The sequence below is a fragment of the Mchenga conophoros genome, linkage group LG18 (genome assembly GCF_057382185.1).
Source record: "Mchenga conophoros isolate Kocher_MC1m ecotype Shallow Benthic linkage group LG18, M_conophoros_male_GT1.1, whole genome shotgun sequence".
Classification (NCBI taxonomy): domain Eukaryota; kingdom Metazoa; phylum Chordata; class Actinopteri; order Cichliformes; family Cichlidae; genus Mchenga; species Mchenga conophoros.
Window position 1 is genome coordinate 20,648,811 of NC_140543.1, and position 121,896 is coordinate 20,770,706.

The window sequence follows — 121,896 nt, forward strand, 5'->3', positions numbered from 1 at the left end:
GAAATATGCTCTCTCTTTCTTCTCCCTGTCAGTACTCTCGTGGCAGCATTTTGGATCAACTAAATGCTTTCAACAGTATTGATGAACAAGATGAAGAGAACTGTATTGGAGCAGTTACTACACATTGACCTCACAACTTTAGGTTGCCACCAATGACATGCTGAAGAGCCATTGTGCATTTCATCTTCAACAAAAGAAGCCAAGATGAAGTTGGATCAGAATTAATGGGAAGAGAAAAGTATAGCGAAGGAGAGAGACATTATTTCTCAAACGCCGTGGAGGCAATGTACGGTAATTGCTGCTGGTGTTCAGTGTTCGTGTGACTGCTGATAGAAGCAGGAGGATGAATTCTGTGGATGTGTACAGATTTCTGCTCAGATTCAGACAAATGTTGCATTGGATGATGCTTCACATTGCAAATAGATAATGACCCAAAGCATACTGCAAAAGCAACCTAAGAGTTTCTCGAGGCAAAGATATGGGATGGATATTGTTCAATGGCCAAGTTAGTGCCCAACAGAGTGTGCTTTTGAGTTACTGCAGACAAAACTAATGTTGTAAAGGCTCACCTTTCAGCACATTCACTTCACCAGATGCACCTTGTTTCTTTTCCTCACCTTTGATTGGGTGTGGTGCTTGGCCTTAATTGCACTCACCTGTCACTCGTTATATAAGGACTGCACTCACCAATCCCTCACTCTTTCTTCACTCCCACATGGGGCGGCAGCTGAGAGATAGCAGTCCATGTGTGTCTTTCTTTCCTTTACCCGTTATTCAATAAAATGACAAAACCTGCAAATGATTGATGACTGCTTATTCTCATTCTAATCGGATGAGCTCATGATGATGACTACTTAAACCCTGAACCTTCCTTCCTCCAAAACAGCTAAAGACAAAAAGACTCACAAACAAGCAGCAACTGAACATCTCGAGGGAGGAAGCAGTCTTTGCTGATGTCCATGGGTTCTAGACTTCAGGCAGTCACTGACAGCAAAGGATTTTTATCCAAGTACTAAAATGTATCCTTATATTTAAAATGACCTTACTTTATCCAGTTGCTTTTGAGCCCCTGAAAACACTGGACTGTGTATAAAAGTGGATGTATTTTCCCAATAATTAATACATTACTTCTGTTAAACCCCTTAAATTAAAGCTGAAAGTCTGCACCTTAACCACAACTTGATTGTCTGAATTAAAATGCACTGTGGTGACAGGTAAAATTAAAAAAGCTGTGTCACTGTCCAAAACATTATGGACCTAACAGTCTTTCAAAATCCTATCGTGTATTGAACTAATTAAGAGAATGGGGAACAATGACTCTATGAATTTGTCTTTTTATTTAACATTTTCAGAGCCTGCTTAAAGAATTTCCCTAATGATTGCTACAGCTATTAACATGTTAGGCTTTCACATGAGCAAAACATTGAATGAAAGACTTCCTTACCGCTTCCTTTCCAAAAAAATCCAATTTCTTCCAATTAAATTATAAATACACAAAAGTTTGCCTTCATGAAAACAAGAAACACTGTAAAACGTGGACAGTAACTGAGCAATATTGATGACATTAGGTAATGCTATTGGCATCTGGACAAGTTCCACAAACTTCTCCCAGGCCAGCCACTGACTCCAGAAATAGGTGAAGAAGGGAGAATTTTGCAGCGGGAAGGCTGCACTGCAGTGTCTGCAGAGGAGAGCTCTCCTCCGATGCAATATCTGCACTTGCTGGGCTGTTATAGCTCTACACAATACTGCACAGAGAAAGCCAGAGAAAGAGTTAAAAGGTAGGACTGATGGGGCACACAAGCGATTCATCTTAAGTGAAGCAGACAATGCATCTCCTGGGTACATTATAATACAATCTGACTTCTGCGAGAAAATTATATAGTCATACAGAGGGAACAGGGTGTGTAGGTGTTTCAGGACAAAGATATTGTGTACAAAGGCAGGGACAGCAGCATGCCTTTGCCACTGTATGGGGCAAGGACACACTGCCAAGTTAGATGATATCCTATGGGTGCAGGTCTGGGGCAGGGGAGGACACGGAGATACACAAGAGAGGAGTTAGGGGAGGAGAGATGAAGAAAGGAGAGGAAGGAAGGGATAGGAGACAGGCAGAGAGACCGGATGGGAGAGGTAAGAGAGTAGACAAAAAAGGAGGGTGAAAAGCATGAATATTTCAGGCGTCAAAGAGTAAACTTAAAGCTGTTGCTCATTTGGTTTTTCATTAAAGAGATGAACACACATACAAAGCTCTCTCTGAATCTGTAGAAGACTTTAGGTGTCTTTCTGATCAATGCAGTCCATTTCCCCCCCAGCAGAGGTGTTCTCTTTCAGGTCCTCTCATTGATTTGCTGTGAACTGACGCCCGCCAGGATTCACCTGTGTCGGCAGCAGGGCAGCCAGTCCCCGGCACATGTGACAGGAAGCATAACGTCTGAAATCAGAGCAACTTTTCATTCACGTATGACGGCCTCTCGTGCCACTGTAACTGTGACCACAAGGAGAAAATATTAAAGCCAATCTGACATTCAACCTCCCGGCTTTGCACTGTGATTTGGAGCTACAGGCGGAGGCATGACGCGGAACGTCATTTGGCCTTCAGGTTTCTATTACAGCTTAAAGGCTAGAAACATCTTATACCAGCAGCTCATTCTTTTTATACCATCATAGGAAACTCTAGCTGTTGTCATAGCGTCCCATCAGAGTGCTGACAGGGCCCTTTCCAAGACACTGATCAATGGACCAGTTAGATGATACCACACTAGTTGTTTTCTGTTTTTTTTCACTGCATACATTTTGAGACTCAGTGCAGGATTGTGGTATTCTTCTCGTTCGGTTGATAGACAGAATCATGCTGTGTGAATTGAAGACTTGGGATTTCAGTGCTAATGTTGGTTTTGCACAAAATAACAGAGGACAGCAACAAAACACAACAACATCAACCTTCCAGTACTCCTACTGATTAATAGGAATACAACAAATCTGTTTGTGTGTGTGTTTCCTTTTTATTTCACAAGGGATAGAAAAAAACACTCATCACAGAACAAGAGCGGCACTTGAATAAAGGTGAAAGCAGCGTACTCTTACTCACAGACTGTGCCTTTGTGCACATATCTGTCCTGGCAGTTCATGATGACGTGATTTCATTACACAACACTAGTTTACACTGAAACAGCTCACTCTGAATGCACAGCCTTTGTGTTCACTGTTCTGTGTATCTATCATAATTCTGCTGCAGTATAATCAAATAACAGGCACAATAAAGCGTCAAATGCTCAGGACACAGTTATTGATCTGATTCATTCATTAAATATTAATGTCTCTCAGCAAAAATATCATATACCTTTGCAACAAGTAATACAACATGTACATTACGTGGTCAGCAACTGTGGGAGGGAGGGGCTCTTAATTTTGCAGAGATCCGTTCAAAATATGAAAGAGAATTGAATTTATGGGGTACATTTGCCCTCAAATGGTCCCAATAAATAAATATATAAAAACCGAAACAAAACCCTGAAATATTCAGCTGCAGTGAAAATATTCCTGCATAATTTCCATTTTTCTTTTGCAGAAAGGTATAAAAAATTGATATGTATATAAAACAATCTCCCCAAAAACAGTAAAAAAACAGAAAGAAAAAAGGGGGGAAGCCTGGTTGCTATGTCGATTGCTTTGGAGTTGAGGACAGATGAACAGACGAGAAGGCAGAACTCATCCTCTCGCAATGAAACAGTTCATTCATTATAACCATTTCTCTGCTGCATGCCAAATCATTTCTGCATCAAGGCACAATGCACACTCTGCATCTCCTCCTGAAAAGTCCCGCCCCCTCCCTCACTCACTCTTTACCTGAGCCACCAGTCCACCTTACTCAGAAACTCTCAGAAGCACCAATGTGTGAGCTCACTCGAGAGCTCTGCACTCGGTGTGTCTCCGGCCAAGTAGGGGTCCTAGAAGGATCTCATTTGGGGGGGAAAAGAAAAAAAAATACAGTTGAAAATAATATTAGGCTTACTTGAAACAACCAACTTGCCTCCCTCTTCTCAGCTGTCCTGACGGAAGAAGAGAGCGCGCACGCGGCGAACGCATAGTCCGCATCGGCAGTATCCAACTTCGGCACCACAAGAGGACATGGGTGACAAAAACGCCGGTAAGAAACTTCCACGTGCTTCTTTATGAATAATTTACTAGCACATTTTGCTTGGGTAGTTGTTCAGACGCAGTGTTTAATGGATTTGACTATTTAAGCACGGACTGCGCAACGTCAGAAAAAGCCAAACAAAAACTCTAAAAAAAAGGAAAAAAAATACACTTTTTGAATATGGGCACGAATTTGACCCAGTGGATGCGCAAGATATCCTGCACACGCCATAACCAACCACACATCCTCACCACATGGTTCAGTGCTGCAGGGCGATGCTGCTACTGCTGCTGTATCCAGACTCTCTCGCTCAGTCTACTGCCTCTTATAGTTTTGTCACCCCAAGCATACACTCTGCAACCCCAGTGTGCACCCTAAACTCCCCAGCACTGGTCATAATTTAACATTATAAGGACTGCAAATCACATATGCAGTGCACATATACATTTATAGAACCAGTGTAAATATTACATTAGGCTTTGGTTGTTTTCAAGCAGGCTGCTGCGCATGGTAAAAGGTTTGGTCTCCCTTCTCCTATAGCGTCTTTACTCTGTCAGTGCTGTCAGCTGATTTAGACAAAAACTGCTGCCTCTCCACTTTTTTTTTGCGGTGAAACGACTGCTCTGCTGTTCTCCGTGCAGCGGCGGCAGTGTTCCCTGAACGATTAGCATGCGTGTTGTTGACAAAGCTTTTCAACTTTACCAGTAATGGGTAGAGAGGCTGCAGTTTACACCTGCTGGATGCTGAGTCTGCTCCCTGAAAAGCTAGATGTCCTTAAAGGCGTTTCACTCTAAACAGTGATGTGCTTCATTGTCTTTATGTTGTGGAGGTTTTTTTTTTTTAGTTTTTTTTAAGACACATGGGGGTTAAAGCACAAAGGGGGGTGTTCCCTGTGTAAAATATATTTGGATTAGGGACAGAGTGCCCTTGTTTAAGTAGGGTAACCTTCAGGCAGGGTCACATTGGCCTGTTTCGCTCAGAGTTGTTCCAAAGCAAAGTGTGGTAACATAGCAAAAAAGCCTATAAAAGTAGTGGGGAAAAGCAGGTTTCATGCCAAGTGCACAGTTTAGATTCCACTTACATCATTTGGAGCACGGATATTAAACTAATCTTACATCGTGGGCCACAAACAGCCTACTTTGTTTTTAAGTTGGCCAAAACGGTAAAAATCAATATAAGAAAACGAAGTGTGAGGTTCTTTTACTTGGCAAAGATATGCTGCTGTAATTATTGAAAGAAATCTGTCAGCACAAGTCTTTGGGCTTACATTTTTAAAATAAATGAAAGATAGTGAAAGTTATTTGTTAACTTGTAGAAAATGTCCTATTTTATTTCTTTATTTTACTGGTGACACACCGTAAAAAATATTTATTTTTTGTAGTAGATACAGGAAATACAGGCTTGTTTCTCTCATGTAATGGTTTATCTAGCACTTGATTACACTGGTGTATTATGAATGTCTGTAAAATCTATTATATTTAATGTTTAAAGACAAAAATTTATATTCTCCTTCATATTTTCCAAAGCTGTCCAGTGGGTCGAACTAGAGTCTTTGCTAGACCGATTCTGGTATAAACCTTTTTCAACCCACTCTGGGATCTCTAGTGTTTATCACCTAACGAAGCAGTTACAACCACCACCAACCTCTCAATTGAAGTTTTTCCTGTGCATATGTACTAAATCTGTGGAAGTGTAGTTTGAACTGTCACTGTTTTCAGATGCATCACCTCTCATCACTGGTTTATTACTAAATTAAGTGATTGCATTGTTTGGTTGTAGTTTTTTATGCTGACATGTGTTGGATGCTATTGTCGTTTCTCTCTGTGCATGGCATGGGTTGATTCCCTGAAGTGTGATCTCATATAAAGTAGAACATCAGCTCACGGTTCCTCAACTTAAGTATGGTGCTTGTATAAAAATGTTGTTTTATGCTGATGATTGCGTTTACATGGATGCTTTGGTGGGTGTTAATTTGCTGTAGATGTGACCAAAACAATCAACGCAAAGCTGAAAACAATAGGCGGCTTTGAGTGATTGCCACCCACATGCCTGTAATTAAATAAAGAAATAATAATGAATAAATACAAAAATCTCAGTTATCTCTGTGCAATCTGCCAGAAGTGTGTTGTTGTTGTCCTACGGTCAAATTGAGCCGCTAACCTCAAGTTTGCACACTTGTCATTCAGCAGAAAGGTGTTTGGCAGCATTACTTGTTGCAACCATAAACAGTTTTGAAACAGTGTTGATTTAAAAAGCACTGTTTCTTTAAGCTTTGCAGAATACTAGAATTTCAGCAAACAGTAATAACCATCAGCAGTGACTCTGGGGTTTTGTGCATTTAAATATCTTCTCAAATCTGTGACTGTTTATCTTTGTATAGGTTATTTTAACTGCCCATTAATAAATATTGTTGTAATATTTAACTATAGAGATGGCAATAGATTTCCACACAGAAATGATTTATTGGCATCTGTAGTTTATGCAAAAGTTTTGTCTGGTAGAATAAAGTTATTGTGTTGCTGTCAAAGCAGCTTACAAAAACAACATATATGCTATTATTATTTACCCTCAGCCAAAGATGTACGATATTACACTATATTATGCATCACTGCTGACTATTTATATGATATTTTAAAAGCAAGTAAAAGCCTTAATTTCTACTTCAAAATGAAAATTAAATACAGATAGACCGAGTTTGATTTGAAGCGTCCATTACATTTCCAAATAACTAAAGCACATATGATGCACTGGAAGTAAAATTTGAATTTCAGTTAATACAGAACTGGCAACATTAGCTTTATTTATGGCATATGAATTTTAAGGAAAGTCAAGAACTTCACTATTTGTGATGGAAGGTTTTTGATTGTTCTCTTCGTTTAGATGAGTGTTAGCACTGCTAATAAGGCTAGCCTTCTAGTAGTAGTACTAGTTGTAACTGTGCTTTTGTACCAAGCAGACTTGCAAACTACTTTATCAGTTTATATAGGCCTATAAAATGATACATGCAATAAGCGTTTGATGCCTTAACATGACCTTTGTGCACCAAGTATTAAATAACTAAGTGGATTTTTCATATGTTTTGAAATGTTTTTCTCATCCATCATCCATCATGCCCCGCTGTGGGCAGCTTTGCTGCAAACACTTATAAACAACTGAGTCATCCTTGCAGTAATTTTAAACACGGATTTATTTGTTGCACTAAACTCTGTACTTAAATGTAATATAGACACCTCTTGCTCATATTCAGATGTAAAGGGGTTTAAGCCTTTGGTTAATGTATTTACTAATTTATTTTTTAATGTCTTTGTTCTGTTATAATCAATGGTCATTCAATGCTAGGCCCTGTCTTTATTAAAGGATTCATATTTTTTAATAGAAATAAAGATGATCTAAAGCTGTAAAGCCCATGTGATTTGGTTATTACTAAGCTAAACCCAACTAAGATGCTAAATATCTCAAAAACTTATGAAGTAACACACACAGATGCATTCTTGTGCTCATTTTCACCACTGCAGTGATATCTGCAGAAATTTGTTAAGTGGTTCGGTGGAAGACTTCATCCAGTGGTTTCAGGGAAGGAGTGTTATGGCCACAGCTAGACATGCTGTGATGTCTGCCTCCATGGGTGTGTCCTACCACCTGTCCTGCCATAGGTACTGCCCTTCTGCACAGCTGTACTTAAGGCCAGAGTGAGGAGCGCTGCAGTGTCAGAGATCCTCTTTGGTTTGCCACGTGTGAGCTGTGTGTTCTGGATATTTACTCCTATGTTGTGGAGAGGAGCATGTTTTTGGTAGTTTACACTTTTTAACTTATGCTTTTGTTTAGTGACCAGTGTCTGTGCTGTGCTGTTTGTTTCTTTCCTTGCCATCAGCTTGCCATCTCTTTCAGTTTGATTATTTAACTTTTTTTTGCCTCCATGTCTTCTTCAACCAGGACACTTTTTTTGCACATCTCCTGGGCTTTTTAGGGGAGAAACGAGGAGAAACAAGCTCTGTTGTTTTATAAGAATCCTACTAAAGCAAACACTTCAACATGTGTTGTAGGACAATCCAGTTTATGTGGATTTTTTAAGTTTGTAAGGCTCGACTCTATCTTTGAGCTCTCCAGTCAGTGCCTGGGTTGGATTGGGAACAAGTGAAATGTAAACAATGTACACATTTTCTCTTTTTGAAGCTTTAAAATTAAACTGAAAGGTCTGTAAACAACAGGTCTTATGATAATGACAGTTTTACTGCTGTCAGATTGATGATCAGGTGATTTAAACAAGTAAAGCAAACATCAAAACTGACAGCAAATTTCAGGGTGTGAAGTATCAAAAACTTTGAACATATTTACATTAATGCCAATAAATGAATGGAATGATAACCAACTAAGCATAGCCGTAGCAGGGAACTGACTGTAAATAAACATATCAGAATTCCATAAAACCATAGCATTTATGAGATATTTATTAAGTGACTGTCATTGTGATTGTTTTGTCCATTTTTAAATAAAATTGATGCTAATAAATGAAAATGTTCCACAATTTTGTCCCTGGGACAAACACATTAAAACTAAAACTACATTTTTAATTAGCATAATTAATAATAGATTTTGTTTGGATGCTAAAGTGTTGCCTCAACTACAGTGCGTTTTTGTCACTTCACGTTCCCTCTGCGCTATAGCCCCCGTTTCATCTCTATTCCTCCCCTCATACCTTCTTTGGCTCTTTAGCAACTAGCGATTGACTCTGCAGTGGTACAGTATAGTGAAAGCTGAGTGTACAGTACAGCACCATCACCAAGTCTGTAACTCTGGGTCTGATGCCAGCTCCCTGCACCCTCTACCCATTCTCTCTTTATTCCTCTCTGACCTTTCCTTATTTGCATGTGGATGCTGTTGTTGAGGCATTTTGCTGACCTATAACGTCCTGTTATGTTCATTGTGTAGATTTTACATAGCGAGGGAATGTTCCCATGGTAGCTGTAATCATATATCTCATTGTCCTTGTGGTGCAATGTCACATGAGCACAAGAATTAGGTTTTGAAATATAGTAAAATGTTGCAGTATATACTGTAAAGTACTTTTTAGCAGTGTGCTGAATGAGACGGCAGAGATTGGCATAGTGTTTGTTTGGCTGACTGGTGACTTGGAAAAATAAAATAAAACCCAGCATCCTCTTTAATTTGTTTTGTCTTGTGCAAATCTAGTGTTAATGTTTTAGCAATTTGAGTATCTATAGGCAACTCTCTTCTACTTGGATATGCTCGCTTTAATTTTAATGGTTTATGCTATGGCACCACCTGGTGTTGAAAATGGCACATAGCGCTCTAGTCATCATGGGTCAAAATGCGTAATGAGATCGTGAACCTTCTCGTTTGGATAGTGAGTCATAACTGAAAACACATTTTAAGGTCATTAGAGCTTGAAGTGCACACGGTGAGTGTCATCTGGAGATATAGTGTGATATAAAATATATGCAAAGGCTTTTTATAGAGTCACAACTCCACTGTCCAGTATTGCAAGTACCTAATTCAGTTCGGGACCGCATTTACGCCACACTGTGATGTTCCAACAAATCCTCATCCTGGAATTGACTTTCCCTGATTTAGCAGCTGACTTTTCACTTTCACGCATTAACAAAAGACGCAGTGGGACTCCGACATCTTCCACGCAAAGTGCTGTAGCGAAACCAAACTGGTTACTTCTATTGTTCTTGCTCTCGTTGTTTCTGCACACTGTTCCTGTTGCATTCAGGAGAAAGATTTACACTTTTCACAAAGTCATGATCAGCTTAAAGCGTATATGCTGATCTATATCAAATCCATATATGGAATTTAGCGAAATAACAAACGCACTGCTGCCGCACTTGGAAGGACACTTCGGTGGCCATTGTTGGGGTGGCTGTAGCTCAGGCAGGTCATCTACTGATCGCAAGGTTGGTGGTTTGATTCCCGGCTTCCCCTAGTCCCTAGCAAGATACTAACCCCAAATTGCTCTCCGGTGTATAAATGTGTGTGAATGTTAGCTAGAAAGCACTTAGAAAAATGTGCTTGTGCTAATGGGTGTGAATGCGCTTTGAGTGCTCAGAAGAGTAGAAAGGCGCTATATACGAACCAGTCATTTACCGTTACTCACTCTTTCATAAGCAGTGACTGAGCCATAAACTTTCTGCTACTCTCACGCATCGCAAAACATCATTGACTTCAAAGCGATGGCCTGCAGCTGACGTTGTCCGCTTCTTCCCGGTGATTTGTGAAAACGTAGAAGGGGGTAAAAAAAAGAAAGAGGAAAACTACTGGCTCTCGGAGTCCAACATCTGTGCGGCCAAAGCTTCGGATCGTGCAGCCTTTGTCGCTTTTTAGCTGTCAGCTCCGCATTACCTCACTCGTGGCCTGCCACTTACCCCTGCAGTTTAACTTTGGCGTGCGCTCTCTCTCTCTTTCTCTCTTTCAATCTTCACTCTCTCTCTCCCCCTTCCCATCTCCTTTTCTGCTATTACGTCCGCTGCTGGTAAAGACGCGGAGGCAGGAGGAGGAGGGGGGTGTACAATTAAGAGCACATTGTAACGTCCTTGCGTTGCCTGCTGTGGCGGAAGAGGAGTGTGCCGTGAACGCGAATGACCGTCGGTGGACAAGAAGAGGAAAGACAGAGAGAGTTAGAGGGTTAGAGAGAGCGAGAGAGGGGGGAATCACTCAAGATGCCTCGTTTTAGCGTAATTTGTCCTGCAGACTGTGCCCTTCCGGCGTTTTGAGGGGCTGCTGTGAGAGCCAGTAGAGAAAGGCTGGCTGGCTGGCTACGCTATGCTGCCTGACCCTGCTGTGTTGTGATAGCGTTGTCCGATTGTTTGGATTGAGGAAGGCTCCCATCAACCCAAATCAATGAGGATTCTGAGGCCATTCCTTCAGAAAGGAGCGCATATGCTGCAGTGTTTCTGTGGACAACGATCGAAGTCGACCACAATCACCAACGGTGAGAGACATAGCATTATAGCTGTCTTTGCTTTGCATGCTTTCTCTCTTGAGTGATAAAAGAAAAGGGGAAAGGGAAAGGAAAGGGGGGATTTATAGAGAAGGGGAGGAGGGGAAGAGTGGTTTTATTAAACACCAGAGTGTGTGTGAGTAACATCTTCCGAGTCTGCAGTGGAGGGAGGCTCTCCTTGTGCTCCTCGCGTCTGTCCTGAGTTTTCTGTGCAGTCTTCGGCCGTCGCGGATAGCTGCTGGCAGTCAGCTGTAAGTCGCACTACTCTGGAGAGGAGAGGGGTCCTGATACTGTACAAGCCCGTGCTATATTTGTTTCTAGTGGTGCAACTGAAGCGGGCCAAAAATGGATAATGCAGGGATCAAGTCATTAAAGTTCAGGGGCCTGGAGAAGCAGCGCTCCTTCAGGGCCCCAAACGACCAGCACCACGGATAGCGCCACAACAGAAAGGCTCCTGTTCCAGTCAGAGTTTTTTTTCTTTCTTTTTTTTGTATATGCCAAGCCACATTGATTGATTGGTTGGTTGGTTGATTGCATTTTGTACAATTAGATACAGTACAAACTCAGTTTAAAACTACTCAACTCCCTCTGCGCTTCACTGGTACATGTTTTTTGGTATGAGGTTAGGCCTAATTAAATTAAATTCGAAGACCCCTCTGAAAGTCCCCAAAAGTACCACTGTAGCTTTAACTACTTTAATAGATATGTATACAGCTTTTTTTTTTTTTTTAACGAAACCTATGCAGCTTAGAATTTGTATATATAAAAAAGACCACTTGAGGATACAAAACTGCAATGACATGCATAAGCACACACACAAGCCCACACACAGCCACCACTTATCAGTCTTTGGCAACAAGCCTAAGATCCCTGCCATGTCCTCTAGTCATGTCTCAGGCAATTCACTGCAATGCTGCTGTTGTTCATTCATAACACAGATCTACTGTCTCCATAGGCGTGGAGAATTCCCCAGTATTGCCAGTGCAAACCAGAAGTTTTTTTTGTTACTGGGAAACAAATGCAACACCTCCTCTTGTCACTTGCAGTACGTAGGCTCTCAGCTGGAGCAGTTTGGAAATTCAGGGCAGACAATTAGAAACTCCATTAAGCACAGTTGATTCCTCTGAGGTAGTTGGACCAAAAGCAGCATGCACCCTGGGATCTGTAGGACTCGGATATGAAGCACTATCAGTCCTTATTCTGCATCTGTGCTCACTGTTAGATGAACCCTTTGACCTCAATCAAAACTTTATGAGTCAGCACATGGGTGTTGAAATGACACCCATGTGCTGCGAAGCATGACTGTGTGGATTGAGTTAAGGATCGTTATAAGATCAAATTGCTTCAGATAAATAGTTTGTTTAAACCTTGGACTTTTTCAATCATTTTGAAGGTTAATGTTTGATTTTCTGTATTTATATTATTATGGTGGTATGGCTCAGACAGTTTCATTTCCAATTACAGCTAAAATATAAGGGAAGTATGAGTTTTGAGTGATGCTGCCATGCTGGCAGCATTTTTTCCCCATTTTTCTCTCTGATAACTTCAGAATAACTCAAAAACATTGTCCATAGAAAGTGAAACAAAGCCATTTAATTGACTTAACTTTCTATACGAAGTTGCCAAAGTCTGCATTTTGCATGGCAATCTCATTGCATCATTCTCTCCTACAGTCTGAACAGTATAAGATCATGGAAGCAACAAGGAGCAGGAAGTGAAGTATTAAACACTTCATTTTTTAGGCGCAAAATTCACCCCGTAGGGACTTCTGGTGAACTATGTGTGTGTGAGCAGGCTTAAATGTTTGCACCTGCTTTCCTTTGTAGTATCAGATTTGCACCTGGCTTTTGTGGTGTTAAAGTTTTCCCTCTTTGTCTCCAGTCTTGGAAGTGTGCTGCTTAGGGCTATGGTGTGAACAAAACAAACACACTCGGGTGTTGTAAACTACTGCAAACTACTGCATTAAATATGAACGGTTTATAATGTCCCATAATAATGTCGCAGCAGCCGATATATTGAAATAGGAGCAGTGGGTAAAATATATCAGTAAGGGTTCCACGGCACAGTAGAAGGACGCCAGATGTCAGGAGCACCTAGAGCCCCAGTATTGTGGTTAATGTGTGGCAGGTACAGGATACTGTGTGGTGGGTGTCATACTAGCAACGCTAACAGACCCAGCAGCACTTTATATTTGCCACTTGGTCAGTTTTCAGTAACTGATGAATATAACATCAGGTTTAGGTTAAAGTTCTTTTTCTAATGTCAGTATATAATGTTTTGTAACATTAGGTTTAACACTCATAGCAAATGCCGATGTATATATATAATTTGAACTTGAACTGCTAAGGTCACAGAGGATTGTGACCTCCTGAATGCAGCAGTAATGGTAGAGGACGTACAAGAACACGATTGGCTAAAGAGCTGACACACACACACATACAGAGATTCCTTCGTGTATTAGTTTCCAAGGCAGACGTCACGGTCAGTGGAAAGTTTATTAAAAGATTCAAGATGAATTTTAATCTTCGGCACAGTGTTGCACAACAAAATTGCAAATCAATCAAAAACACTAAATAAATACAATGAAAAACATTCTAGGTTTGAATCCACTGCTTTGTTTTTTTGTGTTGACTTTGCATGGTTGCCCATGTGCCTTTATGGATTCTCTCTCGCCTCCTAAACAGTCCAAATACATGCTTGTTGATGAACTGGAGGTTCTAAATTGGACATATGCGTGAATGTGAGTGGTTGCCTGACTCTGTGTGTTAGCTTAACACCATCATCTTACTGTAATGCCTAGCTCCATGTGCAACAGGCTCTGCTGACCAACAGCTTAGAAACAGGAAACCCTCTTAAACTTAGTGCTGCATTTCCTTTCCTCCCCAGCAATATACACACCATGTTTGCAGTCAACTGGATGATGATTTGACTAGAAATGTGAACACACACACACGCGGACAAACGCACATCACACATACAGACATGACTCGATTTATCGGAGCGAGATGCAGGAATCTAGACTTTGTCTCATATTTTGCTGCACTAGATGTGATTAAAATTAGAATCTGATTGTTTTGTTCAGCCGTACGACTCGGGCTTTTATCTCCTTTTCATGTTGATTCATGTTGTTTATGTAGTAGAAGTTTTTAAGCAGCATTTTGAGTCACAGAATGTCTCATATTCTCTCACGTTTCTACTCTGCGCTTCTCGAGGAGCTGGCATGACATTACGCTATGACAACCAGTTCTAGCTATTGTGAGTCAACAGATCTGTGAGGTATCTCAAGGACACAGAGAAGTGACAAACTTCAGAGATAGGAAACAGTGAAAGTAGTTTCTCTCCAAAGTGGTTGTGGTTCATTTATTCTCCACAAGGGGGCAGCAGATATACAAAAAAATGTTTCTCTGAACAAGCTGCACCTCTGGCAAGGCCAGAGACTCTGGCTGTGGTTTATTTCTGTTCACTGAATTGATTCATCACAGTTAAATTTGTACATTTAATGAGAAAGTCTCACATAAAACATCTTTTTAAAAGATAAATGCTCCAAATGCATCCTCAGCATACTTGCTTCCATTTTTGCCCTTAATGTTCATATTATTTAACCAAGAAAAAAAAGAAGAACATTTGACAATAATAACAAACTCACACAGTCTCTGTAACCATGACAGCCAATCTTCAGAGTCAAAATCACTTGAAATGTCAATTTAAATTATTACTCTGTACTATCTGCAGTGTGTTTCATAACAGCAGTGTTTCACTGATTTTGGATGTATCGTTTCTGGAGTGAAGGGAACATTAATTGTCTCTGGTAGAAGGAGGAAGCCAAACAGATCCTCATTAGGGAATACTTTATCTTTCCCCGACAAAGACGTATGTCCATGTCTGTGGTGCGCACGAGCTCCCTCCCATTTCTGAGAAAACTCACTTTGTACTCGGAACCACAAGCTCTGTTTTTTCTTTCTTAGAAGCGCGCAGTATATCACATCCAAAGTGATGAATGTTGTATTGAGACTATTATTATTATTTTTTTATACTGCAGTGTCAAATTAATATCTATCACTCACTGGCAACTCAATAGGAATACAAAAGGTTTTTGATTTAGAATCTGATTGAATCCAAGCCTCGGTTCCTAACTTTCTTTCCTTGCCTATCTTAGTATGTAAGATTTTATCTGCCCTCCATCTCCCTTTCTCTCTCTATCAGTCTTTTCTCTCTCTCTCTCTCTCGCAGATACTTTAGAAAAATGCAAATGACTGACGCGGGTATCAGCACTTCACATTCACATTCCTTCATCCATTTTATCCAAATCTTACATAAAAGGGACAGACAATAGCCGGCAAAAGAAAATCTCTCTCCGTCTTTCGCTCGGTCTCTCCTCTTTCCTCGTCTTGCTGTCTCTACAGATTCAGTTTGGTGAGAGAATGTCAAACCAAGTCCTAGAAAAAGCCTCTAAATGTTTCATGCCCTTTCATCACGGGGATGCTGCTAAAGACACGTGTGTTTTTCCTAACACAGAATGCATCTGTGCTGTGCTGTGTTGTGTTCTCCTTAGCCATGCAACAAAAGGAATGAAACCAGAGGCACATAAACATGATGTCCATCATGCCTGCAGGTTATTCTGGCTGGTGCGTTTTACATTGATTTACCTTTACTGCTACAGTGATCCTCGTCCTCTTAATTGTGCTGAAGACAGCCGCAGAGAAGCAATCAATTGGTTTGCAATTGTTCCTAGTCAGATGGAAACACAGAATAGGCCTACAGGGTGCTCTCACGATGCTTTCACACGAACTGAGGGGCCAAGATGTGTTTGAAGGCAGTTCAAAGCTTTAGTGTCACAGTGTTATTTGTTGATTGTTGTCATTTGTGTTCATTGGGGCTGTACTTTCACTTCCATCACATGAATCCATCTGTTGTGTCACTGTGTGGATCTTGAGTTTTGCCTGAATGTGTGTGTTTCCCGCTCATACTCTGCGTGTTGGACCCTGTTGCGGTTGATCCTTTAAGCCAGACTTAACATGCTCTTTGCGTGGCCACTGTTTTCTTTACAAAATAAAATGTGTGCTCCTATCTCTTTGATAGGCCTATAAGCTGTGAGGGCAAGAATGCCGTGTAGTATAAGCCAAAGCTGATTAAGAATCAACTTTGTATGCAGTTTGCAGTTTCATGCAGCCTTCTCGCATTTTCAAACTGCTTTGCAACTTCGGATTTGAAGTGTAATTAAAAGAGACAGTTGTGAGATGAGTCGCCCCAGTTTGAACGCGCACATAATCCAAAAGGACGCACGTGCACGCGCATCCATTTCTCAAAGGGAAGAAGAAGAAAAAACACCCAGCCCCTCCCCCCTTTTAAGTTTACATTTTGCAATACAAATTCCAATATTCGCAAATTTTCGAGATTGGGATCATTCATTTGTCCCGTGCAACTCCTGGGAATTACTAATACTAACCTCAATCACGTATGATTGCGTTAAAAGAGTTGGAGAGGGAGACAAGGGGTGAGAGAGACAGAGAGGGAGATCGAGAGAGAGGGAGGGAGAGAGGGAGGGAGGCAGGGAGAGAGAGAGAGAAGCTGTGGACCGCCACCATTCACTCGCACATACACACACAGTATTCATTCGGGACTCGCTGGAAATAATGCTTAGGTCACTTTATTATTTGTGCGCTACAATGAAAAGCACTCCGGCGTGTGTTCGCCTCAACTAATTGTTGCTTTTCAGACGGGAATCACTGCCTGCAGGCTTAAATTACATCTCTGCAGCATCCTTGCAGAGTAGCCTCTGCTCGCCGATTCCATTTTTTCCCCGACTGCATTTAAGCGGTGCCATCGACGGAACCGGAGACTGGTTCACATACACGGGCTCCTACACCGCATCCTGGACCGGCAGCGGACTTCTCTTTGAGCATGGAGTAAAAAGATCATTACGGAAAGAAAAAGTTAGTAGTCTTCTCCACGCACGAGCAGTGCCCCTGGGTTTGGGTTTAATGCTTATCGAAAGGCGTCAGGAACCCAGAGGGTAGGCTGGTGTGCGGATGAGGAAAACGATGTCGTGCTCGTCAGCCGCGGCGCTGTTCACCTGGAATACCTGAAGCGCTCTCGTCTATGGCACGCAGCAGCATCAACTTAGAAACACTGTTGCATGTTTTCATGTCTGATATCTGGGTCCTTGTGGCCTAACCCTTAGATATTTTATATAAGATCGGTTGCTGTTGATTGAAAAGCCCGAGTGTCGAAGCAAAACTCGCAGCAGCTGATCATATTTATAGATATATATCTAAATATACTCTACTGTCCCCACAAGAGGATGCTGCCCGAAGCGCAATGATACCCTGGACTCGAAGGATTTTCGTGATCAGTATGACATTTAGTTAAAAAAAACAACAACTCAACAAACTCGTGGACCTAAGGACAGAATCAACGTTCTTATTTTTATTTCCGCCACACACCAATTACCTACAGTGAGATCCGACATCTGCCGAAGTAGACTTTCCGTTTTCAGACTCGGTTCGGGGAGATGGCCGCGATCGCCAGCTCCCTGATCCGGCAGAAACGCCAGGCGAGGGAATCCAACAGCGACCGGGTCTCGACTTCGAAACGTCGCCCCAGTCCCAGCAAAGACCCCCGCTCTCTCTGCGAGAGGCATTTCTTGGGGGTCTTCAGCAAAGTCCGTTTCTGCAGCGGCAAGAAAAGACCCGTTCGGCGGCGACCAGGTCAGTGCCGTAGATTTTTTTTTGTTCTTGTTGCTTTTTTCTTTAAACTGATGTGTGTTACGTCTGTGTATGGAAGCGGTTTCCCCCAACCTCCCCCCACCACCACCACCACGCGCCACCCCGCCCCTCTTTGAAGCAGCAGAGGCATTATACTGCAGTCAAGGGCTTCAATCTGAACCGGAGGAGAAGGTAGATTTTCTCCGCGGTGCGAAAAAGAAAGAAAAAAGAATCCACCTGTTCCATGAGGTCTTCTTGTTGTCTGTCTATCCCACCGCAACCCTCCCCCACATACCGAGCGGTACCGGCCAGAATGCACGGTGGATGATCTACATGCCGTGACGTTACCGGTTTATGCATCGTGATAGTGCTCTGATCAGAATAATAAATTAACCCCTGAGCAAAAAATTCTTCCCCAGCCAAAGCGGGATTTGACTCAAAAGCATTACAATAAATCTAAGCCTCTGATTTTTTTATTTCCCCCCACACATAATAATCCCCAGCCCGACCCCCCAATTACACAATTACACAATTGCAACTTGAATAGCTATATGGAAGAAAAAGAAGAAACCTGCTTTAAAATGGCCCAAATTCAATATTAATGCAGGTTGGGGGTAAGGAGCGGAGATAAGTTGCACTGCAGTGCACCAAGGCTCTTTTCAGATTAAATGTTTTAATGGTAAATGTTTATTGCTTATTGCAGAGAGGGAGCTTTACTGCAGTGAAGGGAGGTATAGCTTTAGTGATTAAGAGCTGCCCTGGCTGTATTGATATACAAAGACTCAGGTACTACTACAATTCACGTAAATTCACGTAACCTTCTCTCTATCGCTCTCTTTTTTTTAAACAATTCGAAATGTTTCTGTCCTGGTGCACAGATAACAAGCCAAGAGTGCAAGTCACCTCCCCCTCCTCACTATCCAGATAGTTCTGGTTTGTGATGAGCGACAGTAAGATCCATTCAGTGTCCCAACAGACAGATGAGGAGTGAGACAGACGGGCAGTCAGGCATCAATATTTAAGGCAGAAAGGGAGAAAAATGGAGACAGTCACCCAGCCAGCCAGACAGCCAGCTTTAAAACCCTGTAGTCTTGCAGCTTCCACAGACAATCCAACCTCAGTGTCAAAACTGCAGCAAATTACTTGATTTAAAACATAACCATTCAGCCAAAGCAGTCAGTCCTCCAAACACTAACGGGCAGGTAGGTAACTCCTTCCACATGGCCAGTCACAAAGCAGACAGACAGACAGGGAGGCAGACGGATGCTGTATGTCCTCTAATTGATTATCCATATATTTCCACTGATGTGTTGCCATATATTTGCTTATAAACAACCGATACACTGGAGAATTTATGAATTCTGCCTGTTTAAAAGCCTGTTGTTTTTCCTTCTATTCCCCCACCCCCACCCCCCCCACCTCGTAAGATGCACCCTCGAAACCTCCACAGGTGTCCCATAAGGGCTGCAGGCTAGGTCAGTAGCTCAGCCTCCATCCGTGTGTGCTGTGTTTCTTTTCGTCTCCACCCCATCTCGCGCCCATGTCGACTTCCCCCTCGGCCAGGGAGGGGTGGGGAGGGACAGAGAGGGAGGGAGGGTGGGAGGGACCTGGGGCTTCAACACCTGTCTGACAGCCGGCGACCCTCTCCCTTGCTGACTTTCTTCTTCTCCCCCCCTTCATCTCTCCTTCCTGTGTGGCTTTCTTGGACTTTTAAAGCTTCATTTCTGACCTGTTTCTAGCTAAAACTCTCCTATAGCCAGCCGTCTGTTGCTCCTCTGTCTCCTCTCCCTGCCTCTTCTCATTTCGTTTCTGCCCCATTCTCTTTGTCAGTCAGTGTCGGATCAGTCTCTATCCTCGCTCCCCGTCTTGTGTCTGTACTACTGTGTAAATGTTCTAGAGGTTTTTTTTTCTTTTAATTGTAGTGTATATTGGTGTATATGGATATGATGTGTTCCTCCCTGTGAAGCGTTATAGAGCAGGTGATCATTCACCATTTCATGGTCATGACGCCATTTGTCAACGTACCTAAATGTTTTTGTCCTTCTGTATTGGTATGAAGTAAATCTGTTGATGTTCTAGTGGCCCGTGCACTCACAGGGTGGCCTTAAGCTTGTTGCAGCTGAAAGACGCACAAACACACGTTGGAAACACTGGAGTTTATCTGGAAGTCTGTTCATGCCTACACACACACACACACACACACACACACACACACACACACACACACACACACACACACATGCTGATTCTGTAAATGATTGATGATTGAAGCGATGAGGCGTTGGCAGTTGCTCAGGCCTGTGCTGAGGCCTTAATTCATGGAAGTGTCTTTATCACATGTGATTTACTGATGTGGCCACTCCCAAGTGCTTACACACACACAAGCATATGCTACATTCTCTACATTACCCTCCCATGATGGATGATGAAGGGCCTGTCCCAGGAATTGATGCCGCTAACCCACAGGTAGGTGAGATGGGGAAGTGACAGTTAGGATGATGTACAGAGGAACTCACACTCGCTGGGGAGTCCTTCTTCGAGCCCTCTCCTCTACATTTTGTCTTCTGAAAAATAAACATAACTAGAGTTTATGCAGCAGTAATTATTGCAGTGATCAGCTTTCAAGTAAGTACCTTAACATCTGTCAGTGCTTTTTGAAGTCTGATCAAAAACCATCCTTCTGTCCTGATAGCAAGCTTGAAAAAACGTTTCTTCTGCCAATTCATTTGGGACTTTTTGGGCCTGGTTGGACTAAAATGAATTGCACGTCCTCCAAGAATTTGTATGACCTTGGTGAACAGTCAAGCTTCTTTATTCCAGTCACATACACTATTTATCAGAATGTTTGTGCCTGCAAAGCAAGGATTTCATTAAATGAATGTTTATTTAGGTGCACAAAGAGAAACTAAGTGCCAATTCAATTGTGACAAAACGCATAATTTGTTCCTTTTGTGAGACAGACTGAACTGAGGATTAGTCATCTTTAGTATCTATTTGTTTTTCCCAGACTTTACACAAAACAGCGCATTACTGTGCCGCTGTAGAGTAGTATTACTCACGATGAGCCTCAAGAAAACCATGAATGTATATATACTCATTGCATGATCATATCTTTTATTTTACCTGCTTTAAAAATAGTTTTATTTTATTCTTAATCATCAGGATATAATGATGTCATCTGACTTGGACTTCCTGCTTTTGCACAAAATCAAACAAGAGAAGCATGTTTTTTTTCTCAGATAAAAACTGCTTTCCACACATCAGCTTTTACTCAGCATTGCCTGAAGCTGAGAGGCTTTTTTTTGCCCTCAGCTAATCCTCGCTTCCACCTGCTCCACCTGAAGAGAGGAGCATTTTGAGCAGCACTTTGGCCACGCGCCAGAAGTCATACCCTCCAAAGTTGGAGGTCGAAACAGGGTTATCTTACTGGGAAACAAAAAAAATGAAATAAAATGAAACCTCCTCCAGAACTTCCTTTCTGTTTCCTTTCAGGAAATAAATAATAAGGAAATCATTTGGAGTGCAGCATAGAAACATGCCTGTTCAAAAGATTGATTTCATAAAAAATGTCAGTCATATTATTTCTAAAATGCATGGTTGCTTCATACCAAAGAAAGTACTGGCATGTCAGTGTGCATTAAATGTGATTTTAAAAGGCTGTTGAAAGGTAAACCACTGTGGTTTACTAATTATTGGTTTTCTGTTAACGTGTTGTCCTTGTAAAGGTTTTCCTGTCAAACAGCTACTTAACCTTTTATGGGCTCATGTGCTGCATCAGGTGATTCACAGCAAATTGTCCTTTATAGTGTTATTGATATTAGTGATGCAATATATATATTATTGAAATTGTTAAATGTGTAGTGCTTTTTGTGGGCAATTGTGGAAGCTGGATTGTGCCACAGGAATAATAAGAGTTCCTTTAAAATGGCTTATCACAATTGAATAGATACACAAGTCATAAAGTGAACAGTGAACCATCGTTAACCTTTTAGAGACTTTAAATACGACAAAAGAAATGAACTGTAAATGTTTTTAAGTAGAGTAAGTCTATAATTGTTCTGCTGATACGCTCCATCCTCCACAGCCAGCTTTTAATTAATCATGCACTACATTTTATGATCGTGAAACACTTCTTTTGGATGATTTTTTTTCTGAGTGTTAGCTGAAAGCGGAGGTATCAGCTAAATTGTGCTTTTTTCTCACCATTATGAGACTGTTGTTCTGACATATTCTTGGTGGGGACGGGGCTGGGGCCGACGGGTGTGTGTGTGTGTGTGTGTGTGTGTGCGTGCGTGTTACGTGTGTGTGCACGTTCCAGAGCCACAGCTGAAAGGCATCGTGACACGACTGTTCAGCCAGCAGGGCTTCTACCTGCAGATGCAGCCGGATGGAACCATCGACGGCAGCAAGGACGAGAACAGCGACAACAGTGAGTGGAGCATTTTGGAAGCCACAGCTTCCAGCGTAAAACATTTAATGGCCACGAGTCGGTTATATAATAGATTGCTGCCTTTATACGCTTTAGCATTTTTAATTCTTATATAACTCGTGCTATTTGGGTGACCTAAAGCACTCTAAAATTAATTTATGACACCCTCGCTAAATTGGATTATCTTGATTGAAAAACAGATTTTAAAGGCAAGAAATACCCCAGAGCCAAATGCTCTCTTTTCTGCATATGATTATGTAATAATATGCACATAAATGTGCCAAAATCTGCTCAAATGTTTTATGTACTCCAAGCCTGTTTTCTCAAAAATGATGTAGTCTCTAAATATCATATTTATCTGGTAACTATAATTAATTTGCTATAGTAAAAACAATTCTGGTATCCCCACCAGGTCCCTACTAGGTAAACCATTTCTACTGTGTACACTTCATGATTGAAAGTGTCACATTGTTTTGATTGATACGGCTCCAAAGCACGTGTGACCATCACATCAAAATTTCCTTCCTGGAAAAAGCCATTGCTAGAAGTGGTTGTAGGCCCATAGCTTCACTCCATGCCACAAGAACCTCCCCTGCAATATTTCACTGCAATCGACTTTCCATAGTGAACTACCAGTGAATAAATAGTCTCTGGGGTATACCCCATCCACCTCCACAAGAACAGAAAGGAGTGCAAAATCAGCCGTGTCTGTAGAGAGTCTCTTATATTAAAACTTGCAGCTTTTTGTTAAGAGTTTCCTATAAAGGATCAAGGAATAGACAGCACATATGTCAGGGGGGAACAACTGTCAAAGCTATAATGATGACACTCCCAGTCTGGAGTGAGGCCAATACAGGAAACCAACCATGACTTTTCTTCTTCTTCTCCTGCCTTACTTACAGAAAACCGCAGCCACAGCTGCTGGACCAGGGCAGTTATGTGCTGAAATGAATGCTTCACTCCTCCATTGTTGTTGCTGTATATTTTAAGAGGAGATAGATCTTTAATGAGAACCACTTAGGGCATAAAGTGAGGGTCTTCAGGACAAAACGGATTACTGCATAAGGGGGATGGGAAGGAAAGTGAGAAACATTCACATATAATGCATTTCATGTGTTTAGCTTGAGCAAACAGCTGGTTTTTTTTGTTGTTTCTTTTGAAGGTTTCCATTGTGTCTAAAGGTTTTAGCTGGTTGAGGGTTTAGCTGCATGTGAGGATTTCCCCACCTTTAGGTAATCCTCTAGTTAAGCAGTCCCCCTGGCCCAGGGATGGAAGAATGCAGTGAATAATTCAGCCACAGCAAACTAAAAATACCACCTTCTCCGTTTGTACCCAATGAATAATTCTCTATATTAGATGCCTCAAGCATACAGACTGTCTAAAGTAAGACACACAGAGGGAAGAGGCGAGCAGGAGGTGCCACTAGAGGAATTCAAAGTGTAGAATAGAGGAGAAGATGGAGACAGTAAGAGGAAGAGAAAGGGGAAGAATAATCGCTGTCAGAAAAAGAGAAAGGAGATTTTGTATTCAGGTCTTGCACTGAGCCATTGATCTCTTAGCTGGATTATTAGAATAATAGATTATCCTCCACCCTTCAACTACGACATCCTCTGACCCGCCTCATCCACAGCTTTAGCTGATAGAATACAGCAATTTATTTTCAGGGGGTGCTTCAGTGGAACCGATGGTAGTGAGGAGCATGATGGCGCCTGAATAATAGCAGTGACCTGTACCCAGAGTGCACTTGGTTTCCATTTTCATTTTTATCAATTGCTTCATTTCAGTGCGGAACGGGAAGCGGTGAAACAAGGACACCGCTGAACAGGAAACAGTTTTAGTGACAAAAAGGAGGAAAATGATGATGAAAAATGAGAAAATAATGGAATTTCTTCTTTAATCATGCCTCTCTCATTTTTAAATAGCTCGATTTTATTATGGGTTTGGCAAATTGTGCAAAGTGCTCGACTGAGTCACAAAGTTGCTGCCTTCAGGCTCAATATACAGTTACAAGTATGGAAAATTGCTTTAGTGGTAAGCATGACTGGCTGGAAGCTGTACGCTTAACTAACAGCGAGGGCTTAGGAACACCGTTCCATTAATTACCATCCATGTTCAAATTTGAACAGTTATTAATTTGATTGTCATCAATTGATCGCCTGCAGTAATTATCTGCACACTCTGAAGCCCTAGAAAGATACTGCTGGTTATGAGACACCTGCGGTTTCAGGCAGTCACGCTTCATCTATCTCTGATGCTCCGGGTTTGATGGATGGAATAAGGATAGACTTCCTTATTACCTGAAGACCCATACGCTAATTTCAAGTGCTTTCAGTTTCCAGCTGGAGTGTGGAAAAAAAAATAAGCTCTATATAATTGCAAATGTGACAGTGTATACCTGGATTTCTCTCTGGATTTGGAGATATGCCCTTGGCATTTGAAATTTGGCTAAGTTTCTTTCTGAAACTTTTCCTGCAGGGTTTATTTCCTGCTGTGCTAGTATTCCTCACATGAAATTCACTTGCCTGAGTCTAGCCGCTGCAGGATTTTTTGTAGTCGATTACTGCTCTTCTGGAAGACTTGGCATTTTGAGGATTTTCCTTTATTGAGTTGTTTGAACCTATTTTGTCTGGCCCTTTGACGATAACAGATCCCTGGAGAATCGCTTAACTCTTCCAGCGCCAGCCCGGCCTCTCTTTTTTCAGTGAGAGATAGGATTGAGGTGATTAAGGAGGAAGAATCAGTGTGAGAATAGTCATCAGGTAGTTATGGAATCAATCAAATGCTGGTGCTGGCATTTAGATGATAACTGAATGACAGCTTCTGTCAGCTCTCAAATTTTTTGGCAGGCAAATGAGAGCAGGGATTGTGGATCGTAATTATAACATAATAGTGTAGTAGTGGGCCATATTTTATGTCTCTTTTCCTCCCACTATTCAAGCAAGGCCGAACTGTTGATGGTGCCTCTGACAGACACTGCCAGACATCGACGAGACAAACGCAGCAGCGGCTAATGGAAAGAGGAGTGAGGGAGCATACAGAGGAGGTAAAGAAATGACGGAATAAGAAGCAGGGAACAGATGGAAAAATAGCTGAGAAGTCTTAGAAAATCAAACTGAAGGGGCTGAAGTACCCATTCTGTCTGGCCTCAAGGGTATATGTCCCTGCATAGCGGCCGGCAGGTATCACGCGCACCACTGGCCCCGAGGTCAGGTTTAAACCATTGGCAGCACGTCGATATTTATTGAGTGAAATAGAATCTGTTCAGAGGACAGACCTGTGTTGGCCCGATGCCTTTTTTTCCCCCTGCCAGCCTTTTCTGGTAGTCCCCATTGACACTTGCAGAACAATCACTCCAACATCACGGGGAGTTCACAGTACGCAAAGCACGCCCTCACCAAACCAACGCCCTTGATGGTTCAGTCCGCTCAGGAGATTCAGTAGCATTTGCCTGCAGCAGTTTAGTGATTGATGGGGTCTTAAATCAAAACACAATTTCGGTTGTTTGCTATCACAGATCTATGTCTACGCTGTTTTATTGACGCTCGTCTCACTGCTTTAAAGATTATGCTGCATACTTTCAGGTATGGATCAGCGTTCAGTAATCACTGAGTCAGAAGCAGGTTTTCAGATTGCAGTGGAATATGATCAAAATGAACGCTGATGACTTAAAACCTGAACATTTGTGCCTGGACATACTAGCTGCACTCATAGTAAGCCTCATTTCTACCGGTATGGCAGCTTATCAATTCCTTTCTGACTGGCAGTGCCAGTTACAATTTCTCATATTGGAGCTGCTGCAAACAGAGTCACATATGTGTGCATAAATAGTACATAGTTGCTTTCATTTTGCAAAATCTAAGCCATCCAGGAGACTTGAATTCAACAAGATGTACAAAGAATCACAGGATGCTTTGTGATTCTTTGTGCAGTTACCTCAGCTAGATGTCATTAAAAAAGTTTTGGATTCCTGCTGTTATGCGTCACTGTGCATCAGAGTTCCCTTTGTCTATGTCCTGCACTGTTCACTTTACCGCTGACAGACAGCCAAAGAACAGAGATCAGAGGGTGTTGTGTCTACAAGAGTTAAGTGAAAACTCAATTGTCCTATTCTGTCCTTTGTGTCTGATGTCTCTCTTTCGTCTCTGCCTCTTTGTAACTGTTTCTCCTCCACTCTGTCTGCTCTGCAGCCCTGTTTAATCTTATTCCCGTGGGTCTGAGAGTGGTGGCCATCCAGGGGGTGAAGAGTGGCTTTTACATTGCCATGAATGGCGAGGGCATGCTCTACAGCTCGGTAAGACGCGACTCCTCGCTCCAGTCACGCCGCCATGTCGCGCATGTTTGAGCGGTGCCAGCATGCGTATTTCTTCATTAACACGTGTTGTGTTTTGTTCTGTTTGTTGTCTGTTTTAATATCCCATTGCTGCAAAGACTCAGCCCTGCCAATCCCTTTCATCTCTGCTAAATTTAAGAGCTCTTCAGATGTGCCTTTGTGTTGCTGTGCAGCACTTATCTCTCTCAACCCCTCCCCATCCTTTGTTGCACCTCACATGCTTTGCATTTAATTTGATATTAAGTTCAGTGCTCAGTGAAGTGCTCTCAGTTTGTTTTGTATGAGAAAAAAAGTGTAGCGTAATCTTAACATATTAACAGAAAGACTCTGGGGTAAACATTACAAACGTAAATGTGTAGAATATATGCACCGGGAGTTGGGGGGTCTCCAGCCAAAAGATGTGGCTGCTGCATTGAAGATCAAGACATGCATGTCTTAGGAAAATGAGCTGCAGAGGGAGCGTGTTTGTAAGACAGCGAGAAAGAACTGCAATACATATCCCAGTTGGGATGGTTATATAACCTCTAGTCTTAGCAGAGGATAGTGCTACTGAAGAAAGAAGCTGATGGGAGGGCTGCATCACTCCCAAACTTCTGCTGAGGGACTTGGTGATTGCTGTGTGATTGCCAGACAGCCATGATAAATGACTGGCGAGAGCTGGAATTCACAGACTGCCCATCAAACTTTTTCTCTCTTAAAATACTCATAAAATACTTGAAGGACACAGTGAAGCCTGTGTCTGCTAACTTGCAGCTTACATTTATTGATAAGGGCGCCGCTTTACTGTTAGGGTGACAAGGGGAAAAGTTTGAGTTGAGAAGATGAATGGTGGACGCGATGTCTTTTTTTTGGTTGTTTGTTTTTTTTAAATGTGCTCTTGAATAACTGAAAAATTAGCTCAATTTACCATCGTTATTTCAGAATGACAAGCAGTTTTTACTCAGTACAACTTGAACACAACTCAGTGCCTAGACAGATGTATGAGGCACTCACAAGTTCAGAGAAGGACATACAGTAAATGCGCATGGTTTTATGACTCACCCAGTAGACAGATTCATTCATAACCAAAGGCTCATAAACAAGTGCACATCTCTCAGTCCTACTGTGAAGCTTATAATAATTCTCCTCCCACCTATCTATGTCTAATTAAAGTTTAATCCTGCCCAGACAGCAATCTTTTAATTTATCAAATTGACTCAAGTTGGGGATGCTGAATGACCCCCACACAAACCCGCTCTTTATAAAATCATCATTTGTGTCAGAGTACTTTATTATTATTAATTACAAACCATTTAGTACTTCAGTGTCAAGAGGCAGCTTTTGGTGTAACAAACATTTGTCTTTACTTATCATCATTTTATCCACATTTTTTCAGATGCAGAATCAACTCTTTGAGCCTTCTAAAACAGCTAGAGTAATTTTTAATTAGAGGTTAGGATGTTTCTGCTGTAGCAGTCGAAGGACCGTTTTAATCAAAGCCACAAACTAAAAGAATTTTCTAGCCATGTGGAAGGGGTCCGGTTCCTCAGATGTGAAGCATGGACGATTAGCATTGGTTATTTCCTTACCAATGCCTATAAGCCTATAAGCCTTGGAGGGGCTCATAAAAAGATTAAATTAACATGCAAACTACGTAAAAGCAAATATAGCCTCTGTTGTTTACCAGTACAGGTTATGTATGCGGATAAATAATAAAGCGTTGCAGGAATGGCATTATGGGGAGCATTTCTGTTCTTTATTCATGCATTAATGAGAGCTTTCTTGGTGCAACCACGGCCATAAAGTAAGTCCTTCATTCATTCCTCATTCTTAGTCACATTTACTTTTATTATTATTTGTCTGGGTCTTCATTGTTTTTCCGAGCCATCCTCGCTTATTCACTCTTGCTCCCGTCCTCCTGTCCTCTCTAAGATGAGCCTTCCATTTTACTATTTTGACTCCACCAACTATAAAGTTTGTCACTGCTTGTTTTGTCGTCTTGTTTTGCCTTCCTTACATCTGAGAGCAGAGATACATAGCTCTCTCCCGTGCCCCCCCCCCCCTTGGGAGATAATTACTGAGGGATATCCTCCTACTTCTCTAACACTGCCTCCCTTTTACTTTTTTCCTTCCTGCTTCTTTGCGCTGTCTTGTTAGTGAGAGAACGCGACAACCCTTTCTTCTGTTGTTGTTTGAGATGCTTCTGAGAAATTGCACTGCACCCTTGAGGACCTTTTCTGTCAGTCTTTTATCTGGGTGTCAGGTATCATTTTTTTTAGTACTATCACTGCTGATCAGTTAAGTCGTTACATATATGCTGCCTGGTTTTTCTTGCTTGCAGAGCTTGCTGATGAGGATTGGAAGCTGATGTAGCTGAGGGTGAGCTGGGTGATGGTGCTTATGTGGAGTGTTTAGTGATAAAGTGCGTGGGGGCTGAACATCTACAATGAAGAGTTCCCTTCCATTATTTATAACACTCAATATGACCTACTTTGCTGCACAACAGTAACCACTGCTACCGTCTACAGTATCTATCTATCTAAATATGTTAATTTATGTTGCAAAAAAATTGTAAATCGCACACTGTTTTGTTTTTAGATAAATGGCTCAATAGAAAATTGACGAAGGTTTGGTAGTTTGTCATTCTACTTGATTACTTTATGAGCTAAACTGGTGCTTCTGTGTGTGCAAACAATGTAGCTGCTCATGGTGTTGAATCTATGCTAATGCCATGTACAGCCACCTCCCCCCCCCCCCCCTTCCCCCCAAAGGTAAAAAAAAGTAGGTGCGATTTAATTGCAGACAATCAAACACATCATCTGTGGAGAAAATTGAGAAAAGACAAAAAATAACACCTTGCTTCAAAGTGACTGACTCCAGAGTCAGACAGAGGGAAAAAAGATAAGCATGGAGGGAGGGAAAATTAGAAAAAAGTGAGAAAGAGAGTTTTCAGTTTAAGTAACGTCTAGACGATCCCAGACCTAAATCTCTCCAAGAATAATAATAAGCTCCCCGGGAGTTCCATGGCAGCGCTGGGACTGTCACAGGGCCCAGATCTCTCAGATACACCAGTGTCTCAAGCCCATGTTTAAATTGAGGTCCTCGCCGTATCCTCCACATCTTTATCCAAATTCAAAAGATGTCTGTCGGCAGCTGCTCCTCAAAGCAGAGCCAGAGAGTTGCCTCCCTCCTGTGATGGAGCCAGCAGCTGATTTAGATTCAGGATGCATTCAGCTCAGTTCTTTTGGCAACCCAGTTTGGCAATCCATTACATCTTGTTCTCATTCTTCGAGTTTCATTTTACATTCCATACATTGGCACTCACACCTTTCATAAGCCCCAAACACACACGTTACCTCACACTTATCTGGACAGAGGTGCAGAACCACCAGAGGTGGTGATGGGTATGAGGTTGTTTTGCTGGTTTTGCAGCTGGTATTAAAGTTAAGATAACCCGAAATCTAGATAAACATGATGTGAGTAACACTATCATGTCCAAAAAATCAAGGATGATGTGAAAATAGCAGCATTGGTCTTTAAAGTTCTGTGGAGTTTTTGACTTCAGCGATAGAGGGGTTTTTATTTCTTTATTTTTCTATGATTTTCTATAAGAAGGTCACAATTTAGTTATTTTGAGGTAACACACAAGCGCACATTTAAAAACTTTTCAAAGGTTGTTGGCTGTCTTTTGCTCAATTCTCTGTCAAGGTGATCCCACATTGCTTCAGGAATGTTGAAGTCCAGCTTCCGGGCCTCCTTCTATTCATTTTTACTGTATTGGCAGTATGTTTGGAATCATTGTTTAAAACTAAAGCAGTTTCCAATCAGATTCTTTTCAGATGGTGTTGCATTGTCGGTCAAAATTTGACAGTTCTTTTCTGTGTTTATAATTCCACCAATTTTAACAAGCACCACCCAAAACCACAGATCACAGATTGGCTGTAGACAATCACTGGTGTTTTGACCTTCTCCATGCATATTGATGCCGATTTGGTATACCTTAGCCTTTTGTTACTGTTTTTTGTGAGAAGCTTCTTGACAGCCACCTTTCCATCGAGACCACCTCTGATGAGACTTTGACAAACAGTAGATGGATCAACTGACAGGCCAGATGCATCTCAATTCCTGTGTCAGGTCTTTCATGGATTTCCCCCCAATTTTTTAAGGACATGACATTCATTGTTCAAGACTGCTTTAAAAAAGTTGCTAAGAAGTCTGGCTCCTTGGAAGCAAAATATAGCGAAATGAGTGGTAATTCAATGCTGTAGTGCTACATTTATACCTTGTGCAAAGCAGGAATTGCAAACTCAAAAGGGTATTGGTGCGTTATTGTCCTTTCAAAAATCAGTTTGATGTTTGTTTCTGTCAAAACAGATGATAAGCTTTTATATTAAAAAAAGAAAAAAAATGTTGTGAAAATATGCAGAAACAGCCAAAATATTTGCATTCAGTTAGCAGTTTTGCTGTGTTTATTCACAGCGTCTCAGGTGAAGCTTTTTTTTTTTTATCAATCCGTAGGTCCAAACTGAGGTCCAACTAAAGGTGCAATGTAAGCACATGTCCAGTTTTGCTAACAAGTCTTCTGGTTTTGTCCATGAGATTGCTATGGAATATAAATAAGCATCCTTTCAATTACTTTAATATCAGCTTGCAGAGCCTGTTAGCTCTTTTTAAAAAACTTGTTTCAGTGCAGTAACAACTTCAATTAATTATGAGCTCCTGGCAGAGGAAGTGACAGGGCAAACTTGTTGTCCATATATTTGGGGCATTGAGAATGTGTGTTGATGTGTATTTTTGTGCTTTTTCTTTGTCCCTGCGGTTCTGTGGTTTATGTCCATTAATAAAATCTCATTAATCACAATAGAGTCTGACCCCATCTCTTCACCTCGCATTTCTACTCAGTCATCCGTGAACAAGGTTCTCTGTTAGAGACTTCAAAGTCACTTACATTTCACCCCAGTCATTCCCAAACTGCATCCAGGGTGCTTTCTAAACCGCTCCAGCTTTTCATGGACAGCACAGGGCATTGTTGCCGTGGAGAATGTGGAGGGAATTTTATAATGTGTCAGCAAAGCAAGTGGCTAATGGTGAATGGTAGGTTAGTACTTGGGTGCGTATGTATGTGGGTGTGTGTGTGTGCTCTTGGCCTAATTTGAGCACCAAACAGATGAAGTAGCGATGAAGCCTTCTGCTGTGTAATGTATCACTGTCTGCCCCCCACCCACTCAAACACATACATTCACACATAAACACACACAGAGCCAGACAGGCACAACGTGACCCCAGTGCCCTGACAGCGAGCCAGATCTTTGCCGTTTGACAGCGTTTCAGCAGGCATTCAGATACACTCTGCCGCCAGAGCTTGTCCTCTCTCCTGCTGACCAGTGATACGTTTCCACACTGTCGACCATGTGACCTCCACTTTCCCTCAGTCCCTTACTCAGCCTGCAATGCACTGAGGTCATACACACTGGGACTCATTACTCTCAACTGCGGCGTGCCATCCAAAAAGAGACCACACACACACACACTCTTTAAACTGTACTGAATATGACATAAACTAATTTAAAGCTACAGATTTTATTTATTTATTTATTTATTTTTTGCATGAAGAATCAGCCAAATGACTGTGTGTAATATACAGGTGCTGCTTAAAATGACTAACCAACAAAGCTCTACACAGATTTTTAGCACTCTTTAAATCCATACCACCTGCTGAAAAGATACCCAGATGACGTTAACAACTAGCTGATAAACACAGTTTGGACTGCACAGTAAAGATGCCAGATGCTTTCCTCGGGAGCTGGTAAAGCAAAACAGAACTAAAAAGTAAAGCAGCTATAAAACTTACATTAAACATGTGGTCAGAAACAGCTTTAAATGATTCCTGATTTGTATCAATTACTTCATAAAGGACATTTACACATGCATTAATCTCCCGAAGACGTAGAGTATAAGTATAACTGCTGTTTGTCAAAGCCTTACCCTTATCCTAACCTTAAAGCATGTCACTAACCATAAAATGCATTGATTTATGTTATGGGGACTTTCTTTTTGTCCCCACAAGGAAGACACGTCCCTATAACGTGATGGTATAAACAGATTTAGGTCCCCTCTACATGAGTAATACCTGGACTACACACACACTGTCACCTCCAGCAGGGAGTAGAATTGGGCTGTCACTCAAACAGACAACCTTAAAAGGGCACAGAACCTTGCAGGAGACATTAATAAATGAAATATAGCAGTGACACAAAAACACACCCATAGTACAAAGTCTGGCTTAGCTGAGATCTGAGATGGCCCAACATCTACCAAACCAGCTGTTCTGCCTGCATTTTTTTTTTTTTTTGGCACACACACGACTTCCCTGCCCTTCAAATTGACTGGCATTAGATTTTAATTTAGTCTCGAAGAGGACATTGTTGTGAACAGGGACAAGGACTGAGGGGTTGGCAGCCTCCTTGTCAGCACACATTAATCAGCACATGTGTGGTGATAAGTAAAGATTTTGTGCAGAAAAAGCAAATTTGTGCATTTTCCAGCCTTTCTAACACGATTGCCAAAGGTGACAAATGACTGTGCATCTTTACTGTACATCTGGAATGGGTTACAGAGTCAAGAGCATTGTTTCCTGTCTTGCACTGTCATGGCAATAATCTGGCATCGCACGCAGGCATGGCAGTGTATCCAGTATCTGGTTCTTTCCAGTTTTCCAGTCATTACTGTGAGTCCCCTTGCCTCTCTCCTTGACTTACTTTGATAATGAAACCAAGAGATAGAAATCTTCCATTGTCACATTATTCTAATAAGACTATCGTTCTCATTAGTCTCCTGTGTGTGTGTGTGTGTGTGTGTGTGTGTGTGTGTGTGTGTGTGTGTGTGTGTGTGTGTGTGTGTGTGTGTTACTGGATGTTTACCGACCTTGGCAACTTTCACATACTGGTCATGAGTTCTTTTTTTATTTTGCTGCTTTCAGCTTTCATGTGGGTGAAAATGTATTTTCTGTTTGCATTGACAAATATCTATAACATTTTTACCTTCCTTCACTCAATCTTTTTGCAGGAGGTGTTCACCCCAGAGTGTAAGTTCAAGGAGTCAGTTTTTGAGAACTACTATGTGATCTACTCGTCCACTGTGTACCGACAGCAGGAGTCAGGTCGGGCCTGGTTCCTTGGTCTCACCAAGGAGGGACAAGTAATGAAGGGCAACCGGGTCAAGAAGACTAAGCCCTCATCGCACTTTGTTCCCAGGCCAATTGAAGGTATCATAAAACTTGTAGAAGCACATTTTTGGTACAGCTTTAATGTTATTTCTTTTTGATTTCATTTTTTTTTGTAATGCATGCACTTCCCATCACGTACACTAGTATTATCGTGCAACACTGGTGGTTAAAGCAGCGATCCACCAGCTCTAATTAGCCTTTGAAACCAGATAATGTCTTATCTGGCTTTGGAGGACCTTCATTACCAGCTGGAACTGTTCGGTTTGTTAATACGTTGGCATTAAGGAGGAGGGAGAAACTAATGAAACATAGTATAGGTGCATCATGGGAAATGAAAAAATCAATGTTCTTTTTTTAAACTTAGCAAATCCTTTTGACACACCTAAAGGTAAAATATATTGACATCCGCTGTTTTAGCTCAAACAATCCTTGGTATTCTTCAAGCTTTATGAGGGAGCAAAATGAAATCATTTGCATTGCATTCCCATTCTCCAAACCTGGCTTCTAAAGGGATTTATCATTTTGAGCATTTATTTTGCTCTTGCTTTGTTATTTGTCAGCAAGATTAACTATCTCATTTTCGATGAAGCTTAGTAGAGCAGTGTACGGGCAAAGGGGGAATCCTTAAAATTTTGTTGCACATTCAGGCACAGTTTCTCACAAGTGTGAAGCAGGACTTTGGACTTGGCAAGTGATTCACTTTCAGTGCCGCAGTAGTTTACATATCTTTTGTGGGAGCTTTGTTAAAATATCACATAGATATTGTTGTAATAACTTGTCAAGCAATGTGATAAAAAAGTGCAGACATGGCCTAATTCCCCTGTCTTCTCCCTCTCAGCCTGGTATAATTGTCCCAGCCTCACACTTGACCTTGTCTCTGTCTGCACATCCATCTCTTCAATCTACTCTCTACTGTCCCCATTCTCCTCTCCTCTCCGCTCCTCTCCGGTCCTCTTGTTTCCATCCCTTTCCTTGGCTTTCCATCTTTTCCACAGTTTGTATGTACAGGGAGCCATCACTGCATGAGATAGAGGACAAGCACCGCTCCAGGAAGAGCTCAGGGACTCCCACCATGAATGGAGGGAAAGCTGTCAATCAGGACTCCACATAGCATCTGAGGGAGGGGCTTCCAGCAGGGGGGAGAGGCCTCATCCTGAATGAAGGGAAGGGGCCAAAGGAAACTTCACCCGTCCCTCCCAATGTATGCACCACCATGGCCCGTGACAAACAGAGGGGTTTATGATGACAATGAGGAGCTATTACTGTACACCCAAGACAACGAAAACAAAAACTGATGTCTTGCCTGTGAAAACCTTTTAGATGAATTAATATGAAAAAGACTATATATATATATATATATATATATATATATATATATATATATATATATATATATATATATATATATGGAGAAGTCATTTTCAATCAGGACTTGACCAACCATTTTATGCAAAAAAGTATAAAAACGCTGTGATAAACAAAGAAATGGTGGTCTCCCTTCACGTAAATACAAGTATCTATCATTTTCGATTTATGCTGTGAAAAACAAGCTTTAATACATGTTCACTTTTCATACATTGATTTTTTTCCTACATGCTATTGCATTCTCATATGCTTTATTGTGTTGTTGTCAATAATAACTATACCATCTTCATTATAATCGTCATTACTAATCTGTTGCTCGATCATCTTATTTACTAGCTTTTTGTTTTTGAGACAAAATACTTTTTTTTATTACCCTTATGTGTTTTTTTTCTCTCACAGTTTGATCTTGAATGCACTGTCACACCACTTGCACTGGTGTGAGGGTAAGACTAAATATATTGATAGTTCTCTTTGCTGGACTTCAATGGAAACAGAGTGCTTAGGGTGGGATGTAATTTACTCAGGTGTGTATTGTAAGTTAGACTAATGTGACTATAGGACACAAACTTCCATATGTTGCCCTGCTGTGGCAGGACGGGACCGATACAAGCAATATAACAGAGTGCAGTCTAGTATGTCTCTAAATAAAAAAACAAAAACAATAAAACACTGACAACACATCTCCACGGTTGGTGTGTTTGTCAGTAGAAAAGACAAAGAAAGTTGTATGAGGCATTAAAAGTTGGAAACGAGTGAAAACCTGTTTTGATACAGTTTCTGTATTATCTCATCACTTAAAATGAGCATTAGGTTATAAACAAAGAGATGTCCAAACTTGTCAAAAATGACAAAGAATAATATTCTCTCCAAAAGCTGAGAGGATGGCAATGACCAACATCAGCACTACGAGCCATGGCCAAAAACGGTCACTTCGCATTTGCACCTCGAGAACCACAGACCCCTTTTTCTGCTGTAAGCTATAACAACAACTCAAAATATAACTATGTAACAGTAGTCGTGCTTTTGAACTATATGGACTAAACATGAAATAACCTTTGATTAAAGACTTCTGCAGTTTTTCTACGCAGAAAGAAAAGAAGTGGCAATTTTTTTGGCAAGCCCGGCCGTGAAGGGTTGTGTTGACTAATTTCCAGAAAGTTCTACTATTTCTATTATTCTGTTGTGAAATGACCAGAGACTTTTTCAACACTGGTGGACAGGGTGCCTGACTGTTTAATAAATCACTGACCTAACATGTTGAAAATTTGTTCAAAAATTGTAAGGTCACAATCATTCAAACTTTGCCATCACAATGGAAGCTAAATGTTTCATTGAGGAACCAGTACATATGGATTTGGCCAGATTCGAGGAGGATGTCTTACCGTCTCAGTGGGATTTTCTGAAATGGTAACGCACGCCATCTCTATTCCCACTGGTTTTGTGACCAATGAAATGAGCCACTTGCTGCATTGTGGAGGAAAGTCTCTCTCTTTCATAAATCAACAGATTGACAGGGCTGTATAAACGAGTTGAGTTGACTGGGACACCACATACGCTGTGTACGCTGCTGAGCTTATTTCTAAACCCCAATTAGTTTGTCTAACTCAGGAAGTCCTACAGTTGTGCAGTGAATGGGCCAGACGTAGAGGCTGGATGTCCACTGTCCAGCACTAGTTGCACAAAGACTGGCACCAATGTGGTGTTTGGATTGGGGTTAATAGTGTTATTTCTTTTTTACTATTATTAAAGATGACGTACAGCTAAGCCTAGCCAAGTTAGGAAAGCTGAAAAGGGGAAACGGTTGAGATCAAGCATGACCATCGCATGACTGTAGAAGTTGATGTAAGTTTGGTTTAAGTTTGAGGCGGGATCCAAGAGGAATGTCTTTAGATTTTTGGGAGCATATGTCCAAAATGTTTTATGCAATAGTTTGATCAGTATTTTAGCGAGAGCTCATACATCTCTCCTACATCTGGTTAGAAACCGGTTGCTAATTTGGTGATATGTACAGTAAATAGCACACATTCAGCTGCACGCAGCAAACTACAGTGGCATAGGCATCATTATGGATCTAGGAAAGTCTTCCATCTTGGACCCGGGTCCGCAGCTGATGCAAGTTACCTGTAAGAGCTAACAGTAGATTAGTTCAACTTCCACAGTACCTACTGAATAACAGTGATACATACAGTATATTAGACATGACACTGAAAGTCAGCAGGCAAGACCAGCATACAAGTATCTTTATACAGAGGTTTATACTGGTGCATATGACACATGTATGGACTTAAAGCAATGCATGAAGTTAAGTGTACTGAAGGTCAACTCTTGACAGATGAATGAAAGGATCTGAGACAGGAATGAATACATGGAGTCAAAAAAGCTAATGTGAGAAAGCAGTAAAGCAAAGCACTTTTTTGTGGGTTTCTTGATGTGTGAAAGGGGTTAATAAAGGCTTTGATTGTATGAGATAATAACTATTATTTTAATATTTTTATGTTTGCAGATGATTCACTGCATTGGAACATGCTCATATATGCATTATGAATTCTGAGATGACAAAAAATATGCATTGATTATATAAAAAACAGAATGAAGTTAGTGATTGTTTAAGAATAAAGACTATGTTATCAAAAACTCTCAGCTATACAGTGACTGATTCATTGAATGTGTTGTTGATCATGACTGAATTATCTTTTTTTTAAACTTATGTCACTCTTTGTAACAGGAACATAATTAGGATAATAAGCAGACAAAACTGAATCGATCAATGTGTCATTTTTTATTTAATGGGATTCACATTCAATTCAAATCAGTTTCCTCTATCGTTCACAGAAGTGATTTATGCTCTACCTAGCCTCTAAATCCGATATGTCATTTTGGGATGGCGCTCTTTCGCCCTTAATTCTCACGTTGTCATGGAAACAGACCTTCCATGTCTGCAAGGAGAATGAGGAGGAGGAGGATGAAGGCTCCCCTGACTTTCAGGACGTGGCTTGTATTCTCTCCTGCATGATGGCTGCAGCACAAGACTACAGGGTATGGGGGGGTATTTTGTTCTCTTCTATTTTGGTTTTTCCTTCACTTACAGTACACAGCTGAGAAGAGTGCAGGCATGCAACCTCAGGGACAATATGTACCAAAAATGACATGGAAAAAGATGAGAAGCAACAAAAAGAGAGAAGGGAGTTGAGGGAAAGACATGCTGCATTATTCTGTTTTTTGCATTTAAGAAATCCACTTTTGCAAATATGAAATCTCATAGACTTCTAGTTGTAATTTTTTAATGCACCACTGTTGCAGCTTTACTTCAGAGTTTTCTTAATTTCAAAGAAAGCCAATGCAGTAATTTAAAAAGTCTCTGTGAGGCTGTGCTTAGGTACAGTAGTACATAAAGTTAATGCTGATGCAAATATTAGGTTCCTAATGGCAACGTACTGATGCTTAGGGCTTTTTCCTGCTATCCATCCATTTGCTTCCGCTTATCCTTTTCAGGATCGCAGCTATCCCAGCTGTCATAGGGCAAGAGGCGGGGCACACCCTGGACAGGTCACCAGTCTAACACACAGGGACAGACAACCATTCGCACTCACATTCACATATGGGCAATTTCGATTTTAAATGTTTTCAATTAACCTATCCCCACAAAGTGCATGTCTTTGGACTGTGGGAGGAAGCCGGAGTACCTGGGGAGAACCCACGCAAACACAGGGAGAACATGCAAATTCCACACAGAAAGACACTGCTGGTGGAATCAAACTCAGGTCCAGTGCTAACCACTGTGCCACCGTGCTGCCTTTTTCCTGCTAGTATGTGTTAAATAGTACCAACCAATTAATGTACCAAAAATGCAACTTTAAAGTTATAATTTTGACTAAATGGGGAGTAGATCTCTAAACAGAATTACATGTTAAGACCATACCTCATGGGGGCACTAGAGAAAAAGTCTGGGGATCTTCAAAGTTTGAAGTTTGACAACAAAAACAACAGAAAAGCCAGCTGGTGGAGGGCGTAGTCAGAATAAATGGCTGACATTCTCACAATCATATAGTGTGAGAAACAAATTTGTTGTCATAAGTGTTTTGGAACAAAATATAATTTTATTGCTAATGACCTGGCTATCCCCTCCCCCAAAAATAAGCTTTATATTGTAACGTAAAGACCCTACAATAATAGAGAGAAACGTCAATAGTCACACATTTCATGGCAAGAGATACGACATCCTCATAGCAGTACATACTGTACCTTTGTAATCAATGTTCACAAAGAGTAGAAACAAGTCAAGGTCAGCTACTTAGACATCTGTGGGTGTTAGCAGTCTAAACAGAGTCATCTGTTTGGATACACATAGGACAGCCAAGAGCTGTAAACAGCTCGAAGGCCATTCTACCCATCTCTGTTAAAACTGACCTCTGCCATGTGTTCTCCCACCCTATCTCCTTTCTTGTGTGGGCGAGGCCACCTTCACACATATCCTACAGAACAGACTAGGAACTTTGCAGCTTCAAAACAAAAATTACAAGTGACTCAGTATTGTATTAATATCAGTTTTGACCCTTTTTAAAAATAAATCTAGCGACCCCCAAATATTATTTTGGAGGTTAAGCCTCACATTGTGATTTTCTCACATGAAATATGCCTAAATCAATATAACCTTGCTTTCAAAGGCACATTACATAGCCATGGAGCATTTTAGCCACAATATTTTAGTGTCTGCCCAAAGGGGTAAAAGAAAACTGTGAGGTTAAGTTTCACTTGGGAGCTTTTCTTACTAGATTCATTGAGGTGGAAAGTTTTTTTTTTCTTTGTTTTTTTTTTTTTTGTTTGTTTGTTTGGTTTTTGCTTTGTTTTATTATTTTCTTCAAGCCCTGTGTACAGGAGCTGCATACAAAAAGATATTTTGTGAAAAGGGTTGGCGTAATAAGCAAATGCTTCAGCCAATACCTTTTGATTAGCCTTGTCTCATGCTTTCTTTCTTTATGGTAGATTTTTGTTCTGTTTTCACTGTTTTTTTTTTTGTTTTTTTTTCACTGTTTTCACTGAGATTTGAATTTGAATGCTAATCAATAAAATCAAATAAAAAAAAAAGAATGTGTTAGTAAATACTGGCATAATAGCAGGAGTAATACCTCTAAAAGTAATACCACAGCAGACAAGTGAGGAACAACAAGAAAGGAGAACCGTGGAAGAAAAGCACAGACATTACCTGCAGTGGAGAGCCAACACTCTCATTCCACAGTGAAATAAATGATATAAAAAAAAGATCATAAAATTGTCTAAAGCTCTGTGAAACACCAGTACAGGGCAATGGTGAAACTTTTATACACAGCTGTGAAAAAGCGCTTGATGTTAGCATGCTAACATTTGCGCAGTAACAATGCTAATATGCTAGTTAGCTGATATATTGTGTTTGTCAGATTAGCACGCTCATGTTTGCTAGAACTAAAGCCAAAGGACAACCAAGCAGGCTGGAGTTTTGTGAAATGGTGACAGCTGATAAGACGTTATTAGAACTGGGCTACCGATTCATGCTAAAAATCTATTTTTACTTGGGTAGCAATAAGGGATGACATTAGCAGGACTCACTCTTTCTTCTGGAAAGCATCCAAGATGGTTGCTTCGGGGCAGGATAAAACAGCACTCCGGCTTGTTTTGGCTATTTATCTAGATTGGATGGCTGCTACACACTAAAAGGATAAATGAATAACAAAAGCAAACTCAAAACAAGAAAAAAAACCCCCAAAACTAAACAAAAGCACGAACACACGATACCTGGATAATGTATGAGGACTAGGGTGTGCCTAAAGGTATCTATAGATTATGAACACATTTCAATAACAAAATAAAAACTCAAAGAAAACTAAAAAAACTCAAAGTCTTGCATATATCTGGATTTTTAAAAAAAAGGACAAATAAGATGCCTAGAATGTTTTTTAGAAAATTAACAAAGATTTGAGAATAAACAAACAAACAAAAAATCATACACATGGCGCTGTCAAGAGCTGATGACAAGAGCTGGTTCTCTAGTTTGTAAAAATATACTCTATTTGGTCAAATGCAGCAGAAGCTTGGTCATTATGTTTTTTGACATTCGTGTGGTCGTGAATCATAAATTTGTACACTATGGTCTAACTGTCAGTGCATTACAAAGTGTTACAGGCATTAAAGCCTTACAAAGTAAGGCATTACCCTGCGGAACAGTGATACTGCTTTTTTGATAAGTGGCAAACTTGACATTACTTTTATTTTTATTTCACAGAAGGACAAGAGTGAGATGATAAAGTAGAAACTGCATCCAGGACAGAAGCAACAGCTTTATACTGCTAAGATAACTAAGACTCTTTGCAAGCATCTGCACAGAGAGCATGCTAACACAAAACTAGCCAAAACCCAGAGTGAGGTTAAAGCTGAGTGCATGCTGACCCCACCCCAGCAGCCAGACTCAATAAGCAACAAAAGTATAGACATTTCAACATTATGCACTCCACACTGTATATAAATGCCACTTGTTTTGCACATATTCAACTCTGTATATTTTATATATTTTATTATTATTATTATTATTATTATTATTATTATTATTATTATTATTATTATTTATTTATTTTTTTTACTATTTAATTTGTAAAAATGTGTATACACACACACACACACACACACACACACACACACGTAGGAAAATATTTAGTATACACATCCAGAAATGCATACACTATTATATATTGTACATATATTTATTAGTTTCAGGTTGGCCATTCTTGTATTTTGCTCGTTTGTGTTGTTGTGTTTGCACATCTCTGTTGCTTGTGGGGCTCGCACACAAGAATTTCACTCGCATGTGCTGTGCCAGTGTGCCTGCACATGTGATGTGACAATAAAAGTGATTTGATTTGATTTGATTTGAAAGTGTCTTTTCTTTTTTATTTTACCTTCGCTTTTGTGTTCATAAGTAAAAAGTAAAAGAAAGATTGTATAAGTATTTCATAGAGTAAGGTGAAAATAATGTAGCAAGTAGTGTATCAAGTAGTGTAACAAATTAATTAATGCACTACTTAAAAAAAAAAAAGTAATAAGTAATGTGTAATACATACATTTTCTTGAAAAATGACCCCAACACTGGTGAGGACCTCTACTGTAATGCGATCTGAAGTAGAAGACTTACCCTCACACTTACCCTAACTCTTAACCATTTTCCACTCACTTTAAAGCCTTACTTGACAGATTTTTAACACAGGTTGCACTGTCATCATGGCGATGAGAAAACGGAGATCCACTGTGTAGACATACATGTAATGACAACCAGTTACAGCGAGATGATCTTCAGCATCATAGCAGACAAATCGTTTTATTGGTGGAGCTTCAGACGTTTTCACAACATTTCAAACTATTCAAAATTCCACAATTTACATTTGATGTGTAATTAGGTTCTGCTCACAACTGTTGTTTGGACTTTGTACATTGCCGTAAAACTAAGCATCAAATAAGGAACTCGGCTAGTTTTGTACTGTTTTTCTTTTGCAAACTGAAAGCATTGCTGTTTCATCTGTGTGTACCTGCTTTTGTCCTGTTGTTTTGATATGTGCCTATGCCTCTGGGACAGGAAACTCCTAGTCAGAAGTGGGATGTTCAGCTCTGCTCATTAAAAATAATTACTCTGTGTTCAATTAAAGCTCAGTGATGCTCCTTTGATCCAGCCAGCTCAGTATGTTTTATCCAATTGTCTGATATGAACATTTGAATGAAAGGAGCCCTGATGGTTAAAAAGACTGAATTCAACTCTTCAGGTCTCTACTTCTGCACCTTGTTAGGCAGTCCACTTTAACAAGATGATTAAAAAGAGATTTAAAGTCACTTTAACTTTACTTTTCCACGTCTCACTGTTTCTGGGATGCTCTGCTTTTGGCTTCTCAGTATGCTGGATGAAGACCAGAGGGATTACCACAGGCAGGCATGCTCATAAAAGGCAGAATACACATAAAAGTTCATGCACATTGTACACATACTCCTACACGCATTATAAATTCACTCACCCAGCTGCCCACCCACAGCTGCCCACGTATCTTTTTTTTTTTTTTGCTCTCTCGCATACTCTTACTTGACTACTTTAAAAAAAAAACTTTACTGAAGGAGCTCTGCCGCATGAGCATGTTAATGTGCTGACAGTGGATCCTGTTACAGAGGAGAGCTGTTCTGCTGAATCCCAATTGCCCGGGGACAGAAAGGATACCAAGCCAAGCTTTGACTGCAGTTATGCTTCAACGCTGTTATTTTAATAATTTTCTCTCTCATCCCTATGCTCATCCACTTTGCACTCTAGCTTCCTCTTTTCCTCTGCTTTCTCACTTTCTTAAGCTCTATTCCCTGTCTACCCCTCTATCCTGTTTGATAAGTTTCCTCAATCAGGCCTTCCTTCTCAGAACACTGCATCGATTCTCTTTATCTCTTTTCTCTTTGTGTTCCCTATGCAGTATTTACCTGTTTGTGATTTATGAGTTCAGGTAATTCTCATCAAGTAGGCTCCACTTTACAACCCTAATTCTATAAAAGCGTAAAACCGTAAATAAGAACTGAATCCCTCACTAATCTTCATTTTTATTGACAGTAGAAGATCAAAAAACATGAAAAAATGTACCATTTCATGCAAATATACTAGGTGATTTTGAATTTTGGTAAAATTTTGCTAACAAGTGGGGACATGGTCATGTTTGCCCTGCTGTATAGCTGCATAACAGTCACATACTTTGTCACACATTTCATTTCACCATGTGCCAAATGTTTTCAGTTAGTGAAATGTCTGGACTGTAGGAAGGACAATGCGCATCTCGAATCTTCTATTATGAAGCCATGCTGTTGTAATGGATGCAGTATGCGGTTTCAACTTGTCTTGGTGAAACATGCAAAGCATTCCCTAAAAAACAACCTTATCTGGGTGGGAGCATATGTTCCTATAAACCTGTATATAGCTTTCAGCACTGATGGTGCCATTCCAGATGTGCAAGCTGCCAATTTCTTAGTCACTGGTGCACCTCTGTCCCATCACAGATGCAGGCTTTTAAACTGAGAGCTGAAAACAAGCTGGATGAACCCTCTCCTCTTTAGTCAGGGGGACACGGTGTTCATATTTTCAGAAAATAATTTGAAATGTAAATTTTTTTGACCACAGAACAGTTTTTCATTGAGCCTCAGTCCATTTTAAATGAGTTTTGTTCACAGAGAGCTTTAACCAGCATTTGTGGATAACACAGTAAACTGTTTTCACTCTAGTCCCTTATGCACAGTGATTTATCCAAATTCTCTGAAGATTTTGATGGTATTATGCACTGTAAATGATGAGATATTCAAAGTCGTTGCAATTTCACATTCAAATTATGCACTACTTAAGAGAAAAGTACTGGTATACGTCAATGGTGACAATGGTGTTAAAGTGGTAGGAAATAGAAGATGAATGGGTGTCTGGTTTATTGCTTTGCTGGACTACCATGAATATCACTGGGAAACATCAAATGTGGTGCTGACCTTTATTACATTCTGAATTTTAATGACTCTAACAATGAGAAGAACAGCCTCTTCTGCTTGAGTGGAAACAATGTTGCAGAAAAGAGGACATATAGCACATGCATAATCAATCAAAACACTACAAGTCTACAGGTCGGTGGTGCAGCATCATTGAGGAAGCTTGCCCAGTTTTCCAGTTGTCTTCAGAGCTCATTTAGATGCCTCTTTCCACAGTCAGAACAAACAGGGCTTTGGAGCAGCACTCACACCTCGACTGCTCATTTACTGATCATTAAATATTCAGTGCCAGACTGTCTGTGGTACATTAAACAGTACAGGTATAAAGGATCAAGGTCAATCATTTCTAAAGCACGAATGAGAGGCTGAAGTGTCCACATCTCAAAAATAGCCGAGGCATTTACTGCATTACAGTGTGCACAGGTTACCTCGAATAATGAAATTAATTCTACCACAAGGAAGACTGTGTAACTCTCGTACACCAGCCACTGTGGCCACAGTTGAAATTTATGTGATAAGTATAACTTCAGCTTGAAGGAGAAGAGTCAAAATGTCAGCAATGTGACTCAGTAATGCTTGTCACAGCAATACCATTTCAAAGGGTTTATTTAGCTGTTTGACAGAATGACTTAAGTAAAACTGTTGCATGAAATGCCTGAAGTAATAAACGTAGCCACCCATATAGTCTCACTTAAAAGTCACTGATGTTTGCAGGGTACTAACAAGCCAGTGCTAGATTCATTCAGCTGTATATAGACTGCAAATATATAATGAAATACCACAGTAGTGTTACACAATATTACAACTGATCTTAGCCTCATTTAGCATGCCCTGATTCATCTGTTTTAATATGTCTTGCACTTGACTGAGATGGTAATTAGCAGGACACCCAGGATTTCCAGAAGAAAACTCACAAATCAAGCCTGTTATAGCCTGTTTCTTACTTGATTTCTGTGGAACGAAACATTTTGAAATGGTCCAAACTATTGTTGATCACCTAGGTTAAGGGAGAGAAAATATTAAATCTAAATTTAAACAAAAGTATGATCTTTAATCCAATCTAATTTCATGGAGGTAAAAACTAGCACTTTTAACATACCAGAAGAAAACAACTGTTGAACACTTATAAGCTCAAGCTGTCTTTAATGAGATTTCTGCTCTATTTAACTGTATTGCATCTGAAGATGTGTTTGTCATGGGTTATAATGATTTTGCACTGGCACATGATTCAAATTTACAGCTGTATTGTGTGGATAGAAAATGTAAGGATGTCTTCTAAGTAAAGTCATCACTCACAGGATTATCCCATCTATCTTCTTTGCAAGTATACAGTCCAAACTGGAATACTCTTTGCAACCTAAATCTGTTATACGTTTGCGTAACTATTCTCCCATCAAGATCTAACCTTTTAAAATATGGGCAGATGTCTTTTTAGCCTATGTGAGTTGCGCAGAGAAAAGTGCAAGGATGTGTCCTTCTAAAATGGGCGATAACCTTGAAGTGCATCAACCTTTCAACAAGTCGCAATCCTAACCCAATTATAGAGGTGTAAAAGCTTGATATAGCTGGCTAAACAATTAGAAAGTGCACTGTCAGAAGCAGAATAATCCTGTTAAGAAGGCTACAGAGCAGCACAAGCGTTTCTATCCTCACTGACAACTGTCTGTACCAGAAGATTTGTATAATTCAAGGTGGCATTCAAGGAGTTCTGCATAATATATTAGGAGTTTCAGATGTTTTGAAACCTTTAAGCTCAGATTTGGTTCCAAAATATCCACAAATATGTAACATATTTGTTTTGTTTTGTTTTAATCAAATATTTGCTTTACATAAAAGGTCACAGCTCTTCTTTGTCTCTTACTTGTGCTGGCTGGGTTTCTTATGCAACCACCATATTTATTTATGACTCTCAGCAATCAATATCTTGGAATATATGTGTGCCAGAAAAACCACAGGATTTTGAATACAGTAGCATTTAGGGGAATCGCTGATCTGTTTCGTATCCAGATTTTGGAACTTTTAATTATGGTGATAGATATGCGTGAGTGAGCTTGAATGACTGCTCCTTTGGGGACATCGCTGTAGTGATAATTTTCAGTGAATAGCTCAGAGAAGAAAGATGTTATTAACACATTTAGTACGATTTTGCACGAGGCCTCTCTTATAACTGTCAACTACTTCTTATTTCATTTGTATTTTATCCTAATATTAGCTCATTCAAGTTGCAATTTTAAATATTGAGAATAGCAAAAAATATTTGACAATACTTCGATACTTCAGTTCAAGATCTAAATGTCTGATTTCACTTATATCTTTTTCTGAAGACACCAGTTTGATTTCTCTTCTGCCTCCCAACAGTATATTTATAAATGGATGTGAGTCATAATGCTTAATCTCTCCATGCACCATTCAACGTGTTGGTATTCAAAGAATTGCTTTGAGGAGTTACTGTTCAAATAACTCCATATTTGTGTGTATGAATAAACAAATTGAAAACTCCAGATTTACAGCATACATACTACAGCTGGTTATTGTGACTTTGTTTGTTTGCAGTTATTTATTTACTGACAGGATCTTCAGAAATGATCTGAAATATTTCACACACACACACACGCACACAAGAAAGTGATATAGAGATATAACATTTGTATATCTCTATGGGAAAAAAATATCTGTTGTCATTAAAAATACTGCATATTCAAATGACTTGAGCAGGTTTTACTATGTTTTTACAACTGTAAGTAATACCACATTTTCAACAAGCCACAACATCCTGAACATATTGTTTTTTCCTTGTCCCGCCGGCTAAGTTTTGGTTTGGGCACTTTGTCACGTGCTTTTTTTAAATCAGGAGATTACAGCCAATCAGAGTCAATTTTTCAAACAGCTCAACAAATATCAGGAAAACAAACAAACCGTTTCTTTGCAGTGTAAATCTGAATCTGTTTGCTAGCTGAATGTAAAGTTGGTGTATTTTCCAGGACAAAAAAAGCCTTAACGTAATAACTTCACACAGAAATGGACGTAGCAAAAACCAATTTAATTTAAACATGTCATGTACTCTTTTACATGTGTGTGTTCTATGACAGTCCTAGGCAGTTTATTGTAGTGTACTGCAGACTAAACTGGTTAATCTGCAGTACCGTGGTACGGTTGACATTAAAGGACTATGTTAGGCTGGTGCACAGCAGGCTGTGGTGTCCAGGGTCACTTATAAGTTATATCAAGGGTATATTTAATTGAAGCTGAGGATGCTTCACCTATTATACCAGATTTATATTATCTACAGGTTGGGAAACAACAATGACAGCTCAGTAAACCTCAGATTTCAGGCTTGGGTGATCACAGACTATGAGCATTAAAAATACAAATGATTATACAACTTACTGCAAAGTAATTCTTTGACAAATCATAGGGCCCTCCACCAGACAAATCTTAGTTTAGCCTCTGCTTATAAGCCCAATATGAACATAATGAAGTGAGAAACAGACTATTTATCTCTTCACCTTGACCCTTCACCTTGATGCCCTGGTTTTCTGCAGACTCGGCAGCGGCTGATGATGCTTTCTAGGAAAGGTCCCTTCACTGTCTGAGGTATGGGTTTACTGTAGGAGAACAACATACAGAGACAATAATAATTACAGATAACTTAACAAATTAAATTTGATACAAGTTGCCAAATCACAAGACAGCACTGTTCTGAGTTGGGAAGCCTCTAAACAGCATTGGACAAAAGAGTAATGAAAGATGAACGATTCCTTGAATATTTAACTGAAAACTACAGAACTATGTCTCCTTAAACAGAGAAGTGAACAGTTCACCCGAACATGTTGTTGGGGTCGAGGGAGGCCAGCCAGTAGCTATAGGAATCAGGATAGTAGTTACACGTCCCCCTGCCGTGACACTCTATAAAGGGCACTTGGCGGAAATTTTCCAGACATGAGCCAGGAGAAATCAGGGGCTGCGAGGATCCCTCTGCTCCAGCACCTGTTTGCTGTAACAGACAGTAAGAACAGAATCACTTAGAGAAACAAGATCTCTGAATTCAAATTTTAAAAATAGTAAAAATGAACAAAACACTGATTTCTTTACCATGATGAAAGAGTACCCAGTCCACAGTGATTCCCAACCTCTAGGACATTCTGGTATGAGAGTCCTCTGACTGTGGATGGCTATGACATTGGAGGTGGTTTCACACACTGAGCACCTAAACAGGTATCCATATTATTTTATTCCACATAAGGTTAGAGGGTAGATATAGGTGGCAATTTTAGTTAATGGTAATCACACTAAATACACAATCTTATCCCACCTGCTAATGTAGGATTTCAGCATTTCTCCTGATATGGAAACCATGTTCATAGGCATGGGAGTTTCAGTGGACAACCAGTATGAATAGTCATTACGAGAAGCATAGCGGCAGGCATTTTCAGTGTCACAGAACAGAAAAGGCATTGTAGAGAAACGAGGCAGACAGCTCCCCGTGGTGCCTGAGAGACAGTTTAAAACACTGGTAAATATGCAGATTTTATTTATTTTTTAATGATGCAAAGATGCATCTTATATATGCACATACAACTTCTGGGTGTGGTGTTTTCCATGCTCTTACCAAGGTCCTGCCCATGAGCTCTTTTATATCCATTGATAAAGAGGAAAGAGTAACCACTGTAGATGAAGCTAGTGCCATGAGGACATTCAGGGGGGTGGATGCTCTGACTGTGCCTGACTATCAGGAAACTGTCAGCATAACTTGGACCGGTTCTGCCGGGCAAACCTGCAGGACCCTTATGACCTGGAGTTCCAGGTCTGCCATTGGGACCTGCAGATTGAAGAACATAATATGCAATGAAATAATATCACGTGGGCAGTTTTGTTCAAGGATATTTTTGGAATCTGTTGGGGGATGTTCTATAGTCACTACTACCTGCCACTAATGCACTGAGGACCTGTTTTAATGTGCACTGGCAGATAACTTCATTCAGAGGGCATTATTATTTTTTCCTTATTTTTTCTTTTTTCTTATTCACACAATGTAATGCACAACTGTGAAGCAGGAGCGCTGCCAATACCTGAACTTTTATTGTTTTTCAGGTGTGATGTGTCCAGCTATTTGAAAGGCAATTCCAATCATTTGAACACATTTAACACTTCACATTCTACTGAAATACTTGGAAAATGACGTTTTCAAGTGTTTTTTTATATTCTAATGTGTAATTGGAATATACACAAAAACACATTTTAACCCAAACATTTTGCCACATGTACACACGTATTTTTGTAAATGGAGATTTTCCATTTTTGTTTAAAAAAAAAATCCTATCCATATGTAAACGCAAAAAACAAAGTCAAATGCTGTCAAGCACGTGCCAGAGCAACAGGTGGCAATATAATCCTAACTGCATAGAAGTCTTGGCCAATCAGAAGTCTAGAAGCCTGGGAGGAAAAGAGTAAATAAAGATGAATGGCGCATAAAAGCAGTCTTTCTAAATGGTCGGATAATAACTGCAGATAGTAAGATTAACAGCAACAGTATTTTGTCTATATCTGCCATTGTAGAGATTCATCTCATGTAAACAATAACATGGCGCACAGCGTGGCGTCAAAAAAGGCGCACACCTTTGATGTTGCACGACTAAATCTCAATTTTCCTTGTCCACATGTATACGCAAAAACTGGAGTTTTCAAAAATCTCCACCATAGTGATCCAAAACACTGTTTATGTGTGGATGAAAGGTCAAAACGCATAGAAAAAGCTGTGTTTTCAGAAATACCCGTATACGTGTGGACGTAGTCTTAAACACACCTGGCAGCCCTGCTCTTCCTTTATCTCCTTTGTAGCCTGTAAATCCAGGCAGACCAGGTGGGCTGAAACCCTGCATTCCTTTGATACCATGCTGGCCTGGAAAAGAAGTGTTCAATAGCAAAATTTATAATTCGAATATCACATATTACACAGGGAAAGGTAATACATGCAACAAGGATTAACTCTAAAAGTATTAACCTGGTGGGCCTGGAGGTCCTGGTGGACCAGTTCTTCCTGGAGGTCCGCATGTGCCACGGGCACCAGGAGAGCCTTGAGCTCCTGGTTCATGTATTACTTTTCTAAATGTTGCCTCACCTTTACGCCCTTTAGGTACACAGAAGGAGCAATTAGAAAGCTATTCCCCAGATATATGTAATGCTTAGCTTATCAAGTATTGACTCACCTGGTGGTCCAGGAATACCTTGGACCCCTGGCTGACCAGGAGGGCCAGGGATGTACCCAGGCTCTCCAATTTTACCTAAAGAAAAAAAATTAATGGGATTATCTCTTTGTATTGCTGCATGGATTCCAGCATGATGATGATGTGCGTTTCAAATGTATTGTGAGAAACTTGCTGAAGACTTTGTTACTCTTCAACATAGATTACCAGCAGGTCCTGGGAATCCTGGAAGACCTGGGTCACCTCTTACCCCTGGGCCTCCAGGTCTGCCTATTGCACCCTGAGGGGGCAAATGGAAATAGAAAGATCAGACTCTAATTATTGCAGTTAGAGTTTGAAGACCTGTCATTCTATACAAAACATTAGTTTTAGTACGGTGTGAAGAATGCTACAGAAAGGCTTGATGAAAGATTACCTCAACTGTAAAATACATCTTTTGCTATGAACTCTCCATTTTAATCAAAAACTCATGTCTACTTTCTCTAGGCATTTGTCAGAGGTAAATTACTGTAAAAACGTACAGGTGGTCCTTGTGGGCCTGGATCTCCTGGTTCCCCTAGATTACCCTGGCTTCCTGGAAGACCTGGGTCCCCTCTGTCTCCTTTTAACCCAGGCACTGCTGTACCTGGAGGACCAGGTGGGCCAGGGTAGCCTACATTGAGATTAGAAAGGCACTGATTATGGAGATAAAAGTAATTGAGGATGAGTGGCCTAGTGAAATAGGCATGCAAGAACTTCCATACAGTGACCAAATTACACAAACTGAAATCATCATCTGGACCTACAACTTATCGAGTAGATTCTAACCTTTCCTCCCAGGATATCCAGGTTCGCCAGGGTCTCCTCTATACCCAGGAAGACATGCGCCTTCTCTTCCAGGTGAACCTCTTGGGCCAAGGATGCCTTGTGGACCTGGAATTCCTTTGTCTCCTGTTAGTCCATGAATCCCTGTAACAGACAACCCAGGGAGGCCAGGATTTCCAGGAGGACCTACAGAGTGGAAAGAACAATTAGTCTAAATCAGTAAGGAATTATTTTAGTAGTGATGCATAATTTAATGTAATGGAACAGGCCTTTAGTATATTTTATTGTTTGATATTACATATAAATACATCAACTGATGAGTGCTTTGTTTGTTGCTATATGTATCGCTCATTATTTAACTTCCAGCATGCGGATTATACTGTAAGTACATCAGGTCTCTGGGTGTGGTTGAATGTATTCAGTGTTTTTCCAAGATTATCTAAAATAAGAAAGAAAAGAAAAGAAAAAAACCAAACAAATCCCAAAACGAAACACTGGACCCTCGCCCTCCTGCATAACCCCCACTCCCCAGCTCCTTTAGAGGGTAATGTGACTGGTATGTGACTCACCTGGCTGACCAGGGTCACCACGCTTCCCAGGACTCCCTTCTATCAAGACTGCAGAAGAGCGATATAAGAACAGATGAATTTGCCTGCGCCATTCAGGGGTACCATTAGCTATGAAAGAGATAGCTATTCTACAGGCCTTTTTAATTTTAGACAAAAGAAAAAAACATACATAAATACATAATTACATAGGATTATACATGACCTCAAAGAACCATACAAACATTTTTTATGCAGTATTTGGCTTACTAGTCTCTCCTTTCTGCCCGGGTGGGCCAGGAATCCCATCCAAGCCCTGGCTGCCTTTCGGACCTGGAAGTCCTCTATTTCCTGTTGGACCCACATTACCTGAGGCAAACACGTTTTAAAAAGTACACTCGATTAAACTTAAAGTATAAATAAAAAGCGAAAGTACTATTTGATCATTTCGAATTGATCCTGGAATGAGACAATGGGTTGCACTTCAAAAATATGTGGTGAAAAAAGTTTCTTCATATAGTTGCAATTAAAAGGACTTTGCCTTGTGGTCCATTAGGTCCGCGTTGCCCTTTGCTACCTGGAGGGCCATCTGACCCTTCTGGCCCTTGAGACCCTGAGGGACCTGAGACAGAAGGAGTGAACAGAGAGAGTTGGGTAGAGAGGTAGAGTGTTAAAGCTGTCTAATATTTTATCAGTTGTACAAACCATTTAGTCCAGTAGGTCCTGGGTCTCCCTTGAGTCCAAAAATTCCTGGTAAACCCTCTGTTCCTGCAATTCCAGGTTGTCCTTTTTGACCCTTCATCAAATTAGTATTAGTCAATCCCGGTTCACCCTGAGGACACGAAGGAAATAATGAAAGAGGGATAAAGAACCTATTGATGAACACATTTGTTTCAAATAATATACACATTTGTATTTATTTACTGGAATCTTCTCTACTGCATCAGTGACATTTAAATTCTACCTTTTGGCCTGCTGGTCCAGGTGGCCCATATCCATTGTACTTTGGTTCCCCAGTAGCTCCTTTGAAACCAGTTTTACCCTGATCACCATCTCGCCCTGGTTTTCCCAGTATTCCTCGATCTCCTTTTATTCCCTTTGGCCCTGGCAGAATTAAATCACTAGTAACACTTTCTAATAACTATACTACCATCATATTTATAATAATGACGTTAACAAATAATTCAAATCAAATGTTATACTATTATTGAGATGTCTCTTAGAGCTCAAGGTTCTAATTCACAATAGTTTAAGGTGCATGCAGTAATATTCTAAAGCACAATGATTCAGTTCTTATTGTTAGTGTCAACATTCGATTCACAATCTGAAGGGGGCCCTAAACTGTAAAAAAAAAAAAAAAAATCAGTAAAAATACAATGCATTGTTCTGTATAGATGTGAACGGATTTTCTGTATTCATTATCCGCAGATGTGTTTCCGTACTTCTTAATTACTATTAATTACTATTACTATTAATGTACTATTAGTACATATTAAAGCTTATACATTTTTTGTTTTGTTTTTTTATTAAAATATGTTAAAACATTTTTAATTTGTTAAAATATTAAAAAAGTTTTTTTTTTTAAGCTTACATGTTTTTATTGAGAAATAATTGTTAATTTATTTGCTAAGTGATGTCTGCTGTGACCAGATGCTAACAGTTGCCTGTCTCAATACGAGTACTTGTGCATACCCGGGTTCTTGTGGACTCGTGATAAGTCATCAGTCAGAGAACAAGTACCAATTCAAAAGCTGTATCTCAAAACCTAGGCTGCATTTTTCGGAGGACCTGGCCTTTGCGATCTACGTGGGCCGGGTCCTTCAAAAACTGAGAAGGCTGGAAGTGAGCAGCTGTGAAATGGGACGGTCTAGCCTTCAGATTTGCGTCACCGCTGTCTCGGTGGAGTTTGATAAACTCAGCCGTCTGCTCCTTGCTATCTAAAATATAACAGTACACTGGAGTAAATTCTCGACCATCTCACACTTGTGTTTAATCAGTTTTCTGTTTGACGTTTATTCAGCTGGGTGAAAACCCCAGAGGAAAAGTTTTATCTAATCTAATCTAATCTAATCTAATCTAATCTAATCTAATCTAATCTAATGTCTTTAATCTCAGCCAAACCGATTTACTCAGGAACAAATAAAACACTGAAACAGCCAAACAATACAATTTTTTAAGTTACCTAAGTGACTTATATATCATGTTTAACCTGAGTAGCGGGGGGTTTAAAAAACAATGTGCCGGGAGTCCGCTGTTCTCGCCGGAAATTATGTGGGTTACAGCTGCTCCAAGACAGTAACAGTAACAGACTAATTAAACAATAAAATATGTTACAGATTTTACAAATTTAAGAAATAGCACTAGTATATACAAATCACTCAATTATAAATATCAAGAGTTAAAAGAGGTGATTATAAATAAATATCAAGAACATTGACAAGGATATTACAGAGTAGAAAAGAGTGTGTGCAAAAAAGATGTAACAATATTATTATCATTATTATTATTATTGTAACGGGCATGCAACTTGGAAGATGCTTGTAGTTTTCTCACTACATAAAAACTGCACACTGAAAAGGTCATTTATTAATCTTTTTTTATTAAAAGGATTTTAAAACATGAAGTTTTGTACATGTTAAATTTTTAAGTTTAAGGTTTTATTTTTTTCAGTAGTAGAAATCGTACAATAACAATACAATGGAGTTCTGAAAACACAATACAATAAATTATTCTGCACAGTGATCACTGAGCATTCATGAGCATGATAACCAAAATATTCTTAATTTTTCTTTATTTAACTTCAGCTTGAAGTAAAATGCAGTATTTACCTGGAGGCCCCCTCAGCCCTGCATCTCCTGGAGCTCCGGGATGTCCTTTAAACCCTGGTGATGTTAATAATCCATCCAACCCTGGATCACCTGGTGAGCCTGGGGACATACAGGCACACAGCATAAATACAGTTTGGCAGATTTACAAACAGAAATAATAACTAGTCACTGTGAATGTTTAGCTTATTTCAGACCTCTTGGTCCAGGATCCCCTGGTGCTCCCACTTTTCCTCTCCACCCTTTTGATCCATTCCTGCCAGGATCTCCACTTGGACCAGCCAGACCAGGGTTACCTTGTGCAATACAGTTAGTGTTAAAATATTATTACCATGTCCTACTCAATGCCCTGTCCTAATATAATGTGGATCATTTGTAAAAATAAATAAATAAAAAATAAATTAATTAATAAATAAAAAATCTCAGAAACATTAAAGACTGTAAAAGGACATTTTTTGAACAAGACTTTACTGGAAAGTGTACCTGGTGGACCAGGGTCCCCTGAGTTCGCAGTATAATTTTGTGGTGATGGAGCTCCTGGGGCACCTTTGGGACCTTGGTCTCCATTCATACCTGGGGGGCCTGGAGGACCTCTAGGCCCATCTGGGCCAGAGTCACCTGCAAATAGCCAAGGTAGCTCTAACTTCATCAGTTTTATATAAATCAGTTTTTCATAAATTACTGTCACAGAGGCAAAAACTATTATACTGTTTCAGATCTGACATGTTTGTGTATATTATATGCATTGTGTTTATGTGCACGCGCACGTGTGTTTGTGTTGCATTTGTGTTTACCTCTTTGACCAGGTGGACCTACAATTCCAGGGAACCCATCTGGTCCATATCCTGATGGCAATCCATCTGGTCCAGGGTCTCCTCTGGGTCCTAACAAAAGTGAAGTTGAATATTTTGATAAAAATCAATACATTGTAAAAACTCATAAAGTAATTTTGGTATTTTCAACATCACATTAAGTACTCACATACATGAAAAACCCAGATTTTTTAACTATTCCATATTGATGAATTTAAATATGAATGGTCTATCAGATAAGGAATACTGTACCTGGTTGACCAGGTAGGCCATTTTGTCCTTTGATTCCTTTTTGTCCATGATGTCCTTGTGAACCTGGTCTTGATGGCCCAGGGAACCCAGGTTCACCAGCAGGGCCAGGAAGACCAAACCCAGGCAAACCTTGATTTCCCTTCTCACCAGGAAAGCCATTAAGTCCTAAAAAGAAAAAAAAAAAAAAAAGAAAAAAAAAAAAAATATATATATATATATATATATATATATATATATATATATATATATACAGCTAAGATACTGCGCAGGACCCTCAAGCTCCCAGGCTTGGACCCGAGCTTGAAGGATAAACCGCCCGCAGGGCGTGCTGGGTGTTTTTTTTTTTTTTTTTTATATGTGTGTGCGTGTGTGTGTGTATAAAGGTGAGGAGCAAAGTGTTACACCCCGGCCTAGGCAACCGGGGTGCAACGCAGAAAAATAAAAATAAGGCAAAACACACGAGAAAAAAAAAACTAAAGCTCTCCACCAAAATCCCAAAACGAAAATATCCCATGACGAAAGTATTTACAACAAACACACCAAACTATTTACAACACGGGGGAGATCGCGACCATGACATACTGAAACACAAGGCTTAAATACATAGAAGGACCAATCAGGGAATGGACCACAGGAGGGAAACACAGCTGGGGCAAATTAGAACTGACGAGACAGGGAAAACGTAAACTGAACACACTAAAATAACACAGACTTTCAAAGTAAAGCAGGAAATACATAACAGTCACGCAAAAACAAAACACTGACACACCGAAACGTAACATTTCCCCCTACCCAAAAATCAAACATGTAACCCCAAGTGAAATGTTTGATCAAAACCGGATGAAGGCTGGTGGAGGCTGGAGCGGTCCCACGGACCCTCCAGCGAAGACGGATGAAGTCTGGAGCGGTCCCACGGACCCTCCAGCGAAGGCAGACGAAGGCTGGAGCGGTGCCTCGGACCCTCCAGCGAAGACAAACGAAGACTGAAGCGGTGCCTCGGACCCTCCAGCAAAGGCAGACGAAGGCCGGAGCGGTGCCTCGGACCCTCCAGCGAAGGCGGACGAAGGCTGAAGCGGTCCCTCCAACGGACCCTCCAGCGAAGACGGACGAAGGCTGGAGCGGTCCCACTGACCCTCCAGCAGACGACGAAGGCTGGAGCGGTGCCTCGGACCCTCCAGCGAAGACAAACGAAGACTGAAGCGGTGCCTCGGACCCTCCAGCAAAGGCAGACGAAGGCTGAAGCGGTCCCTCCAACGGACCCTCCAGCGAAGACGGACGAAGGCTGATGAAGGCTGGAGCGGTCCCACGGACCCTCCAGCAGACGACGAAGGCTGGGGCGGTCCCTCGGACCCTCCAGCGAAGACAAACGAAGACTGAAGCGGTCCCACGGACCCTCCAGCAAAGGCAGACGAAGCTGATGGAGGCTGGAGCGGTCCCACTGACCCTCCAGCAGACGACGAAGGCTGGAGCGGTCCCTCGGACCCTCCAGCGAAGGCGGATGAAGGCTGGAGCGGTCCCACGGACCCTCCAGCGACGACAAAGGCTGGGGCCCAGCGAAGGCGGATGAAGGCTGGAGCGGTCCCTCGGAACCTCCAGCGAAGACAGACGAGCAGCTCACTAGCTGCACACACGGACACGCAGCCCACCAGCTGCACACACGGACACGCAGCCCACCAGCTGCACACACGGACACGCAGCCCACCAGCTGCAGAAGGCTGGAGCGGTCCCCGGGCCCTCCAGCGAAGACAGACGGAGGCTGAAGCGGTCCTCGGACCCTCCAGCGAAGACAGAAGGCCGAAGCTGTCCCTCCTTCGGACCCTCCAGCGATCCCGGACCCTCCAGCGAAGACAGACGGCTGAAGCGGTCCTCGGACCCCTCAGCGATCCCGGACGAGCCCCCATATGTTACACCCCTTTTTTTTTTTTTTTTTTTTTTTTTTTTTTTTTTTCTTTTTTTTTTTTTACAACAGACTATTTATTAACAAAAGGAAATTTAATATATAAAAATATTAGTGCTGTCAGCGTTAATCTCGTTAAAATGACGTTAACGCCATAACTGCACTAATTTTATATCCAGATTGGTATTACTAAGCTTTTACCTGTTTTTTTATCTGTCTGTAATGTTCTTTCAGGGCTAACACCAAATACACCACACAAGTCTAGCATAGACTAACCTTGAGGTCCTTCAGAACCACTTGGTCCTGGTTCTCCACTTGGCCCAGGCAAGCCTTTACATGATTCTTTGCTACCAGGTAGCCCTGGAAGCCCTTCAGAACCCTTTACTCCTGCACAAATCAATAACACAATCAATGTAGCAAACAGATCAATATTGTTGCAAGTTTGTGCTTTATTATGTGCTTATGAAGAGTACAGTTTTGATTTTAGTCAATAGTCAGTTTAGTCATCAGTACCCTTTTCTCCTGGAAAACCAGGACTGCCAGTTAGCCCTGGATATCCAGGTAAGCCAGGATTCCCAGGATCACCTGCAGGCCCGGGATCTCCATCTTCACCTGGAAGCCCTGGGAAGCCTGGAGGCCCAGAGTGTCCAAGGTTGCTATCACCCTGTTATTAGAAAAATAGAGGACATAATGTATATGTTAGCATTCACTACTTAATCTGCTTCCAGAATTATATTGCAAGGTATAATGTTTGGTAGTGTTTGGTAATGTTCCAAGCCTTTGATTATGAAAAAAAGAATGCTGCATTTTCTCATTTCTTTGTCATTCCCTGATCTCCCTTCACAAAGAACTGACATAACATGAAGGAAGCAATCATTTGATTGGCCAGTTTTTAAAATCAAATACCTAGACAATAATGTAAAAAATAATTTTTATTTATTTATTTTTTGCTTTTATGCCTTCCTGTAAAGACCAGTAAAGTGCAATAGAGTGTTTGCTATATGAAGATGTATGTTGTATCAACTTTGTTTCTAACCTTTGGTCCTGGAGGACCAGGAGGGCCTTCTTGGCCTGGCTGACCTGGGGAACCTCTACCTGGAGGGCCTGGGACACCTGGTTGGCCCTTGTCACCTGAAAAATACATACTTATCAGTAAACACATAAATCATCTATGTGACTAGTCCTCATTTCCTTTTGAGACAATCAAAGTAATCTCATATCTAGGAAATATTTTATGTGTTTGCAAATATGCAAATGTTTTCTGCATAAATTCACAGAACCTACCTTTCTGTCCTTGTTTCCCTGGCATTCCAGGAAATGACAACGGGCCACGTTCTCCTTTCTGGCCTGGTATACCTGGTGGTCCTAGATGACCTGGAGCCCCTGGATGACCTGACATTTGTTTTGGTGATATAAAATATGTTTCTCTTCTGCCATTGTTTTCCATCCATCCAATTATTCATCCACCTATTGAGTTATGCATCCATACAGCATATCCACATGCAGTACTTACCTGGGCTTCCAGGTGAACCTGGCCAACCCTTCAATCCAGGTGGGCCAGGAAGTCCTTTACTGTATATGACTCCAGGTTCCCCCTTTTCTCCTGCAATAAAGGAGAGATGTATGTTAGTATTTTACTATATTTAAGTTTTTATTAAATTTTACATTAATCAGTATATAATATAACCTGGAATTCCTGGCTGCCCTGGAAAGCCAGATACCCCATTATCTCCTTTCATTCCTGGAGGCCCAGCAGGTCCATAACCCACTGGCCCAGAGTAGCCGTCTGGTCCTGGTCTGCCTAAAGGGCCTGGTGGGCCTTGGACTCCACGGTCTCCCGTTTCACCAGAGAAGAAATACTATAGAGTGGCAGAATACTTGTTCTAGCTATGACTAAAAAAAAAATTTGTTTTGCTCCTGTACATGTTAAAACCTCTGAAGCATCAAATGTGACACCTGAGATGTGGAATTGCAGAAGGCAAAAAATGTCATGTAAAACTCAGATTTGTCAGCAATTTCTCACCGGATCCCCTGGAAGCCCTGGATTGCCTTTGCGACCTGGCAATCCTGGAAGTCCAGGTAAACCCGGATCCCCAGGCCTCCCAAGCTGTCCCTGGTCCCCTTTTTCTCCCTTTGGCCCAGGAGCACCAAAGGAATACGACTCTCCCTTCTCTCCTTTTCGACCTGGAAAACCTGCTTCACCAATTGGACCCTTTGGAAAAGAATTAATATTAAGTGTTTACATAGGTAAAGAAAAACAAACTTACAACAAAGCAAAAATTTCAAGACATGTTTTCTTACAGGTCTTCCTGGTAAGCCTTTAGGTCCTGGGAAACCAGGATCACCTTTATCACCTCGAGGCTGATTGAAGCCTGAGCGGCAGAAATAGTGCACATTCTAGTTTTAAATCTTATTTGCTTTCCATCACTACCAGTAAAAGTGCATTTGAATGCGCAACTCAGATAGAATAAAATTCATCTGTTATGCAGTGCTTGTTACCAGGCGGGCCAGTTTCACCCTGGGGACCTGGAGGTCCTGGGAATCCTGATCCAGTACACTCATAACAGGGATCCCCCTTTTGTCCTGTACAAAGAAACAAACATTTTTTAAAATCTCAATTATTGCACAATATTATTTTATATATGAGATTCAAAGGCCTTGATGACAACTGCACACAACACAGTAGTCTGCTAGTAAAAATAAGTCATAACAAGTTTGAAATAAATAATAAATACTAACTACAATGGTTTAAAAAATTAAAAAAGAAGGCTTTAAAAACAATCCAACCTTTCATTCCAAACACCCCATCGTATCCCATGAGTCCAGGCAATCCATTCACTCCTTTAATTCCTGGCAGACCCTTGGTAACTCTGTTAGCTACAAATGACAACAAACTTAGTGTCCTAATTACACTTTCAAAACATTTCCTCTAAATATCTGTATAATTATTGCAGTAGTATGTCATTAATATCCTTCACTATAGTCATTTAGCCTATATCTAAGAGTTTAAAAATCCATATCCACTCTGTTCAATGACTATCAGTGGTCCACAACATACATGCTACAATTCTATAAATAAAAAGCTAAACTTTCAAAGTTATTTGTTTATTTATTTGTTTTGTTAAGCATGATAGATATTGAACATTTAATTAGTTGTTGTTTTGTCTCTTCCACAGCATGTCTTTGTCCTGTCTTCATCCACTCACCCCCAACCGATTGTGACATGACATCTTGCAGTAGGTTTATTGTTAGCATTTGAAGTTATAGTATTTGGAGGATTTAGGGGAGAACATTTTTGCATACTTCTGTCTTCAGGGATTCCAGGTGGGCCCTGATCTCCAGGAGGTCCTTGGTCACCAGGCTCTCCATCTGGACCCGGAGGTCCGATATAATCAGCCCCAGGCTCCCCAGAATCACCTTTTAGGCCTGGAAGGCCATTGGGACCACGTAGGCCAGGCACATCAATACCTAATCCTGTGCAGGGTAAAGTGAGAGGCCATGAGCAAGCTTTACAAAATAAGCTTAACATGTGGATGAAGGTACAAAGGATGTTATTCTCTTTCAAATTCTTTCTTCACACCTGGAGGTCCTCGTGGTCCAGGAAAGCCCACAATACCTGAGAAAAGAATAGCCACATGTGTTATTATTGTATGGGCAAGTCAGCTACAATAAAGCAAGGTTTTTTTTCATCGGCTCATGACTGGTGCAGGCTTTGACTTTAGGATTTGCTATTCTGTTGTATATCTTCTTCATTAGTTTGTATACTATAGAGTATTATGCACCCCGAGGCCCAGGAAGTCCAGGTGGGCCCTGATGACCAGGATCTCCCTTGTATCCTTTGATTGGCTCAGTCACATATGTCTGTAAACAAAATTGTATTGGACGTTTTAGAACAACAGGAAGTGATGGATTCAAATAAAATCCACAGAAATTCATTCTGTATCCATAACAAAGACTAATGTAGCATTTTTCTGACCATATAAGGACTGTAAAGTAGAAAACTGTCATAAACTCACATCTCCACTTGGGCCAGGCAGACCCCTATTTCCCTTTTCACCCTATTTAGAGGATACAAACAAAGTGTCATGCAAAATATTATTAGCCCTTCAAGAGATTTTTCTTTGGTACTATACCACCTTTACTGATTTGATTTAGTACTTTAATGTATAAATGCACATTTTAAAGAATTTAAAGAATCTGAATAATTAGTAACAAGAAAGGACAACTGACCGGCACTCCTGGCACTCCTGGATATCCTGGATCCCCTCTGGGGCCAGGTCTTCCCTAAACAGAAATATGTTGTATTCAACAGTTGTATTGTTGTATTCAATATCTATCTATCTATCTATCTATCTATCTATCTATCTATCTATCTATCTATCTATCTATCTATCTATCTATCTATCTATCTATCGTACTGTTTTTAAGCATAACAAAACAGTACCACAAATCCATGTGGTCCAGGATCACCATCCTTGCCTGGCTTACCCTGTAAGGACAAATAAGGATAAGCATGAAGATTCATATAAGGTTGAGTTTTTCAGGATGAAGTAAATGTTTTTATTTATCTTCTCATAGATTTTTTACTTAGGTCTCAAAAATACAGTTTTTAGACTGTAAAATGCCAAATGTTTGTGATCTTCATGTAAATCTTCATGTTCCTCAAAAAATCGTTTGCCCTCTGCCACCTCTGGAGGGCGACCCCTTGCACCCCGCCCACAACTTGTTTGACCTGCTGACCTGTGATTGGCGCCTCAGGTTAATCAGGTCCCACACCTCCAGACTCACTAACAGCTTCTTTCTGTAGGGCTTTCAGACTTTTAACGAACGCTATCCCCCCACACCCCATCCCTTCCTACCCACCTCACCAATCATGGCCTGAGTAACCCGCATCACTCAGGCCACTCACATATGGACTCTATACTCAGAACAAATCCTTTTGCACTGCTTCCAAGCACTTTGCCCTCCAATGTGTGCCTTTCTCTTGTTTTGTATATATTCCTCTCGACTGTCTTTTGTTTGCTATTTATTCCTGAAGTCTTTACTATTTATATATTTTTCACCCTGCACAGTTGCCGTGGAGCACCCATAATTTCATTGTACAATGATAATAAAGAGCTATTCTATTCTAAAATAAAAATAGGTAAAATAGGCCTTCAAATAAATATATAAAAATAAAAAAATTTCAAACAGAAATTCAATTCAAATTAAAAATTCTTATTCAAAGACACATATGTGGTCTTTGAAGCAGTGACTTCTAATATATATGAAATGAGAATGTGACCATATCAGGGTTGGAGCTTTTTGAGGACCCTTTTAAGCAATGCTGTGCCCCCCTCAGTCTGAAGACACACTAAAAATATGTAGAATGATCAGTTTCTTTGATTTAGAGACGCTGCTGTTGTCCCTGAACTGGGATGGCCTAAACAGAGAGCTTCAATGGGCTAATAATAAAACTATGCAACATAATTATGTTTGTTGTTGGTTGCTGCTGTCTTAGCAAAAATAATTTTGATGAAGTGATTACTATAATGTAGATAACCAATGACAGTCTTTTCTCTCGTCTTAAATGGCAAAACGCATTGAGTTTGATGTTGCATCACTGCCCTCTGCTGCTCATCCTCTTTTTCGTGCTATTCATACTGGTGCGGGTAACCCTTTGGTGCAAAGGGAAGGAATGAAAAAATAGGGGGATGTGTGAGAATTGTGGAATATCAGGCACAATAAATTGATTAACCAAATGCCATATGTTTGTACACAGTCAAATGGAAAAACTGAGTGGTAATGGGATGCTGTGTCTTACCTCTGGACCTGGTAATCCTCTGCCTCCTTTTGCGCCTTTACTATATTGTCCATAACCAGGTTCTCCCTGGAAAAAGATTAAAATAAGGACAAGAATCAGAAAGTTTCTTTAAAATTAGTGAATGTATTCAGTCGTCTTGAATTTTAATTCTGTACTTACCGTTGAACCTTTGCAGCCCTTTTCTCCTATATCTCCCTTGTTTCCTTTTAACCCCTAAATAAGAATGAAAAAATAAAAACAACTGAAGTTATGTTCTGATAATTTCAATGACAATATTTCTGTATTAGAGTGGCAGAATGTGGAAAGAGCAGTTCAGGGACCAAATGTTTAGAATTGTATTTTTAAATTGTATTTATAAATATTATATCTGTATTTACTATGCTTCATTTGCTTTTAATTTTGCCTCATCCTTTTTGTAAGTTTGCTAGTTAATCATTTTAGAAAGGAATTGGAAATCTCATCTCTTTGGTCCCAAACACGGCAGCATGTTTTGACTACTTACCCAGTTGCTTTGAAATGCTTTGGGCAAAACAGTTCTGGTAATGCGCCTGTGATTTTTTCTCATAGTGTCACTATTCACACATTGGAAACATATGCCCTTCAAGATTATTTTTAAGTAATTTTTTTTCTTTGCCTTCTTTCATCTCTTCCCATTAGTAAACAAATGTTGTTTTTTTTGTTCTGTCGATTGAAATTAGCAGGTTAGTGCAGGTTACTGTTCAATCAGCCACTGCAAAAGTAGGAAAATATGCAGCCCAGTCACCGAAGAGTGAACAGTGTGACGTGAGAAATCCTTGGGTCATGTTCCAAAACTAGAAAGGCATTTTGTCGAAGAGTATTACATGAAATTGTTCCTGTACCTCTAACACGAGACCCCCTGAGACAAGCTCCGTGATCCGACCTTTTGGTCCAGGTGGACCTGGTGGGCCTTGTCTCCCCTACAACATAAAAATTAAAATTACCCTCACTGAAAAAAACAAGACATAATATACACAACTGTCGGCATGAATTATGATACAATGCTGCCACAATAATAGTGAAAAAGAAACTACCTTAGGTCCTTGAGGTCCTGGGGCACCACTAATACCTTCCTGACCCTAAAATAAAAGTTTTGTTTTTCATAAACCAGAAAATTTTATTCATATTTGCTTTTATCAGGCAGTTCACGTGAATAGTTTTAGGGTGTGAATAACTCAAGACTCACAGCAGCTGTGGTTTTACTTTTTTGACAGACTCATTATCACAATACAAGCTTTCAAACCTGTACACACATACGCAAATTTAATTCTAACAGCATTACCTTTGGTCCTGGAGGCCCTCGACGTCCAGGAAAGCCCTGTTCATAAAGAACTTACACACTTAAGGTTAAACATCACACAAAAACATGTCATCCACAAAAATCTCAGAAAAAGCATTGCTTACAACAGATCCCCTTGGTCCAGGTTCACCAGGTTGTCCTTTGTATCCAGGTAAACCTGGATCTCCCTAAAATTCAAGGAAACTTTGCTTTCAATATAAAATAAACATAACTGTTCAAAAATAAATATATGTGTGTCTGACTGACAGGATTTATTTATTAAGAGAGCAGTCTAAAATGTTACCGGCTGTCCATCCCTCCCAGGTGGTCCACGGGGCCCTGGTTGTGAACTGCCTTGTATCCAAGATTCACCCTATGAAAATGACGCTTCAAAAATGTAATAATACTTTATAGTTGCAGTTAATAAATCTTGTTAGTAACTGGCATCTGTAGACTTTGACTGTCACTTTTAAAAGGTTTTTATCAACCTTGGTAATATGTTGTGTACCCTAACCCAGACATAACCGCACATATTTCGAACTGGTTAAAAGTCAGTGCTTCCTCTGAAATCCCTCAACTCAGAATTTGTGTCAGAGCTTTGAGAATCCCCCTTTTTCCCCTGATGGCATGGATGCATGCTTTTTGCTCAGCCACCATCAAAGGAAATGTGATTTGAAGACTGGTAAATGTTGAATATCACAACACAGGAACACATATAGGGGTACACATATACATACATTGTATTTTCTGAAGCTTTTAGAGGGTCAGTTCTTTTAAACACTAGAATCACATTTTCTAGCATTCTTGTGCATTCAAATAAACATGAACAGTTCCCAGTAGTTCTTGCCCAAACAATTAGCTTTCTAATTGTAATATTTACATTGGTAAGGATAACTTTAACTAGCTAAGCTTCTTGAATGACAGCCATTGCTGAGCAATTCTGCAGACACATCTTTCACTGGTACAAAAAGAATTTAGCACAAGGCCATGAAGCAGCTTATCATTACCTTAGGTCCAGGCTGACCCGGTGGACCCTGTGGATGAAAAACAAATATTCAAACATTTATTTATCAATTGTTCATTTGGGTAATTTTAAATGATGATGCAATGAAATATGATACCAGAGTCACTGAGAAGTGTAGCAACACAGAATAAAAAAAATGTTTTGTTTTGTTCTTACTGGCAGTCCATCAAGACCAGAGGTCCCATGTATACTGGGAGGTCCGTCTTCCCCCTTTTGGAAAGTAATGCGTTGAGAACATGCAGTGAAATTACAAACTCTTTAACCTATAATACATTTAAAAATGTGCTCTTTCAAATTAGAAGCCCCAATCCTAACCCTGAAAAAAGTTCAAAGCATTATAGGTCCACAGCTAATATGCAATATTTTCATACATCTGTTCCATTGCAGCCTGGGGCTCCCGGTGGGCCCGGAGGCCCCTGTAAGCCTGGGACACCCTATATAAAACACAACAGCCATGTATGAGGATCTGCAGGAATATGCATGTCTGTGATTCATACATTAGACTTGTATACACAACAAGACAACTCACTGGTAAGCCATGACTCCCAGCAAACCCCTCTTTGCCTTCGAGTCCCTGTAATGACAGAAGCAAAAATAGCTTTCATTTTTAACATACATGTAGGTGTTACTGACTGAAAGACAAACAGACATTTTTTTTTTTTACCGGATCGCCTTTTGGTCCTGCTGGTCCATCATGCCCAGTGTTTCCCTGTCATAGTAGGCAAACTTTTAATTAATCCCTATGGCATGGTATAGCAACACATACAGTCATGTAAAAAAAGAAACGTTTCATTCGACTATGAAGTACAAGCACACCCTTACTGACTCCATAGTATTTATCAGGGTAAGTACACAAGTGCTGCTAAATCAAATTAACTTAAATTAAAACTTAAAAATTAAATGAACAAAAAGCACCTCTAAAAAGCAGCGATTCTGCAGTTTGCTGGTCTGGAGCATTTAAGTGCATATTAACACAGTGCTCCAACTGAATTTACCCCCGAATCCCACTGCACAGTGCTCAGAGAACATTTCTATGTGCAAACCTCAGTGAGCTAAAGCAACATGTTAGTTGGTGAGTGGGCCAAAATTCCTTCAAAGCAATGTGAGCAACTGATGAAGTCACACTGAAAATGATTTCTTCTTTCTTCAGGCTGTTAAATCATGTGGTGTCCTTGGTTACTTCGTTATTTATTTACTGAATTTCCCGGAGGAACCTACCCGAGGTTATACTACACCATTTCATGTTGATTTTTCCTTTCATTTAACAAGTTCAATTAAAAATGTGTAGGCATATAAGAAATTTTGAATTATATATCACGTATAATAATATAAGATCTAATTTAGATTGACACTACAAACTGTGTTAATATGAGAAAACTTAATGAGAGTTTAAGTTTTACCTTTAGTCCCATCGGGCCAGTGGGACCATCTGGTCCAGGACGTCCTGGTGGCCCAGGGGAACCTGGATTTGCTGGAAATCCTTTGTCTCCCTGTGTGTGTAAATGTATGAATGAAAAGTAATAGGACACAGAAAGAAAGGACATAAGGTGGCAACCAGTAAACAAACAGCAGCTTCATTGGTATTGTCACTTTATAAGTAAATACATAGCTGCTGTTTTGTGAATGCTTATGAAAATATTGCCAACTATAACTGGTATTGGTACATTTATCAGCTGTATGTGGTTAAAATGAGAGAAATTGCTATATTTATAACTGCAACAAACCTAGTGTGTAAACACACTGAAATATTTATCCATATCCTTCGTAAAGGATATATTTAGCCATACATCCATTTTCTTTTGTTTATTGATAAAACTGTACAGTCTACATAACAGTAAAAATGAAAACAATTTACTTCATCATTACATTTAGGGGGTAATGAATGACTAGAGAATTTTATATTTCTATGACGAATGTGTCTATTTGCATATATTCTAAGATGTGTTTCATAATTAAATTATTTGTTACTTTGAAAAATTATTTAATTAGTGGGGTGTACACCGTAGTCACGGGAAGTACAAATCTTGCTTTGAGAAAAAAAAAAAAGAATGAAAGTTTTGTGAAAAGAAGAAATAAGTAGCTGTAAACTGCAGGAGGATGAACTGAGTCTTTGACACAGACAGTGAATTAGACACTTACCCTGCTGCCTTTCACTCCATCACAGCGGCACCTTGATCTTCCGTTGCACACACACTAGAAGAAAGTTTACATTTTTTAATTTCTAATGCACAAAATAAAAAAAGCAAAATAGAATAAAAACAATTGTGTTTTTGACAAATTGTCAAATATTTGTAATGTAATGCTGCTTCCTCAAAGTCAGTTGTCCTACTGACTGTAAAGTATTTTCATTTTGCATAATCCTGCATATACTGCATTTAAAAAAAAAAAGCATAAATAGGTGATTTCTCAGTTTTTTCACCGTAGCTTTGGTGTAAAATCTTTTTCCTTTTTTGTTGATTTTTGTTTTGATTTTGCAGGCTACAGGTCCTCAAGGCAGTTTTTAATCATACTTTTTTTTTGCTAGTATAGTGAGGGATATTCCTTGTACTTGGGGCAAATTTGTGGAGGATTACCACTTTTAAAGCAATTTGCCTTAATAACATCTCTGTGATGGGTTTGTAGCTTAAACCTATTCGCTGGAACGTTCAAGACAATTTAACTACACAGCAAAGCAAGACACGAGTAGGCAAAGTTCTTGATGTTTCTCGCAGGGGAGAGAAGTGGACAAACGCCGTTCCTTCGCTTGACCCCAGTTGCTCTTGTCCGCTCCCCCGTAACACTGCTCTTTTATTGAGGTTACATAGGTTCATTAACATATGACGTCTACATACACACAAAGAGTACCTTGCCTGTGCGTTGTGTAAGTATGTGTGTGTGTGCGTGACTTCCCTAAACCTGCTGGTCTGGAAGTCCAGCAGTTCATCTAAACAAAAGGCACGTAGACTAAAACAGACATAGATACGTTTATCCTACCACAAAACAATAAGAGAAGGTACGACCGTGTGAATGCCAGAACACTCTGGGAGGCACACAGAGTCTCCACAGACTACTAAAGATCAAACCTCTACCAACATGACATTGATTATAAAACTCTAAGCAGATATGAGTAGATATTTCTAAGCATAAATGACAATCCACTATATAAACTTGACACTCTGCTGTGTTAATACCCTCCTGAGTCTCTATTGAACACGGTGGCCTTTAATTAGAAAGCTGCACACATATTTGCTTGTCAGCAGTGAAAAAGGTTTAGTGAAGCATCACATTTCTTTGGAAGATGTTTAAAAAATGGTTTCAGGATGCTTTTTTCCAGTAAACAGTCATTAAGGTCCTCACAGAGTTACCAAAAAGAGAAAAAGAGAGTCCTATACGGCATTACTATTTAAGAAGTTACTGATCTACAGCTTTGAGAAAAATATTCAATGTCATTCTTGAACCTATATTTTTTTAGAGGAAAAGAAAAACACTGTATTTAGATACAGAATTGAGTTGTTATGTGGTTTTCTCTCGAGCAATGTCGATTAATAAGTCAGTACAGCTCAACAACAAGCCCAGTCCATGCAGGGTGACATGAAGGAAAGCAACACAATTTTTTTAATCCAGAGTCAGCCACAAAAGAGACCATGTCCCATGTGTTTATATTTTAAAAAAGACAGTCAGTGCAGTGATGGATTATCAGTGCATGCAAAGCTTAATTTAAAACAGTCAATAAAACTAATAAGGAGAAATAAGAAGGATCTTACCTTTTTTCCATCAGTCATCACCAGCATTGCAGCCAACAAGATTATTGGAGTTATGAATGTTGGAGTTCCCATGGCTTTTCTTTCTGCATTTACATCAGTAGTTTGGGAATAACCACAGGCACTCCAGGGGGGATAGGTGTCTCCTTGAGTGCTCTCCTCTGTAACCAGCTTTCAAATTTCACTCATCTACCGCAGTGCTTTGGGTGATGTTACGTGACGGCAGTCCTCAATCAAGGTTTCCCCATCTGACTTTATGACTTTAGACAGTACAGCCCGGAGAAGTTGTTTAACTTGACCTTGAATAGAGAGGCGGTCTGAATTTTCTGTTGTGTTTATTCCCAGTCAAAACGCTTCTTCTCATCTCACTCTCGCTGGTCCCTGCAGCGGACGTTTCTCACTTTGGTTTTTTACTGGCATGAGGACAGGAGATAAGATGGAATCTCAAGTTAGGGATTAAGCTACTTGGCTAGAGCTAAATGAACTTCATGAAAATCATTTTGGGCTCTGAATTTGGGTGAGTAGCAAATACTTGTTGTGCATAGTGGAACTAGTCTTTTAAAAATCCTTAATCAGTTGCATGCTCCCACTTTTTAAATGTCATAACTGCATGTTCTGTATCTTCTACCTTATCTCTCACTTTCATACAAAGTGCCCTTTGCCTAACAGGTGTTTTTGCTGTTTCATTCTTTTGTTTTAATCCACAGGTGGCAGCACTGAGGCCAGCAAGCAGCTGTGAAGTGGACTTGAGAGATGAAATCCTCGGTTACTCCTGCGACTTTGTTTGCTCTTTGGTACGTCTCACTCCAATATTTTTTAATAACTACAATATTTTTGCAGAACTCAATATGAGGCACATGTTAGCTTTTTGGTAAGAGTATTCAGATAATAATGCAAATTTTTATGACTGAATCAAAAAAATAGTCCTTAACCCTTGCTATCTTTAGATTCCACTCAGACCTCTTTGACTGAACGTAAGCTATGACACTCACATTAATAACTCTGTAAGTGTGTTTACCTGAAGACAGGCATTCTTCTGGCCTGTTTATTCAAATATGCAAACATCTGTATGCTTGTATACTAGAAGTAAAAAGAAGATCTGCTCTGAGGCAGGCACAGAGGCACATACTTTCACTTTCAAATACTAAGTGGACACCAAGGTGATAACAGTGAGTGGGAAAGATTTGCTCAGAACATATCAGACTAATAGATCAAACTCCATACAAGGGTCTCTCTCTTGGTCATTTACAGTTGTGTAATAGCATCCAGTAGGTGCTCAAAAAGAAAAGCGCTAACCTTTTAACACTCTTGTTTTCACAGGTGGATGCTTTCCCTCATCTTCTTTGTGCAGCAGCTCAAGGCAGTAAGAATTATTTTATAGACATTTATATTCATACTTAACATAACTATTATACATAGCATATCTACTCCGAGTTCTAGTACTATATTGCGAATAAATTATACATTGAGTAATGAATAGTAATGAATTTTAATTTAAGAAAATCACATTTCATTAATTTTTGTTGCCACATTTTTAAACATGTTAATTTTACTTTAAATATATTAGCATTAGCTTTAGATAGCTATCCCCATCCATTGCAGAGCTTAGTCCAACTACAGTGGCTCAGGTTTGAATGAATTCTTTCATGTAATTTGCTAAACACACTTGAATTACATTTTCCTTAATGCAGCCGGTGCTACTGCTACTGTTAGAGCAGCCAGGACTGTAGTTTTATGTTCCGTTTATCAGTGTAACATAAGCATAGCCCCGACTCTGCTGTTCAGTGAACTCAACATGTTATTGCTTATCACAATCTGTATGTCGCTATGCAAACAAACATACCAAACAGATAGACTCTTAAGTTAGGATTTGCTAAGTATTTCCCAGGGGAATCTCACTGCACCTGGAAGACTGTTCAGCTCCTTATCTGTTGATGTTGTTTATCCCTGGTACTTTATGTTAAGCCGCATACTATGGGCTTTTGCACACAAATACTTCAAAATGCTAAACTGGACGTGACAAATGTATTGGTTGAGTTCCTGTTTTGCCTATTTTTTGTCTATACACAGTATGTTTATAGTAGCTACTTAGAGAATACATCATAATAAAATAGAGAAAATGCAAATGATAAATATATATATATATATTTAAACAAATTTAAAATAAACAAATAAACTGATCAACTTCCAAGTATCACAATATTTTTCTGAACCAGGCAGCCAAGCTGAGCATTGGGCTTTCCTATACTTTTAACTCACTGACCAAAGTCAAAGCCTTTTATTTTAATTAATAATCATGGCTCAACTATTGTAGCAAGCAGAACAGGGCAGGTGGTTTTGTTGCCAAAAAAGTGTGCGAGTGGTAAAAAGACCATGTTGTTATCCAATAGTTTGTGTTTAATACTAAAAAATTACTAATAATAACTTTCACATTTGATATTCTCAAATGTCTCACTTTGTGTTTTCTTGCACAAAGAATTTAACTTTAATATTCACAGAGTTTTAATACTTAGCATTATTCACATATGACACCATTGGCAAGCAAACAGTTATAGCTGTGGTCAGAAGTTTACATATACTCATCATGGACATACATGGATGTCATTTTAATGATTTCTTTCACATTGCGCAAAGTGGATGGAACAATGAAACAAGAGGACTACTACTTGAAATGAATTTGAACACAAATAGGTCGTCCAACAAGAAAATGATCCTAGACATATCGAAAGGCTAACAAAAAGCTTCTAGAACCAGCTCTTTATCCTCTTGATGATATTCGAGTGTGCGTAGGTGTTTGCCAAACCACTCTACACATGTCTACATGTGTTTTGAAGACTTGGAGAAGGTATTCGACAATGCTCCTTGAGTAGCGCCCACTGTGGGGGGTGCTGCGGGAGTATTAGCTGTCTGGCTTGTTGCTATAGACCGTTCAATCCCTGTACAACTGCAACAGGAGCATGGTTCAGATTGCTGACAATGTTAGACTTATTTCTGGTGGGTGTTGGACTCTGCCAAAGCTGCCCTTTGTCACCGATTCTGTTCATAATTTTACTGGACAGAAATTCTAAGAGTAGACAGGTGATGGAAAACTTTAACTTTGGTGGTGTTTGTTGGCTAGAGGTGGCAGGGGCAGGGATAGCTCAGTAGGTAGCATGGTTGCCCCATGATTAGAAGGTCGGGGGTTCGAATCCACTCAACGGGAACCTGAGGGTCCCTTTTGCACTAGAGCAGTTTACACCTAAGTGTAACGTGGTGAGAATGACAGTTACCACCTCCACTTCAGAGGCTGGATGGAGCCTTAATGCTCAGTCTGTGCCAGGAAACCAGCCATTTTAAATGGACTCCACCAATTCTTCCATGAAGCGTGGTGAAATATTTGGACAGAATTATGGTAGAAACTTGTTGATGGCTATGAAAAGTGTCATGTCAAGGTATAACTCACCAAAGGACATTTATACCAAATATTAAATGGGGTATGTGTATATACAGGGAGTGCAGAATTATTAGGCAAGTTGTATTTTTGAGGAATAATTTTATTATTGAACAACAACCATGTTCTCAATGAACCCAAAAAACTCATTAATATCAAAGCTGAATGTTTTTGGAAGTAGTTTTTAGTTTGTTTTTAGTTTTAGCTATTTTAGGGGGATATCTGTGTGTGCAGGTGACTATTACTGTGCATAATTATTAGGCAACTTAACAAAGAAAACAAATATATACCAATTTCAATTATTTATTTTTACCAGTGAAACCAATATAACATCTCCACATCCACAAATATACATTTCTGACATTCAAAAACAAAACCAAAACAAATCAGCGACCAATATAGCCACCTGTCTTTGCAAGGACACTCAAAAGCCTGCCATCCATGGATTCTGTCAGTGTTTTGATCTGTTCACCATCAACATTGCGTGCAGCAGCAACCACAGCCTCCCAGACACTGTTCAGAGAGGTGTACTGTTTTCCCTCCTTGTAAATCTCACATTTGATGATGGACCACAGGTTCTCAATGGGGTTCAGATCAGGTGAACAAGGAGGCCATGTCATTAGTTTTTCTTCTTTTATACCCTTTCTTGCCAGCCACGCTGTGGAGTACTTGGACGCGTGTGATGGAGCATTGTCCTGCATGAAAATCATGTTTTTCTTGAAGGATGCAGATTTCTTCCTGTACCACTGCTTGAAGAAGGTGTCTTCCAGAAACTGGCAGTAGGACTGGGAGTTGAGCTTGACTCCATCCTCAACCCGAAAAGGCCCCACAAGCTCATCTTTGATGATACCAGCCCAAACCAGTACTCCACCTCCACCTTGCTGGGGTCTGAGTCGGACTGGAGCTCTCTGCCCTTTACCAATCCAGCCACGGGCCCATCCATCTGGCCCATCAAGACTCACTCTCATTTTATCAGTCCATAAAACCTTAGAAAAACCAGTCTTGAGATATTTCTTGGCCCAGTCTTGACGTTTCAGCTTGTGTGTCTTGTTCAGTGGTGGTCGTCTTTCAGCCTTTCTTACCTTGGCCATGTCTCTGAGTATTGCACCCCTTGTGCTTTTGGGCACTCCAGTGATGTTGCAGCTCTGAAATATGGCCAAACTGGTGGCAAGTGGCATCTTGGCAGCTGCACGCTTGACTTTTCTCAGTTCATGGGCAGTTATTTTGCGCCTTGGTTTTTCCACACGCTTCTTGCGACCCTGTTGACTATTTTGAACGAAACGCTTGATTGTTCGATGATCACGCTTCAGAAGCTTTGCAATTTTGAGACTGCTGCATCCCTCTGCAAGATATCTCACTATTTTTGACTTTTCTGAGCCTGTCAAGTCCTTCTTTTGACCCATTTTGCCAAAGGAAAGAAAGTTGCCTAATAATTATGCACACCTAATATAGGGTGTTGATGTCATTAGACCACACCCCTTCTCATTACAGAGATGCACATCACCTAATATGCTTAATTGGTAGTAGGCTTTCGAGCCTATACAGCTTGGAGTAAGACAACATGCATGAAGAGGATGATGTGGACAAAATACTCATTTGCCTAATAATTCTGCACTCCCTGTAATTGACTCTCTCTATATAATTCTGACCCTGTGTTAGTTAGACAAAATCAAAAATACATTAAATATTATGCATGTAATATTTATTTAAGACACAGCTCAAAACACATCTGTTTAAACTGGCTTATTCGCTTTAATGCTGATTTTATCTGTTGTCACGCTCTGTTTTGTAATTTTGACTTATTTTATGTATTTTATGACTATTGTTCCTTTTATTAATTGTGTTTTTTGTAAGGTGACCTTGGGTTTCTGAAAGGCGCCCTCAAATAAAATGTATTATTATTATTATTATTATTATACTACTTGTTTAAATATTTTCTGTAGCAATAGAAAAATTCCAGCGTTTTCTATTCCCACAAAGTGCATTTGGTTATTACACTGAACCCCACTGTCCTATTAAAAGTATAACTGACCGTTGCACTTCATTTTCTGAAAGTTGGGGCGCATCCCATGAAGTTTAGATCTAAAGCAGACAGGTTTATCAACAGATGTGCAGAAGGGTCTCACTAATTTTCACCAGTGTAAATATTTAGTGGCCTTAGAGAAAACATTACTAATGTTTTCAACACAGATATTTCTGCGGTGCAACACTCCCAGAAGACACACACACACTGATGTTTGAACTCAGTACAGGTTTTCAGTAGAATGTCAAGACAAAATAATTCTTATCAAGGTCAGGTCTATTTAGCCATCAGTGTGAGAACACTGATATGTGCAAAGCTTTCTAATCTGCACTGTTCAGTCTCTATAGGAAACTATATTTTTTCTCAAGACTGAGAATCAGCAAATATAATCAGCCTGCTGTTCTCTTCTAATGCTTACGAGCACCTGTGTTTTGTTTGTTTTACTTTTCTTTTTTCAGGGAAACACTGAAGGCCCGTGTCAAGGTAGAGACTGCTCTGTATGTCGGTGTCTTCCTGCCAAAGGTGCACGGGTATGGACTGTTTCTCTTCACAACGTTATGAAATGGAACAGAAACTTAACTTGGTTTTTAAACTGAAAGGGTTTTTGTCTTCATTAGTCTGTCAGGACTGTTATGCAGGATGCTTTACTGTTGGGGTGGATTTAGCAAATCATTAGTTTCTCTAATAATAATAATAATAATAATAATAATGATGATGATGATGATGATGATGATGATGATGATGATTATATCTCTAGAACAGGCAAAAAAGAAAACAGTTGAGTGAAACTTAATTAAGTCACACAGAGATCTGCATTGTTGTTATTCTAAATACAAGCCATGAATATCTTCACTGGAAAAAGTGTTATTTTAACAGTGTTTTTGCTTTGTAGGGCGCTCCTGGTAGACTAGGCCAGGAAGGTCCACGGGGACTAATGGGACTGCAGGGACGTGAAGGGCTTCCTGGAGAGAAAGGCAGGAAGGGAGCAGCTGGATCACATGGCCCAGAGGGGCCTAAAGGAAGTCAAGTTAGTGTTCATTTCCATGTTGGTGTGAATATATATATATATATATATATATATATATATATATATATATATATATATATATATATATATATATATATATATATATATATATATATATATATATATATATATATATATATATATGGGTTCAAAATAATGCCAAAAATGTTAAATGATGAATTTCCTCTTTATTTTTTGAGACTAAGGATGAATGAATAGCTATTGCAATAAATGTCTTTATATTACAGGGAAAGACTGGTGCTCCTGGTTTTCCTGGTAGAAGTGGTTTACCAGTAAGTAAACTACTGTTTTTTATAGATTTAATTCCAAATGTCAAAAAATAAACATCTCATACTGACAGCAATAACTAATTTCATGTGAGTAGGCAAGTGTCTTTTTACCCTCAGGGTACCCTGGCTTCCTCTTTTGGTACAGAAGAAATGCTTGTTAGGTTAACTTGTGATTCTAAATTGGCTGTAAGGGTGAATGTGAGCTATACAGAGGACACACTCTGGACCTGGTCATCACCCATGGGCTGTCCACCAGCGTGTCCTCTGTTGTTGACTTGGCTGTCTCTGACCACTACTGTGTGTTTTTTAACATCACCGGTTTTATTCAGCGGAAGACCTCAGTGCGAACTGTGAGGAGGCGCTATCTAACCTCTGAAGTGGCTGCAAATTTTACCAGGGTTTTAGTCAAATGCCCCCCTGTGATTTTACCTGCACCCTGCGATTTGATTTTTAGTTATTTTAACAGCAAACTGAAGAAAAGCCTTGACTCCGTTGCTCCACTCACCACCAAAAAGATTAACGTAAAACATGCATCACCCTGGAGAAACGAAGAAGTCAAAAAACTCAAAAGAAATTGCAGGGCAGCAGAAAGGAGATGGAGGAAAAATAAAAATAATATCAACCATCAAATATTTTCCGAACAACTTAAAATGTACAATAATACATTAAGGAAGTCAAGAAATTCATACTTCGCCAAAATAATCAGTATTAACAAAAATAATCCCAAGGTCCTCTTTTCCACCATAGATCATTTATTTAACCCTGATTTTAAAAGCTCCAAAAGAACCCCCACAGACTCACTCTGTGAGCAGTTTGCAGACCACTTCAGGGGAAAGATCAGCCCCATCAGATCTGATATTTTATCTAATCGCGATATGATTGTAAACACATCTGAGGGCTCGATTGTACCTGAGGAGACACTGGACAGCTTTGTCCTGGTTAATGCTGAGAACTTTCAGAAGGTTTTCTCCACAGTGAGACCCACCACATGTCTTTTAGATCCAATTCCTTCTTCACTCTTTAAAACACTTTATGGATTTTTTGAGGCTGAGCTTTTATACATGATGAATTGCTCTCTTCAGTTGGGTGTCTTCCCTGCTGCCTTTAAAACGGCGGTGGTGAGGCCCCTTCTGAAGAAGAGCAATTTGAATTGTAATGATTTTAATAACTACAGACCTGTATCCAACTTACCATTTTTAAGTAAAGTCTTAGAAAAACTTGTTTTTACTCAGATTACTGATTTTCTCAATGATAGACAGATCCTGGAGATATTCCAGTCTGGATTTAGGGTGAACCACAGCACAGAGACGGCTCTCCTAAAGGTTTTAAATGATCTTAGATGTAACTGGGACGCCCAAAAGCTCTCAGTCCTGGTGCTACTGGATCTAAGCGCAGCCTTTGATACAGTAGACCACGCTATTCTTTTAAACAGACTAAAACACATGGTGGGCCTCTCTGGTGCTGTACACAACTGGTTCACTTCCTATCTCTCTGACAGATCTTTTATGGTGAGTATGGATACATGCTCCTCTAAGATCCATAAAATGACATGTGGTGTGCCTCAAGGGTCGGTTCTAGGCCCTGTACTTTTTAATTTGTATATGTTGCCTCTCGGCAGTGTCATCAGGAGGCATGGAGTGAACTTCCACAGTTACGCTGATGACACGCAGCTGTACATCTCCGTGTCTCCTGATGACACCAGACCAATGGATGCCCTTTTTAACTGTATCTTGGATATAAGATCTTGGATGGCAGAAAACTTTTTACAGCTTAACCAGGACAAGACTGAAGTTTTAATTGTCGGTCCTGAGGCTCAGAGAGAGAAACTCTTGTCTAAATTAGAGGCATTTTCACTATGTCCTTCGCTACAAGTGAAAAACCTGGGTGTTATTTTTGACTCTGAGCTTGGTTTTATCCCACATGTTAAACATGTAACCAAAATTGGATTTTATCATCTAAAAAATATAGCCAGAGTCCGCCCTATTCTCTCTCGGGCCAACACGGAGATGCTGATGCATGCTTTTATTACCAGTCGCATTGATTACTGTAATGCCCTGCTCTCTGGTCTTCCTAAGAAGAATATTTCAACTTTACAACTCTTGCAAAACTCGGCAGCTCGTGTGCTGACGAAGACCAGAGGGCGGGCCCACATTACACCGGTTTTAGAATCGCTGCACTGGCTCCCCGTGTGTTTCAGGATCGATTTTAAAGTTCTTTTATTGGTTTTTAAATGTCTTAATGGTCTTGGGCCTTCTTATCTCTCAGATCTGCTTTTACCATATGAACCCTCGCGGACCCTGAGGTCCTCTGGTGCTGGCCTTTTAATTGTCCCTAAAGTCAGGACACATACTCACGGAGAGGCAGCTTTTCAGTGGTATGGTCCTCGTCTGTGGAACAGCCTGCCGGAGGAGCTCAGTGCCGCAGAGAACGTACATGTTTTTAAGAACAGGCTCAAGACCCACCTTTTTAATTTAGCTTTTACTTAGCGTTTATTTATTTTTTATGCTTATTTATTCTATCCTGTTACTCTATTATTAATTTAGGATTTACCGAATATTTTTTGATTTTATTCTTATTCATTTTTTAATCTTCTTACTCTATTTATATTTATATTTATATTGTATCCTGTTCTTATTTATTTTATCATTTTACCCTGTATATATCGTATTGCGTCATATCTCCAGTGTTTCCTCGGAGGGCGCTCTCTGCACCGGGGCTGTTATTGACCGTGGCTGCTGGGTCTCTGGGGTCCTCTCAGCCTGGTTGGGGGGCTCCTTGGCCTCCCTCCTGCTGTGTGCCCAGCCCGGAGGCTGCGGTCTGTGACCGGCTCCCGGTGCAGACGGCTCTCTGTTATAATGTTTCCTCACTTGGCTCATGCGAGCCCAGCCCAATTTTTACTCTTTAAGTGTGCGCGTGTGTGTATGTGTGTGTGGGTGGGGGTGGGGGGATATATGTGTATTGAGAGTGTGGGGAGTGAGTTGGAGGGTGGGGTGGGCTGCTTTTAACTATGTAAAGCACTTTGTGCTACATTTTTTCTGTATGAAAAGTGCTTTATAAATAAAGATTGATTGATTGATTGATTGATGTAGCTGGCCTCTCTCCCGATAACAGCTGGAATAGGCTCCAGCTCTCCTCGACACTGAATTGAATTGGCAGCTGACAAAATGGATAGATGGACTTCTCTTATGTGCTGATCATTTATTTTTCTACAGTGTCAAAGAAGTAATCAATATCAGGCAGTCTGTCAGTGAAAATATGGTGTCCGCAGTTGTGTAACTGCCCAATTCTTGCAGTTAAAATATTGGAGGCTCATGTGTTATGCCCTCTAGTGGACAAATATAATACACACTGCTGGTGCCAGTGTGGTTCTCTTCACTACAACTTGAAGCTGTATCTTCAGTATGCTGGTTTACTTAGTCATCCACCACTATATAATTATAGTTATAGTGGCCTTTAGATATCACTGCTGTAAAGGATATGTACATATCATTTTAAATTAACAAGGAAGACAACAACTGTCATTTCCAACACTCTGTGTTTGTACGTGACCACAACTGTGCTATTTTTCTCAGGGTCACCCCGGAGCAGGTGGTGAGCCTGGGTTGCCAGGATTAGATGGTTGTAACGGGACACAAGGTAGGCCGGGAATCCCCGGTTTGCCTGGTTTGGATGGCCTCCATGGCTCACCGGTAAGTAGAATACTCATGTTTTAAATTATTCATTCAATGGCGAGACCTTCAGATGTTCCACCATCCTCTTTGAAGACATTTCATTAGTGGTTTAAAAAAAGAGTTACATTACTCATAGTGGACATGTTTTAGGTATCTCTACACTCAACTACCTTTCAGTACAATACAAGTGGTAGTATGATACTTAAACAGAACAATATCTATCAATGACACATATGCAGAATCTTGTTGCTGCTTCTTCTTCTTTTCTTCTTGCTTCTTTTTAAACTGCCTAAAAGACCCTTTGTGGCAGTTTCCTTTGTAAAAATGGTGACCATTGTAACAATATTAAATATATCATGAGCTTTAACTGTGTTTTTGTCAGGGATTACCTGGGCCTAAAGGAGATAAAGGAGAAGCTTCATATTTAGATGCACTTCCGGGAGTTCCTGTAAGTTCTCCTACAGTTAACACCCCTCTTTGTGTGCATTCCAGAATCATTTGTAATATATATGTACCCTGTCTGTAAAAATGCTATCCTCTTTTTCTGTCTTTTCTATTTTAATTTGCAGGGTGAGCGTGGGCGAGATGGACAGCCTGGCCCTCCTGTATGTTTTTTTAAATTTGAACAATTGAACAATTCTCTGCGAAACACTTTCAAAAATTAAAGCAGGCAATAAATATCTTAAAACTTTCTCTCCGTATTGTGCTCTTCATACCAACTGCTACCCGAACACTGCATTTTTAACATGACTGCATGGTTTCCTAAAACAGGGAAGACACGGATTTATTGGTCCTAAAGGTTACAGTGGTCCCCCTGGCCCTCCTGGCCCTCAGGTAATAAATGCATAAAAATAGATAAATATTTATGCATCTTTTATTTCAGTATCATATATCACTGAGTGTCACTTGTGCATCTGTGTGCATTTAGGGTTTAGAGGGAGCTGCAGGCGTGAGAGGACAAACAGTGAGTCATAAGCTTCACAGTATTTGACAGTGCTTGTTGAAAACTATTATACGGAGATACACATATGCAAAGCCAACACTTACTACACTTTTGGTTATTGGGCAGGGTGATGCTGGAAGATCACTGACAGGTGACGCAGGTGATGAGGTAAGAAACCTTTTTGGTAATCATGAATTATCTATCATTAGCCACGTTTTTTGGAATGTGAATTTGGTTTCACTAGCCACCAGTGTTGGTCAAGTTACTTGGAAAAAGTAATCGGTAACTAATTACTGATTATTTCCCGAAAAATGTAATCCCATTACTTTACTGATTATCCATCCATTCGCTTCCGCTTATCCTTTCCAGGGTCACGGGGGGCGCTGGAGCCTATCCCAGCTGTCACAGGGCGAGAGGCGGGGTACACCCTGGGCAGGTCGCCAGTCTGTTGCAGGGCTAACACATAGAGACACAGACAACCATTCGCACTCACATTCACTCACAGATTCACACCTATGGGCAATTTAGATTGACCAATTAACCTATCCCCCCTAACTGCATATTTTTGGACTGTGAGAGGAAGCCGGAGTACCCGGGGAGAACCCACGCAAACATGGGAGAACATGCAAACTCCACATAGAAAGACCCTGGCCTGCTGGTGGAATTGAACTCAGGACCTTCTTGCTGTGTGGCAACAGTGCTAACCACCTTTACTGATTACTTATTTTGAAAAGTAATTAGTAACTTAGTTACTTTTAAAAACATGATTTATCTCCTAAATAGGTAATAAAGCAATAGCTCTTTCAGCCCAATTCTACTTTTTCTGCATAATCCATCATATAAAATGCAATCAAATGAAAAAGTCTCTTTTTAAAACTTGTTTTATTAGTTTTAATCTTTTAACTTTATGCATCAAGCAAACATTAAATTATATGCCACATTCTCTGACTGGAAGAAATTTGTTTAACATTTAAACCTATTTTCTGCATATTCCAGCATATAAAATAAAACAGTTTTCTGTGTTTACGCTCACTCTTTCATGTAAAACACAGCAGAAAATAAATAAAATCAAAGACTCAGCGGTCCGGTTGCTCTATTTTCACCTGTATAGCAGGAGTGGGGCAGGCGGAGGTTTGCCCTGGTGCAGGTGTGCCGCAGCGGTCAGTGGAAGGATACGGCAGTTTCTCTGTGAATTTCACATTCCAGCGGCAGCATATTTGGTGCTTGCTCAGATGTTTAGGGTTTTTTTTCGATGTAAAAAGAAGTTTTCTTCCCATGCAGTGAACAGCGAATGCTAATGTTTTTGTCACTTTTTACGGAATCAAACTCAAAGTAAGGTCAGTACTTCCAGGCTTTAAACGCTGCACTCGTTACATTATCCATTGTTGATCTGCACACAGCTGTTGCCAGAATGTCTCACTCGCTTACGTCATTGTCATGAGACACTCCCCCCAAAAAAATCAAGGTTTTAGTAATGCAGTGTGCTTATGGGAAAGTAACAGTAATCTAATTGCCTTTTTTGCAATAGCAATCCCTTACTTTACTCGAAAAAAGTAATCGGATTAACGGGTTACTGCCCATCTCTGCTAGCCACACCCAGACACGATTGCTGCCAGACCTGCTGAATAAAGAAATTACTTAAACCTGCCTGATGAAGTGAAGTAGGCTAAAAGGTCTAAAAAAAAAACCCCCAAGAAATTCAAGAACAACTAAGAAACAAAGTCAAACCCAGCAATCATATGACCCTCTATGAGCAAGCACTTTGGCGACAGTGGGAAGTACAAACTCCCTTTTAACGGGAAGAAACCTCCGGCAAAACCAGGCTCAGGGAGGGGCGACCATCTGCTGCAACCCGTTGGGGTGAGAGAAGGAAGGCAGGATAAAAGACATGCTGTGGAAGAGAGCCAGAGATTAACCTGTACAGTGGTGAACCTTCCCAGGAGTGGACAGGGTACCACAATTACTCCATGAGTGAATCAATGACTCATCCAGGAGATCACAAACAACTGCAGAACAGCATCTAAAGACCTGCAGGCTTCACTTGCTGAGACATGGCCAAAAATGGTGGTGATGGTGTGATGGTGTGGGTCTTCTTTGCTGCTTATGAACCTTTGTTTACTTCCCGTAACTGATGTAACCACGAATTCTACCAGATAATCCTGAAGGAGAATGTCCAGCCATAGTTTGTGCCCTAAAGGTCAAGCATGGTCAGGTTATGCAACAGGATAATTAAATACAGCAAAACACCACTATGAATGGTTCAATAAAAAAACACAACATGTAGGGCTTTTGGTATGACTTTGAACAATCCATTCATGCTCAAAAACCCTCCAATGTTGCTGAATCAAATCAATTTGGCAAATGAGAATGGGCCAAAATTTCTCCACATTGATGTGAAAGACTCATTACCAGTTATTGTGAACACTTGGTTGTATTTCTTCCTGCCAAGGCTGGCACGGTCAAGTATTTGGCAATATATATTCTCCTTTTATAAATGATGCGAAAAACTAAGAAATCAGGAAAAGGGAAAATGCTTTTTCATGATGCTGTATATTTTGATGTATATGGACAGTCAAATGCCTCAAAAATGTCATGTTACAGGGCGAACAGGGCCCGCCTGGCCCACCAGGACCAGAAGAAGTTGTAGAATATCCTCCACAATTTCTTTCACCAAAAGGAGGCAAGGTGAAGCCTTTTTTTTTTCTTAAAGCATTTGATTTTTAACTTCTTCATATTTTTTATGCAGATGCAACAATATTAATCCATGTTTTTGATCATTTCGTGTCTACCCATCCATATAGCTTTTTATTTTAATTTACAAGTTGCAGTTCAAACTCTACTCTTCCATCTGGATTTTTGTTTTATAATTTCATCTTTTTTTTTGGTCTTTCTCCCAGGGTGACAAAGGTTTTCCTGGCCCATGTGGACTAAAGGGCTTAAAGGTGGGTTTTGATATGCCTGTGTACCTAGAAGTCATGTGTCAGAGGAAAAACAAATAACTCAATTATTGTTTTTTCCTATCCAGGGTGGTAGTGGTGACTACTACCCTCATGAATTGAAGGGAGAGCAAGGAGTCCTCGGATTTGTCGGATTTCGGGTAAATGATTTAAATGACACTGGACAATACACTTAGACAAAGACAAGTGAATATACATAAAAACGTTTTCAGCTCCTTCTTTCCATCTGTAGGGTCCTCCAGGATTACCTGGCAGGGAGGGACTAGCAGGACCTGAGGTGCAGCTTACATATGATGTTATTATGTCTTACTATACTTTGGCATTCTTTCATATTAAATACATTAATACATTTTCAGGGTTCTCGAGGACAGAGGGGACTTCCAGGCATCAGTGGAAGAACTGGACTAAAGGTGACTTTTGTTTATACATCAGTGAAATCAGTATTACAATTTTAAGAAAAACAGAATGCCACTGGGAGAAAAAGTTAAAAGGCTTGGTTTGATATAGATATAGACACTGTTGTTGGTTCTTCAGGAGACACGTGGTTAGCATATTTGCTATACATTTAGAGAAGGACTGTAAATGAATTACTGACATCTGGTGGTTACTTAGTGGAAAGGGTTGCTAACTGTAAAACTCCAATGAAATTCCTTGGTCCGTCTTCTCACCTGTAGAAAAAATGCGCATCGGTGCCATTTCTTTTCCTAACCATTCTTTCCATCTTACACAGGGTTACCCAGGAGATCCAGGTCTCCCTGGTGATACAGTCCTTCTTAATGGAAGTCATGTGAGAGGTGAGACCACAGCTCCATCTGTACTCTTATTACTACATTTTTTTCCCGTTTTTGTTTACATGTAAAATGTAACAATATATTAGTTTCATAAATAAAAAAAATTCTGTCACTCTGCTGGGTGGAGCACTCAAGTTTTGCGAATGTGATAACTCAACAACAAAGTGATGTAGGAATTTTTTAGTTGATAGCATAGGTGCATCTGCTAGGAGGGTGAGGGGTAGCACAGGCAGCTACCAATATTTTGATAGTTTGCAACAGCTGCTATTCTGCTATTCTTTTATTTATCACTGTCAAAATACAGATTTAAATAAAGTGGTTCACTGGAGCTGTACAGTGTGATATTTACACTTACACACTGGGGGAATACTGGTGGTTGTGAAAGGGCTTCTTTCAGCTTGTTTTCAGCTTGAATTATGTCAGTCACAACTACACTACACTGTGACTATATATTTACTAAAATAATAAAATAACACAGCAATATATGTAGAGTATCACTTTAAATAAACACCTTTAAGTCACTGTTTTGCTTGTAGATTTATGGTTCAAATACAAATAGGTCCATAAATCCAACACCGGAGGCACTGACTTTAAAACAGATGGTTAAGATGGAATTAAAGTTTGTACTTTTATTCAAGGGATTTGACAAATAAATTAGCATTAACCATTTTCATATATATAGTTCTCCATCTTCAGATGCTCAAAGGTAATTGGACAAGTTAATGATATTTTAAATACTTGAGCCTTTCTGAAAAGGAAATGACTTGGAATGAACTCAAAGTCTGTTTTCTGCGTCCTTGATCACAAAGTAATCAGTAAACAGGCCTCACCTGGCCATGAAACTGCATGTCTCCAATTACTTCTGAGCCCCTGAACATGTCTAAATGCAAATCTGCATTTTCCTCACATCTGGACTTAAAATCCAACATGGTGATGTACAAAATTGCAACTTAGTTTGTAGTCCGATTCACCTTAATGTATAGTAAAACAATAATTACTTTATGACTTTATGTTTCAGGTGCTAAAGGTGACCGTGGATTTCCAGGACAACCTGGACTCCAGGGGGACACTGGGTCCATGGGCATTCCTGGGCCCTCTGGCCCACCAGGGTTATCAGGTCAGACTTCAGACTTTGCTTCCTTTCTTTGATGGCGAAGCCTTGTGTATTTTGATTTAGTACTTGTGCCGTATATATCACTCGTAATAATTATGATAATTCTTGCAACCTGACAGTTGTTAAAATACTCTGTTGCTGTGGAAATTACTATGTCAGTAATCAAAGATTCTCTCTGCTACTGATGGTCTGTGTTTTCACAGTTAGAAAACTGATCCTACATCATTTTAAATTTTACATTTTCATCTCACACCCTTATAGAGGGCCAGGGTTTGCCTGGTCCACGAGGGCCCCCTGGTCCTAAAGGCTACAAAGGAGAGCCGGGAAAGTATGATTACTATTCCATTGCCGTACCCAAGGGAGCTAAAGGACTCCCGGGACCTAAAGGGGCCACAGGCCCTCCAGGCCCCCCAGGTATGCTCTCTCTGCTCTTCGTATATAATACACAGGACAAGACTTTCATATGTGCAGAAGTTAATCTCACTGATGTATTTATTTTATTACTTGGATTGTCATCACTTTTTATATGTGATCACTTTAATGATGACTTAACTTCTGGTTTGTATGTCTCTGTACGTGCCTTATTGGATTGGATTAGGCTGTGGAGGTAATTTTTTTTAATTATATTTTATCTAAAATATTAAAACCTTTTTTAAATTTAATATAATTTTTAATTTATGAATAACTTATTTTCAACTAATCTCAAAGACTACTACTGTGAGCGCGGTGACCCTGGGGACCCTGGTGATCCTGGACCCAGTGGATCTACTGGAAACAAAGGGCTCAAGGGAATTAAAGGTGAACTGTGGCTGTTTGTTTGCATTAATCATATAAGCCAAGACTCTGTTCTTCTTTGTGAATACTGATGTTGAATTCACAAGCAACATGTGGTGGAAGACGAGCGTCAGTGATTCATTTCTCAATATAAACATCTGTGTGAGTCTGTATAAGCAGGTCTGGGGACTAAATTTAAATTCAACCAAATGTTGTTATTTTTGTCTTCTATAGGTTGTCCAGGGATTTGTGAATGTATCTCTGGCAGGGGGAGCCCAGGGTCTCATGGTCCACCTGGTTATCCAGGCCCGCCAGGATTACCTGGACATCAAGGACCAAGAGGGGACCCAGGTCTGAAAGGAAATGAGGGTTCTCAAGGACCACAAGTAAGAACAGTGGGACTAAAACTGCATGTGCAAATAAATGTCTTTTGTGTTATTTTTGTTATTCCCACAATTATGTGTGCTTGCAGGGCTTTCAAGGATTTTCTGGTTTAAAGGGACAAAAAGGAGAAAAGGGTGATGCTTTTGCAGTAGGTGTAAAAGGTGAGCGCCTCTCAAAAATTTAAATTGGTTCAGTTACGATGGCAACCACTGCACATTGGATTAGGTAAAGACTGTTTAATAGTACTATACCTTTAAATTAGATACAGACTGTATTTGTTTTTCTGGAGTGTTTAAAGCCAAATCTCTATTGGTTGCTTTTGTTACTTGAAGGTGCCAAGGGTGACATAGGTGACCCAGGATATGGTGGTCCTCATGGAGGAACAGGTGGGCCAGGACAGGATGGACGAGATGGCATTGTGGGAGAACCCGGGCCACCAGTGAGTCTATATATTAAAGTCCAGTATTGTGCATCATGTGACAAATCTTTTAAAGGTCTCCGCTCAAAGACACTGCATATGTAAAAATGATCCACTTTGATACTCTTTTCTACACTTTTGATCATGTTGTGTTTTTTCAGGGCGATGGTTATACAGGATTACCTGGTCCTAAAGGTTACCCAGGTCTTCCTGGACCTAAAGGATTTCCTGGACAAGCAGGTCCCCCGGGTGATGGTTTACAAGGCCCCAAGGGAGAACAAGGACCTAACGGAAATCAGGGACTTACTGGCATACCAGGAATTCCTGGACGACCAGGACCTCCAGGTCAGGTTTCTCACGATTTGTCATTAAGAAAAGTGTCATGGGATTTAAAAACAAACAAACAAACCACAAAAAGCTGTATTTGAATACAGGAGAAACACAGAGATGCTGTCCTGAAGGTGAGATTGGTCCCCCTGGTCCAAAGGGTGAGCCAGGTTCACCAGGTAAGTCTTGCAGGTGCTAATTATTTATTTAAAAATGTTCACATGTTTCATCTGGAACACTAAATTTAATCAGAAATCTAGATTTAAAAAAATGTCATTAATAAATTGTTTAGTGCTTTCTATTTATAAAGCTTGTTACTTCATTATTTTCAAAGTTACACAGAATGGACCCTACAGTTACTACTACAAGTGATTTGTTTTGTTTTATTTTTTTTGGCCTCTTATAGGGATTCCAGGTCAGCCAGGGAGCAATGGTCCTCCCGGAGAGCCAGGATACCCAGGCACTAAGGGCATGAAGGGAGATGATGGTGGAGTTCAGGGGACTGGACCACCAGGTAATGGCTGTAAAAACAGAGCATTTGTTGAAGCTTGTGGACCATCAGTTATTCATATAGTAGGGACTATTCCTTAAATCTATTAATTCTAAAATAAAAAATAAAAAAAAAGAGTTTTTTTTTATGCTTATAAATCTTTCTTAATTATAAAAGGACCTCCAGGTTTAATTGGTGAACCAGGTGAACCAGGTTCCAGGGGAATTAGTCTAGAAGGCCTTCCTGGCCTTCCTGGTTTTCCTGGACCACCAGGTAGGAAAGGGCCTCCAGGAGATGTCCTCCCAACCAGGCCAGGTGCAACTGGCATACCTGGCCCTCCTGGGAGTATAGGCTATAAAGGACTCCGTGGAATTCCTGGAAACCCAGGAATACCAGGTAAGATTAACTTAATCTGAACTCAAACAAATCTCTAACAAATGGGATTCATGGCCTGTATTACAATAATATTCAAAAGAACAGAACATAAACAATGTGCTTTGCATTAGTTCTGTACATTTAGATTAGTTGACTGTTGGTCTTTTGCAATTACAGGCCCACAAGGCCAACCTGGACAACCAGGCTATAAAGGAGAGCCAGGGGTCGATGGTGACCCCGGAGTCCCTGGACCAATAGGCCCACCGTGCTCACAGTGCGAACTCATCGGCCTACCCGGACCCCCAGGACCTCCAGGAAATCCTGGAGTGAGGGGAATACCAGGTGAGCAAACTGCAGCTATACCCCAAATCATGGATAGTCACGTCTTTTTATTCATATCTACCTTATCTTCCACAGCTTTACAAATACAAGTACAATTTAAAACTTTACATTTGTTTACACTGAGTACTTCAATTTTCATATCAACATGAATATCCCACACTATTGTCACGATAAATAGTATATTTGTTTTGTTTTTAGCATATAAACAGTTTGCAAAAACTTATTTAGTAAAAGTAGAAACGTAAAGCAAAATACAGGACAATGCAAAATTGCTTCGCATCTGTTTAGTTTCACTAGAAAAGAAGTTGGATGAAGTACAAATCCCATTTCTGCTCCATATGTTAATAATGATTATTTATCTAGTTTCCTTATTGATATAAATTTCAATAACAACAAAAAATATAACTACAAAATATATTCTCTGTGTGATATAAAACTGATCATATATTTTATATCGACACGTCAAAGACAAATAGCTGCAGTTTGTGGACTGTAATATATAAAGAAACATGGAGTAACACTAATTTTAATACTTGTTTCATCTTTTAATTTTCAGATGTTCATAAGTTGCTAATCTAACAACACTGACCTCTGGTGGCCAGTATGTCCATACATAAGGAGGAACAGTCAATCAACTTCTGTGTCAATATATGAGTGTATTCATGCTCATTTATCCATGTCATCTAACCATATATTTTGTCACTGAATTTTATGACGTTGAATAGGAAACACTGGGCAGATAGGTCTGAGAGGCGATATTGGTCCACCTGGACATGGATGGAAAGGATCAAAAGGTGTTCAGGGTCCTCCTGGTTTACCGGGACCAGCTGGACCAACAGGCTCCACTGGCCTCCCAGGAGATCCTGGAACCGATGGGTGGCCAGGACAGAAAGGTCAGCCGATGGTATCTTATTGGATAATTATTTAAAACCTTATAAGCATTTTATAAAATTCAACAAGTAATTCCATTCAGTTTCCAAAATCCAGTTTGTTTAACTTAATAGCCCATCACTTATACATTCAACAGCTAGCTGGTAAGCAGCATGCTTAATTAAATCTGTGAACCTCAGTGTGCTGATTAAAGCAAGGTTTTCTGTTCAATTCTACAGGTGAAAGGGGGTATCCTGGCAGGGCTGGAGCCAGAGTTTTTCCAGGTCGCCCTGGACCTCCTGGACCGAGAGGTAAACAGGGTGAAAGGGGCCTTAATGGCCGCCCAGGTTCCCCAGGGTATCCAGGACCAGATGGTAATAAAGGTAAGTCTGTAAATGTGTCGTGTCTCTCTTATTTTCCTAACCTAAACTTGTGGGTATCTTAGCCTTTTGTTCTTTATTTATAATAATATTTATTATTATTATTATTATTATTATTATTATTATTATTATTATTAAATATTTGATCAAAAAGCTGAATATTATTATTATTATTAGTTGAAACAATCAAATATATTGAACTATGTACCTGTACTATTCAAACTCTAGACAAGTCTACGACAAGCAAAACACACGTATTCTTACGAGTGAAGATCCTCTAAAGGAATTTGGTTTGCAGGAAATTTTTCTGTTTAGTAAATTTAAAAATGCAGCCATTAGAAATAAATATATACTAAATATAGCACAGTTTCCTGTTGGAGCCTTGACCAGGTTGTATTGTACCATTTCTGACAAATGGTGGAAATATCTGACTGTATGTAAAGGAAAACACAGAAATCAGGCACTAGGCAAACTTTTAAGATGGAGTGGAGTGTAATAATGGGAAGCTGTCTTCTCTGTTGGGTTCAAATAATTATGCTCAACTTTTTTTACTTACTATTATTGTTGTTTTATTAGTCTGGAGAAGCTTGATTTCTCTTCTGTTTTTTTGTTTTCTGAGATTCAAATGTGATGGTCAGAGGTTTGTGAGTTGAGAGTTATGGCTAATATCAAAATACCTATTTTTGTATGTTTAATCTACTCTGATGTGCTTGTGGCTCCTGTTCACAACAATGATCAAATAATTTAATTCACTTTTATCTATATAGTGCCAAATCACAACAGTAGTTGCCTCAAGGTCCTTTTTATTGTAAGGTAAAGACACTTGGAAGTACCAAATGTAGTCTTTTTCTTTAAGTTATTTTCTCTCACTTCTTGTGTACTTTATGGAAGAAAATGGCAAGCATTTCATTTCTGTTGTCTATTCAGGTTTACGGGGAGACCCTGGAGATCCAGGAGTGACAAGTCCAGTGAATATAAGGAAAGGTCCACTGGGTCATCCAGGAAGGATGGGGCTACCTGGCGCGCCTGGACTTCAAGGTAATGGAGTTTTAATTTAACCTGCATAAGTCTTTAGAAAACAGCTTTATTCTTCTTTGGTAGAAAGACTGTATAGATGGACAGTGATAGACGGTGCAAAACTAAACAATTAGCAATTTGTGATGTAATTTATAGGTCCAAAGGGCACATGGGGAATGCCAGGTGACTCTGGACCTGATGGATGGCCTGGTCCACCAGGAATTAAGGGTATCCCTGGAGTTCCAGGCAGGTCAGGAAGAGCAGGACCTCATGGAGACCCTGGGAATAAAGGTTTCATTGGTCCCAGAGGATATCCTGGGAATGATGGAGATCGGGTACTCAAGTCAATTCAATTTAATTTATGTAGCGTCAAATCATAGCAGTGACCTCTAGGCATTTTGTACAGTAAGGTAGAGACCCTGCACCAATACTGTGAAGTTATTGTCTGCATATTTTGATCACAGCAGTGTAAATATATATATGTATGTATTAGTGCTGCCAATAGATTCAAAAAATTAACTCAATCTCACAATTTTCTGTAATTAATTGCGATTAATTGCAATTACTTGATCAATAGCCTGGTTGCAATTACAAGTTTGTAACAGACATTTATGCAATATAATGAATATAATGAAGTAAATGCAGAATAAACACAAAGAATGTATGCTTAAATTTAAAGAGAATTTGAATAGTTTTCTTCAATCTTTTAACACAGGCTCTCTCCTGTGAAATACAACTTAAAAAAATTACTAATAGGTAAGTATACGCTAATATATAATATATTAGTGTATACTTACACTAATGTATATTATTATAATATAATACTATATTCTAGTATTATAGCACTGATGTATAGCGAGAGAGAGAGAGCCTTCATCAGGAACTCGATGGGGATGTGGCGGACAACACTAGAGGCCAAAGCCAATAGCAGAAGTCACCATCAAGTGCGGGATCTACCAAGGAGATGCTCTGTCCCCACTGCTGTTCTGCATAGGCCTGGACCCCCTCAGTGAGATGACTGGCTACGCATACTGACTACGGAATGGAGCAGCTGTCAGCCACCTCCTGTACCATTGGCTGGACAAAGCTGGACTGAAAGACAGGATAGAGGCACTAATCATGGCAGCACAGGAACAAGCTCTGAGCACAAGATCCAAAGAGGCTGGGGTCTATCACACCAGGCAAGACCCCAGTTGCAGTCTTTGTAAAGATGCCCCTGAGACAATCCAGCACATAACAGCAAGGTGCGAGATGCTAGCTGGCAGGGCATACATGGAACGCCATTATCAAGTGGCCGGCATAGTGTACAGAAACATCTGTGCTTAGTATGGCGAGTGGCTCCAGCAGATCTCAGGAACAACATCGGAGATCTCTGTCCAGAAGAGCGCAGTCCTAGGAACGGCTAAGATACTGCGAAGGACCCTCAAGCTCCCAGGCCTCTGGTAGAGGACCCGAGCTTGAAGGATTTAAATATTGTGCGTTTTTAAGTGGAATTATTCAGACTTACAAATGCTGGTGTTAAATTATTGGATTGTATTGATGTATGTTATAGGGAGATCCAGGGCTTGTGGGATATTCAGGTATTCCAGGGAGACAAGGCTTTCCTGGTGCCAAGGGTAATTATGCATTTTTTATTAAAACATACTAAATAGCTGATTTAATTTAGCTACAAACAGTGGGAATTTTATGTAGAAACCTCGGTAAAAAACGCAGAATCAGTGCAATAAAATAAAAAAAAAAGATTTAAGTACATTGTCACTGCAAATATGGTCAAGAATGTAGCCCAGTCTCTCAGTACAGTCTCATTTTGTTATGTATTTATTCAGTTATCCAAATCTCTTCCAGGTGATCCAGGACCATCTTATGGACAACCAGGTCCACCTGGACCCAGAGGCATCCCAGGAGAGAATGGCTTCAGTGGTAAATTAAAGTTATTTTTCAAGCCCCCCCCCGCCAAAAAAACAATTTATACCAAATCTTAAAAAAACAAAACAAAAAACTTATCCTACAAGATATATGGTAGTTTCATTGGCTAAATAAAGTTTGCATACAAAACCAGAAAAAGCTGATAATTTCTTTAGCACCTCGAGGGATACCAGGAGACCCAGGTGATCTGGGACCCAGAGGAAACCCAGGACGACCAGGACCATCAGGCATTCCAGGAGAACGAGGAATACAAGGAAGACCAGGTGATCCCTATAGGTTTGATTTTAGAACTTTCTGGATGTACTTCAGCAGCACAATTAATAAACTGATGTTTCCAATGTTTACCTTATTCATAGTTTGATTCAGGAGAAAAATAAATTTCCCCTTGTCGTTAGCTTTTTTTTCTCCATCATTAAAGGGAAGAAATAATTCTGTGCAAGTAACCATTTCAATTTTGTTCTCACATAAAATATTGTAAATATGTAATGTGTCAGCCAGAAACTGGATTCAGTTGTATAAAATCTTTGAGTGTATTTAATTTAAAATAATTTAATCTGGATTTAAATTTAGCTCCTTTAACATTAATTTAATCTACAATAATAATCAGTTTCTGCAATTTAACACTTGATTTTATTCCCTCAATTAACATTGATTTGTTTCCTATATATGAATGCTTGTTTGAGCTCTTTTGTGTATACCTATGTATACGTACAGGTTCCCCTGGACCCCGTGGTCCACAAGGCCATCCAGGTCTTCCAGGTTTTCCCGGTGATGAAGGAAGTGTGGGACTACCAGGCCCCCCTGGCCGATATGGGCCCCCAGGTACAAACATAATTGTCTCAATCCAAGAGTTTAGATGTGTTCATATTGTTTAATAATGAAGTAAAACATTAAAAGGGTTATGAACATTATGAACAGATTTGCTTTCTTCATTTATTTGTTTGATCATATAGCATAATATATCATATAATAATTAATTATATGTAATAATAGAATACAAGATGGAAAAAAAACTGAAACAAGAAGCATGATTTTGCAATCATAGGACCAAACAAGACAGTTTACACATCATCACACTGTGCTTGTTATGTTAGGGCCCCCTGGACCACCAGGTCTAGATGGACTGTATGGGCTTACAGGTCCAAAAGGGATGAAGGGGGCAAGTGGTAAGAGAGCATTATATAATATTATTTCTTTTCTATGTCTTTTAGGACTGTAGGAATTTTGTCGCCGTTGGGTGCCAGTCGTATAGCACATTATTTATTGTTACAATTAGTAATAATATGTGTAGTTGCTAATTTTTAAATTGTTTTTCTTGATACACAATCAAATGTGAGCACATTACAATGTGATGCTATGTTTTATATGTACTCACTTATAATACAGGCATAGATATCCCTGGCCCTCGAGGACCAGATGGTTTTCCAGGAGTCAAAGGGGCCAGGGGCTACCAAGGACCTCCAGGAACTACTATTCCTGGGACTAAAGGCCAAAGGGGCCCACCAGGGAATCCAGGTATCATGACTTTTATTTGTAACAGTTCTGTCTGCACTAGATACAATTTTGTGTCAGGTTGTGCCAGGAAGAGCATCTGGCACAAAAACTGTCAAATCAAACATGCAGAGCGACTATGCTACTATGGTGACCCCTATTGAATAAGGGAGCAACTGAAAGTAACTTTTTATGTTGCTAAGGGTAGATTGTTTTTTCTTTTAGGCCTCCCAGGACTCCCAGGTGAACCTGGTTACCCTGGTATAATCTGCCAAACACCTTTGCAGGGACCTGCTGGAGGTCAAGGATTTGAAGGACCTACAGGACCCCCAGGTATGTGTGTATGCTGGGTCATATTTAATTTACTTTTCTCTACTTTATTTCATTCTTATTAAACCCCCTCCTGGGGTAAAAGGGAAAATATACAATGAACAAACAAAGCAGAGGGTTATTCAATACACATCATCACTATCACAAAAGGAGAAATAAGTAAATGCAACTGTCAACAAATGACCCTTTTGAATTGGATGGTGCTTTGTGCCTATGTAACTGTGTGTATGTTTGCCACTAAATATATTTATACATATTTCAAATTTTTAATTTTTTTAGGTCCTCCTGGAGAACCTGGGATACCAGGCTCCAGCCTTTTGTTCAAAGGAGACCCAGGACCAACTGGCCCCCACGGCTTACCAGGTGTTCGAGGAAGAAGGGGCCTACCAGGACCACCTGGACTTTCTATCCACCAAGGCCCTAGAGGACCTAAAGGTACAAACAAAACAATGGTCAATAGACATCATCAGTAACTTACAGTGCAGCTATCCAACTGATTATACTCCAAATGTTACCACACTTTGACAGGTGAGCAAGGTCCTGTTGGTCTAATGGGCCTACCTGGACCCAAAGGTCAGCTAGGTGCCCCTGGGCCCCAGGGCCCCAGCGGAGAAATTGGCCACCCTGGAAATAAGGGTAAGTTGTACTGTAGACAAGAAACTAAAATATACAAGACTTCACAGTTCAAAGCAAAATAAATTGATTTTTTTTTAAAGTTGTAATTGTTCCTATAGTAGATGTACTAATCAATTTTTTTTTCTAGGTGTCAAAGGTGCTCTTGGTGACTCTGTCAGTATATTAACAGCTACTGCTCCCCCTGGACCTCCAGGTCCTCCTGGTAGCCCGGGATGTGTAGGATTCCAAGGTGTCATGGGTTCCCCTGGTATTCCAGGTCGTAAAGGTAAACCTAATGTAGTCTTTGGACAGTTATAAGTGTATATTTCGTTTCTGTCTGTCCAACTTGGGTATTGTACATGTCTTCATCCACTCTTTATTTCTTTATATTTTACAAGGAAATATGAAATAGGTGTGAAAGTACAGTCCAAGAGGAAAAACCATAGTTTGATTTGTCTTAGGTAAACTTCTTATTTCTTCAAATTAGATTTCTAATTTCTAATTCCTTGAAATCTTCAGGAATAGTTTTCCAGGCTTCTTAAAGGACAGTCAAAGGTCTTATTTTGTTCTTTTTTTTTGTTCTCTGTCAAGATTATATTGAGGTCCAGGCTCTGAGGAGTCCAGTCCATGACTGATAGTGTTCAATTATGTGTTTTTATAAGCAGGTATGCCTATACAACAGATGCTTTTCAGAGGGTATTGTAAAACTCTGATGGTGCTTCTCTGTGTTCATAGTTCCGTTTATGCAGCCCCAAACCACGAGAGAGCCTGTTTCAGGGCCTCTGTCAGGTCTTTACTGTATTTTTTTTAATTTCTTAAGGATATGAGTTGTATAAAGCGCTTTGAGTGCTCGGATAGATTAGAAAAGCGCTGTATAAGAACCAGTCCATTTACCATTACTTTCAAATACTCTTCATCTGATGTAGTGTTTTTAGCCCTGCCAGTTCCTCCTTTGTCCTCTACTTTTCTACTTACCTCAAATTTTTTTAAGGCATACTGCACATCATGTTGAGATATGACAGTTTTTGGCTACAAGTTCGTTGGGAATCACCTTGTTGGTGTTAAAATATATCCCCAGTTAAATTGTGTTATCTTTGGCATTTCTCATAGATTCAGATAATGAAATTGTAACAAATAGCATGATTTTGTAACAGGTTGCTAGTAACATAGTGTTTTAAAATTACAATTGAAATTTGGGTCTTTGGTTCTAAGTTGTCTGCTATGTGTTGACAAGTTTGCTATGTGTTTGAAGCATTTTTATGCTTTAATGTTTTATAGGTCAGTGTAAAGCGGCTTAACAGCCAAACAAAAAAATCCATACTCCTGTATACATGGCTGTATTTACTCATTTGCTTTTATCTGCATGTTTCAGGGGAGAAGGGTCCGGTGGGGTCTGTGGGCCTTCCTGGTATAACAGGTCCTCCTGGTCGTAATGGTCCAGCTGGAGATCCAGGAGATGTTGGTTTGCCTGGATTTCCTGGACCTCAAGGTAAATATTCATATTTTCTAGATAGCTCACTAAATTAGTGTGGAAATTTCCTGATAAAATTTGGAAATTCACTCTGGTGTACTAATATGAATAATATAGCTCTGATATGCTTTTTTTTTATCCTCACTTTGATGCTTTCTTCACCTAATACACACGCTCTTTGTTCAACCACAACAACTTCAAGGTATCCCAGGTCCTCCTGGTGACCAGGGTCAGCCAAGCTACAGGAGGATATTGAATGCTGGATTTCTGTTAGTTATACATAGTCAATCAGTTGAGGTCCCACAGTGCCCAGCAGATACCACTCAGCTTTGGGTGGGACACAGTCTCATTTACCTGGAGGCACAAGAAAAGGCTCAAACACAAGATCTGGGTAAGCATCCGCATAAAATGGTCATTTTGCTGATTTCTTGAAATGTATTCATCCCTGGTATATAGAAATTTGAAGAAAAATTTAAAAACCCTTCCTTGTCTATATTTTATAACATCTATTTTTGTTTTTTTCAATCTGTTTTCCTTGCAGGCCAGCCTGGCTCCTGCCTCCCTGTTTTCTCCACCATGCCGTTCTCCTATTGTAACCAAGCTGCCTGTTCTTATTCTAGTCGCAATGACAAATCCTATTGGCTCTCCACAACTGCTCCCATACCCATGATGCCGCTATTTGGCCAGGATATTGTGTCCCATATCAGCCGTTGTGTGGTGTGTGAGACCATTTCACCTGTGGTGACTTTTCACAGCCAGAATCATACATTCCCTTCATGCCCACCTGGATGGAGGAGTTTGTGGGTGGGATACTCTTTCCTCTTGGTAAGTACATTAAAAAAATGTTAAAGTGTTTCAAAGGAAAACTTCTGTTAACTCCCCTCACTGTGTACCTGCTGGCTTGCTGTCTTTAGCACACAGGATCAGGAAATAATGGTGGTGGCCAGTCACTGGCTTCTACTGGTAGCTGCCTTAAGGATTTCCGAACTCATCCCTTCATTGAGTGCCAAGGGGCACGGGGTTCCTGTCACTACTTTGCCAATCTCTATAGTTATTGGCTGACTACTGTAAGCCCAGCAGAGCAGTTCATAACCGCAAGTCCTGGCACCATCAAAGCAAGCGACCAACAGCGACACAGGACCAGCCAGTGTAATGTCTGCCACAGAGAAGGATAAGCATTGTGGCATTTTACCTAAGATTATGATTTTTTTTTTTACCCAATTACCCAAACCTTACTCATACCACTCAGGGTTAAAGATGAATTTGATTATGTTCGTTGATAATAAAAATGTATTAAAATAAATGTTTTGCACACCTCAACATTTAACATTATTTTCACTTAGGTACCATTTATAGTTCTAAAAAAGCTCCTTATGTTCTATAATTGTGCTATAATCTGTCAGACTAGCACTGTAATCCTCTCTGAAATGACCTTTTCTTGTGTTTATTATTATTTTATTGTGTTTAAGTTGTTTTTCATTTTGTCATTTTAAAATAAGACTTTAATTTGACACGTCATGTAAAAAACTAAATAAATAAATACAATTTTAAGAAAAAGAAGCATTTTGACAGGATGCACATTTTCCATAGCAGGTTTCAAGTCCATATTTATTTATTTCTCTCAACAGAACCCAAGTGACAATCAGAATACAGTACTTTATTCCTCAAACATGTTTATTCCTTTTTTTTTTTTTTTATTACGCAAAACAAGAGAACACTCAGTGCAATAAGACAGAGGACTGACGGTGCGGTGCTCTCTCTACCTTTTCACAGTGCACGTTTATACACACAAAAAGATTGTACATCATCATCATTGTTACATTTCCAACCTTCACCCACCAACATCATGAGGGCAAAGTGAATGTCTTAAGACAATCATTTTTTTAAACTAGCAACTTGCATACAGTGTAGCCAGGTACACACACTCATAAACACACACACACGCGCACAGCTCTCTCCCTCACACGCATACTGGTACCAACAAAGGTTTCTGATTCGTTGATTCTCATAGAGAGGGGCTACTGCACTTGCACTTTAGGGGCTGTTGTTAAACCCATACTATTTTGGCAATGTTGACATTGCCTTTTAATGTGCAAAAGAGAACCAACTGAATTCATGCAAATAAGAGGTTGAGGTAGAGGGAGAGAGCAGGGGGAGATGAATGTGTATGCAACCAGCCTGATTTAATGTGAAGGAAGATGAGAGTTAGTGCAGTTCACTTATTTTTTTGTAGCCTGACAGAATTGCAGGCCCTTGTGCAACCCCTCCCCGTCATTTTTGACAGCTTAAAGCTGTTGTCATGTGATAGGTCCTTCAATAATTTGATCTCTAAAATGGTTGCCAGCCATTGAATTGGATTGGAAACATTGTCAGAGACACCCAAATATAGATGAGTGTATGTCACACACCCAGCCATTCTCCTGAGGCTTTACCTTTCAGCCAATAAATGAAAACTTACATGGCACAACTCACTATTCCTTACAATTTCAAAAAATATATATAAGCATAAACTTGAAAGTTACTTCTTAAGCAAGTGCATATGGCTATTATAATCTGCAGTGAAATTAAGAAATCTAAAAGCTCAGGTGTTGATTGTACGGGCTGGTCGTTGGCGTCAAGTATTTACACTGTCACGGTGCTTTGCAGTGTGCATGGCAATGTAAAGATGCTGGTACTCGCCAGCTATTGCCACTAATCCCATTTTAAATAACCAAGCATCCAAAGTGCAACCACACCCATATCTCGCTTTTACAGGCTTTGGCTGGTCTTGGAAAATGATCCTGTTTATAATGTATGTTCTAATTTGCTACCTCCCCACCCCGCTCTCATAGTGTATTTTAGAATACAGCAAAAAACATTACACACTATCTCTGTCCTCTACAAATGCCAACAGGCTTTCCTGCGAAACAGCTTTAAAAGGCTTTGACGTAGTGACCACACAGTTTCTCACCGTTAAATACAAACTGAAGCACAAGTAGTATCCTGTTTCTGTTCTAGGACCAGCTGTTGTACATTCTAGAACATCCTGGACCAGGCATGGACAGACCTGGAATCTAAAGCACGGCGACGTAAACTCCTCAACTTACAATACAACAGTGAAAATGTAAAGTATATATAGACAGAATTAAATAGTCCATTCATTTTAGTGCTTTTAAGCACAAACAAAAAAAAGCGCTTGGCATAAGAAAATTATGCAACTACAGTACAAGTATCGATAGATTATGTTTTGAAATGTAAAATAACCTGAACAAAAATAACATAAAAACAAATATTAGATTGCATCTACATCTACTATACATAATTTAAGTTTCCTTTTGATCCCCATCATCTCATTTAGAAAATATCTATTCATCATCAAATATCTACTCTACTAATACAGGAGTCCAGTCACAGGAAATAGAAAAATATCAAATATCACCAGTGATGATAAGAAACATGACAACCTGAACAAGCAGAAATATTGCTGTGGTAACCACCATTGTCCTTTGACATCAGTGAGCATCATCCCTCTTGTCCTCTCAGCGGCCGCCCTGAAGCCTGTGATGTTTTGGGGAGGAGAGGGAGTGGTTAACTGTGGGTTATGTGTTCGAAATGCCTTGTAAATGTCAGATGGCGGTATCCCAGAATACCGTTGTCTGGGTGGGGTATGGAGGAGGACGGATCTTCTTGGTCCCGCCGTTTTTTCCCCAGCTTGGAAGGACAGATGTATTTTCCTGCTTGCACTGACTTCGTTCCTGGTGCCTGTCCTCATTCCTGTCTGGCAGAGGAGGAGGAGGCCTCTCCAGAGATCTCTGCAAGTGCGGATGCTGTCTGGAACGGATTTCCATGCATAGGGTGCGTTTCCTCTCGATTTGCTCTAGCATAGTGGTGTCTCCACATATCCATGGCATCTGGGGCATCTGAGCAACACATTTAACATACCACGTGAAATAAATACAAATTAACTCTTTCTAGAATTTCTTTTTGATGTCATTCACAATTGACTAAGTGATCATATAACACAAAAAATGAATTCAGGGGTGGATGGGTGTGGTTTTTGATTTGATTTGGTGTAACCCAGCGTCTCACCAGTACTGATCATTTTTAATGGAGAGAATGGTAAACCCATTTATGTGTTCCCGGCTTTAGGTAATAAAAGAAAAAAAATAGAAAAATGATTTTGACAAAAATCATGTTCACCAAATTGCTGTGCTAGGAGCACCCTTACTCATGAACTTCACCCTACACTATGACTTAATAAATCAGTTTTAAAAAAATACAATTGATATATCTGGCAGAAGATGAAGAGTTAAACACAATGTAGATCTCTCTGAAAGTTCTGAAACCTGCTGTGGATTTCTCTTCACTGTCTTTGCAAACAATTTACTTTTTTTTTTTTTTTTAAATAAATCTTCAGTTGTAACCACTATGTTTTAATAAACTGAAGATTTTTCACATTACTAATGAAAAATTCCTAATTAATCAGTGTTATTAATTAGTGTTTTGTTAAATAGTTAACTAGTCAATCAATTGAATAGTCAGTTAATTTAAATTGTTGAGATAAAAGAGTTAGATTTCGAATCCCCACACCAGTTTGACCAACTAGAACAAAATATCTTTAAACAGTCCAAACTGTTCCATACCAGACTAAGAAATAGGTTTTCAGGACCTATAAGAAACTGACACTTCAGGTAAAGAGACAGACAAGACAAAACAAAACAAAAGAAAGAACAAACCAGATATGCATACCTGACTTTGATGTGTCTCTGTTGCCCTCCTTTGTGGAGTTCCCACTGGGGAAGGATTAGCAGGTTTAGACGGTGAGCGGGCATACTTAGATGCTGCTTTCAGATCTACAAAGGAATAAAAAATCACATTTAGTAGTATGCCATTTGAATAGTTATATGCATTGTCTAATGCCGCCTTAAAATTTAGGTCCTAACACTCACCATTTCCTGTTCCCATGGTCATCGGAGGGCTACCTGATGACCTTCCGTGATGAGTGGGTGTTGTTGTTGATGAATGCTGTCCTGATATTGTGCTGCCATTCCTCTCTTGTGCTTTTGACTGGTCTGTGTTGTAATTTGCTCTGTTATCTCGTCGGGGGGTGCCATCTGATCTGTATCCTCGCTCCTTATTATCACACCTGTATTCCATTGATGAAGGGCTCTTGGTGCTCTTGATGTCAAAATGATGATGCTCTGAGCCATTCAAACTTCTGTCTTTGCTGTCCCGCCTCACTTCAAGGCCAGTTCTGCTCAGATCTTTGCTGTCCTGCCTGGATAAAGGAGGAGGAGGAAGATCTCCACTATTGTGGCAGCTTCGATCTCTCCCCTCATACCTGGATTCGGAGTTGGAACCAACTCTGTCCCTGCTGTTGCTGCTTCTGGATGCTTCTTGTCGGGGAAGGATCTCTGGTGGCTGATCTATTCTACCTTCATATTTGTGCTCCGTGTCATTCCTTTCTCTCTCTTTGCTCTCCTGTTGGGGTAACAAATCGGGACGATGGTCTTTGCTATCATGCCTGTATTCTGGTCCGGTTCTAACCCTGTCTTTGCTCTCTTGTCGGGAAAGAAGCTCAGGGGGCCTATCTCTGCTTTCGTGCTTTGAGTCCACACCATTTCTGGCTCGCTCTTTGCTATCCTGTCGGGGTAAGAGTTCAGGTGGCTGATCCAGTCTCTCTCTGCTTTCATGTCTGTAGTCTACAGGATTTCTTGCCCTTTCCTTGCTGTCTTGCCTTGGCAACAGCTCAGGTGGCTGATCAAGCAGTCTGTCTCTGTCTTTGCTCTCCTGTCTCAGCAAAGACTCCATTCCATGTCCCCCACTTCGATCTTTACTGTCTCTCCTTGGTAATAGGTCACCATTGCTAATCCCTCTGTCCTTGGAGTCTTTTCTTATCAAAGGGATTGTTTCTATGGAGCTGCTGCCCCTATCTTTGGAGTCCCGCCTCACAGGGATGGGCTCTGCATTGCTGCAGGCCTGGTCCCTGCTATCCCTGCGAACCAGCTGTGCATCTACATTGCTACAAGTACGGTCTTTACTATTTCGTCTGTGGGGCAGAGGCTCTGCATTGCTGCTTCCTCTCTCTTTGTCTTTTTCTCTGTCTTTGTCTCTGTCTTTTCTATGTGAAGACTCTTTACTGTGACGCTCCTTGGATTCACGCTTGGACTCCTTGCTGTGACTGTGACGTTCCTTGCCTTCTCGCTTTGACTCACTGTGAGACTTACTTTTGGACTCAGCTGCCAAAGAAAGGGGGGGTAAAAATAAAAAACACATAATTAGGCAAATCAATAGACATTCAGTTTTTGATGTACCTATCAAAATAAACTGGATAAAAAAAACACACAAAATAAATAAATAAATAATTAAACAGTGGGACAAACTGTGATTATCATCAGAATACGACTTGTTACTGCAATGCAAACAATTATCCACTAGGTGTCCCTTACTACCCATTTAAGAAGCTGTGGTAGGAGTTGTAAACCTCTGGAGTTGAAACAAAATGATTGAATGCCATATACATATACAGTGGTGTGAAAATTGTTTGCCACCTTCCTGATTTCCTATTATTTTAACATTTGTCACACTTAAACGTTTCAGATCACCAAACAAATTTAAATATTAGACAAAGATAACACAAGCAAAGTTTTTAAATGAAGATGTTTATTATTTAGGGGAGAAAAATCCAAACCTACATGCCCCTGCTTGATAAAAAAAAGATTGCCCCTCCCTGTTATAAGATAAATTAACTGTTGTGTATCACATCTTTGGAAAGATGAGCTCAATTTCTCTAGCCAGTTTCTCTAGGCCTGATTACTACTGTGCCTGTTCTCAATCAAGAAATCGCTTGCATAAAACCTGCCTGACAAAGTGGAGTAGACCAAAACATCCTCAAAAGTCAGACATCATGCTGCGGTCCAAGGAAATTCAGGAACAAATAAAAGACAATGTAACTGACTTAGGGTCAGTGTTCATGAATCCACCATAAGAAAGAGACTGGGTAAAAATGCCCTGCATGGCAGAGTTCTATGACAAAAGCAACTGCTGAGCAAAAGGAACATAAAGGCTGCTCTCAGTTTTGCCAGAAAACATCTTAATGAACCCCAAGTCTTTTGGGAAAATACTCTGTGGATCCACAAAACAAAAGTTGAACTTTTTGCAAGGTGTATATCTTATTACATCTGGCAGATAGCCTGTCCACTTATGAATGGCTTAAGAAAAACAAAATGAAAACTTTGGAGTGGCCTAGTCAAAGTCCTGAAACCTGAATCCAATTGAGATGCTATGGCATGACCCTAAAAAGGTGGTTCATGCTCCCAAACCCTCCAGTGTGGCTGAATTATAACAATTCTGGAAAAATGAGTGGGCTAAAATTCCTCTGCAGCGCTTTAAAAGACTCATTGCCAGCTATCACAAATACTTGATTGTAGGTTTAGGGGAAAATCACTTTTTCAAGCAGGGCCATGTAGGTTTTTGACCTCTTAAAAATAAATAACTTCATTTAGAAACTTCATTTTATCATTTTTTTTGATGATCTTAAACATTTAAAAAACTTTATCCCACCACCGTATGGAGATATCTATCTATCTATCTATCTATCTATCTATCTATCTATCTAGATAGATAGATAGATAGATAGATAGATAGATAGATAGATAGATAGATAGATAGATAGATAGATAGATAGATAGATAGATAGATAGATAGATAGATAGATAGATATACATATGCATCACTGGCCTGAGCCTGTCTCTGGATGGTTTCCATACAAGCTGTAACCTACAATACATTGTGGAAGCATCCCCTGTCATGCCTGCATGCGTCATATGTGTAGTTTTATGCTGATGTGTGTATTGGGGGGGGGGGGGGGGGGGGGGGAGTAAAAGAGAGCAAGTGTGGTGATTAACCAGTTGGTAAGTGGGTCAGGGTAGCTGTTGCTGCCCCTGTTGCCTTAGAAAGGGAAAGAACAAAATGATCCTCCATTCCTTCATAACCTTCATGTTCACAACACACAACATATGTGACATTTGCACCAACTAAACCAAAAATCTCACTGATGAGAAATCAAAGGGTAATCCTCGCACCTAAATGCAGTCTCTAACTAAAAGCACATTATTCAGCAGCTAATAATGACAATCTCTGGAAAAAGCAAAAAATGTATACCAGTTTGGTACATGCATGAACATGTATATCTCATTACAGTCAAAATGGCAAGAAATCATAAATTCTCTCAGCGTCCACCGTCCCCATCTGCACAGCTGCTCCTGCTGCCCGATTGGCTTACATATGTGTGTGATGATTGGACAGAAAAGGGAATCTGAAATCCTGTGATCAGGTGTAGAATAGAGTTCAGAGGCATAACATCTCTATCAGGAGCATGCATTGTAGTCTGACGTGCCCTGAGCTGTGATTGGCTGCATTACCCACGGGGAGGGAATCTGCAAATAAGAAACAGGGATTTCTCCTCCTTCCACTGTTGCTATGTTGTAGTTGCTAAGAGCACTGAGTAAGGATGGATGTGTGGATTCTTTGTAGTTTTTTGTTTTTTTTCATGATTTATGATGTACGCATAAATGCTGTGTTTAGTGGTATTTACATTAAAGAAAACTGTTAAGCTGTTAAATTGTTGTTAAATTCTTTCAGATTGTGAAACTCAGGTATGAGGAGAGTTATGTGAAGTTGAGGGTTAAACAGCATGTCATCTTCACTGTATATGATTACATACTCCATCTGACTTTGTTACTGACTCCAGTAAAGTATGACACGCCTCTACAAAATGAATCTAAGCAGAAAAATAAAGGTTGCAATATGCTTGAGAATGAGAAGGCCAATTTGTGACTGACTGATAATGCTGCTGGCACCAGACTCAGAAATAGATCCTGCTTTTATATCTTTCTTCTTTCGTAAATCAATTTGTGCAGCAAGGGGTTTGTTTTCCTACCCGACCGCACATATTTTGGCACCGTCTTCCTGAGGGTGCCATAATATCTGTATTTAAATGTTGATGTTTAGATATTTAAAAGTAATGCTGCCTGATGGCCTAATGCCATGGGTTGGTTTGAGAGACCTACGGCCCGCTTTAGTCTTTAATCCTCTCAGATTAAATCATACGATCTGTAGCAGACTTGGCTTGGCAGGTCTAGATTAAACAAACGCAAACTGCAAAGTGCCCTGCAAACATCATGCTGTGAAAGCGATGCATTAAATGCACAAACTCGTGATTTTGCAGGATCAAACTTGTTAACCCTAAATGTGGACTGATTAAGGAATTAAAAAGTGTTTATTTATGTTTGCTGCCAGGTTTACTGTCGCTAAATCTCTTTACACTAACACAGTGCACACTGCCCAGTGACACACTTCTGTGTTACCTCTGCTCTTCAGTTTGTTATCCTACTTTCTAGTGCTGCTTTCTAACTAAATCTGTCATTCTCATGAAACAAATGTGTGTACAGTAGACAGGGCGGAAAAGCTGTTTAATGGGCATGTGTTTGCAACAAGGATGTAGATTTGGCATGGACGGAAGGGACGTGTCCCCACCAATATCCAGCGATTATTGAATTGTCCCCACCAATAATTTGATCTCTTTGAGTAAAGAAAAACAAACCCGATAGTAAGAAAAAAAAACGATCTGTCAACGTCTCATTCACCCAGCGGTGCAGAAAGAGTTAAATTACGTTCTCTACTGGAGTCCTACCTCATGTGACAAATATGGCCAATGTGATTGGCTGTGCTTTTCAGGGAGTTTTCAAAACTAACTACACAACAGGCAGCACATTCTCTCAGTCTCAGAGCAGCATTTCTAATTTTGATTGAAACTGTCAGAGAAAACGGCAGCCTCGAGCAAGCCAGGATATTAGTTTACAGAGGCTGTTAAAATTATATGTCTAATGTTAAAATGTTGGTGACACAATAATTTCATCCTAATGGCACTACCATATTCATAGGGTTAATTTTTGAGACAAAATATCATGAATAGTCATGATTTTGCAAATATTCCACCTTGTAGTGCAGTTTGCACAAATTGTTTTAAAAATGCACTCACCCTACAAACATCACTGATGAGTCAAGATCTGCACAAATTGACAGAAGCACTGAAGCAGCTGCACATTTTATTCTTATTGTCATGTATGTCCTATTTGTCAGGTGACAGAAGAACCAACACAAAGCTCACAGAGCAATGGTGATACAAGATCAAAGGTGAAATTGGATCATGACTTGATGGTTCATTACTGTATTTGAAGCACATGTGTGACTGCATGTATTTGGAATGTCTCACTTTTATTTATCAGGTGACAGAGGCAGCTCTGCCATGTTGTCGCTCGGACAGAGGTGAAGAGGCGAGGTCACAGGTGACTGACTGATGATTTGGTGCTATAGATTAACGAGAGAAGAAGGCATGTGTTTGGCTGCTTCACATAGTGGACATTGAGTTATTGTGTGGGGCACCAATAGTGCATGTGTGTTGCTGTAACAGTAGTTCATGTTTAGAATAAAACATCCCAGCTCACTGATTTGATCGGGGCAATAGTGCCTAAAATGTTGCATCATTTTGCTGAGAGATCTTTTACTTTGTGGTAATCTGAAATGAGTAGTTTTATGGACAAAACCCACCAGGTCATTCAGTGTTCCCTTAGTGCTAATGTATAAGAGATGTTGGTGTACTATAACTGAAGTAATGTTGTTAAGTCCTTAAAGTCATATTCTTTTATTGTCATGACTGTATTTGAAGCTATTTTTATTTTTGTATGATACCTGATTTATATGGAATATGGCTGAAGTAAACTAAAGCCTAAAATACTTTAGTCATTTGCTTAATAGTAATTTAACATTATACAATTCACATATAAAACTATGAATTGTAATTTTAAATGGTTTAAAAGCATGTAGAATAACATATGTAGGCAAGTATATTTCTCCTTTTTTTTAATCAAGAAGCAAAGACGAAAAGGAAAAAAAAGAAACAGGGCAGAGTTCGGTGGTTGAATCATCCGTCCCCACCAATGCCAAATCCAAATCTACGCCCTTGGTTTGCAAACTATCTACACTCATATGGAAACCAGAAAGTTTGCAATACTTTGAATTAGTATCTTTTTGTAACTACATTTCATAATCACAAGACTTACTTTCTCCTGGCTCCTTGGATTTTCTTCCACTGGAATTTTTCTTTAGCATATTCCTGCCTGTCGTAAACAGGTTGGTTAGTTCATCCAGAGGGCTGGTGGGTGTCCTTGAGCGGCCTGTTGATACATTTTGCATAGACCCATGAAGTCGTCCGACACCATCTTGAGGTGGCGAGCCTTTTCCATGCGGTGTAGCAGAAGCACTTCGGGGCAGACCCCCAGGGAATGGCATCGGAGCATCAAAGGGAGGTGTACGCATGAGGCTGAGAGGGGTGAGACAGCGACCCATGCTGACTGGCGACGGACAAGCAGAGTGGCTACGCTGATAGGAAGATGATGATGAGGATTTATAAAGGGTACAGGGCAGAGGAGGCGCAGAGGAGCGTCCAGAGACAGTGAGAGTTGGGGTGGCTGTGAGCTCCCTACGGATGTGTGCGGAGGAGGGTGGCTCGGTGGAAGAGGTGGGAGATTTGCTGTATGACTGGTTCTCCAGCATGGGCAATTTGGCTACATCTAAAGGGGTGAGGGGAGACTCATCTGAGTTAGGCGAGCACTGGGCAGGCGCTGGTGGGAACACCAACAGTGGAGGTCGATGAGTGAGTAAATTGGGGAAGGGTGCAGGAATGTCACACAGTGGAATGTTTCGAGGTGTGGAGCAGCGGCTGAGAGGCTCAGGTTCATAGGGTGCCGGGGTAGGGCACGCAGAACGACATCCTACAGGGTCGGTGCGGTACTCCATGTCATCCAGAGCTGGGTACTTCATCTCCTCGTACACAGACTCATCTGGCTCCTCATCCTCACTCTTCAAGGGTTCTCGCATTCCAACATCAATCCCACCCATCTCTATATAGACAGGTTCGTCTTCACAGTCATCAGTAGGGCTGTCATCACTTTGAGGAGGTGATGGGTTGCATTCGTTAGGGGAAGTGACATGGTGGAGGGGTTTGGAGGGGCAAACCCCACTGCCTCCATGGCTCTTAATGTAGGACTCATCAAAGGAAACACTCAGTTGTGTGTTGGGGTTCCTCTTGGGTTTGGGTGGTGGCACCCTCCTGCAGTCCTCACTGCATCCCTGAACTGCTCAAAAGGAGAGAGAAAAAAAGTCTAAGATCTAATTTGTTGAGGTATGAGTCAAATAATTATTGAGTCATATATAATAGATTACTGAATTGGGTGAAATTCAAGTTTTTATAATCTATTTGTCATTAATTATTAATGTGGGTCAGTTGTAGGTCTATATGTGCTACTCAGCGCAATATCTTGAGTCAGATATGTGGGAATAGTTGAGGCATATACATGTTTCTAGGTCACATATATGGCAGCATGCGAGTATACTATCTGGGTCACACACACTGTTGAGCTTCTTTCTGATAGTGGTGACGTAGCTTTGCAATGCGAATCTCTTTAGATGTGGTGCGGAGAGGCATTTATACAGCTAGTACTGTAAAATACACTGCGGTACCACTACAGTAGCTTACAGAGAGTAGCCATAGCTCTATGCTCCCAACTTGCTCTGAGTCTATTTCTAGGTCAAATACTGAGATGTTTGGATAGAAGTGTCCCTCACACTGGCAGGTAGTGGGAGATGAATGTGGTTAAGAGCTGGAGTATGTCTAAAATTTTTAAAACTGCAAATTTTATACCTTAAATAATTCATGTGGCAGATGGCCGAGACACACTCCTAGTTCCAGTAACTGTATGACTCACCACCCTTACTCCATGCATACAGGCGCACAAACACACACTAAAGATGCCGACACCTTAAGAGAGAGGAATTAGGACTGATATGTACAGTTCATAGTTTAGGTTGTTTTTGTTTTGTTTTTCTATTTTTTTTTTTACCTTTTTTTTTTGCAAAAAATTGGATACAGTGTATTGCACGTTTATAAAAATGTCTCTTGTTTATAATATTATTTGAGAAAAAAATGAATTCAATGTTAGGTTTATTATCCAGTGCGAGAACCAAAAGTAAAGACTACAAATTAAAACAAAACATCCAATTTTGTTCTGCTTTTTGCATGCTATACATTTAGTCACGATCATATATATAAACTAATTTGAACAGAGGATGCTTGGGTCTTTTGGGCTGGTGTTCTCTCCTAATTAACACTTGCTAATAATGTGCTAATACAAGATTTGGTTAAGCCCAAATGTGTTTTGGCATGTGCTTCTTTGGACTATGATACTGAGATTCCTGCATATGCTCCTCTCCTGTCTTTGTGTGGGCATGCATGTGTATATATGTGCGGGCAGTAATGGGCACATAATGGTGCTCCTCTTCCTCGTTTCCACAGCAGCAAATTACATTACTACACTAGCAGGTTTCCATGGTTAATGCTGAGATCTGTTTCAGCATGGATGATGAATCCACCCCTTCAAAACATCGCTCTCCTTTCTCTTCTCCTCTCTCCACTGCTCCCTCTACCCCACCTCCCCCTTGCAGCGGATGTGTTTACCCGCAGCACCCTCCCCCCTCCCGCTCCTCCTGGGGAAAACGAATCTAGGTCAATCGCTCCTCCTGAATGAATTCTACTCTGACAAGCTCCTCCCCTTACCACTAAAGCGCCAGCTACAGAGCACGCAACCCTCCCCTCAGCCAGGGACACCCCCACACTCTCAATTTGATTGGCTCAGAAGCCTTAGTTTTCAGCATCTCTGGAACCTCATTGGCCCAAGCTGCTCAGTAATGCTGGGATTGGCTGGGCTGCAGGGGGTCTTGTTTCTGTGAGATGGTTGCCGTGGTGCCCAGGAAGATCTGTGCGCACATAGTGATCCCCACCAATCTGAGCCAGGCAGGGTGACTCCCTAAACATCACGTTGGCAGCAAAGCTTCCAAACTGGAATGGAGTCAATGCTCCCTGCAAACTCTAAATCTTTTTGTTATTAATGCAACCTGAAAACTCTATCAGTTTAACTTTGCAAAATGCATGTATTGTGATGCCCCCCCCCCCCCCCCCCCCCTGAGACAGTACTGTGCAGCTTGCATTTGTTGCAAGAAAAATTGTCTTGGGATAATAATGTTCAGTTAAATTACTCTAAACTGGTCTTACATTGACACAAGGCATATTTGAAGAGGAGTTTTAAGCAAGGTTAGAACTGTCAAAGCAGTTGATGCACGGAAACAGCTTAAATTACTAACAATGTGGCAATAACCTTCTATAAGCAGCACTATTATTACTCTGCTGAGTTGAAACCTACTATGCTGAGCAAGAGATGGAGTTTGTATATAGAGCAACACCTGATGATTACATGCACAAGGATAAATAATCTCAACGTGCTCCAAAGATCTTATCATACACACACAATCACATGCATTATAAGTGACTACTTCCATCTCTGTCTCTACATGGTAGTAACCACATGCAACCTGATTTATCTGTTGGGAAGCAGAAATATGCAAACTACCATTTGCTAATTTGATAACAAGAGAAAAAAAGGACTGTGAGAATGAAAACTCAAACAAAGCTACAACCTATCCCAAACTTCTTAATTTTTCTTTGGTATTATAATGGTATTCTCAGTTTATATGGCCTGTTCATTTTGCGGTATGTTATTAAATGCATGCTAGAGTAGGTCAGCCCTCACGAAATGGAAAACCATGACCATCAGAACATATTGCAGCACAGATGTCTTTAAATATTCATTTATTATTATACATGTGCTTCAGGCTGTCATGTTTGCAATGTTGTTTAGCATAGCCAAAATATGGATATATATGATATATAATACTTTAATCACAGTTCAATCCCATATTGTATTTACACCCTTCATCTTATATCAGTTTACACCTATGGTAGGTCAGTGAAAAGCATACACTGAATAGTTAAATTTCATGTCATTGTGAGAGAAGCAATGTTGAAGAGGTCCCTGCAGTTCAGCTATATATAGTGCATCAGTCTTGTGTGAAGTGCCACCACCACTCACCGTCACATCGCTCCCCGCGGCAGGTGGACATGGGACTATGGTCCACTGCCTCAGACGACATGCTCAGCTTGGTGGCTGGGTCTCTCCTGGGCTTAGGCGGGGGCTGCTTCCTAGAAGTTGGACTTCCCACTTCCTCCTCTCCTCCACCCCCAGTGTTCCCACCACCGACCGAGTGAAGGGACTGGGAGCGTACTGAGAAGCCCTGCCCACAGGCGATAGGGTGCAGGTGGGGCACGGGCATGCGTTCCTGGGGGTCTGGCATGGTATTTAAGCCCATACGCAAGTGCTTGCCCTCAGTTGCTATCTCCTCACCCGATCTGAAACAGCGAAAGAGGAAGGACAAAGAGAAGGGTTAAGAGATCAGAATGAATAAATGTGGAATGCAAAGAATAAAAAAGATAAAGACACAGAAATACAGACATTCCACAATCCAACACATTACAATCAAACGTCTTTCATTTGATCGAATGCGCACGTAGGTATGTGCATTTCATTGTGTGCAGGTGGTCAAAATGACAAGAGCACTAAGTTAACAATAACAGATGTGTTAGTGCCATTGACAGGATGGCTTCTTTCAGGGCAAAGCATTGATTTGAGTTTAACCCTGGATATGACTGATAACCCTCACACAAGCACACACAATCAATCCCTTTAAACGGATGATTGGGCTGAATGGAGTGTTAATGATGTCTGAGTGTTGTGCAATAATGGCGTGAAGGGAAGTGTGTGCTTGAGTGTAAATGGGTGAGTAAATGAGTTCAAGCTCTGACTGTGTTTTAGCATCATATTAAAGAGACAGCAGAACTAAACTTCATTTCAGAGATTCATCTATTTGAAAAATCTCACATTTGCATCTGTGACATTGTCAACCATGCATGTTGGTATGGATGTATGTGGGGGTGACCTCTCAGCCTGTTACTTTGCTGACTATGACTCCCTCTCTGGCCAGCTGCTGAACAGAAGGTGCTCAGTGGGTTGGGTTCATTGGTCAGGGGCTTAACTTTGCCTAGCAACAGGGTACCCATAGAAACCAGACACAAAACCAGCTGCCACTGCACAACAATAATAAAGCACACGTGCACGCCATAAGCACATGATAACCGCAGCAGGGTTTGTTTTAATAGTATACTGCTGATATAAGTTTAAAAAAGGGACCTGCAGAAACATGTAGAGGCACAGAATGAACAAACCCAGAAGTTAAAAATCACAAGTTTATGTAAATAACTATAATATATATATATATGGAAAAAAAAACATCAATGAAGAAATTATAAATTCTTTATCAACAAGATTCAGCCACAGGTGTTTTGGGCATGCATCTGCTGTGACGTGCACTTTTATATACATTGGTTGGTAGTGTGGGGGTGGCTGGGTGTGACTGGAGTACTGGTGCCTGGGTTATTTATAGGATATTTGCCCAGTGATTGGCTAGAGGACAGACCACAGGTGCAGCAGGCGCAGTTGGAGTTGATTTGTTTTTGAGCAGCTCTGGTTGTCTCACTGTGACACCATGGGATGGCAAAACAAGGCACCCCCCCAAAAAAACAAACAAACAAACAACCCCCCCCCCCCAAAAAAAAACCCAAACAAAACAAAAACAAAAAAACAAACACTTACTAAATGACATACTGAGAAATAAGGAAGGAAAAACTTCTGTTTGTGTCTGCATGCACGTGTGCACAAAGGGCAGGGCAGTCGTTGGGAATTTGCATGCATATGCAAACATAAGTAAATGCGTGTGCATCTGTGTGTGTGCGTGTGTGTGCATGAACGTTGGATAAGGGTCGTTTTGAAGACTCTTAGAGATTTAAATGGATTTGTATGTCTGTGACTGTGTGGATAACTTTTTTCCCTCTGATGAAATACAATAAAAGAAAACCAGAGTGAGAGTGTGCTAGGCAGGAAGGCCCGCCTCACTCAAACCAAACGTGCTGATTTGATTGGCCTATGGCTGCTCCAGCTGTTACCAGGCAGAACCCAACTCCTGCAACTGAGCTCACACTTAATCTCTCTTTAACATTTTTCCCCCCATTTTCCCCCCAACTCTAAAACACACTTGTTCTAACAAGCTCTTTTTTCCTTTACACGATCACACTGTCAGTTTGCTCTTTCCAACCCTTTCTCGTAAATATTAATAATATAAATAATAATATATTCCCTTTTCCAGTTGTTCATGCCCATGCACGCACATAGTACGCAGGATGCACACACAAATTCTTACACTCTCATAGTCTTTCACTTACTGTAAAAAAATGGGTCGTCTCATTGACCTACTTATAGGTCTCATAAAAAATCCAACTATTTTTTGTCTCTTTCTCCAGTGACTGTGAATTAATGTTTTAGGTTTGGCAACACCTAAAAGAAAGTGAACAGCAGATGACACTTTCCTCAGGTGTCACCCTGTCCCATTCACCAAAGTTACAGTACAGGACTGCATAACAATGAGGACATTGAGATCTTGCTGGTAAGTTAAAAATAGAGGCAAAGAAAGATTTCTGAATTTTCTCTAAAAATGCCACTTTGTTTTTCTAATGCCAGCAGTGTAAAGTTGAGCTTTGATCATGCAAGTGACGTGCCATTTGCATATCCAGTCATACTGGGAGCCAAAAAAAGAGACAGAGCTCTTTGGAGATGCATGGACCATTGAGAGAAGCATGACAGGGATCAAAGTGTTCCTGGATAAATAGGTTAAAAAGCCACATCTGGTCAGATATAAATGCTCAACTCCCCAAAAGCACCTTAATTATTTGATGAGCTGCTAAAATTGCCATCAGCTGCTAAAATACTTTGAGCCAGAAAGACTTAAAGCAAGTAAAATTATTTTTAGAATGTTTGAGAACACTGGAAAGCATAAATTACAAGTACCCAGTGTACACTCATGCTTCTTTCCGTCCTATATTACGACAAACTTTAGATTAAATTAATAGATTAGACATCATTCTAAGACCTAATAAAAAATCATATTACTCAGTATGATGCCTGATGGATATAGTTTCTTTTTATGCCATGATTGTAAAGATCTGCTCTCTGTTTTTGTGGATTGCAAATGTCCATGTTGTCACCAACAACTTTCAAAATCCCTCCAAATACCCTGGTATCATCTCCTGATAATCTAACACCCAGTGGTTCTCTAACAAGCAGGATTTTTCCACGCGCTAGGCACATGTTTACAGCGTGTGCCTTTTATTTAGTGAAGTTACAGTTTCACCATGCTCAGTGGCACTGCTCTAAAAAACAGTGCAGTCAGACATGCGAGTGTTCATAAAGCTGGTTAGAACCCTCCTCTCACACACACCCAGACACACACATTTCCATGTTTCCAGATGGTTTTTAAATAAAGGTGTTTCGAAACACTTACATCATCAGCCTAATTCCCACCCTCACTTCCTAACTTCCTGGGTGTTTTACTGTCCTGGCCCACCTCATTCCTTCTTAATTGTAAAAGCTTGCCATCTCAAAAATAGAGCAGTGATGACCTCCATACAAGGACAAGTCCCAAATAAGTCTAAAAGTGAAAAATTAATTATCCTCCATAGATCACAGAGTGCACTGATCCACACTTGTAAACTCCATAACATAGCAAATTAACAAACCCTCTGGCTACTTGTCCCAATTTCCTCATCCTTAAGCACGGGATACCCAAAGGCAAAGTGGTTTGGGCTCATACCACACGGGTCCAAATGCCCTTGAGCATCAAGTCCCCTGTTTCAATATCCAGCTGGCTGGACCATTTGTTGCATGTCACCCCCCCCCCCCCCCCCCTCTCTTTTCCCATATTCCCTGCTTTAAATGTATTCAAAACATACTATTGAGGTTTTCATATTTGCAAGCACTTTTTTTCATCCTACCTCCTTATGGCTTCCTCCTGTTTTCTCTTCTTCTCATTTTTTTCCTTCAGGAATATCTTGTTTCTCTCATTCCTGGCGTGGTCCAAGTTCTGAGCTACCAGGCCGTTGTAGGCTCTCAGGCCATTCTCTTCAACATATTGGAAAAAGCTGAGAGTTTCCTCCTCTTTGGAGCTCATCATTCTTCAAGTATTTCCACTGCATTCTGGGGGGCATATAAGACATATCAGTCATAATTATTCTTCGAGAAGGGTCACAAAATACAAGAGTGGGCCAGTCATGAGAAAAGCTGGATTTCACAGGCCACACGTTAGTGCCACATGTTGAGTATATGTGACATTGCTGTTGATTTTGAATATGTCTGAATGTTGCTGTAGAGTAGGTGGTGGGCCTTGCATCATGTCTGGATCCAGAAGAGTATTTTCCCTGGAGGTTTGCAACATCCTTTTCTACCGTTCACTCTGCACACAGATGCACACACGCACACACAAAAAAACACACGCACATGCAAACATATACAAAAGCTCATGTGCACATGGAAAGAGCTAAGACTCACTATTTAGCAACAATTACTCATAACCTTCTGCTTCAGTGTGGAACAGTAGCGGCTGCTAATTTTCTCAGTTGTGTTTGCACATTTTCTGGCTGAAATTACTGGCTTTAACCAAGCGAGTGTGTGAATGAGACTGAAAAAGGGCTTTCATCTTCTGCAGTCATAATATAGCCTGGACTCGGAAAGCATAAAACTCCTGGAAGCAATCAGATCAGCACAAATGAAACAAAACTATGAAGCATGCTTTTACATTTATAAATATCATCAATCTTGTCTCTTAAATCCTCAAATACTCTCTTCTCGAGTCCTGCCTTTTGAGTCGGTGATAACATTAATGTTCTTAATGAAAAAAGTGAGAAGAAGCCTTCTCTGTGAAATGTCGACACTTGTGCAGTTACTCAGTGATTCACTCCTAGACGGTAATTAGTTTATAAAAGCAATCGTTTGCAGCCACTTAAAGTCGAGGCACAGAACGAAGCAGATAATGATGCGATTCAGTCTGCATGTATGTTCACTTGGCTGAAAACAAGTGCAACCGCATGTAACGCAGTACATACAATGTGCAACGGCCAAATGTGAATTTCGAGAGGGCAGTGGTGGAAGAGGAGAAGACAGAGCATGCTTTTATGTAGGTCAGTGTTTTCAGATCAACCTAAGACTCATGCTTGTTTACGTGTGAGACAAGCACTGAGTGTGAGCTCGCGTGGGGAGGGGGAGGGAGCTTGTGATATCTCGATATATGTTTGCATGTGCATGTGTGTGTGTGTAGAGAGGCAAGGGGAGCAAGGGGGGTCTTGGAGGGCAGCCAAATGGAGATTGCATGGCCAACTCAGAGGCTAGCCATTGTCTGGCCATCCCTCAGCATCCATGATGCATCTCAAAACTGTTTTGCATAGGCTTTTACAGGCAAGATGAGAGGACTGATAAGAGCCAAAACACAGGATCTCAAGAGCAAAGTTCAAACTAGGGCAAGGATGCCTGGTGTCAAGTGGTGCAGAGATGTTTTCTCCTGATAATCAGGTTTTATCACTAATGCACAGGCACAGTGTAACACCTACAGCTGCACAAATACCAATTTTTTTTCAAATCACAGTTTCTGAGGGAAAACGAAGCACACTAGTTAGAGGTACGGCAATGGGAAGGCACAGTTCAAACAGTGTTTGAGCTGAATTAAGCCTGCCTGCCTAATCCCTGTAAGCCTGCAGCAGCACTCTGCACTGGAATCAACTTGTTTATCACAGTGTTTTTACCAACCAAACCTTTCTCACTGGATTGTCCTCCCTCAACTCAATGATACAAAAAGCTATTATTAATTTTTCATCTCCATAAAACCTGTCAGTTCAGTGAACATTTTCATTCTCTTTTTTTTAAGCAAAGCTTGTTTTGCTCAGTGCCTTGCTCAGTGACATGATGCATTCTCTCTCTTTTCTGTCTTGCCCCTTATACCTCCATTTGCCCTAGTTGACATTGGGTGCAACAGTTGGAACACAGAGGTGCACTTTGCTTTAAATGATAGTGGCACACCATTTCTGTTTCTAAGCAACCATGTCACAGGAGAAGGCCAGCATGGATATTCTAGAGACACACTGTCAAGAAAGATTGCAAGGGCAAGAATCTGGTGACAACATGCATGGGTACTTGCGTATGCATATACACACACGCACACACACAGACACACACAATCATTCTAGGACCAAGTTAAAGCTAATGTTTACTTGATGCAACACTTGGCATGTCTTTACACTTGATTTATTTTTATAGGCACTTGAGAAGGGTGCACAGTAGCATTAGACAAGCAGGCATTTTTTGTCAGTGCTTTGTGGGTTTGTAGGTCAGTGCTGTGAATAAAAAAAAAGTTCTGATGCATACTTACAATAGGGTTGTGTCCTTACTGGTTTGTGGACCAATGTGAGGTCTGTCTTCCCCTGACAAGTCCACTGTACACTAATGAACTCTGAGCTATGCTGCAGCACCAGTGCACTATTCCACTTAAAGCCACATAGACTTCCATCCATTGTATGGTCCAACTGATTGGCCAGCTAGAAAGACTGCCTGTGACCCAGGATAAGGCTGGTGCCAGAAGGGAGCCGGGCCATTGGGTACCCGGCCCAGTGCTCCCTTCCCTGGGCAAAAAAGGGAGACGCGTCCGCTCCAATCCAGATATTTCCACAGTTCAAGCCAGATGTCAGCTTCACTTCTTCAAACATCTGCACATGCTAAAGATGGAAGGAAGATGCAGCATAGCAGCTGACCGCACCCGCATACATCTCGCAAATGCACACTAACACACTCACACGCTCTGACATGAAGCTCCCACTTGCAGTTACAGACCAGGCACTCAAAGTCTTTCTAATTTCCAGAATGTCTTTCCTTCTGCTTTAACATGTCAAAGTGCTGCCGGGGTAAAAGGAATCCTTATCCACAGTGCCCTCAAGGTTCAGACCGAGGTAGAGCAAAGTGATGTGCATTTCCAGGTAAGGCATTCCCTGCCTGCTCCCTCCGTCCCGCTTAGACAGATAGGTCTGCACGCTCACACTGTGCTTAAGCAGATGACACTGGGCTTCCCAACTATAGATCACAACAAGAAGAACACGCCCACTGCCTACTGTAGCCACCTTCCACTAGAGCGTCATCCTCTGTCCCTCTTCTTTTTTTTCTCTTGTGTGCTTTTCAACTCATCTTCAAAAGCACTCATACCCCAGCCTCTTTTTGCAGTTAGTCATTTTTATGCTCTCGTCCTGTGTGCCTCGCCTGCCTTCCCTTAGCAACTGGGCTGTAACTGAATCGTGTTTTTCTGCTTTCAGCACCACGGAGAGCTCTCTCTGTCAGGGGGCGAAGGCGGGGGGTGGAGGGTTGAGTGGGTGGGCACATTCAAAGGGGGCCAAGTGGAAAGAAGGGAGGAGGGATGGAGGGGGGGCCTGAGTGGGAGGAGTCACCAGGTTGCCAGGGTGTGACCTCATTAGACACAACCTCCTCTCCCCCTGGCAACCGATGCGATTCCCCTCCCTGCTACCCCCTTCCTCCCTCCCTCTCTCTCTCACAGCTCGTAAACAACACCAGGACATACACACACACATATAAAAAAAACCCACTTGCGGTGTTGCTGTGTTGCTTTCAAGTTCATTCATTACATGTACAGTAGTCAAAACAAAGAGTAATAAATGCACGCAGGCAAGAAACAAAAAAAAAGAGAGAAAACAACAATACTTTTCCCTTTCTAATGCGCACACACATTGACCTGCTGATGCAAATTTAAAATATGTTTTGCATAGAAGAACAAAACAAGCAATGCAGTGCAGAGACTTGTTCCCAGTGGCCACAAAAGATGAACGGGATGAAAACAAGGACAGAGTTGAGCCCGAGTTGCATGTTTGTTGGTGGGTGGAGGTGGGGGGTGCTGCTACTGTGACTGTTGTGCACCCCCGCTTGACTGTCTGGGGGATAAGTATTGGTTTCAGTAGCGCTGTCAGTTGTTTCAGTGGTGAGAAAGCCTGGTCTATGGTGCATGAATCAGGGGTTAAGGGAGGGTGAGCTGTTCGAGTTGGTGGGTAGGTTGATGGTGGGGGGGGGGGCTGGGTTTGCTTGGATGGATTAACACCATCGACACAAAAGGATTAGCGAGCAGAGATCTGTTGTTTTCGTCAAACCTTCCCTCCATTTCTCTTAACCCCACCACCACCACAAGCTTGGCCAGGTTGTGTTTTATATTTTGTTGGGGGTATAAAAAAAGGGGGGTTGGAGGCAACAAAATGATTTTTTCACAAACATGTGATGGTCAGGTTAGGGAGGAAGGGAAGGCTTAAAAAAAGGCCAGCAATGGAACTAGTGAGTCCACCACGCTGTGCTGTGCTGACCTGCATTTGATTATCAAATTAGGCATTTGTTTTTAAGTTAATACAGGAAAAGAAAATCAGGGCAAAAAGCACTCACTTAAAACACACTTTTAGATAAATCATGCTGCATGTCCCAAATAGACAACTGCTATGCCCTCGCTTAGATAAAAATCAGCTGTCGAAAGGTAGACACCCCTTTTTCCTGACTATTGAGAGGGATGTGGTCGACTGATCATGCACAAAGCAAGTCGCTCTATCCAGCATACGCACACATAAACATGCACATATACAAAAAGGTCACTCTGACCTTAGTGCATGGTTTTTGTGTACTTCTCAAAAGAAGTATTTAGATCCTATCGGAGCTCAATGAACACAGACTGTATGGAAATCTCAGGGGTGAATGGGTTAAACTAATTTTTCCACCACGTGCGCAGGAGTACTTTGTTTTGTGAACAGTGGAGGACACTCCCTCTGGGACAGAATGGAGGGTGAAATAGGATACAATTCCTCTAACTTTTCAGTTCACGCACGCTTACAGACACACAATGACTTGCATAAAAATGCATTAAGAATGCCTAAATAGATGCTTAAAAGCAAGTTTTACTGAATTGAAATGAAGTAAGGTGGTTAGATTGTGATAATGAATATATCATTTTTGCACTGTGGAAATAAAGAACACAATTTAAAGCTTTTGGTGTGGTTATGCTGATGTCTAGATTCCATAATCATTTCTCTTAATTTAATTTAATCGTCTCTTAACACCTTATTTTTTTCAATCATTGCAAGACTAAATATAAGGTTACATTTGCATGAGCTTAAAGTTGCTTAGGTTCAGTGGCAGTTGTTGTATGCTAAATTTTGAGGGGGAAAAAAGCTAATTAAACGAAAACAGAATTTTAAATGTGACAATAACAAAGTCAATAAATATTTCCAGTGGACACGATGCATTTTTACCCCTATTTAGTGAACAATAGATGTCCTTTGTTTGTTGTTGTTGTCAATTTAGCGCTTAGACTACATCCTCCTCATTTAGTATCAAGCCAATAAAATGCACTCAGTCATTCAGATTCAAGTCACTTGTAAAGTATATAACCTTGCCAGTTCATGTGTGTAGTGAGACATTAATGACTGTACAAACAGAGACCAATGTGCCCTGCAGCAGATGCCTGGTACTCAGTTCAATCATGCTTGTAATGATGTTGCATTGATTCAGTGCTGTAACAGGCTAATGAAGAGTCTATAAAAACCATTATGCCAATCAATTAAATGTCACTGAGGAGACAGAATCATTTCAATTCTTTCCAGTGATTTATTAGGTGCTGTTTCTTGCTATCTAAAAC

The 121,896-nt window shown here is 40.4% G+C and overlaps 5 protein-coding genes across 8 annotated transcripts; 3 read left to right on the forward strand and 2 right to left on the reverse strand.

Annotated features, from left to right (window-relative positions):
• The first annotated feature begins 3,856 nt into the window (after nt 1-3,856).
• On the forward strand, nt 3,857-35,123 carry fgf12a (fibroblast growth factor 12a). Of its 4 annotated transcripts, XM_085255712.1 has the most exons (6): nt 16,667-17,809; nt 19,234-19,281; nt 22,125-22,235; nt 26,423-26,526; nt 33,610-33,808; nt 34,765-35,123. In XM_085255712.1, exons 1-6 carry the CDS (start codon nt 17,614-17,616, stop codon nt 34,878-34,880), a joined length of 774 nt encoding a protein of 257 aa, XP_085111838.1. In that variant the 5' UTR covers nt 16,667-17,613; the 3' UTR covers nt 34,881-35,123. The 4 variants fall into 4 exon arrangements, with proteins under 4 accessions (XP_085111841.1, XP_085111840.1, XP_085111838.1 ...); XM_085255715.1 differs by lacking the exons at nt 16,667-17,809; nt 19,234-19,281 and adding an exon at nt 3,857-4,150; XM_085255714.1 differs by lacking the exons at nt 16,667-17,809; nt 19,234-19,281 and adding an exon at nt 10,652-11,093.
• Nucleotides 35,124-47,663: 12,540 nt separating this feature from the next.
• On the reverse strand, nt 47,664-70,119 carry LOC146553666 (uncharacterized). The gene is made up of 52 exons (XM_085255692.1): nt 69,850-70,119; nt 68,246-68,299; nt 67,507-67,596; nt 66,771-66,815; nt 66,636-66,680; nt 66,478-66,540; nt 66,263-66,316; nt 66,090-66,116; nt 65,387-65,455; nt 65,208-65,270; nt 65,086-65,121; nt 64,838-64,882; nt 64,646-64,723; nt 63,945-63,998; nt 63,786-63,851; nt 62,427-62,471; nt 62,213-62,266; nt 61,999-62,040; nt 61,765-61,843; nt 61,563-61,598; nt 61,286-61,456; nt 60,770-60,859; nt 60,482-60,565; nt 60,284-60,354; nt 60,006-60,194; nt 59,670-59,841; nt 59,496-59,585; nt 59,267-59,374; nt 59,019-59,113; nt 58,496-58,646; nt 58,259-58,369; nt 56,086-56,250; nt 55,816-55,905; nt 55,505-55,639; nt 55,219-55,317; nt 55,025-55,123; nt 53,161-53,300; nt 52,902-53,028; nt 52,738-52,818; nt 52,467-52,565; nt 52,221-52,268; nt 51,655-51,837; nt 51,369-51,499; nt 51,055-51,127; nt 50,851-50,925; nt 50,646-50,771; nt 50,448-50,543; nt 49,254-49,463; nt 48,957-49,134; nt 48,737-48,851; nt 48,466-48,638; nt 47,664-48,249 (listed from the first exon to the last, which is right to left on the reverse strand). Exons 1-52 carry the CDS (start codon nt 69,919-69,921, stop codon nt 48,147-48,149), a joined length of 4,995 nt encoding a protein of 1,664 aa, XP_085111818.1. The 5' UTR covers nt 69,922-70,119; the 3' UTR covers nt 47,664-48,146.
• LOC146553667 (uncharacterized) lies at nt 69,994-88,462 on the forward strand. Its single transcript, XM_085255144.1, has 26 exons — nt 69,994-70,363; nt 70,554-70,640; nt 71,167-71,209; nt 75,758-75,829; nt 76,192-76,326; nt 76,575-76,619; nt 80,189-80,305; nt 80,670-80,735; nt 80,857-80,892; nt 81,059-81,121; nt 81,216-81,251; nt 81,357-81,398; nt 83,832-83,915; nt 84,128-84,172; nt 84,256-84,327; nt 84,420-84,464; nt 84,544-84,597; nt 84,918-84,981; nt 85,997-86,095; nt 86,354-86,506; nt 86,801-86,907; nt 87,101-87,217; nt 87,339-87,411; nt 87,583-87,712; nt 87,830-88,018; nt 88,402-88,462. Exons 2-26 carry the CDS (start codon nt 70,600-70,602, stop codon nt 88,460-88,462), a joined length of 1,989 nt encoding a protein of 662 aa, XP_085111270.1. The 5' UTR covers nt 69,994-70,363; nt 70,554-70,599.
• On the forward strand, nt 86,805-98,895 carry LOC146553668 (uncharacterized). Its single transcript, XM_085255698.1, has 27 exons — nt 86,805-86,890; nt 87,101-87,252; nt 87,339-87,411; nt 87,583-87,689; nt 87,830-88,013; nt 88,103-88,174; nt 88,402-88,509; nt 88,663-88,881; nt 89,038-89,202; nt 89,928-90,095; nt 90,312-90,455; nt 91,380-91,490; nt 91,626-91,804; nt 93,022-93,085; nt 93,315-93,389; nt 93,551-93,658; nt 94,110-94,217; nt 94,490-94,561; nt 94,782-94,910; nt 95,112-95,219; nt 95,496-95,651; nt 95,745-95,852; nt 95,980-96,117; nt 97,204-97,320; nt 97,505-97,693; nt 97,844-98,127; nt 98,217-98,895. Exons 7-27 carry the CDS (start codon nt 88,467-88,469, stop codon nt 98,475-98,477), a joined length of 2,946 nt encoding a protein of 981 aa, XP_085111824.1. The 5' UTR covers nt 86,805-86,890; nt 87,101-87,252; nt 87,339-87,411; nt 87,583-87,689; nt 87,830-88,013; nt 88,103-88,174; nt 88,402-88,466; the 3' UTR covers nt 98,478-98,895.
• On the reverse strand, nt 98,883-119,498 carry nyap2b (neuronal tyrosine-phosphorylated phosphoinositide-3-kinase adaptor 2b). The gene is made up of 8 exons (XM_085255697.1): nt 118,597-119,498; nt 116,174-116,375; nt 112,326-112,642; nt 108,405-109,478; nt 102,231-103,520; nt 102,031-102,134; nt 100,932-101,201; nt 98,883-100,839 (listed from the first exon to the last, which is right to left on the reverse strand). The coding sequence occupies exons 2-8, from the start codon at nt 116,350-116,352 to the stop codon at nt 100,804-100,806; spliced, it is 3,270 nt and encodes a 1,089-aa protein (XP_085111823.1). The 5' UTR covers nt 116,353-116,375; nt 118,597-119,498; the 3' UTR covers nt 98,883-100,803.
• Between the last annotated feature and the right edge of the window lie 2,398 nt (nt 119,499-121,896).

Excerpts from the sequence above, each read along its gene's own strand:
- LOC146553668 (XM_085255698.1), top strand. The coding sequence starts at position 88,467 with ATGAAGGGAGATGATGGTGGAGTTCAGGGGACTGGACCACCAG. Across the intron at positions 93,390-93,550 it reads AGGAGAGAATGGCTTCAGTG|CACCTCGAGGGATACCAGGA; the intron begins GTAAATTAAAGT and ends TAATTTCTTTAG. Across the intron at positions 95,853-95,979 it reads TGGCCACCCTGGAAATAAGG|GTGTCAAAGGTGCTCTTGGT; the intron begins GTAAGTTGTACT and ends TTTTTTTTCTAG.
- nyap2b (XM_085255697.1), bottom strand. The coding sequence starts at position 116,352 with ATGATGAGCTCCAAAGAGGAGGAAACTCTCAGCTTTTTCCAATATGTT. Across the intron at positions 103,521-108,404 it reads ATCCAAGGAGCCAGGAGAAA|CTGAGTCCAAAAGTAAGTCT; the intron begins GTAAGTCTTGTG and ends TTTCTTTGGCAG. Across the intron at positions 102,135-102,230 it reads GACCATGGGAACAGGAAATG|ATCTGAAAGCAGCATCTAAG; the intron begins GTGAGTGTTAGG and ends ATTCCTTTGTAG.
- LOC146553666 (XM_085255692.1), bottom strand. The coding sequence starts at position 69,921 with ATGGGAACTCCAACATTCATAACTCCAATAATCTTGTTGGCTGCAATG. Across the intron at positions 52,819-52,901 it reads AGGACCTACTGGACTAAATG|GTCCCTCAGGGTCTCAAGGG; the intron begins GTTTGTACAACT and ends CTTCTGTCTCAG. Across the intron at positions 48,852-48,956 it reads CTGAAATCCTACATTAGCAG|GTGCTCAGTGTGTGAAACCA; the intron begins GTGGGATAAGAT and ends ATACCTGTTTAG.
- LOC146553667 (XM_085255144.1), top strand. The coding sequence starts at position 70,600 with ATGAAATCCTCGGTTACTCCTGCGACTTTGTTTGCTCTTTG. Across the intron at positions 76,620-80,188 it reads CTGGTAGAAGTGGTTTACCA|GGTCACCCCGGAGCAGGTGG; the intron begins GTAAGTAAACTA and ends TATTTTTCTCAG. Across the intron at positions 86,096-86,353 it reads TGGCCCACCAGGGTTATCAG|AGGGCCAGGGTTTGCCTGGT; the intron begins GTCAGACTTCAG and ends ACACCCTTATAG.
- fgf12a (XM_085255712.1), top strand. The coding sequence starts at position 17,614 with ATGGCCGCGATCGCCAGCTCCCTGATCCGGCAGAAACGCCAGGCGAGG. Across the intron at positions 19,282-22,124 it reads CCATAAGGGCTGCAGGCTAG|AGCCACAGCTGAAAGGCATC; the intron begins GTCAGTAGCTCA and ends TGCACGTTCCAG. Across the intron at positions 26,527-33,609 it reads AGGGCATGCTCTACAGCTCG|GAGGTGTTCACCCCAGAGTG; the intron begins GTAAGACGCGAC and ends ATCTTTTTGCAG.